This window comes from Cydia splendana, chromosome 15 (genome assembly GCF_910591565.1).
Source record: "Cydia splendana chromosome 15, ilCydSple1.2, whole genome shotgun sequence".
Classification (NCBI taxonomy): Eukaryota; Metazoa; Arthropoda; class Insecta; order Lepidoptera; family Tortricidae; genus Cydia; species Cydia splendana.
Genome location: NC_085974.1, coordinates 11226249 through 11348100, shown reverse-complemented (window position 1 = coordinate 11348100; position 121852 = coordinate 11226249). Strand labels below are relative to the sequence as shown.

Below are 121852 nucleotides of genomic sequence, written 5' to 3'. Positions count from 1 at the left end.
CAGATAAAATATATTACAGTTATGCAGGCCACACACGTAACGATAAATCGTAGCGATAAAACTGTGCAGTCTGAACTGCGCAGTTTTATCTACCGTGTGTATGACAAATCGTTGTCGATTATCGTAAAAAAAATTTTCGATATAAAAACCGCAATTTGATAGACAGTTGTACGTTTTTACTTTTAGTCACAACCAGGCGCGAATCCAGGATTTCATACAGAGAAGGGATGGGACAGTTTTTATCAGCCTAGCTTCGCATAGGGCTCGATATTTAAGGGTCTCAGCGAGGTTGTTTGATGCAAGAGAGGTGAAAAGATGCAAGAAAGCAGAGCTTGGAATTGACCAAGTGAATTGAATTGGCGAAGTGTGAGCAAGGCAGAAGGCCCAGCTGCGAAAGAGGAAAGCTTGGATTTGGATCCACGCCCAAGTGTAATTAAGCCAGAAGATCAACGTTGCCTTAAGGCAGAAAGCCTCGCATAAGACCTAACGCCGAACTGCAAAAGAGTGGCTTGAAATCGAATCTATGTATGTAATCACGTCTCTTCTACTGCTCGCTCTTTGGCTTCACTCGAAAGCGCTACATGATAGGATGCTTTTAGTTTTCGGCTTTCACGGGGCCCCTTATAACACTTTGACAGTTAGGTCTCAGGATCGCGGCTAAAGAGCAACTCGGCTTGGCCGACAAATCTGGCGTGCAAGAGAGCAAAATTCGCTAGATAAAATCGGTAACCTATGTCGAAAAAATCGGCTGGCCGCAAGCCCGAAAGCAAGATTTATTCCATGACTTTAAGGGCCTCCGCGTAAGGTCAAATCGAAAGCCTACGTTGGAGATGTTCTTACGTACCCTCACTCTCTTACTTGATCCCTACGACCCTTCGTTATTAGATGGGTAGGTACTTGTACACGTATAAAAGTTTCATGTAGGTACCTACTCCACGACGACTGCAATGCTGATGCAGCTTGCGCGGTTTTTTGCCTACGGTTTTGGTGCCCCCTAGACGTGGTGCCCTAAGCAAGTGCTTATTTTGCATTTTAAGTACCCACCTTCGTGGCCATTATTAAGTGCTGTCAAAGAGGATTTGAAGAAGAGAGTTACTGTCATGGTAAATTATGTAGCTACAGTTCATTTACTGCCATCTTTCGACAGAAGATTAAACCTGTTTGAACGCCATTTGACTTTGATCCTTATTCTTTAACTGATATGTGTTAACTTTTTAAATATTAATATTCACGCCATCTACTCGAGCATAGGCTGAAGGTTGTGGCGCCATCGCTCGAAAACATGGAACCATACCTTTGGCCTATAGTCGAGTAGATGGCGTGAATATTAATATTTAATAAGTTAACACATATCACTTAAAGGATAAGGATCAAAGTCAAATGGCGTTCTAACAGTTTTATGTTCTGTCGAAAGATGGCAGTAAATTTACAGTGGCTACATAATTTACTTTGACAATCCGTCTCTATAGACTTTATTCTCTTTGGTGCTGTATACGTATATTACGTATCAATATGGATTTGATATGGATGCGATATAATTACGATTAGGTATAATTCATGGTGGAGAAAATTAATAATTTTAAATAATTATGCAATTATACGCGTGTTGATATGTGTGTTTATTTTACCACTACGTAACTATGTAAACTCATTTTTAGTTTCCTTGATTACTTAATGTTTATTCAGTTCCCCAAAAGATGGCACTGTGCAGCCAATGAGGGGCAATTAATTTACTGTCGTTTAATTTTGTTGTACGAGTATTAAAACATAAAACATATATATATACATAGGCCTCTTCCAGCTTCCTCCATTCTGTTTTGTCCGCTGCTTTCGTGGGCCATTCTACTCTGGAACTCTTACTGGAAGAGGCCTATGAGTCACTTGACACGCTGACCACTAAACCGGAAAACCGATGTGCTAATAGATAATAAGATTTTAAGTATGTAAAATATGTTTTATTTATGTTTAGTATCAGCAATAAAGGCTATTACAATTTTGTTGTATTATTTAATCAACATAATTATTCAATGAAATTTTCACCTCAGCAGCTAGAACAAAGGTACTTTGCTTCTTAAAAACAGTGAGACAAAATGACATTCAAGTGACCTTTATAGTCAAATGTCATTTCAACATGCGGGGTCTAACACAAATTCGAAATACTTCCCCCCCCCCCCCCCCCCCCCCCTGAAAAACTTCAGAACGCACCGTTCCAAACCACGTACGAGCTCCGTACGAGTATGAATTCTTAATAATTATTTAATTAAAATAAAGTTTAAGATTTGATAAAAACTGATAAAAATACTATATTTTAGGTATTTTATTGTATAATTAAAATAATGAACTCATACATTACCACGCAAAATTAATTATTTTACTTTCTACTATAGTTGACAAATAGTACGTATCCGCAATTGGGACCGTATCTTATCTTACATGTTTTTTTGTTACAAAAAAAGTTGACGATTGAAGTGTCAGTTGATGTTCGTTATTTCCATATTATTTTACATAAATTTATTACTACGTTTTGTTTTTGTGCTCGATTGTGGTAATTAAACTTAATTGTTTGTATATCTTAAGAAAACATGAGTGCATAGGTATTAAGTGACGAAGAAGGATTACATTTTTCAATATAACACTTTAAACTCTCGCGTTTTGTACACATATTTAATTACACAAACGGGTCTACCGCGATATAATAAAAAACAATAAAAAAAATAAAAAAATATTTATTAAAGGTAAAAACAATGAAATTATATCGCGGTAGACCCGTTTGTGTAATTAAATACATTTTTCAAGTTGTCTAATAGGTATGTTCTCACTGCTAAGGTGGAATTTTTTGTGTACTACACGAGATCAAAGTTATTTACATCTCGTGCGCTTTTGAGTCCCTTACTACGCTCAAGATTCTAAATTAGATTCACGAGCTTAGCGAGTATTATAGAATCTTTCGCTTGCACGGGACTCAAAATAAGCACTCGAAGAAATATCAAACTTTGATCTCTTGTTGTACAAATAACTATTGTTGATATCCGTACCCTCTCTTCTAAACTTGAGTTAATTTGGCAAAATCCTTCCTCGGTGGCTTATTCATGTCAACACGTATTAAATTCAGCGCCATCTGTTTGTTTACCAGGCCAGGGTACTCTATAGTGGTAGTACATATTTGAAAAAAGTTTGCCCCTCCTTCCTAAGTAGCGCCATAAGATTCAGGGGCAAACTTAAGTCAATCGAGTGTTATGGCTACCCCCCCCCCCCCTTTTAGGGGTTGAATTTTTATAGCCTATAACCTGGCCGGAGATGTTCTCGACAGATTAGTAAAGTTTGCATCAAAATCCGTTCAGCCGTTTTCACGTGATGCGCGTTCAAATAAACAGATAAACAGACAAACAGACAGACAAAAATTCTAAAAACTGGTGGAACGTGTTCTGTTATCGATTCTAAGTATCCCCAGCCAACTTTTTTTCGAATATCTTCCATGTACAGACTTTCGATCCTCTTCAGCTTTATTATATGTATAGATAGATGGACTGAACTTGTGCACTTGTGCAGATTATTTTGGAACTGCAACTATTACTAGTAGTTCGCCCCGAACTGAGAACTCGCGGTTTGCCAAATATTATATAGAGCGATTGACTTTGTTGCACCTACTTACTCGTATAGTTCGACATAAAATAGTAGAAAATAATTTTCAAGAAAAAAAACCGACTTCTATGGGGGCCGGTGAAATATTATTGTACATAGATGGTACAATAATCTTTCACCGGCCCTTTCTTTGATATAGAAAAGGAGGTAAACCCACCCACTTTTCTAGTAGGTAGCATTTCGTTTCTGTAAGGCTCGCAGTTTTAGCCTCACGAACCCACTTCTCTAATAGCAGTTCGGTTCTGTGAGGATTGCTAACCAAAACCGCTTTTCTAGTAACATTTCGTTTCTGTAAGGCTCGCAGTTCTAACCTAACCCACTTTTTTTCGGTTCTATGATAGGGTTGCCATACGTCCCGGTACGCCGGGACATGTCCCGGTTTGAAGCACGGTGTCCCGGCGTCCCGGCCGATAAGAAAATTGTCCCGGTTTAAAAATCATAGTTATTTAGTAGGGGGCTGGACTTGGTAAATAATAATATACTTACCTACATTTCTACGTTTCATATAGCCAAAATTTAAAAAAAACATGTTTTATGGTACCTACTTTTACCTAATGTCCAATATCAGTTTCTCAGACACACAATAATAAGATGATTATGTAAATTATGTTATTTTATAGCTTTTAAAGTCTGTAATGTGGAGCTCGAATTTCAGGCTCCCAAGGGCCTAAAACCTCATCAATGGAACTTCGGCCCTCCGAGTAACTCTTGTACATATGACACATATTATTGTTGAGTAACACTAGCGCTGCTTTCTTACAGCTCGACCTTCAGTGTCACTTAATTTTTAACAAATATAAAAATTTGATTTAAGAAGCTTGGCCTTTTGCCTCGCATGAAAGCTCACCGCGCTGGTTATAAGTACGCTTCGGGCTTATTAAGTAATGTGGAGATTTCTGAGCTCGACCTTCAGCCTCACATTTTACATAAATTTTTGGTTTGTCTTCCAAATCTCGTCTTCTTCAGCTTAGCCTTTGACCTCGCTGCGCCAAGCTCGGCCTGCGGTTTCGCTTTTTAATACAATGGACATTGGTTGGCGTCTATGCTCTAGCTGAGCTTATCCTGAAGCACGGCTTCGACCTCGCATGAAAGCTAGCCTCACTGGGGAACTTCGGATTTTTAGGCCCGGCCCGGCCTTTTTAACACGCTTTCACAATTTTGTCAAAAAAATTTCGCGCTCGCTTCGCTCGCGTTTTTTGCTGGTTGACCCTGAATCCCCTGAATCTACATGGTAGCTTGACTGGTCAATGAATAATAATTTAAACACATGGAAAATTTATCTCCGCAACTACTGTGCTAAAATTTTGAAAAAAAAAAAACACAAAATAGTTCTTTACCTATCTATAGGAAAACCTATTAGAAATGTGCAGTCAAGCGTGAGTCGGACTTAATTATAGACATTTCACTCACGTTTCACATGAAAAAATACATTGTTACAAATTGTGTAACCCTTTAAACGCGACGCGAGTCCGACTCGCACTTTGGCCGGTTTTCTTTAAATGTCCCGGTCTGAGTCCCCACACTTATGGCAACCCTATTCTATGAGGATCGCAGTTCAAACCTAACCCACTTAACGTCGCGTGCGGTGCGGTGTACGGGGGTTTGAGCGGGAGGGGCTAGTAAGTTTGGCATCATTATACTTTATACCTATATTTTATGGTATTAGGTAATCATAGTGGTTTATTTAGCTTAGGTATCAGTGGTTTTCCGGGTCAAGGTCTGAGTCCGGCTCCGAGTCCGGGGTCCAGGACCAGGACCAGGTCGAGGTCCAAGTCCGGGTCCAGGTCCGGGTTCAGGTCCAGATAAGAGCCCGGATCCGGGTCATGTTTGGCTCCAGGGCCAGCTCAGTCAAAATCGAAATTCGAAATCACCAAACGTGTAGTCATTGAAGAGTTCTGTTCTGATCATCATCAGCAGTTCCACTTCATCAAATGCGACAGTTTTTAATGTAAATTCTTGATTTTCTGATGAAAATACACAATCTCTATACGCATGCCTTTAAGATTTGAGGAGTTCCCTCGATTCCTCATGGATACTATCATCAGACCTCGAGCTTGACAAAAATGTGGCTTAAAAACTTAACTTGCTTAACAAACATAACGAAGAGGACAAATCGCCAAACGTGAACTATGCGTCGTTGAAGAGTTCCGTTCAGATCATCATCAACAGTTCCACTTCATCAAATGCGATAGTTTTTAATGAAAATGCTTGATTTTCTGATGAAAATACAAAAATATCTATACGCATGCCTTTAAGATTTGAGGAGTTCCCTCGATTCCTCGTGGATGCCATCATCAGAACTCGAGCTTGACAAACATGTGGCTAAAAAACTTGCTTAACAAACATAACGAAGAGGACAAATCGCCAAACGTGAACTATGCGTAGGCCTGAGATACACTTGTAAGTTTTACTTACGTAAGTAGGGACAAAGCTATTTGTTAGAATGAGATAACGATATTCATCTCTCATTCTGTAGTATAGCCGTGTCCCTACTTACGTAAGTAAAACTCACAAGTGTATTTTGGACCTTACAAAACCGGTCCAGTAATGACGGAGATATGGAGGAAAAAACATTAAAAAAATCACAATCGAATCTCCTCCTTTTGAGATTTGGAAGTCAGTTAATAAATGAGGGCGCTACTTTCTACGTAGCTGTCACATTTCTGACGTAAAATGCTTACACATGGCAACAATTTATAGTATGTCAAGCCATTTCCGTCAGTAGAAAAAAGGTGAGAGTCAGGATGGCGGGTGTACCTAGATAAAAATAAACAAAAAGCATACCATATTTTAGTACCTAATTTGTACTATTTGGTACCTCCTTTAAAAAAATTAGTACCTCACGGTATTAAAAGTTATCACCAAAAAACATTACACCCGCCATTCTGACAGTCAGAATGGCGGGTGTATTTTATTACGCAATGATCTCGCGATTATTGATAAATTCTATAAAAGACAAATTTTAGTACCTTTTTAGTACTTTCATATTCATTTATAAATTGAGCCACATTATTTGTGGTTTCCGAGTTTTACTCATTTTACACTTTACATTGCTATTACAATTTTACAGGCGCTTCGATTTTTCACCGTATCGATTTTGTTTTTAAGAAAAAACGCTACGCTACAACTATTGTTATTACGCCAGGATTTAGTACCTTTTACGTTTAATTTGTTACCCTTTTACGTTTAATCTGTTCAATTAACTATGAAAATTACCTCTTACAAATGGCCAGGCGCGATGTCAAAGAATTCTTCCTATGAAAAAGTTCCGCGTACCGTATACCTATACCTACTCTTAAGTATATCGTGATTACTGATTAATCAAATAAAACCCGCAAATTATGTCTGTTTTTCGGTATATTAGTGTGATGAATAGACTTCTTTGTGGGATCCCGTTGATTTTGCTAAGAAGACATACGATTGAAATACATATCTTTTAGAAATCATCATCATCTTCCTCGCGTTGTCCCGGCATTTTGCCACGGCTCATGGGAGCCTAGGGTCCGCTTGGCAACTGATCCCAAGAATTGGCGTAGGCACTAGTTTTTACGAAAGCGACTGCCATCTGACCTTCCAACCCAGAGGGTAAACTATGCCTTATCGGGATTAGTCCGGTTTCCTCACGATGTTTTCCTTCACCGAAAAGCGACTGGTAAATACCAAATGATATTTCGTACATAAGTTCCGAAAAACTCATTGGTACGAGCCGGGGTTCGAACCCGCGACCTCCAGATTGAAAGTCGCACGCTCTTACCGCTAGGCCACCAGCGCTCCTATCTTTTAGAAATACAAGCAATTATTTCATTTAACTATTACATGATGTTTTTCTATCGTCTTGGTACAGTTTTTCTTCTGACAAGGTCGCTGTGTCTGAGTATGAATATGGCACGGAAAGCGACCCCACAGGGAATATTACGCAAAACTCTGCGTAGAGGGCGTCACTAGCATCAACACAGGGCCTACCGCGAAACACGAAAATCAAAAGTTCGGTTTCTGCCTCTCTATCACTCTTGCATATTCGATCGATAGAGAGGCAGATAACGAAGTTTCGATTTTTGCGTTTCGCGGTTAAGCCACTTGTACACAAACCGCCTTGAGTATCAATGTCTAGCCTAGTTCGGACTGCATAGTCGAGTGGCGAGTTGCGAGTATTACGTGCAAAGAATATAATACTCACTAGGAGAAGAACGGTAACTCCATACAAAAAAATGTCCCCAACCGTTTATACGTTTATACTAGTGGCGCCGTCTTTGTGTACCAATGGAACTAAAGTTGACAACCGGTTTAGCCTGGCGGGTATTGGTAGGTAGTAATTCTGTTGATAAACATATTTGTTATCTTCATATCACGAAATATATGCAAGATGCAAATATTACCCCTTGTTTGTGGTATTATCAATTGATTTAAATAAAAGGCATGTTTATGTTTATAACATTATATATATTATTTATTAAAAAATGTTTTACATATAAAAATATACACTGAAAACTGGCAACTGGCAACTTAATAAAAAAATAGACATTAATAAAGCGCATTCACAAAGTTTTCAGTACCTTTTATACAAATAACATTAGGCATGCCTACCTATTACACTTTACACACAGATACACTACACTTTACATACGGCATTTTACACAGATTTCCAACTTGTATTCATACATTTCTTCACGGTTAATTAATACGCTTTCCAGATGCGTTATGACTCGGTTCCTTCTGGACCCACTAAAGTTGTAAATTTCACTCTGGCTGCTTCAACAGCCGTTGCTCCGCATTTAGCACATTTTCTATGTGCATTGCTGTAATCCATGTAGGTACAGACTTACAGTCTTAAGTGGTACGTAGCGGTACACGTTGTATGTATTATTTAAAGAGTTAATAAATAAAATTTTCGTTATGAACTTTAACCACAGCAGTTGGACAGAGTCATTGACAAATATATTTTTTATTATGGTGGGTAAACGTACCTACCCTCCATATATTTTATGAACATTGATAAAGACAGTTGGAAACAAATATTCATTATAAAACTTAATCGCATGTAATTAAGTTTTAAGCGTTTTAAGTCCCGTTTTATGATTAATATTGTATAAAATTCGTGATAATTTAAATCAGAGTTGGGAGCAATGTTGCTGTAGAAAAATGTTTTTATTTTTATTACTCGCAACTTTTTCCCGGAGGCCAACGCACACATAGAAGATTAAGGCGCACACATGCGCAATTATTTGGGGACATAACTTGCTTAGGAAGTGAACAGGCCTTGATTACGTGTCTGAACACCAACAATTTAGTCGAGTAGATTAGTCAGTAAATTAGTCGAATGGATCCATTTTGTTCTATTTTTTCTGGCGAGTGAGCCTCCCCGTGGCCTCACTCCACCACTCTTACTAGTCTTCTCGACTAAATTTTTGGTGTTCAGACACGTTTAGCAACTAAAATACTCACTGTATGTATGTTGGTTTTTCGGGGATACTTAGGGGGGGGGGGGGGATTTAAGGTTAATGAGGGCATTTCCGTCATAGTTTAAGCCGGCCTTCACTTTGGCCGGTCATAACTATGATGATATTAACTTTTTAATAAACCTCCTCACTGTAATAGATTAAGGTGGTTCGCCTAGGTTACTCAAAACTTAACTCTCGCTAGATGGCACCACTTTTGCAAAATTTCAGGTTTTATTTTTTTGTGAAATGGTCATGGTATTTGTATACTTAAAAGTATGTTTCGCGCACTCTTTAAATAAATATTGAACTATTAAAATAAACATTGAATACTTCATTGTGCAAAAACCACCTTTTTAATTCGACGGAGTGTTGCTGTCACGCTTTTTCCTACTATTACTCACACATGCAAACAGTGTTTCCGTGATCCTTGTAGTAGACAATTTCACACAACGTAAGTATGTTGCAATAGCGTAACGGTATGTTCGTGGAAATACGTGCAAGAGGATTGGGGTTCAAGACTGGTGCGAGTAGGTAATTTCTTTTTGTTTATTTTAGTCTTTTTGTGTTATCTTACCTTTAAACGAGCAATTATTATATATATATTTTTATTTATATATTTGGATGATATCAGAAACGGCTCTAACGATTTCAATGAAATTTGCTATAAGGGGTTAATTTTAATTTTTAATTTTCTTTATTTCTTTATTTTAAATCACATGCATAAACTTACAGCTAATGATGCCAAAACGCTTATACAGTAGGGACAATACATACAATCAGATTCAAACACAGTCTAGAGATTAAAACATTAAAACAAAACATAAACAATCAAATACGGTCAGGTTAAATCACAAACATTACATTAGGTACACATAAATTAAATTAAATGCAACAGAGGGTAGGACGTCAAACTTAAACTTACACACATATATACATAATATATACGAAAATTCCATTATTCATTCTTCAAATACACATTAATATAATTTAAGAATTTTCTAGTGAAGACACCGACACTATCGTAGTATACGTCAGCATCATGTTTGATATTAAAAAAGTCATTAAAAAGTGCCAGAGCTCTAGCAGTGGGAGCGTTCTGGGCCCGACGAGTACGAATCGCACCGCGCGCGAACAGAGGCCTTCGTCTACGCACCCCACCCTCACCAGTGTCTTCCGCGATCAGTCGCGCCTGCGGTACAAACAAACCGATGCGCTCTAAGACAGTTGGATTGTCGACCTTATTATTGAGCAGTTGGTAGTAGTGCACCGCAAGTAGGAGTTTGCGCCGTAACTCGAGTGTATCTAAACCCACCATCCCTGTCACGAAAAGAGAGGGAAACAGAAAGGGATAGTACCCGTACTGCCTCTTGTAGAGAAATCTCGCAAATTTCCTTTGGATCCTCTCTAACATCAGAGTGTACTTTTTCTCACTTGGATCCCATACCGTGGACCCGAATTCCAATAGGCTACGTACGTAAGCATTGTACAAAACTTTGGGTATGAGTCTACTTTTAAACTGGGAGCTGATTCTCATTATGAAACCCAAAGTTTTAGTTGCACGCTTACAGATGGCAGTTATATGCGAACGGAAATTAAGTTCCCTGTCCATATTTATGCCTAGGTCACGTATTTCCTGCTCTCTTGCTATCTCGACGCCACTTAGATGGTAGGAAGAGTGAATCGGCGATTTGGCTCTTGTGAATGTAATGACTTTACATTTGCTTTCGTTGAAAAGCAGACGATTAGCCTTACTCCACTCAGCAACAGCGTTTATGTCTAGCTGTAATTTGTCACAGTCGCTAACATTTTCGACCTGCAAAAATATTTTAAGGTCATCGGCAAACATGAGACACCTCGCATACTCAGTGACTCTTGGTAAGTCGTTGATCATTATGAGGAACAACGTTGGGCCAAGAGTACTCCCTTGGCTCACTCCAGAACGCGTATAGAATGGTTGGGATTCGTGACCTGCAAGTCCTACATACTGTGATCGACTGCCAAGGTAATTCGCAAAAAAACGCAGAAGCTGGGGCACAAATCCTAGTTGGGCAAGCTTTTGCAATAGAATGTCGTTGTCGACTAAATCAAAAGCCTTTTTAAAGTCAAAATAGGCTGCGTCGACTTGCCTACGCGCATCGATGGCCCCCAGCACGTATTCCACAAAGGCTACGTGATTAGTCGTAGTAGATCTGCCTGTACGGAACCCATGCTGCGAGTCATCGAGCAGTCCAGCTATTTGCCGACTTATTTGGTAATCAAGTATCGACTCGAATAACTTGCCGAAAACAGGTAAAACAGCAATTGGCCTGAAACTTGTTACATCCGGACCCAAACAAGAAGCAGAACCTCCCTTGGGCACAGGTGTAACTCTTGACACTTTCCAACGTCTAGGAAAGGAGGCTTGTTTCAAAGACAGGTTAAAAATGTGTAAGAGAGGTGCCTTCAGGACTGACATGCAGTCAATGGCCAGAAATGGGGGAACGGCATCGGGGCCGGCTGCAGACCGAGGTTTTAGTCTCTTAGTTGCACGAAGCAGCTCCCACTCCTCCACCCCATCGACAGCGATTCTTCTAACTCCGCCCACCCCCTTCACGCTCTGTGCAGCATCGTCCGCGTCCAGTCGCGGTATATCTGGTTGGAAAACAGAACTGAAGTATTCCGCAAAGGCTTCAGCTGCATCTTGGCCCGTTACGAGGTTATCTTTAAAGAAGAATTCTTTACACGATAATTTCCCCTTACGCTTTTTTTTCACAAATTGCCAGAATTTAGTCGGCTCATTCATGATATTGTCTTACGGGGTTGGATCTCTTAGCTAGGTCTGATCTGTGAAAAAACGCGCATTTTTGAGTTTTTATGTTTTCTAAGCTTTGGTCGGTCTCCCAGATATTCAATCTCTTCTTCCTCGCGTGGGGTCCGCTTGGCATCTAATCCCAGAATTGGCATGGGCACTAGTTTTTACGAAAGCGACTGCCCTGACCTTCCAACCCAGAGAGTTAACTTATTGGGATTAGTCCAGTTTCCTCACATTGTTTTCTTTCACCGAAAAATAGGTATCGGTATATAAATAGGTTTCGGTAAATAGGTATCAAATGATATTTCGTACCAAATATCATTGGTACGAGCTGGGGTTAGAACCCGCGACCTCCGGATTGCAAGTCGCACGCGCTTTCCGCTAGGCCACCACCGCTCCCCCAGATATTCAGTATTAGTTGGTATTAGGGTATGTGCGGAAAGAGAAGAGTCGTAGAATGTATGGGCTCCCCTACATTTCAAGACTCTTGTCTTTCCGCACAGACTCTATCAATAAATTACTTTATCAACGTTTTCAAAAAAAATATTCAATACCTGATTTTCACAGCTTTTAGGGTTCCGTACCCAAAGGGTAAAACGGGACCCTATTACTAAGACTCCGCTGTCCGTCCGTCCGTCCGTCTGTATGTCACCAGGCTGTATCTCACGAACCGTGATAGCTAGACAGTTGAAATTTTCACAGATGATGTATTTCTGTTGCCGCTATAACAACAAATACTAAAAACAGAATAAAATAAAGATTTAAGTGGGGCTCCCATACAACAAACGTGATTTTTGACCGAAGTTAAGCAACGTCGGGCGGGGTCAGTACTTGGATGGGTGACCCTTTTTTATAGATAATGGTACGGAACCCGTCGTTTGCGAGTCCGACTCGCACTTGGCCGGTTTTACCTGAAATAAAATGAAAACATTTATTTAAGTATTTATTTATTTTGAATTCAAGTACAAGTACATTTTTTTCATATTTGTTATCCGTAGTAGTCCCTGTACCTGAAAGAAATATAATATCATGAATCATGATAGGAAAAAATCTCTGATGTAATAGGAAGAAAGATGATGCAACAATATGGATTCTAATAATGTTATAATCGAGTTATAATTTACTTACCTGGTAGTAACTGTAATTGTGTTCTTCATTCATGGACAAAAAATCCATTATTTTCAACCACAGGAAATATTATACATTTCTTTTTTATTGCAGTGAGGATGTCCTGATTGTAAAAATCAAAGAGATTAGGTAGAGTACAATTTCTAATTATCTTTGTAAAAAATAAACAAATACGCGTAGTCATTCGCTTTTTGAAAATAAGAAAAATTAAATAAACATATAAAAAAAAACAATACGAAATTTAGGTGTAAAAAAATTACAAAAAGTTATATCCCAGCATACAATGCTGGGGATCGAACCGGGAACTTTCCGATTGAAAGCAAAAAAGCGACTGTTTGCAAAACACGCCATGATAGTTCTTAGCTAAGCTGACGAATTTCGGGTACTTATTCTCGCTTCAGTCAATTAAGTACCTGTCAACAAAATTGCACTAAACATGACGGCACTCCAAATTCGCGCCGTGGTCAGCCCGGCAACGTCGGAAATAGTATGGCAACGTCGCAAATGTATCTGTACACGACATTTGTGACACACACATACGTAAAATTGATGAAAATTTAACTATGATTATTGCATGATTTCTGTATGAAACATTGTTTTCCTATTAATTTCGCGCAAACGAATATTCGAAAGTAGATAAATGCGGAAATATTTATGTACTAATAGTGTGTAGTGACTTAATGCAATGCGATTGAATTTTGTATGAAAATCGAACCACCTTAAGCATTTATTTAACCTATGAGATATAGACGACCAGTCTGGCCTAGTGGGTAGTGACCCTGCCTGCGAAGCCGATGGTCCTGGGTTCGAATCCCAGTAAGGGCATTTATTTGTGTGATGAACACTAATATTTGTTCCTGAGTCATGGGTGTTTTCTATGTATATAAGTATGTATTTATCTATATAAGTATGTATATCGTCGCCTAGCACCCATAGTACAAGCTTTGCTTAGTTTGGGGCTAGGTTGATCTGTGTAAGATGTCCCCAATATTAATTATTTATATATTTTATTTATTTATATAAAGGTACTCATATTAAACTCCTAGTACTGCTGGTTATTTAAATATGATTTTTTTTAAAGACATGTCAGTTGACGGATTTTCCCTAGGGTTTGGGGCATTTCTGTCAACCAACGATTTTTCTTGTATCGTGACGTATTACAAACATGTAGGTACGTCAAGTGAACATAAATACCACTATACCCTTAATCGAAACTAAACCTTAGTGAACTCAATTTAAGGTTAAATTTAGATTTTATTCCCAAATATATTCTTGGGGCAAACCCGTCCTATTTTTAAATTAAACCTTTAAAAAAAGTTTAAAAATAATATCTACTTTTTAATTTTAAATAATACAGCACAGATATCTTAGATTGATGTACGAAAGCTACCACGAATTTATATGAGAAATTTGACAATTCAGTAAAAATCTCGCATCACTGCATGAGTATGATATGAGTTATACTTACCTAAGTGAGTCAAATCAAAAAAGGTTGGCAATATATGAAATAGGGAAATTCCGGCACATGACGATTTTTCCCGTTTCGTAATTGACGGATTTGTCCGCTCGATAGTTTTGTAAACACAAATTTTAACCACCCATGGTTTCTCACCAAGAGATTATAATGTAAAATGGATAAAAAGACCGATAAACATGCATATCGAACAATAATAAACATACTAAGGGCTGATTTAGACTGCGCGCGAACTCGCATGCATTTTAGTTACATTGCGGAATTTGCGGACTGTTGGTTACGTCCAATTCAACCGACCGATCAAAAACCGCAGTGTAATGAAACTCGCATGCGAGTTCTCGCATCGTCTAAAATTCTAAATAAGCCATTATTAAGGCCTAACTTACATCGTCTCATCCCAACTTCACAAAACAGAGCAGCACACTTAGCTCGATATCAAGTTCGGAACGTACCTGAACTTTAATAGCGTTATTTTTTTTCATTTACTGGCGACTGAGCGCTGTTTCTGACTACTGTTGTGATCTGTTTTTGACTACTGGTATTAAATATGCTCTCTACTTTAGCGATCGAGTCAGCAAGTGCATACTGTTGTTAGAATAGTCGCAAATGTTGTTGGACGGATTTACTCCTCTGACGGATTTGGCCACATTGACCTTAATAGTTTTGTTTTTCACATTTTCCCTTCAAATATAAATTTATTTTTCAGTGTGAAAAAGAAATGTTTTGTAATGTTCAATTCGAGCGCTTTCAAATGATATCCTACTCGACCTAGTAACTATAGACTTGTAAATTTTGCCCCCTCTTTATATTTGGCATTTTCCATAATTATTAAAAATTCATAAACAAATAATCATTCCAAATTTCTAATCGATAGCTTCCGTAGTTCCCGATATATTTAGCGATGTGACATACGGACGGACAGACGGACAGAGTCGCACCATGAGGGTTCCTTTTGTACTTTTTTGGTACGGAACCCTAAAAAGGACATCAACGGGACGAGAAGTCATATACCGACAAACAGACATAATTTGCGGGTTTTATTTCATTAATCACCATATACTTAAAAGTAGGTATTAGGTACACAATTACAAGCACAATGAAGAGCAGAATTTTTTCATACGAAGAATTCTATGACATGGCGCCTGGCCATTTGTAAGAGGTAATTTTCATAGTTAATTGAACTTAACAGATTAAACGTGAAAGGGTAACAAATTAAACGTAAAAGGTACTAAATCCTGGCGTAATAACAATAGTTGTAGCGTAGCGTTTTTTCTTAAAAACGAAATCGATACGGTGAAAAATTAAAGCGCCTGCAAAATTGTAATAGCAATGTAAAGTGAAAAATGAGTAAAACTCGGAAACCACAAATAAAATGGCTCAATTTATAATTGAATATGAAAGTACTAAAAAGGTACTAAAATTTGGCTTTTATAGAATTTATCAATAATCGCGGGATCATTGCGTAATAAAATACACCCGCCATTCTGACTGTCAGAATGGCGGGTGTAATGCTTTTTGGTAATAACTTTTAATACCGTGAGGTACTAATTTTTTTAAAGGAGGTACCAAATAGTACAAATTAGGTACTAAAATATGGTATGCTTTTTGTTTATTTTTATTTAGGTACACCCGCGATCCTGACTCTCACGAAAAAAGCGGCTAAAAAATGTAGGCGCGAAGGGTTATCGTCCCATAGAAAAGTTGAATATCGCGCCTTTTTCTACTGACAAACTTGTTTGACCGACTATAGTATGGAAATTTTAGAGTTCCATTTTATTTAATTTCTACTATTTTATGTCCCACTATGGCGGCAATGGATCAAAAATCGCGTGGATATATAACAAGGTCTGTGGAGCCCTTAACTGATACTGTATCTGTGGTAAGCCGAAATATTTCCTGTCAAATGTCGAATACCTTTATTATGTTTATTTTTATCTTGCTACTTATTTTAAAATGGTAAATTTAAAAACGATATTATAAAAGTGCAAGCCGAGCACTTTCATTTGATACCAAACTCGACCATACTTTCTTGCAAAAAGATGACCAGAATAGCAAGACCCCTCACAAATAGCTTTTTAACCTTCTAAGCTCTTCTAGCTCAATAACCCCTTGATCCAGCCTGCTCATAATTTAATGACCAAAATATAATGCCCTCAACTACACGTTTACCCAATTTCATTTAAATTAGAACAAATTTACTTAAGTTCTTGAGTATCAAACTATCCTCTGATAGTTCAGCTTAAATTGGCTTAAAAACATCGAAATGCCGGGACGTGCCCCTAGCCAGCCGCGTGTCCCAAGTCGAATGTAAGAACTTCGTTCGCTTCGCTCGCTCGTTCGATAAATAAATAAATAATATTGCTGCTTTTTATACAAAGGCTACCATTTCACAAAGATATCAAATAAATATGTACACGTATACGTATAAACACACGTTACTTGAATGATACTTCCAAGGCCTACCTACTGTAAAGGAACAAAACAAAACTCGGAGCAGAAAAAACTCGCTTTTAAAGAACGAACCAAAAAAATAATCCGTTTAACTTCATCGTCGGCGGCACAATAATACAATTGTCTTTGTGAGTCACACTGGGAGTTTCGCTGTTGTTTCATCATGCAGTAACCTAGCTGCCAACTCCTAACATAAGGTGATTTGAATCACAGAAAATATCGTCATTATTGCGACGTAGTTTCATCATTCGAACTACGTGGCGGTTAACCATATTATTCCAACTCACCCTATGAGACTTCCAATAGTGAGTATTATATTCTTTGCTTCCAATCGTCCAATTTAAATTGTTTAGCGAGTTCGCTCGTTACTCATCGCGTTTGGTAGATCATGTTTATTTGCATAGATTACGAACGGGACGTTCTTGAATTATTTTTCTTGTAATTGCAATAATAATCAGTATGTGCATGTGTACAGTCACCTGCAATATTATGTTACACAACGAAGACCGCAAAAATATGTGACGCGCTCTTATTGCGCTACAAATAAGATCGTGTCAGATATTTATGCGGCCTTCGATCTATAACATATAATTGCTGGAGCTGGTGTTGGCCAGTTTCGCGTTTAGGTGTTGGCAGTATTGCTGATATGGTAGTCCTGTTCTGGAGTTCGAGCGTTTGTCACTACCTCCAACCCGCTTATTTCTAGGTTATGGGTCCAGCATGGTTCCACTGCTTATAATAGTGGGTACCTAAGTTGATATGAGTAATCCTGTGGTTCACAGGTGACGTGACGTTTACGAGACCCCAATGGGGAAGGCAACTGTCAAAGGTTTATAAAGATAGCGCCAGGATAATTTTCCCGTTTCTACGGGATTAGACTTAAAGAGGCTATACAATTCCAAAAAATAAACAAGAATTGGTAAGATCGATGGGGAAACCTATGTATGGTATGGTATCTACTATCTATACTTAAATAGCCCTTTTACGCACATGTTCAGTCGTAGATGCATTATACAGTAGAACCCGCTTAATACGATCACGTTTAATACGATTTCCCGCATAATACGCCATTTTACGTCGGTCCCTGCAACTTTAAGTCTGTTTTCATAATTTTTTTCACGATTAATACGACTCGCGTCCCGCTTAAAACGCCATCTAAAATTCCCGTTACGCACCATCTGTGGCCTATTTTATAAAGCTACAAGTTACAATTTACAAGCGGAAGTCTCGTTCTAACACATAGGGTTAGAAATAAACTTCCGCTTGTAAATTGTAACTTGTAGCTTTATAAAATAGGCCACTGCACGTTTGTGTTATTGACATAACCATCGTACGGTCGTATTGTTATGCAATACGCAGTTAGCCAACATTTTTTATGTGTTTACTTACCTTAGGTTTTTTGGTTTTGTCCTTATGGACTATGGAGGTTATGGACCACAGAGTGCAAGCTTTCGCTCTCATATTTTTATTTGCAGTTAGTTATACTTCACGACTTTCTAGTAGAGCCTATCGTTAGTGTTCCTAGATTATTTAACCGCGTGTGAACTTATACCTACCTATACTTAGATATCATTCGCTCATTATCACCGCTGCGGTGTTTGTACATGAAATAATACGAGTTTTTATTTCACGTTTAATACGATTTCCCGTTTAAGACGCTTTTTTTGCTAGGTCCCCTCAGAATCGTCTTAAGCGGGTTCTACTGTAGTTATTTACGATACTAGTGCGGAAAAGAGGAAATTCGAAACGAGTGGCGATAAATTAAAACACGACCGAAAGGAGTGTTTTAAATCGACACGAGTTGCGAATTACATATTCGCACGTGTACCTATTGTACAACGTTTTACAGTAGGTACATAGGGCCCTTTAAACTTATGACATACGGGCGGAAAGCGCTCTTTCCCGCACTAGTGCGGACAGTGTTGCCAACTTGGCATAAATGATGCCAGATCTGGCATATTTTCACTCGCTTTGGCACCAAAATTTTCCATTTAGCACCTGGCATATTTTTTAGCATAATTTAGTCTAAGCCAAGTTTGCACCAACTTGGCAGCAACAATATGCGCCATCGCCTTATGTGGTTCATATTTTTATATGAATTTTGACTTTTGTGGACGAATGGACGTCAACGGACTATATAAAGTTGGTCAAGCAGATCTTGTCAGTAGAAAAAGGCGATAAATTTGAAAAATGTATGTGTTTTAAGTGTCTAATTTCAAGTGATATTTTAGCATTTTTTAGCATAAATGTGTGTGATAAAAACTACCTTGATTTTTTTTTATCATAATCATAATCTTTATTGTTTGAGAGAAATGGGTTACATTGGCAGTAATTACTATTGTAACAATATTTCATGGACTCACCAAGACTCTACCTTTACAGGTGTACAAACAAATATTTCCCATGTTACCTACATAACAAATGATGTCAAGTATTAATACAATCATAAATCACAATCTTAAAGTCTTATTAACAACTCATGCAATAACAAAACGAAATAAAATAAAATACAAATAAAGACGATGTCATACACAATCAAATGCCATTAAATCATTATTTAAAAATTCATGAATACTATAAAAACATCTCTGTATTAGCCAAGCATGGACTTGTGATTTAAATATATTCAAATTATTATTCTTAAAAATGTCAGGTAATTTATTATAAATACGAATACACATAATATACGAGTTTCTTGAGGAAAGTGCTAAATTAACAGAAGGTTTATGTAAAGTAAACTTATATTGTGTCCTTGTCGCGCGTGGACCCATTGTTTGAAACTCCACAAACAAATATTTATACTTGTGTACAAAAACACACACTTCGAAAACGTACATGCTAGGAAAAGTGAGTATGTTGTTTTCTATAAAATGAGTACGACATGAGCCCATATAGTGTATGGCAAATATGGCTCTTATACAACGCTTCTGTGTTATAAATATTGCGTCTTTGTCAATACAGTTTCCCCAAACTACAAGTCCATATCGCAAGAGAGAATTTACGTAGCCATTATAAGCAAGTAGCGCTGCTTGGGTCGAAACAGTTTGGCTAATTCGTCTAAGTGCAAAAATAAAACTACATATTTAGTTTGGATCGTACATTAGCAGCATGTACCGTAATGTAATTACAGTGGCTGTCAATCATTATGCCTAAAAACCTTGTATTTTGCACTTCTTTTACAGGCTCGTTGTCTAAAGTTATATGCAGTTTCTGTGTGTGCCTCTTGCTGTACTGAACTGGATATAAGTAGACTTATTTACATTTACTTTTAAGTTATTTCGTTTTAACCATTCTACAGTGCTTATCAGTGCTGTATTTAAGTCATCGTTATAAGTTGATACATTTTTACATTTTACAATAATAGATGTATCATCTGCGTACATTAGACAATCATGACTGGGCAAGCATTTTGGCAAATCATTTATGTATAATAAGAATAGCAGAGGTCCCAAAATACTGCCTTGCGGTACTCCATAATTATTATACATTAAAGATGACTTGTAAGAATTTAGAGTCTTAGAGGATATAACCAACGGAGACGCCATGTCTAAAATTTTCGGTACAAAATAGTCTGCCGTTTTGTGCGGGAGAGGGGCACATCAAATGTATAGGTACGTCATGTCAAATAAACGTCAGTCCATACATATGGTTGACATGTGGTTGACCATTGGTCGCCTATTTTCGACAGAGGGGAACGCCTGTTAATGGCGGCTCCATTGTTAATTACTCCGAGTTTAGAGTTTTAGATTTTTGGCAATATTTTAGGGTCTAGACACATTGATTTCTGTCACTGAGATATATCTTAATCCAATCAAGAGCAGGCCCACGTATACCGTATCTGTATAGTTTAATCGCCATGCGTTTATGACAAACAAAATCGAAAGCTTTGCTCATGTCTAAAAACAAAACTGTTATAGTCTGTTTAGACTCTCGCGCGAGCCACGAGACGAGCCGCGAGCCGCGCCACGAGACGCGAGTGTGAACTGTAGGCTCGTGACTCGTCTCGCGGCTCGGCTCGCGTGGAGGAGCGGTTTTTTGGGCACGAGTCAAAGGGGCTCGCGCGGGACGCGCGCTTGCGTTCACACTCGCGTTCGACTTGTCATTCGATTATAAACCTTATGCTGTGCCGTTAGTGTTTAAAATATATTAGCTCGACGAGCTTACGAGCCAGGAGACGAGCCTCGAGCCGAGCCACGAGGCGAGAGTGTAATCATTAGCTCGACGGGCTCATGCGCTCAAGGCCACTCGCGGCGAGCCACGAGACGAGCCGCGAGCCGAGAGTCTAAACCGGCTATTACAGGAATCTAAAGCGTTAACAGACTATCGCACCGCACCGCGACCTTGGAGCGGTTCTAGGAATAGCTCGTACTGGCGTGGGCTTCCACACTATAGCACCGAACCGTCAAAACGGTGCGATCCTAGCTTACAGACTGCCGCACACGTGCGCCAGTGTTGCCAAGTGTCCCATGTTTCCGTGTTTTTCAATGAATTTTTGCAATGGAATCCTTTAAGATTGAATTTCAATTAATGTGGTTCCGCTTTTTTAGAGGTAGATGAAGGGCGTGAGGTAATATAATGCACCTTTTTCCATGAAAATCTTAAAAAATGTGTGTCTTTTTAAAGCACTGCTTCCGCATTTTTGTTATTTCATCGGCTGGCTACATTGCCGTCCACTGTCATAATTTGAAAATGACAGCTGTCAATCGGTGCGATGGAGCTTACACACTAGGGAAATCGGTACGGAGCGCACCAGTATTAATATTCCACTGTCATAATTTGAAGATGACATCTGTCAAACGGTGCGATGCAGCTTACACACTAGGGAAATTGGTGCGGAGCGCACCAGTATTATTATTACCTGTCAGTTGGTGCGACGTGCATGCCCACCGCACCGCTATTAATAATAATTATGTGCGATGGAAGCTTACACACTATCGATAAATGCTCCGCACCGCACCAAGGTCGCGGTGCGGTGCGATAGTCTGTTAACGCTTTTATTATCGATTGCATTTAATACATGTTTTACAAGTTTAAATGTCGCCAATGTAGTACATCTCGATTTTGAAAACCATGCTGCTCTTCTATAATTATATCATAGCGTTCTAAAAAGTTTAATAATCTGCTAAACATCACTTTCTCATAGATTTTTGCGAACACAGATATCAATGTGACTGCCCTATAGTTTTCTAGATCCGTCTTAGGTCCTTTCTTAAAGCGTTAACAGACTATCGCACCGCACCGCGACCTTGGTGCGGTGCGGAGCATTTATCGATAGTGTGTAAGCTTCCATCGCACATAATTATTATTAATAGCGGTGCGGTGGGCATGCACGTCGCACCAACTGACAGGTAATAATAATACTGGTGCGCTCCGCACCAATTTCCCTAGTGTGTAAGCTGCATCGCACCGTTTGACAGCTGTCATCTTCAAATTATGACAGTGGAATAATAATACTGGTGCGCTCCGTACCGATTTCCCTAGTGTGTAAGCTCCATCGCACCGATTGACAGCTGTCATTTTCAAATTATGACAGTGGACGGCAATGTAGCCAGCCGATGAAATAACAAAAATGCGGAAGCAGTGCTTTAAAAAGACACACATTTTTTAAGATTTTCATGGAAAAAGGTGCATTATATTACCTGACGCCCTTCATCTACCTCTAAAAAAGCGGAACCACATTAATTGAAATTCAATCTTAAAGGATTCCATTGCAAAAATTCATTGAAAAACACGGAAACATGGGACACTTGGCAACACTGGCGCACGTGTGCGGCAGTCTGTAAGCTAGGATCGCACCGTTTTGACGGTTCGGTGCTATAGTGTGGAAGCCCACGCCAGTACGAGCTATTCCTAGAACCGCTCCAAGGTCGCGGTGCGGTGCGATAGTCTGTTAACGCTTTTATGAAGGGGCTTTACCACCGATTGCTTTAAAGCATCTGGAAAAACACCTTACAGTAAGGCCCCGTTCGCACGGCAGCTTTTTCAACGCGCGTTAAAAAAGCGTTTGAATGACACCAATGGATAACCATGTATGTATTCACACGAAGGCGGTTTTTAAGCGCGGCGCTTTTTTATCGAGCACTGTTCGATTTTCGGCGTTGAGCGTTGGCGTCAAATTGAATAGAGCATACGGAACTCCGTGTATCTGTTCTCACAAGCGTTAAAAAAGCGCCGGCGCTGCTGTCAGTTGGCTGTCAAGTGTCAATTTTTGGTGTCAATCGTCAAGATTATTATTAGTTTCACCTTAAAAATGTCAACGTATGCTTACAAATTCCTGAAATATTCAAGCTATATTCAAATAATACGTCGTAATAGCAAATAAAGTATGGCTTTGCTGAGATGCGTACGTGGCAGTACGACTCACAAGTGATTTTTAAGCGTTCATATGAACACAAATATTGGAAACGGTAAAAAAGCGCCAACGTCGGGTTTTAACGCAACGCTTTTTAAGCTGTCGTGCGAATGGGGCCTAATCTCTCTTTAGGCCCCATTCGCACGACAGCTTAAAAAGCGTTGCGTTAAAACCCGACGTTGGCGCTTTTTTACCGTTTCCAATATTTGTGTTCATATGAACGCTTAAAAATCACTTGTGAGTCGTACTGCCACGTACGCATCTCAGAAAAGCCATACTTTTTTGCTATTACTACTAATATAGCTTGAATATTTCAGGAATTTGTAAGCATAAGTTGACATTTTTAAGGTGAAACTAATAATAATCTTGACGATTGACACCAAAAATTTACACTTGACAGCCAACTGACAGCAGCGCCGGCGCTTTTTCAACGCTTGTGAGAACAGATACACGGATTTCCGTATGGTCTATTCAATTTGACGCCAACGCTCAACGCCGAAAATCGAACAGTGCTCGATAAAAAAGCGCCGCGCTTAAAAACCGCCTTCGTGTGAATACATATAAATCCATTTGTGTCATTCAAACGCTTTTTTAACGCGCGTTGAAAAAGCTGCCGTGCGAACGGGGCCTAATTGCATGTAATAAGAGGTTTTTCAAGAATATGCATACACATTTTGATTATATCCGTTCTAACTCCATCATGCCCTACCGACTTCCATGGTATAATAATATACTCCGCCTGGTACTCCATTCCCGTCTTTTCTAGGTCACCTAACTGACACGGGCCTACGTCATCATGCGACAGCGCTATATGATAATATGCGATAGCGCTATATATAGCGGCCATGTTGTTGTGACGTAGGCCCGTGTCACTCTGGGAATGGAAGACCATGTTTTATTAGACTATGCCGACTTCGAGTTTTTTAGTGACTTGACTACTTAGCTTGTTGAGCTCATATGCGCTTACTGGATTAAGATAAATAGTAGAAGTTCTATTCGTTATACCGATATCGTCTGTAGAAACATTATCGCGAACTACGCTAATAAAATAATTATTCAAACAATCAGTAATATTTTGGGGATCCTGAATGATTTTATCGTGAAGTGCCAATTTGTCTACTGATGTGCTGCAACAATCCGTCGATGTTATAATTCGTGATGACGTTCCATACTGCCTTACATTTATTACTACTGTTGTCAACATAAATTATTTGATTTTTGATGATTAAGAACGCATTTTAAAACCGAAGTAACGTTATCTCATTCTTAGGCCGCGGTCTGGCTGTCTCTCGTAGGTGACGTTTTAAGCAGACCGTAGCCTTAACATAATTCGTGCAGAGGCAGACGGACTCCCCAATATTTGGCCTTGAACAACAAAGCGTTATAACTACAGGGTTCAAGAGAGAAAAACGAAATGTTAGCCGATAGTTTTATTAAATAAAACTTAAAAATATTCGAAAAGCTTAATAAACATACTTAACATAAAAAGTTAGCTATGCTATTTTATTTTTCTTACATGCATGACAACGAAATGTTAGCAAAGTTTTATTAAATAAAACTTAAAATTATTCGAAAACCTTAATAAACATCAACATAAAAAGTTAGCTATGCTATTATATATTTCTTACATGCATGACTACAAGTCTCACATAAATTCAACAGTCAGCTAGCAGTTTGTGCTGGTATTCAGTCACTCTGCCCGACTGCCCGTAATACACGAATCGTTTTATAACACAATTTCGATAATAATAAAAAAATAAGTGCTGATTATTATCACTTAAACATGAATACATAATTTATACCCTTGGTAAGATAGCTGTGACCCTAGTAAAAAGTGGTACAAATCTCGCGCAGCTCAGGTGTAAATAACCCTCCTTTTGCGTTGCCGTAGTCGGGTAAAAAGGCACAAATGTTTTATGGCACTTACACCCTTTTTACCTAAACTGCCCGAGACTTGTACCCCTTTCCACTAGAGCCACAATTAGATAATATTGTTAATACAGTATTATTTACTATAAACCCTAATGTAAGACCTCATGTTTACAATTTGTCAGTTAACTGTGTGGACGGTGGTACAGTCAACTTCAAAGATGCGTTAATGTTTTTGCACCTTACTCCTTTATAATAAGGCGAAAAATGTAAACACACTTTTGACGTCAACTGTACCTGATCTTTTAGTCATTAGAACAATTACATTCATATTGCAATTATTTTTTATATCAATGATGTTTGTTTTACCAAGCCAAGGGCATAATTCAGATCAATGCAAAGGAACTTAAAATCTATTTTTCCGACTTCGCAAGTTCACTGCAAAGCCAATCAAAACCTTCAGTCACTCCAGTCCCCTTATTTGCAACGGCAGATTGTACATGGATCTGAAAATTAAATGCGAAAGTGAGTGAAGCTGGCAATAGTAATAGCCTTTATTTCATGCGTTTTTGTTATTTTTACACTTTCATTGTTATTACATTTAGTAATTAAAGGCCATAGTTGGTTTTCCATAGTAAGTTGGCCCTTAAGTCAATTTGATTCGGGTTTTTCAGTTTTGTGAGTACCTCTTATGGTAAAGGATATTTTTGCTGAGTATCAACATCCTACTAGTGACAGTTTTTGACTTATGATTTTATTAATTTTTTTCTTTAATGTATTGTTTTTCGGGATATATTCAAGCGATTTGTTTCAATTTTTTAAATAGTGTTCTTTATTTAGTACTCAAAAAACGAATACCAGTTGTCATATAAAAAAAAGGAAAAAAAAAGTAAAACAAAAAAAAACATTTTTTTTATGTTGTGGTGAAGTAGTGACACCTCTAATTTTTTTTTCTAGTTGTAGGCCTAACATTGGCCTACTACTTGCCTAAATATCAAATTTTCCAAACGGTACTTCCTGTCAAAAATTAGCAATATGTGTGGTCAAGTTCTGTTCTCAATCGGTGTTTTTCAATGTAGTATACCCAAATTTCATACGCCCCTGACTATTAGACTTACAGTACGGTGTTTCCATTGGTCCAACTTCAATGCTATCTTCAGCTCGTCTACACTAATGGCATCTGGCAAGTCTTGCTTGTTGGCCAGCACCAAGATGGGACAATGTTCAAGCTCTTTTTCAGTCAGCTGAAAAAAAAAGTAAATTTAAAACTATCTCAGTGTTGTACTTTTAACTTATTGACTGCCAATAATGTCAACTTCATTGCACGGGCTGCACAGCTACAGCCCAATATCAACCTTCAAGCATTCCAACAAGGTTAATGATGATGCGCTACTCACGAAAGTCATGGAGTTCAACAGGTAAAATTAATGAAAGCATAGTTTATACAAATTAGTGAAATACAATTACCAGTCTATATAGTTCCTGCTCTACAACATCCAGTCGCTCCTTATCCGTTGAATCAACTACAAATATTATTGCCTTGGTATTCTGGAAGTACTGATTCCACAAAGGTGTTATTTTGTCACCACCACCAATGTCCCACAATTCATAACTGATATTGTTATGTTTCACAGTTTCCAAGTTGAATCCAACTGTGTGAGTACTGTCAATGGTGGTGCCATCTTTCAGCCTATATAAAACAGTTGTTTTGCCCACACCTGCATTCAAACCCACTGAAAAATAATAGTTTAGTAAAACTTTAATTGTATACAATCAGAAGACATGGACAAAGAGGTTGAAATTGCACACACTATTGCAAATAGATTACATTTAAATACCTACATATATATTATATTTCATTTCAGTGTGTTACACATTTTGCTGTGGTGTTGCAAAATGTCCATAGTGTGTTTGTGTTGTAAAATAATGAACATAGATATCTTAATTATTTTAAATTAAAATCAGCTATTTTTTTAATAATAAATATCCGGGAGACCGAACTTTGCTCTGAAAACATATAAAAACTCAAAAATGCGCGTTTTCCCAAAGATAAGACCTAGTTAGATCGATTTTTCGCCCCCGATAACCCCCATTCCCCATATAGCAAATTTCATCGAAATCGTTAGAGCCGTTTCCGAGATCCCCGAAATATATACAATAATTTGCTCGTTCAAAGGTATAAAATTACTCTGTAACCTTCTACAATATTTACCCTATTTTTCCAAAACTTAACGAGCACAAATGGGTTATTTATTTCTAACTAAAAATAGACTCCCACACAAAGGTTGTTTGTAGATATGCTTTCACAGAGGTCACAGACACAATACACGGAATACACGAAAACAATAACAGATTTCAGAAGTACATATATTTTATGACGTATTAAATATAAGGCTCATTAAAATTGTGTGCAAAGACATTACGAGCGCAATTTTGTTGGAAGGAAATCAATTAATATTTACTACTTACAAATTAAAATTCTAATCGGTGATTTGCCGAAAATCTTGGCATAAAGATTTGAAAAGAAATTTGCCATCTTTTGTAGTAAACTCAAGTGACCAACACAGATTACTTTGTATTTAAAACTGAGCCGTACTAGTACGCCACCCACTGAAACTTGTTTTCCTGTTTTTGTTTAACTGCGTTGCTGGCGGCTGCGGGCTGACTCACTCGACTCGATGACAATGCGATGACATCACCTCACCACATCAGTGTTGTCACAATCCACATGAATGTCACTATTGTCATTGTAAATAGGGTACGTTCATAATACATGAACCCATGCAAAAACTTGTTTTGAACGTAACTTTATGCCTTACCAGTCTTACTATAATATACTTGTAGTGAACCTCTTTCTTATAACATTTATTATTTTTCTATCCTATATGCCTAATTCATATTGTCATTCTCATACGTCATGTTTTGCTAATTAAAACCTACAGATTAGGTTTTGCCTATTATTTCAATTTAATTAGCAAACAAAACGACTAATTACGAATGGATAAGTATTTACGCCCTGAGCGGTTTGAAGGAGACCCATCGCAAAGCACTGCGGCCGCAGAATGGGAACATTGGAAGAAGACCTTCAACAACTTTCTCGCGGTGCAAGTTCTCTCTTCCGATCAGGTCAAGCTAAACATTTTAATCAATCATCTGTCTCCAAATGTCTATAACTACATAAGCGAGTGTCAAACTTACGAACAAGCAATACGCGTACTAGACGGGATTTACGTAAAACCTAAGAACATCCTTTACGCGCGTCATGCTCTCGCTACACGAAAGCAAAACAGTGAAGAGACAATCGACACATATATTCAAGCTCTGAAACAATTATCTAAAGACTGTGACTTCACTGCCGTCGATGGCAATACAAACCGGGACGACAATATCCGTGATGCCTTCATAGCAGGAATCTCTTCAACAAAAATAAGAGAAAGGCTTCTTGAGAACTTGAGCCTAACGTTAGATGAAGCACACAACCAAGCTCGTTCCCTAGAGATGGCAGAAGTCAACACATTACATTACAGCAGCACGACCCCTGTGAATGCAACCATTGAGAACATACGCAATACAGCTGGTCCAAGCGAAAACACTTCCGCTGCCGCGCCAGCCTTGCGCTCCAATCGAAAATGTTTCTTCTGCGGAGGACGTGTGCATCCACGCAAGACCTGTCCTTCCTTCGACGCTTCTTGTCAGCTTTGCAATAAGAAGGGACATTTCGCTAACGTATGTCGTAGCAAGAATCAAACCAGTGCTGCAATATCTGATACGAATAATGTCAGTTCCAGCATCGTCGCTGCATCACCGTCATCATTGCGCAGAACAACGATGCCTACGTACATCAACGGTATCAAAGCTGAAGTATTGCTAGATACAGGCAGTGCCAAGAGCTTTATGGATTCCAAATTTGCTAAGACATGTTCCTTGACAAGTAAGCCCAGCCAGCAGACAATATCCATGGCCTCGCTAAGTCATAGTGCACCAGTTGCAGGAGAAATAAGTATCGATCTTACATTGGGTAAGCATTCATATGAGAACTTACGGCTACTGCTAGTAGAAGATCTATGTTCCGACGTCATTATTGGCCTCGACGTATTGGCTCAACATTCTTCTATCGCATTCGATTTTGGCGGTCCGAGAGAACCCTTAGTTGTCTGTCATGTGTCTGCAGCGTCCGTGCCTGCAGTACCTTTATTTGCAAACCTAACGCCTGGATACAAACCGATTGCCATCAAGTCACGGCGGTACAGTGACGACGATCGACGCTTTATTGAGGAGGAGATAAAGAACCTTTTAAAGGAAGGTATCATCGAAGAAAGTAGGTCGCCGTGGCGAGCGCAGGTACTAATTACGAAATCTACAACCCATAAGAAACGTCTTGTAATCGACTACTCAAGAACTATTAATCAATACACTGAACTAGATGCTTACCCGCTTCCCTGCATTGAAGAATTGATTTCAAAAGTGGCTAAATACTCCGTCTTCAGCGCTATAGATTTGAAGAGTGCCTACCACCAGGTGCCAATTTTGCCAGAGGAGAGACATTTTACTGCGTTCGAAGCTGCCGGAAATCTTTACCAATTCCGCCGCATCCCTTTTGGTGTTACCAATGGAGTTTCTAGCTTCCAAAGAACCATAGATTGGCTTATTCGGACAGAAAATCTGGCAGGCACATTTGCCTATCTCGACGACATAACAATATGTGGCAAGTCACCTGAAGAGCATGATACGAACTTGCAAAACTTTATGACAGCTGCTAAAAAGTACGGCCTGACTCTCAATGAAACCAAATCTATTTTTAAACAATCTTCCATTAATATACTTGGCTATACGATCGCTAATAATGTTATCAAACCTGACAGTGCCAGATTAGAGCCTCTTTTAAACTTACCTCCTCCGCATGACTTGCCCAGTATGCGCAGAGCCATGGGCATGTTCGCACACTATTCAAAGTGGATACCAAACTTCTCTGAAAAAGTACACGAGCTAGCAAAAACAAAGACATTTCCACTAACCAATACTATGATTAAAGATTTCGGAGATCTTAAGAACTACATAGTAAAATCGTGTGTTCACGCCATTGACGACAACGTTCCATTTACGGTTGAGACAGATGCATCGGAGCACTCGATTGCAGCGACGCTTTCACAGGCTGGCAGGCCTGTAGCATTCTATTCGAGAACACTCAATCAAAGTGAACAGAACCATTCGGCGATTGAGAAAGAAGCTTATGCGATCGTTGAATCCTTAAAGAAATGGCGGCATTTTCTCATCGGGAAGCTATTTCTGCTCATCACTGATCAGCGTTCTGTTTCCTTTATGTTTGACAAGAAACATACCAGTAAAATCAAAAATGAGAAAATTCAGCGCTGGCGCCTGGAGCTGTCTCCATACAAATATGATATAGTGTACAGACCCGGCACGCAGAACCATGTAGCGGATGCCCTCTCCCGTGTCTGCGCCATCGTCGATACACCTGCGAAGCTGCAATCTCTACATGAAGCTCTCTGTCACCCCGGAGTGACAAGAATGGCACATTGGGTTCGTTCCAAAAACTTGGCATATTCCATTGAAGAAATAAGGAACATGACGAACCAATGTCGCATCTGCTTACAATACATTTTAACAGTGATTGATGAGTATTCCCGATTTCCATTTGCCTTTCCATGCTCCGACATAAGCGCCAAAACTGTTATCAAACATTTAGACAGCATTTTTACTATGTTTGGCATGCCTGCCTACGTACACTCCGATCGTGGGACATCGTTCTTGTCGGATGAGGTGAAGGACTATTTTAACTCCAGAGGAGTAGCAACAAGTCGTACGACGCCATACAATCCTCGAGGAAATGGCCAAGTCGAGAAACTGAATGGAACCCTGTGGAAATCTATTCAGCTAGCGCTCAAGTCTAGAAACCTACCAATAGAATGTTGGGAGGATGTCCTTCCACAAGCGTTGCACTCGATACGTTCCCTGCTATGCACAACTACGAACTGCACGCCACATGAGAGGATGTTCCGCCATCCGCGAAAATCACCAAATGGAGAATCAATTCCGACATGGCTAACTAGCTCGAACAAGGTCCTTATGCGACGATTTAATCGAAAATCGAAGTACCAACCGTTAGTAGAAGAAGTGGAGGTAATAGAAACCAATCCCACTTATTCATACGTACGGACTGAGGATGGACGAGAGACGACTGTGTCCAACCGTCACCTAGCTCCTCTCGGGTGCTGTGAACGGAATATCCCTGGAGATAACGAGTATGTAGATAACGACCCCGAAAGAGCACAGTCACCGCCACCTTCACGTTCGCCACCGAATACGCCGAATTCATCACCGACTCGTCACTCAGGCCAAGATTCGCCGTTCGCCACTCCGCTGTCGCAATCGCCATCCGAAACTCTGCAAGAAGTGCCAGAGCCACCGAGCCCTGATGGCAATGAACCCGCAGGTGCAGAGCAACCCCGGAGGTCCGGCAGAATCCGGAATTCGCCGAAGTATTTATCCGATTATATCTGGCCCGGGTGAATGTAGTGAACCTCTTTCTTATAACATTTATTATTTTTCTATCCTATATGCCTAATTCATATTTTCATTCTCATACGTCATGTTTTGCTAATTAAAACCTACAGATTAGGTTTTGCCTATTATTTCAATACTCTAAACCATACTTAGATCCCAAAAAAAGTAAGACAATGTTGCCACTTTTTACTAGCGCGTCTTGTATTTATGTAAAAATAAGTAAATAAAAGTACTTTTTTAAATCGTAGGCGTAAAATTACCAATAAATAAATTATCTTAGCGTATTTATTTATAAAAAGGAATTTACTATTTTACAAACAAATTATTGCAGTGGCAACATTTTTTGGAATCTAATTATGATTTAGAGTTTAGACTGGTCATATTTTTCGATCAATATTTAATGAGGTTTTAAAGGGGGTAGAATTGATTATAATTAACTTACCCACTTTAATACCTCTTTAAATATTGATCGTAGCGAAAAAGTGTACAGAACCTTTTTTGTGGACAATTTTATGTTTAATATTCATGTATAATAACGTTTTGCAACGGGCCACCGTTTACGAGTTATTTACGAAAAACTAAAAAAAGTGACCTGTGAACTGATTGTAATTAACTTTCTTCCTTTAATATCGCTTTAAATATTGATCCTAGAGAAAAGTGTTCAAGATGTTTTTTGGCGGAAATTTTATGTAGATAATTTATTCTTATAAACCTATTTTGCTATGCGCACCGTTTACGGGTTATTTACAAAAAACTAAAAAGGGACTTTAAAATTAACTTACCCGCTGCTTTGTCTTTTTAAATATTGGTCCTAGCGAAAAGTGTTCTATATGTTTCTTGTAGGAAATTTTATGTTTATTATTTATGTATAAGATGTTTGTTGCTGTGAGTCATATTGTTCAAATTATTAACGAATAAAAAAAACAAGGAAACTTAGAATTTATGATAATTAACTTTCCTTCTTTATTATCTTTTTAAATATTGATCCCTGCGAAAAGTGTACTGAATCTTTTTTGTACAAAATTTTGTGTAAGTAGATTATTATCGTTTAATAACATTTTTTTATATTGGCCACCGTTTATGAGTTATTTACGAAAAACTGAAAAAGGGCCCTTAGAACGGATTATAATTATATTTCCCGCGTTAATATCTCTTTGAATATTAATCCCAGCGAAAAATTGTTCTGAATCTTTCTTGTAGGCAATTTTATGCAGATTACTTATGTAATAGAACATCTTTTGCTATGCGCCACCGCTTAAGAGTTATTTACGAAAAACTAAAAAAAGGGACCTTAAATGTCAAATATCTCACTTCCGGTCAAGTAGCGGCAGCCGTACGACCCCAATTTCACCTTAGAGGATATAACCAACGGAGACGCCATGTCTAAAATTTTCGGTACAAAATAGTCTGCCGTTTTGTGCGGGGGAGGGGCACATCAAATGTATAGGTACGTCATGTCAGATAAACGTCAGTCCATACATATGGTTGACATGTGGTTGACCATTGGTCGCCTATTTTCGACAGAGGGGAACGCCTGTTAATGGCGGCTCCATTGTTAATTACTCCGAGAATTTCACAGATAAACACGTATACTAGAGGTCAAAACAAAATTTTTGACCCGTATAGTTCCTAAAAAAATTCCCTTAGGAGGGGATTGCCGAAACATTTTTGTTTTTATATGAAAAAAAATTTTTTTTTTCGGAAACCTATCTTGTGTGGTATTATATGAAAGGGCGTTTTGATGCGATTCTAAAAATATACCACATCGTCATTACGTTACATCCATTTTTTTTTTATTAAAACAAAAATAATTTTCAAAACATACCATGTTTGGGCTCGTCCAGAGACGATATGGCTGATTTTTTTTTGTACAATATACCACAAATGATACGTGATATCCTCATATCTAACCTCAAAAAAGCAATTTTGAAAATAATTTCATTTACATTTTTTTTATATTTTTCAATATTACAAAGTGATACAGTTCTACTTCAGTACCTATTTTACGAGACTTATAGAACTGTACTGCAGATACGGTGCATATTAATCATAAAATGATACGTAATATCCATATCTCCAACGGGTAATACCTCTTTAACCCTTTTCATCAGTTGGTATCAGTAGTTTGTTTAGTTTATCACACAAAATATCAAGTTTGGGGAGCACAAACTAGGTCTACAAGTATTTTAGATACGATATACCTATAGTTGATCAAGCAGATCTTGTCAGTAGAAAAAGGCGGCAAATTTGAAAAATGTAGGCGCGAAGGGTTATCGTTGCACCGTTGCACGAGTGGTGGCCGAGTGGATATGACGTCCGACTTTCATCCGGAGGTCGCGGGTTCAAATCCTGGCTCGTACCAATGAGTTTTTCGAAACTTATCTACGAAATATCATTTGATATTTACCACTAGCTTTTCGGTGAAGGAAAACATCGTGAGGAAACCTGCATATATCTGCGAAGAAATTCAAAGGTGTATGTGAAGTCCCCAATCCGCATTGGGCTAGCGTGGGGACTATAGCCCAAGCCCTCTCGCGCATGAGAGGAGGCCTGTGCCCAGCAGTGGGACGTATATAGGCTGAAATGATGATCATGATGAATGTAATGATGTGGTATATTTTTAGAATCGCCTCAAAAAGCCCTTTCATATAGTACCACACACGATAGGTTTCTGAAAAAAAAATTTTTTTTTTTCCATACAAAAACAAAAATGTCTCGGCGCTCCCATCCTAAGGGAAATTTTTTTAGGAACTGCGGGTCAAAAAATTTGTTTTGACCACTAGTATACGTGTGCCAAATGGCTAGCCTGTACATCCATTTGCGGGGTTTTTTAAAGTGAACAGGTTAGACTAAAGATTTCGATCGAGCAACCGGCAAATTCGGGTTCAGCGGGGTCTAATTAGGTTAAAAAACCCGGTTGCTTAAAAGTAATATGATTTGCCAGTCGCATCAAGAAGGAGAGCGATTTTGATTTTTTTTGTCTAGTATATACCGCAAAAACAAAAATTTAATTTTATCTGAAAGATAGGCAGATATTAACGTAACGTAACTTCGATTTTTATTTTCGGTAGTGTTTTCGTTGTGATTTGTTATTGCGTTACGTTACTGCGTCACTTTACTCTGACCAGACTCTGACATGGTGAGAAAGAGATGCAAACACTCTTTACTCTAGCACAACTCGATAAAGTCGGACCAAGAAAAGTCTGCAGCGGATTTGATAGCCCACGCAGTGCACGTGTTATTTTAAACGTCAAGCTTCTATGAAATTGACGTATAAATAACACTTACACTGCGTGGGCTATCAAATCCGCTGCAGACTTTTCTTTGTCCAACTCTAACAAACCTACCGCGAAAATCATTATATCTGCCTCATTTGTGCGATTAGAATCACCAACATCATAGATATAATACATGTATGATAGGAATGGTGACTAACTTACACCAATTTGTCATCGTCGCAAAGAAGATCTGCTAGGTAAGACTAAGTTCCAAGGAGAAAAAATCATTTAGAAAATTTATTTCAGGACCACATTTCAGTATTAATACTACTAGTCCGGTGGCCGGCTGCATGAAACAAACCTCATCAAAAAATAGAATATACCTACCCTGTAGAGGTACCTGACATTTAGTAGCTTCCAACGCACTTGGTCGGCCTAGGCTTAACCTGGCAGATTTTGTACAAATGGCAAAAACGTTGGACAAAAATTCATCAAAAAAAACCTCATCGAAAAATAGAATGAAACTTGTATGGTAGGATACCTGACCTTGAGGACAGTAAAAAAAAATTGGTCGGCCTCACCTTAGCCTGGCAGTTTTTGCAGTCCGACCAGATTTATTGGGTCACGTGAGAGCTACAATTTACCTCATCGAAAAATAGAATGAAACAAACGGATTATAATAGCTAAAATAAGCCTGTTGACGTATGTCTTGGTCGGCCTCACCTTAACCTGGCAGTTTTTGCAGTCCGACCAAATTTATAAAAAAATCATCAAAATTTATTTATCGAAAAATCGTATGAAACTGGTATGGTACGATGGCTGCCTTTGAGGACAGTAAAAAAAAAGTGGTCGGCCAAATCCTGTGTTGGCAGGTTCTTGTGTCCGACCAATTTTGTGGTACCACGTGAGAGCTACAATTTTACCTCATCGAAAAATAGAATGAAACAAACGGATTATTATAGTTAAAATAAGCCTGTTGACGTATGTCTTGGTCAGCCTCACCTTAACCTGGCAGTTTTTGCAGTCCGACCAAATGTATAAAAAAAACAACAAAATTTTTTTATCGAAAAATCGTATGAAACTTGTATGGTACGATAGCTGCCTTTGAGGACAGTAAAAAAAAAGTGGTTGGCCAAATCCTGTGTTGGCAGGTTCCTGTGTCCGACCAATTTTGTGGTACCACGTGAGAGCTACAATTTACCTCATCGAAAAATAGAATGAAACAAACGGATTATAATAGCTAAAATAAGCCTGTTGACGTATGTCTTGGTCGGCCTCACCTTAACCTGGCAGTTTTTGCAGTCCGACCAAATTTATAAAAAAAACAACAAAATTTTTTTATCGAAAAATGTATGAAACTTGTATGGTACGATAGCTGCCTTTGAGGACAGTAAAAAAAAAGTGGTTGGCCAAATCCTGTGTTGGCAGGTTCCTGTGTCCGACCAATTTTGTGGTACCACGTGAGAGCTACAATTTACCTCATCGAAAAATAGAATGAAACAAACGGATTATAATAGCTAAAATAAGCCTGTTGACGTATGTCTTGGTCGGCCTCACCTTAACCTGGCAGTTTTTGCAGTCCGACCAAATTTATAAAAAAATCATCAAAATTTTTTTTATCGAAAAATCATATGAAACTTGTATGGTACGATAGCTGCCTTTGAGGACAGTAAAAAAAAGTGGTCGGCCAAATCCTGTGTTGGCAGGTTCCTGTGTCCGACCAATTTTGTGGTACCACGTGAGAGCTACAATTTACCTCATCGAAAAATAGAATGTAACAAACGGATTATAATACCTAAAATAAACCTGTTGACGTATGGCTTGGTCGGCCTCACCGTAGCCTGGCAGTTTTTGCAGTCCGACGAAATTTGTGGTACCACGTGACAGCTACAATTTACCTCATCGAATATAGGATGAAAAAAAAAACGGATTATAATAGCTAAAATAAACCTGTTGACGTATGGCTTGTTACGGACGGCTTTCATAAATTCAATGTGGCAGTGTGCGGCAGAATCCACTTGCATCAAATTTGATGCAACACATTGTGGCTGGACATTAAGAGATGAAATGTATAAGATTAAATGGTTTGAAGGACACATAACGCCTTTGCGAGTCGAAGAAATAACAATAGATAAGTCGGAGTCTGGGGAAAGTTCGTCAGACTTCGACTCCGAAGATGATTATGATTAACAGTAATTATTAATAATAAAAGGGTTATTCCCACTAGTTACCACCAAGTTCTTATCAGTGGTAACTACTGGGAATTATTTTCCCACCTTTTACCAGTGGTAACTACTGGGAATAAAAATTCCCAGTAGGTACCACCAAACCGAGTTGGTGGTACCTACTGGGAATGGAATGGAATTTCTTTTCTACAAACCGAGCTTCGAAGGAGAAATGCTACAGTTGATGGAAAAATACTACACTTAATATATGTGAGGTTATCTTGTGTATTTTACCGTTTATTAAAATTTTGGAAGGCTCACGTGCAGTTTTTCCTCTTATATTACAAGTGTTCGATTGAAAACTAAGCTTTGGTGTATACCTGGATCACCTGCATGTACAAGAAGGCGTTTCATATACGCCCGCCCATCAGATAGGTACACAAAGTCATGATGCGTATGGAATACAGCATGTGTGGCCAAGCCATTATGCCCTAAATTATGTACTACTTCGTTAAAACTTAGCTTACCTGTGTATTTACTCTTTCCAAAATATTTATCTTCCTTAAAATGCAGCCTTCACAAACGGTCTTTGTCATTTGCCTTAGTTTTCGGTACTCAAAGCTTTTTCTCACCGATTTATGCATATCGGGTCCTTGGGAAAAAAGGGAGATCCTATAGGTATATTTCCACAATTTGTCGCACACTATTGCAGTATTGTGGAGAAAAAAAAACATACAACCGAATTGATAACCTCCTCCTTTGGGATTTGGAAGTCGGTTAAAAAAGGAGAATGTTTACAATTTATTGGAAACAATGTATGTGATTTGACAGTGACAGCAACTCCACTATGGAGGCGCCACCTGGCGTGATAAAATGTCAGTTATGCCTCCTCATTCTATCTGTAGTGGAAAAGTAGGATATACGATTCAAAACTTGTCAAAAATCGATGAAAACCTTTTTATTTTTGACATCTGTGAGACATCATCTCAACGTAAGTGTTACTCTGAAACCACGTCAGTAGTTAGAAAACGTTATTTAGATATTAGATAGATTTATGAATAAAATTTGAACTGAATGTTTTCTTTTTTGTTAAAGCCCTCTAAGACCTCCATGGACTCATTTACTTATGACTTTTTTCAGTTAGCATTATTAAGTTAAGTTCAAGCTGCGAAGAAACCATATTTTCAATATAGAAATTATTATTCTTTATAAATGTGGTCGGACTGCAAAAACTGCCTGGCTAAGGTGAGGCCGACCAAGACATACGTCAACAGGCTTATTTTAGCTATTATAATCCGTTTGTTTCATTCTATTTTTCGATGAGGTAAATTGTAGCTCTCACGTGGTACCACAAAATTGGTCGGACACAGGAACCTGCCAACACAGGATTTGGCCGACCACTTTTTTTTACTGTCCTCAAAGGCAGCTATCGTACCATACAAGTTTCATACGATTTTTCGATAAAAAAATTTTGATGTTTTTTTTATAAATTTGGTCGGACTGCAAAAACTGCCAGGTTAAGGTGAGGCCGACCAAGACATACGTCAACAGGCTTATTTTAGCTATTATAATCCGTTTGTTTCATTCTATTTTTCGATGAGGTAAAATTGTAGCTCTCACGTGGTACCACAAAATTGGTCGGACACAAGAACCTGCCAACACAGGATTTGGCCGACCACTTTTTTTTTACTGTCCTCAAAGGCAGCCATCGTACCATACCAGTTTCATACGATTTTTCGATAAAAAAATTTTGATGATTTTTTTATAAATTTGGTCGGACTCCAAAAACTGCCAGGTTAAGGTGAGGCCGACCAAGACATACGTCAACAGGCTTATTTTAGCTATTATAATCCGTTTGTTTCATTCTATTTTTCGATGAGGTAAATTGTAGCTCTCACGTGACCCAATAAATCTGGTCGGACTGCAAAAACTGCCAGGCTAAGGTGAGGCCGACCACTTTTTTTTTACTGTCCTCAAGGTCAGGTATACTACCATACAAGTTTCATTCTATTTTTCGATGAGGTTTTTTTTGATGAATTTTTGTCCAACGTTTTTGCCATTTGTACAAAATCTGCCAGGTTAAGCCTAGGCCGACCAAGTGCGTTGGAAGCTACTAAATGTCAGGTACCTCTACAGGGTAGGTATATTCTATTTTTTGATGAGGTTTGTTTCATGCAGCCGGCCACCGGACTATACTGGTATGACTACTACAGTTTATCTGTTTGCTTTAGACTTCAGGTGTTTACCAAACTCTTTCTTGTTTTATCATACCTCAGAAAAATTAGGTATAGTGTCTGATGAAAAATAAAGGCATAGTAGTGGTGGCAGTAGCAAAAGGCACAGTTTTATTTACACCTATTTATTTGCCACTATTATTATACACTTTAAAATATCTTTAGCATACATTAGCAAACTTCCAATCTTAGGGCTTAAGATACAGCTTTCTCAAACAGTGTAGAAAGATTATTTGGCCAATCAAAAGATTTACATTATATACATTTCATTACATTGGACAATGGAATTGAAAGCTGGATATCTATTGTGCCATTGGATTACATTAGATAGTGTTATTGAAATGCCCAGGACTTCACAGTACAAAAGCAGTTATAAATTTTATATTATAGTAACTTACACACAATAAATAATAATGTCTAATCAAATTAACCATAGGGATAGTAGTTTATCATAGTTTCCGGATCATTCTAAAACAGTTATTGTCTCTATTTATTATGTATACTTGTTTTGTTTCATAATTATGTATGTTAATAGTCCAATTGTGCTGCTTATAGATAAGTATTAAATGCATAATCCAAGTTTGATATACAATACATAATCTTCTGAAATTTCTATTCTAACTGAATAGGCTTCTTGTTGACACAAAGAAGATGATAGTTTAAATATAATATGAAAATCTTAATTATGATTAACCAAAAATGATAAATATTCACCAACAAATCAAAGTTTTAGCCTTAAAAATATTAAAACGACCTTGTATAATTAAATTAGTTACATACAAATTTAAAAGTCTTTTGGATTCAATATAGATTGAACAACATTCACAATACGGGAAGTTTTCAGCCATTTTGGGAATGTACTCTCTGACTCCCGGAGACTGCAAGGATTGTTGAATCTCACTTTTTCGCCAGTTCATTGGACAGCCAGTCAAGACCCTCATAAAGGCCCTGGCCTTGCGTCGCGCAGGTAGCTTGGATGTACCACTGGAAATCAAACAATTTAATTTTTATTGTATTATTCACCCTCAACAAAAACACACAAGTTGTAAATGTTTATCAAAATTTAAAACAAAGAATCAACTCCACCAGGCAAACTGAATATACAACTCAAGTTTTGTAAGATTTGTGTGTGTAAGGCATAGAGGTACAATAATATAGAGATGAAACGGAGGAGGGGCCAAATGACCGAAGGAGATACACTTATAGAACTTGCAATAGGAGTAGCAGAGAAAGCGGTATTATTGCTTGTCCTTGTCACAGTCTCACTTTTTGTTTGTTCCCCACCTATTTTTTAGTATGGATTATAGTGGGCAACAAATGAATTCGACCAATCACAGTGTCGCATTTGCGTAGGTTTTTCCTTCACGGAGGCACGCGTATACCACTTCTATACGATCCTACCTTCTATGGTGTGAGGGAATTATGGGATTTTAAAAATATGAGTTACATTATTAACTGTCTCAATTTTTACCAAATCAATCATTATTCTATACTATGCTTCTCAGATAGCCAGACATAAAAGCAAATAGAAACTTACACGGCGGTTTCTCAGGTTGTTTAAGTTTAGTGCATTGGTCAACTCGGCTGCAGTCATTGCATTAGGCATGTCCTGTTTGTTAGCAAATACTAGGATAACTGCCTCTCGCAATTCATCTTCTTTTAACTGAAACAAAACAATGAAACTGTAAATTTTTGAATAAAATTTAAATTAGCTACTTTATTCTTATCATATTATAACACAGTTTGAAATAGACATGCTTTAATCACAATAAACTAATATGTATAAATTATCATAGCGTAATTACCATATTAGCGAGCTCATTCTCGGCTTCAGCTATTCTCTTGGTATCACTAGAGTCTACTACAAAAATAAGACCCTGAGTGTTCTGGTAGTAATGACGCCACAGCGGCCTGATCTTGTCCTGACCGCCGACGTCCCACACCGTAAAGCTAATGTTTTTGTACTCCACTGTTTCTACATTGAATCCAATAGTCGGTATAGTTGTTACTATTTCGCCCAATTTTAGTTTGTAAAGTATAGTGGTCTTCCCGGCGGCGTCGAGGCCCACTGTAAAACAAGGTTAATGTAAGAATTATAATATCCGTAACATATTATTACAGTCTTTAATTACAAGGTACTGAACCATAAAAGAAACACGATTCAACGCTATCGTCTGCCGATGAGCTGTCAATTGTAACTTACCCATAAGGATACGCATTTGTTTCTTGCCGAAAAGCTTTGTAAAGACACTTGATATCGTCAAACCCATGGTTAAAGTTATTTATTTCTTATGGCCCTTGCTTATTTAACTTTTGTCTGAATATACAACGACTTCTTACAACACAACAGATCACTTCGAATAAAAAGATACACGTCGGTTCTTTATTTCCAATTTTCTTAATTTATATACTAGTGTTGTACGAGTCGATTCTTTAATTTACGGTTATTGACGTTACTGTATCCATGTCATTTTAAACCATGAAGTTATAAGATGGAGTGAACTGTCACTTTTTTTGCCATACTAAATTTAACCTTATCACCGAGTCAGAAAGACGTTCTTACCAGACTAAAGAAAACGGTCCACTTGAGATAGCAAAGGTGGGTCGCGGTGTCTCACTCGCACATGTTGCCAATGTTAAAAATATACCATTGTGGTAGTATTTCTATCAATATACTACTAAAATGAAATACCTTCTTATATTATTTAAGTGCTATTTAGAGTAAGGTTCTGATATCTTTTAAGAAATTTGTAAATAATTATGATGTCAATATTATTAACTGATTTAACCAAGCATGTGCACAACAAAAAAAAAACATTAATTTTGATATGGTAGACATTGTAGTAACTTTGAATATTAATTGGTATCCCTAACGTGTGATGACATGTTATCAAAACACGTGAATGAAAAATTTCTTAAAAATGGTGAATAAATGTTGCGTTAAAGGTTGTAGGAGTGAAAGAATTTCTAATTGTGGAATAGTGTTTCACAAGGAAGCCACAATTATTACATTTTGCGATAAAAATACAAGTCAACATTGTCAAACTCATTAGGGTGACCATGATGTCGGCACGATGAGAATCAGTGTTACACAATTCTTATTACGTACTTAAAAGTAAGTTTATATGAATAGGTATGTTTTTATTTCGGCATGTTTAAATTGGTGAAATGAGAGCTAATACAGGATAAATAATTGCCAAAATTGAAATCCAAAGTCCTTAAACATTACAGACACATTTATACATTGTTATAATAATAAAAAACACATTGATAATAAAAGAAAAATAGAACTTTATGGTAATTTACTGACTTTTGGGACGTTACCAGAAACGTTACTGGGAATTTACCCTCTTTGGAAAATTTACTGGGAACGGCACATCACTAGTTTCTTTACATTTCACGACTCTTCTCTTTTCGCGCAGATGGCCTACCACCGTGAACACCGAGGTTCGCAAATTGCGGGCATCTTTCTCTTTTACTCCTATAAAGGAGTAACTACAGAGACAGAGAAAGATGCTCGTCAAACGATGCAAACTTCGGTGTCTATGCTCCAGTGACAAGCGTCGTCCTAGATAAAAACTATAGCAAACGGGCGTAGCGGTCCCACGCGACCCTGTGGCAGTGGCGGATTTGCCCTAAGGCCGAGTAGGCCCGGGCCTAGGGTGGCCAGATATTTTAAGCGGCAGTCTATATGATGGGTGCTGAGAAAGGGGCGGCTAGTGCTTGCTATGAAGGGCCTGGGACCTAACGCGGCAAAGACTGTAAAAAGCTCTCAGGACAGTGGGGGTGTCCTGAGAGCCTACCCCGAGCCGCTTTCGACGTGTTGCCTCTTTGTAGCGCTTTCGTACGTAAGTGTGACCGAGGGGCGACACGTCGAACGCGGTTTGCGGTAGACCCTCTGGTTCTGTAGGATCGACCATGTTCGTGGTCTAGCATCTACGCCTATTAATAACAGTTTTTAGAACAACTAAATTAAGTACCTAAGGTTGTGTGAAGCGTTGTACAGAAGAGAAAAAAAAACTGTATCCATCCCTTTTTAGGCCATAATACTAGTACAGCGAAAAGACAGTATGATTTTTTATAACTAATATAACTGGATGGTGTTTAGCAAAAATGAGTCATCCCACATCCATTTTGCAATAAAATGTCAACTATAAGCGTCAATTTTTTGAGTTGACATCTTATTGAAAAATTAATGTGGGTTGACACATTATTGCTTAACAGCATCCAACTATGCACGAATAAGAAAAGATCCTGGCCAAACTATATATTCAATGTTATCCTAATATCCCACATACATATGACTTATGGTCACCCTAATTAGAAAGAGATGCAACGGCCCACCTTGACTTCTCATGTGGACACACTTTTTGGCTAATGTACACTATCCGGTTTACTCTCTAGGTCCGTGTTTTAAACACGTCATCTTTTCTTATGTTGGCTAACCTGATTTAGTTTGTGATTTCTATACATGAATGTAGGATATAACGTGGTAGGGGTAACTGACAGAAAGGGATAGTCTTATGTAGCTTTTAGTAGGAGTAGCAGCGAAAGAGCTATTATTGTTTGTCCTTGTCACAGTCTTACATTTTATTTGTTCCCCACCTTTTTTTTAGTGGATAATGGTGGGCAACAAATGAATTCGACCCATCACAGTGTCGCATTTGCGTATGTTTTGTCCCTCACGGAGGCACGCGTATACCACTTCTATACGATCCTACCTTCTATGTTTCTATAGCAATTTCAGTGCTTATGTAAAAATTGTACAAAATGAAGTCTTTTTCACTTTTGTTATTTTTGAATAATAAATTTTATATGATCAAAAAATTATTTATCATAATCGATAGAATCTGACGGGATAATTCTCAAAAAAGCTTTTTTTATTTCGAATGGAACTAAACTTAGTCTACCGAAACGTATCCATGGTCTAGGCATGAACAATAAAAATAATAGACAATATTTTGCTGTCAAAAATTAACCAATGAGAATCCTATAAGTTTTGAAGGAAGAGTTTGATTGCTGTCATGCGTCGTCATAGAAACGCTTTATTATTTTATTAACTTTTCTTTTTTTTGGTCGGGAACGACATGGAGACTAATGAAGGTGAGTGTTTTGAAAAATATTTTCTTTATTGGTGGATTTTGTTGCTTATTAGTGAGTTTTTGAAGTTGACCGTTAATGTATAAATGATATTTCAAAGAACAGGTTCACCTGACGACTAAATTTCGTTAACGTCAGGTAGGAACATTAGGAATTAAGTATTAGCAATTATGATTATTTTATTTTTTTGCCAGCATTTAATTCATAGCTATCATAATAATTTAGCTCGTGAATTAGCAGCACGGATCTGGATTTTATATACAACCCTCCCAATTTTTAAATCGCAATGCATAACAAGGAAAAAGAGGCAGCTATTTTACATTATTACATTGATTACATTGATTATATTTTACGGTTATGTGCAAAATTGCCCAATATACTTAACCCTTATAAGTTGTTTCCTTCTCTTGGATTTTCCTTATCTTAAGTCCTATTGATTACCTAGTGATAGATCTGCTTGGTTACGTATATTTTTATTTATGCCATGGCTACGACACACCTAAGCTCTACCAACTTATACTGAGAAAGCTCAAACTTTTCTGGTGACAAATATTAATTTATTAAGCATAGTAGGTAGGTGTCCAAGGACACCAATCAAAACATTGCATAACTCTGTTATTGTTTGAGACAAGGTTCGAGATGCTTGACATTGCGCCTACTCAAAGTTAGGCGTCTGTCCCTCGAATGTACTTACCTCGCGATTTTCCATGGCCATACCTCTTCTACCAGGCTATAATTTATACTATGTCATTGCAATCACATGTACCTAGGTACAATAATGGCAACTAGACATACCAATCAAGATACCTATTCCTAAAGCAGAAGTGAGCAAATACGGCGCAAGGCAATGCTTTAGTAGTTTCTATGGGCAGTAAATATGCATTGGCGCGCAATAGGCAACATTACGTCATTCACGCGAAGGCGGCACGCTCGTTGATTTAAGGACTAAATTAAATTGTACAGAAGAAAAACTTAGGTCGTTTCGTGTGCGAGGATCTTAGTAAACAATGGCGTTTTAGTCCTTAATTGCTTTTATCTGTTCTGCCGGCCACTCAGACTGCTTTGGAGCTTTGGCATTATGTTAGCGGATGTTCATAACATAACACTTACTGATAACTTGCTACAGGCGAAACCAAAACAAATCGGACCCCCAATTACACTAAAGGTTCGAGTTGGAATTGGAACCCGACCGCAGACGACGTGTCGCCGCTTCGTGGCGTCATGTCGCTATGTTTCGATTTCAAACCCAATTGCAGACGGCAGCGCCACGCCATATCCAGATGGTTCCGACTGTTCCGAATGAGAGAAGCACAGCGCTACACCACTGATCTGCGGTCGGGCGACAATGTCGTCTGCCGGTCGCCGACGCGTCGCTAACTACTTACGAAAGTTACGAATGGTATTTCAAAGAACCGCACCATGTAGTGCCGCAGCATCACGTAGTCTGCGGTTGGGTTCCAACTTGTACCTCTAGGTTTACTAGTCTCGGAGTAAAGTTCTTCTAGCTTCGTAAAGCTTCCTATCTATTCAGATGTCTGTTCATGTTGACCCTCGATTGTTTTGTCTTAATCTCTTAGGTTTCTTGACGTAACTACTCTAATACTATAACGTGTGAGGTAATGGCGACTCTAAGGCTGCGTTTTTACCAGAGCAGCTCTAGTGGTAACAGCTCAGCGGAGTGAGGTTTTTGTACAGTCAACGGTAAAAATATGGGTGTACAAATCATTTCAAAAATATGTCCCATAACGCTTATGTCAGTGAAGTACATAGCCAGGTTTTTATATGTACTTACGGACTATAAAGTTTGTCATCTCGGCCGACTGTCGTATCAATCTTATTCGAAGCTGCGATCATGCGTCTTCTGGTCACGATTGTTTGTTTTCCCTGACACGCTTTGAGCTTAATGTTTGCCTAGGTTGTCGTCAACTGACTAACCTGGCAGACTTTATCATTTATCACCGTTATGATATGATATACTAGATATCGGCAATCTCTTTTAATATTGCAATGGAAACTTATTTAAGAAAATTACTAGGGAGATTTCCAAATTACCAGATTTTACAGTAATATTACATTATTGTTATAACTTATTTAATACGTATTCAATTAATCAGTTGACTTAAGCAAGATAAATAATTCTTAGATATTTCCCTCGATACAGTCGTGAAAACTAACTTGAAGTAAAATAATGGTTAATACGCTTACGACTAATGGGTACCTATGCTTTACATTCCCATGCGCATTCAAATACGGTGCGGTAAAAAAACATTTTTTAATTTTTTAATATTAATTCACCCAAATTCGACCCAAACTCGATAGGCGAAAACTGCCACAAACATCCTGAAAGTCACCTTAGACGGTGCCAGTGTTGAGGACAATGCTTCCGGCGTTATCCGGATGAACGCACGCTGCTTGAGTTTACCTAAAGCTGTGCATGAATGAACATACTGGATTATATTTTCCACTTATACCTATTTCTAACAACCAACTTAATAAATATATGTTCTGTGTTTGTCTAAGTTCTAAATACGATAGGTACTTATATGATATGATATTAAATTTTGGGTTAAGTACATTAACACTTTGTCAAAGTGACTGACAGTAAAATTATATGAAATCCTATTCCTTTATCGTTTTATGACCAAGCGGTCCACATTCTCCACAACTGAATTTGGTTGACATTAACCTACATCTAGTTTAGTAGTACTTCCTTCATGATTTCTCTTTATAGAAGATGTGTTTCCAGAGTAAAATTCAAAGTAGCCGACAAAGTAAACAAACAGAGAAATTTAGATGTTATCCACCAAATGGTTGTAAGGTTGTAACTTGTAGTCATTTCACTGCGAGATTTCGTCTTAAATGGCTTTTGGTCGCCAGTATAATGCATATTGCACATTCCCATTTGTCAATTAAACATTACTTGCAGCTTTCTATCGCAATTAGCATATTTGAACATTATTTGGACTTTTTACCTCTTAGATTGAAATCGATTGAGAACACTTCGCTTTTCAAACTTTCTTTTTAAGTAAAACATATTTATCATTGTATCTGGCACAATTTTGCTTTAATAAAGTGTAATCAGATATCGTTTTGTGGGTGTTCATTAGATACAATCGCTACCAGCGCGTCGGTATACAAAGCTCTGTCTGTCGCTCACGACAGAGATACTAATGACCCGCGAACAACGTTAGTAATCAGCACTTTTGGCCAGTCATTGTCGGCTTCGGACTTCGGAAACAAGTTTTATACAACTGTTAATCTTAGGTTCATTAGGTACCTACATCAAAACCCCTTAACATCTTTTCACTTTCTTCTATGCATTCTAAAGGCTTGCGCAAACCGGCGGAGCGCAGCGCAGATCACTTTAAAATTATCAATGTATTTTCTTCCCTATTTCAATTACCTTCAGGTATAAATTTAAATGCTTTGAGACCGACCTCGGAGCATCACGGAGGATTGTTACTCCGCGGCATCGAGGAGCACGTTAGAGGATACCGCGGCGGTAGGCGCCGGCATGCCGCGGCATCCCCCGGCATGCGCCGAGGCCTCCGGAGTGCGCCGGAGTAGCGCCGCGCCGGGACGACGGGGGAGAACTCGTGCACACTAGTCACTAATCCCTTGTGATAGAGTACACGCGGCGGCATCCCCCGGCCGCATGTCGCGGCATCCCCCGGCCTGCGCCGAAGTGCTCCCTGGTGCGCCGGCCGCCAGCGCTCGGGCTGGCGGGCGCTCGCGGTATGTATGTCGGGGGATTTTACCTCGCCGGTGTGCGCTGCGCGGCGTAAATCCTCCTCGGTGATCTGCGCTGCGCTCCGCCGGTTTGCGCTGGCCTTTAAGGAGCCCTTGGTCCGCTTGAGAAACTAATTTCAAAGATTGGTATAGCTTTGGCAATTTTGATAAAATTAACTGCCCTGCCGACTAGCCTAATATTTCAGACCTTATTGAGGCTTTCTTTTAAATTAAAATTTGCAATCATTAAACTCCTCTTCAAAGAAAGTTGTTAAAAAAATTACAGTTGGTTTTCATTATACACTTAATTACACATTGTATAAACTTACAAAATACCATAATCCCAAATCCATTAAGAATTAATACTAATTAAACAAATTGTTAGTGCATTATCATAAATCTATTTAGTTTTATTTTTTAAAACATCTATCATCAAGTTAATAGCAGAATTTTAAGTCTGACCAGCATCTTTGATGGAGTTATCGACAAATTTGTGTTTGACTAATATTTTATGTAATTTGCTTCGTCACGGCCCCCCATAATGTTCCGGTAACCTCTCTCCAATCTACATTGCAGCCTATTTGCTTCACTTAACTACGTAATTGCTTTAGAACGTCCGACACAAAACACTATCGCTACGTTAATATTCTTCGCGTCTAATCGTTAATCTGAATTTGTTTGGAAACTTATATTCGGTAATTTTATATTTTCGCCAGTCACGACGCGAATAGACGTTAACTTTCAATTTGAATTGTTTGATACGGTGCCGGAATTTAATATCATGTATATCAAAGCCTACTCTTACAATAAAGTCTATTGCGTCACGATAGCATTTAGATCCCCAGATAGTCAGATAAGGATCTGCCTTCTGCTCTGCTCTTTTACCGCATATGTATAATATAATTACTTGCTTCTGCGCGTTGAAGTACTGCGTGCGAAGTCGCGAGACTTCATCTGCGTTGAACCAGGCGTGCGAAACTCTTCCCTTCGGGCAAACTCGGCTCCGTTCGGCTCAGCATTGCTCCGAGCAATTATTAGGGTTGTCACAACTTGACGTCCCTTTGCGTGCACGACCACAGATAAGATCATGGCTTGAATTTTGACAACCCTAAATAGCCGAAAGGGATAGTGCCATATATTAGAAAGGGACAGCATGATTCGACCCTGAAGCGCTGTCAAACTTCGGTTTTGTAGGAATTTTCCTTTCTGTACGGTATATGTAGTACTACTATTATGTATTCTGTGGTTGAACTACACTCGCGTGCAAAAATATTGCATCACTTTGCATTTTTTCGTCCGCACCCAATATCTTTGTAATTCTATACCCGATTCTGAAAATTTTGGTATCAACTGAAAGCTTACAATCTAACGCATTAGAAAAATGGTAAATTCATTGAAATTTCGAATCTGAAGACTTAAAAAAAATCAGAAAACTGAAAGTAGTCGCATAATGCTCCAAATATAAATCAGGAAAGTTGAGAATAAAAGTATTTTTTTAATACAATATAAATTATTATTATTAAATTAATACTAGGTATTGCCACCCATAGCCCTCCTTCCACAAATCAAGCGGTTTTTCATAGACCTAATTTACTTTTTAATGTGTTGATGAGGAATAGCGTCCCACTCCTCCAGCAAGGCGGCCTTCAGCTCCTCAACATTGACCAGGGCAGGATTCCGCTTCCGAACCCTCCTTTTCAGGTAGTTCCATACGTGTTCAATGGGGTTAAGGTCCGGGCTCATCGCTGGCCAGTCCATGGTGTCGATGCCCACTTCGAGATGATAGGCTGCGGTGGCCCTAGCAGTGTGACACGGGGCATTATCCTGCATTAGGATCAACCCCTCATCAAAAATACCGGCATAAGGAACAACATGTTCCTCCAGGATATCAGTGACGTACTTGGCAGCGGTCAATCCACCGTCACGGCCCTCGCCAGTCACGAAAACCAGCTCTGTGCTCGCTGTCCGCCCGTCGTAGAAAATGCCGCCCCAGAACATGACGGGTCCACCGCCATAGGCGACCCTTTCGGAGAAGAAACATGGAGCGAACCATTCTTCTGGCCTTCTGAAGACTCTTCCTCTTCGGTCACATCCATTCAAGCACATTCTGCACTCGTTCAAGAAGAGAACTGGGGTTCATTGCTCAATGGTTCAGTCGTTACGATTTTCAGCAAACTCTCTTTAGGCTGCACGGTGTCGCGCCAGCAATCTGAGCGCCGCTGCGGGCCTCCTGGGTGTCAAGTTCCCTTTCTTAAGTCTTCTTCTTATTGTCCAGTTACTGGCAGCCACTCCGCGTACCTCACGCAGACGCTGCTGGATGGCAATGCTTGTCTGGTGTCGATCTCGGAGAGATATTGTGACAAAGAAGCGGTCCTCCCTCTCTGATGTACACTTTCTGCGGCCGCTTCTTGGTCTTGAAGTAAAGGATCCAGTCCCCTGAAACCTCTGGTAAACTCTTCAAACTGTAGATTGGCTTAAATACAGCTCGGCAGCTACTGAACGTTGGCTACGCCCTGTTTGCAGGGGCTGGACGATTTGGCGGACTTCAGCTTCAGTGGTTTCCATTTTTCCAGGTCTTCTTCACGGAAAAATATGCGGAGATATGTAACGATCAACTTCTGATAAGTGACTGATAACAACTGATGTGTTGTCATTCGGCACCCTTTTGAAGGGGTGCGAGTGGCCTCTTCCGCCTTCCGGCTGCGGAGGCTGTATCCGGTCGCGCCCCACCTTGTGGGGCGGTCGATCGCACGTCTTTTTGGGGACGGCTGTGTGTCCAGTGTGGGCCAGCTTTTTCGCCGCCGGCCGTTATCCAACCCCGCGACCCCTAGCCTGGTGATACCGTTTGAGCGGGGCCAGGTTTCGGGGCCGCAGAGAAGGCGACCGACAGCTTAGGCTGGCATGTGCGTCGTGCCTATGTAGGCGGCATCCGGTGTGGTGTGTGCGTGTCTTCTTCTTCGTCTTCTTCTTCTGTGGTGTGTAGGAGGGCTCGGGGGAGATGCCGAGCCCCGTATTGGTCCGGCGGGCGCGTGTAGTGAGGCGCAATCCCGCGCAGGTGATCGTAGCTGGAGTTGTCCGCGCGGTCATACATGACCCGCGCGAGACGCTCGATGAAGTCTTCTAGGCTGCTCCACTTCAGATGCTCGGCGATGGCTGCGTTGCTGACGTACCGCGTTGCTGCGACGATGTTCCGTAGTGAGAGGGTCTCCTGACGTCTCATGTTCGTCTTGATGGACCTGCAACAGAAAGCATACCAGGCTGGTGAAGCGTAAGTTAGCCGCGATCGGACGTAAGCTTTGTACAGACCGAGTTTGGTCCGTACAGGGAGCTTGCTGCGGAAAACCGGGCAGAGGTTCATACGAGCGGTTTTCGCTCGTATGATCGTCTCTGCGACGTGTTTCCGCATGTTGAGCTTCCTATCTATGGTCACCCCCAGGTATTTCACTGTTGGTGACCATGTGAGCTGCTGGCCTAGAATTGAGGGGGGTGGGGGCAGGACGATGGCTGCCCCTGTGATGAGCGCTTGCGTCTTGCCCACATTGACTGATAGCCTCCATTTGGAGAGCCAGTCAGGAAGGGCGTCAAGCGTCGGCTGGATCTTGGAGACTGCGTGCAGCATCTGGAAAGAGGAAGCAAAATAAGCGGCGTCATCTGCGAATAGGGCTAGTTGCGCTTGTCCTACGACTGGAATGTCGTCGGTGTAGCGCACGTAGCATGCGGGCGACAGGCAGCTTCCCTGGGGGACGCCTGCCTGTATCGGGCGTTCCTGAGACAGTGCGCCTTCCACTTGAACGTGGAAGCGTCGGTCTGCCAGGAATGAAGCGATGACTCTCACGATGCGGCGGGGGGCTGTGGACAGAGAAAGTTTATATATTAGACCTTCGTGCCAAACTCGATCGAACGCTTTCTCCATGTCTAGGAGGACAGCGACCGTGTACTCCTTTTTGTTGAGCGCCATGCCCATGTGGTGTAGGACACGGGTGAGCTGCAACGTGGTGGAGTGTTGAGACCTGAAACCAAATTGCTCCGGCCTGGGTGTCAGGTGTGGCGAGAGGTGCCGGAGCAGCAACCTCTCGAACACCTTTGATAGGTTGCATAGCAACGTGATGGGCCGGTAGTTCTCCGGCTTTCTTCTGTCCTTCCCGGGCTTGGGAAGGACTATGACCCGGCCGGTCTTCCAGATGGTGGGGAAGTGCCCCGACCGCAAGATCCCGTTGAACAGGCGCGCCACTGCCGCTAATGAGTTTAGCGGCAGTTGGCGGAGCGCCATGTTTGGGATCTCGTCGGGGCCCGGCGCCTTCTTCGGATTGCAGTGACGTCTGATTGTCGCCTGGACCTGTGAAGGAGAAAAATATAGTGGATCATCTTGGGTCTCTACGGGCACGCTGAGGTAGTCTCGAACGTGCCGCACGATGTCCGCTGTGTGTTGCGGGTCGGTGTCGGGGAATGGCCTGAATTGCTGCTCAAGGCTGCGAGCGAGTATTTCCGCCCTGTCCTTGGCCGCGTACTTCAGTTCCCCGTCGGTGTCGTCTTCTAGGGGCCGTATCGGCTCGGGTGTCGCGCTGAGTTGTCGGCATAACCTGTGGATGGAAGGAACGTGATCAGTTAGGCTCTCGATGTGCGATTCCCAGCTTGCAGCTCTGTGCTCGCTGAGTTTTACCCTTAACAGTCGCTCGAGACTATTGAGCTCAGTCTTGACCGACTGAGCCCTAGTCCTTTGCCACTGTTTCCTATACCAGCGCTTTTTCTCCAAAAGCGCTTGAAGTGGCCTCGGGAGCGGCTTACGCCGGTCCGAGGGCGGGATGATGTGGGTGGCCTCGTCGAGGGCCGCCTTGATGTCCCCGGTGATTGTGGCTGCTGCTGCGTCGACCTCTTCTGCGGTCGATATGGGACCTGTACGGGGAGATTTTACCATGGCTTCTGTGAAAGCCGTCCAGTCGTAGCGGCGTCCTGGTCCCCTGTTGAGTCTCGTTGTCGCCTCGTCTGCGATGGTCAGGAGCACTGGCCTGTGGTCGGAGGTGAGATCGTAGAATACCTCATGCCTCATGAGTGAGTCGACTCCGCGAGAAATCGCAAAGTCGATTGTGGTGCCGCGACAGAGCGCGTCGGCGTCGTGGTAGTGTGTGGGCTCGTATGGCCCGCCCGCTACCAGATCGAGGTCCTCCACGATCTGGTAGATGGTGTTTCCCGGCAGGGAATGTGCGGACGAGTTCCAAGCGGGGTGCTCGGCGTTGAAGTCCCCGGCCAGGATGGTCGGCACGGGGGAGTCCACCAGCAGCCGCTTGAGATCGTCGCGCATCTCTGCCGGCCGGCAGTATCCGCAGGGCCTGTAGATAGCAAACAAACGCAGGTTATGCCTTTGTAGTTTGATATCTATCCCCAGTGCGGATAGCGAGATTGGCTGCTCGATATCCACCGGTTGGTGGATGATTGTCCTCTTGACGATGATTGCGAGGCCACGGTATGGGTGCCCGTTTTCAGGGTTCGCCTGGTCGAGGCGGTACACGATGTAACCGCTGGCCGAGAGCGTCATAGACGCTTTTAGCCACGTCTCGCAGATCAGCATGATGTCGATGTCCTGGCTGTGGAGAAAAGTACGGAGATCATTAATTTTACCAGTTAATGACTGCGCGTTCCAATACACAATTCTTAGCTCTTTCTCTTTTAGGCCGTAAGAGATAGTGCAGCTGGCGAATAACTTGCGTTATTGTTGAGAGGGCGAGCTAAGCCTGATTTTGGTCAGGCTTAGACAGAGACTTAATCGCTAGTACAAACTCGTCTAGCGTTGGTCTCAGAGACACAGTCACCGCAGTTTGCACTGCGGCAACTATGTCCCTGTGCAGCGCTACGGTGTCGAGCGCTGGGGGCGCCGCCGGCGGCGTCGCTCGGGGCTGCGCTTGCGACATCCTCTGCGGTTTGTGTTGTGGCTGCGTCCGTCCTCGGTGTCCTGTTGTCCGCTGCCTCGGCTGGTTGGCGGGTGCCATGAGGGAACCTGTTGAGTAATCCTCCACCAGGTTTGGTGTGTCCGAAGCCCTAGTGTCGGGGCCTCGCTGCGGGCGGCGGGTCGGCGGTCGGCGTGTGTAGGAGCGGGTGCCCCCCCTCCAGTTGCGCAGCTCCTGCAAGTAAATTGCACACTGCTTGTGGTTGCCTGGGTGGTCCATCAGGCAGTTTGCGCACGTTGCTGGCTCGTCCCTGGGTCGCGTGCACTGGTGCGACAGGTGCGGCAGCGCGCACTTGACGCAGCGCACCGGTCGGTGACATCCCTGTGAGGAATGCCTAAATCCCTGGCACCGATAACATTGCGGTGGCCCGGGTTTACCTCGCCAAGGTTCGACACGAACCTTGGTGTTGATGTCCGCAATGCTGGTGAGGTCGAGAAAACCTGGGTTTTCTCGCTCCGTCCCGTTGAGTTGGACGAAGAAGATGGTGCCTCCTCGTCCTCTACCTGTGGAGATAAGTCGGGCGTGTGATACTGAATACCCCTCTCTGGCACAGGCGTCCTTCACGTCCTGCACCGACATAGATGACGGCAGGCCGCGGATAGCGGCCTTCATCGGCAGGGTCGACTTCTCCGGGTGCTTGACGAACTGGATCCGGGGGTCGAGTGCCTGCTCCTTGTCGAGGTAGGCGAATACCACACGGTATTCCTCTGCGGTCCTGGGGTAGAACCGTATCCCGGTCGGTTCGACGTTCTCGGTTTTGGCCTTAAAACCGAGACGCTCGTTGATGGCCGTCAGGTGGCGGGCCGAGTCTGGGAGGACCTCGACCAGAATCTGGGGCGGTTTGGCCCTTTTGGCCGGCGGCTGCGGCTGCTGCTTCTTCTTCTTGCTGGCTGCGGTATCTGTGGGCAGTGAAGAAGCTTTAGGTGGGGCTTTTGCTGTGGCCGCGTACGTGTCGGTGCTTGCTACCGGTGCAGGTAGCAACACCTTGCGTGGCGGGGCCTGGTGCGAGCCGCCGGCGGCGGGTGTGGATGGCACGGCTGTGTCCATCGGCTGCTGCTGCTGCGAGTCCTGTGGGCAGACGACGGGTTGATTGAGACCGCGCGACATAGGAGTGATGCGGTTACATTCCCGCTTCTCCTCCTGTGCCGGCGGGCTGTCCTCTTCCCGCCGTCTCTTCTGTTGGCGCGCCCCAGAGTGCGCCAACAGGGTTGAGAGTAGGGCCGCCTCGAGCGGCCCGAGGACGCAACTGTCTAGCGACCCCCGAGCTACTCTGTCGAGTTTCCCGAAAATCGCTATCCAGGCGCCCTCGGTCATCTCGAGGCCGGCCTGCGGCCGGCAAGGCGACTGGCGGCGGCGTTGCGGTGAGTTGGCCGGGGTGACAAGTCGAGACTTGTCAGCCGGCTGCGGCGTGACAGGTCGAGACTTGTCGGCCGGCTGGGGCGGCAGCGGGCTCTCGGCACGTGGTGAATGCCTAACACGTGGTGATAAATCAAGCGGCGATAAATCGCCACGTGATAAATCACCACGTGCTTGGTCCCCGTAGTCGGCTGACCGCTCCGGCTCTCCGGTCACGGGTGACTCAGAGTTTCGCTGGTCCTCAGCGTCTGAGCCCTCGTTAGAATCCTCCACGGAGCTTACAACGTCAAGGAACTCTTCCGAGCCGCGGCTTGACATTGTTGACCCCGTGAAGCTTCCAAACGCGGGTAGACGCTTTGGACCATCGTTGTCTGGTTCGCCCGCGAATCCGGCGAGCAGGAGCAGGTCAACGTCCGGGAGCTCCACCACATGCACCGGAGCCGGTGCTGCCGCTGTGACCTCCTCCTGAACGGCCTCCGTCGTCTTGGTAGGCGTCCTGTTGATGACCATGGCGATGGCGTGTGTGTGCGGCGTCGGCGTCGGTTGACCTGGAAAACGACAGATGTGAGTACAAGCTGGTATGGCTAGCGCCGGATGTGTCCGGGCTTTCGCCCCGTTTGCGGCTTGGGTTGTCACCGTAAGGTATCCGCCAAACAAACGGCCACTGCTAACGCTTGGGCTTGGGTTGTCACCGTTAGGTATCCGCCAGCAAACGATCACTGCGAAAGTGGTCTTTTCGACACTGGGGCACACTAACAACAATACTTAGCCTGCACAAACACTGGCGTTAACACACGTCAACTAGTGAGTTGGTTAGGGTGCGTAAGTCTCGAGAGCTAGCTCAAGCGCGTGCGGTCCCGTCAACGTCACAGTTGCGACTCGAGAGTCATGTTGATAACAACTCCTTCTCTACCCCCCGTTTTATAGGGGTCAAAGGTAGCGCAACTCGTGCGCGTGATAACGTGAAACCGCTCACAAATCGGGAAAAAGCTGATAATTTGAAAAATACTGGGCCGGTTTCCATGTTTTTTTACTTTTCATAAAGCTAAAACTTCAAGAAACATGATCACATTAAAATAATTCAGCGAAATTAACCAGTTTACAAATATATTGGGTGCAGTTGAAAAAATGCATAGTGATGCAATACTTTTGCACGCGAGTGTAGTGGTGTAAATGTATACCACTTCCTTAATAAATTTCACCCTCCTTATCACCCCCTTAAGCGATGGTTTCCGGGATAAAAACTATCCTATGCCCTTCCCCGAGACTCAAAGTATCTCCATGCGAAATGTCATTTAAATCGTTTCAGTTCTTCAAGCGTGAAAAGGTAACAGAAAGACAGTCAGACAGACAGTCTTTCGCATTTATAATATTACATATTACCTAGTATGGATTGTAAGTTTTACGATATACTCGAGGCGTGGCCATCAGATACATTGTCTTGATTTTCGTCTTCGTTTTAATTTTTTATGAAATCCTGGCAAAGTATATGGCCAGTTTAAAGTTTTAAAATAGATTACACGAGTCTGCGGGGAAATTTATTATTACTAAATAAGATAATCTGTGTAAGTATAGAGATCAATTGCACATTAGTCAAGTGAAAGCCAAATCGTGCTACCGATACCGTGAGCCATCCTAATCCGTCATGAAGACGATCATGGAAAAAATAATGACTCGATCGAAGATCAATAAGCAATTGCGGAATATTATGTTTGCCGGCCGTGGGACCATCCTCCTACTCGACACCACGTAAGCGTAAATATATACGATGTCGTTTATACGGTCAATGATTAGAATAAACAATTTATAATTAAGTTCTTGGTAAATATGAGCTAATGGAAATATCTTGTTTATAATTGGAGATATGATTTAGATACAGAAAATATCCAGGAATAGGAATCAGACATATATGTTAATTCATATAGTCAGATGATTTTACTCTAATACCTAGTCAACACAACGCAAGTACATAGTCAAGAACTCTTGCAGATTATTAAAACTACTATAGTGTGCCTCTTTACGCGATGTATAAACCCCCTTTACAAAAGTGCCAATGCCAACATGAAAACTTGCTAACAGTGCCAATATATATGAAACGTAGGTACATCTATATTACAAAGAAGTCAAAGAAACACAATAACTATATAGAGAATCTAAGAGTCAATAAAAATCTTAGTACGTAGTATTAAAAAACGCATTAATAGAGTCGTGTCCAGTACACAGCGTCTCATTAACTGCAACATTCTGTCACGTCTTAACTCTTAACACCTGTAATCAGTTTAATCACAGTTGTGACTTACACTGATTAGCGATTACACATGGTGTGTCGTTGTAACAGATCCACGGCCAATTATTGCCATCTGTGAGTCGTCCATTTGATTCAGCAAATAATAACCGGTTGTTAGCTTTATTTTATTGCTATTTGCAAATTGATAGCGTGCAAAGGTGAAACTTTGAAATCGAATGTGGTTGTGTGGGTACTGTATGCACCGTGTTCAAGCTCTGTACAACTTTAGTATTCTAGCCTTGGGCTTATTTCATAGAAAAAATAGCATACCATCTCAATGATAAAGGGACCCACTGATTACCAGTTCGCCGGACGATATCGGCCTGTCAGTTAAACGCAAAATTTGACAGCTCCGAACAACTGACAGGCTGATATCGTCCGGCGAACTGATAATCTGTGGGCCCCTTTAAAATGACTATGTTTATGCTACTAATATTATTTGTCTTTGCTTTCATTTTATAAAACCGGCTACATAAACAAGTCACTTGGGTCTGCTACATTTGATTAGATCAACGGCCCCTTGTCCAATGAGACGTCAATGATCATTTCGCATATTGTACGCGTAATGTGCCCTCGATTCATAATAGAAAGTGCAATGACTCTACTCGAAATGCTTCTCGTGAGACGTACGATAGCATCTCTGTAAGTAAATATTGAGTAATCCAGGCATTTATTTATAGACTATACAATATTTGTCGAAGTACAAGCTTCTTCCCGCGCCTTACTACGCGCGTTTTCTTGTAACTTACCTATGTTGAACAAATAAATCTTTGAATCTTGAATCTTCGTCTGCGTAGAATAAGTCCCCTCCCCCTCCCTCCCTCCACACCCCCTTAAGGGGTGGCTTCCGGGATGAAAACTATCCTACGTCCTTCCTCGGGACTCAAAATATCTCCATATGAAATTTTACGTAAATCGGTTAAGAAGAAATCGGTGAAGAGGTAACATACAGACAGAAAGAGTTACTTTCGCATTTATTATATTAGTATGAATGGTCTGAATTTAAATAATATGCCTTAAATGTTACGCATAAATTATATCTCTATTTCATAATGCGAAAGAAAATACGGCTATAGTTTAATCAAATTGCGCAAATAAAAAGCTCCGCATGAAAGTATATCAGTACTCGGATCAATAGGAAATTGGCATCATCAATCATGTAGCGTAGTCGCTTCTTTTGGCCTATATCGGGCTCTCATTCACTGTATATTTATACATCTGTACTCGTATTGGATTACTTTGCAAAATGGTTTTAGTTTAGTGCTTGGTTTGTGGTTGACCGTATTTCCCGTTTTATGAAAACTGGTCTAAACATTTTCGCATTTAGATTTCTGATTGGTACCGGTCTATAATATATCATAGATCCACGTCGGCTCGTAGCAATGAGTTTCTCGGATGTTTTATTTACGTTTAATGTTTTATTTTATTTTATGGGTTGCTTTTCGGTACTTTGTATAGGTTCATCTGTCAAAATATAAAGCCTTGTCGCATTGGGCTTAGTGTGGAGATTCATACCTTCTTTAGATTAAGATGACGCCTGTATCTGGTAATAATGTTGCCTGTATGTATACTGATTTTATAGCCTGGGCTGGAAAGCCGTTTTTAGGGTTCCGTACCCAAAAGGTAAAACGGGACCCTATTACTAACACTTCGCTGTCCGTCCGTCCGTCCGTCTGTCTGTCACCAGGCTGTATCTCACGAACCGTGATAGCTAGACAGTTGAAATTTTCACAGATGATGTATTTCTGTTGCCGCTATAACAACAAATACTAAAAACAGAATAAAATAAAGATTTAAATGGGGCTCCCATACAACAAACGTGATTTTTGACCAAAGTTAAGCAACGTCGGGCGTGGTCAGTACTTGGATGGGTGACCGTTTTTCTTTTTTTCATTATGGTACGGAACCCTTCGTGCGCGAGTCCGACTCGCACTTGCCCGGTTTTTTTGTCTTGTTGACGCAAGGTATGTAAATTGCCGCGGCATAACAATTTTCTAGCACATCGTATGTAAATATGATAGCACTTGGATTTACTGTTTATTTGTACACTGTCTTTGAATCGAGTATTACTAAAGTATGAACAAAAACACTTGTAATTCACATACATATGTGGATATCGATGGTGTAAGTGTAAGTACACACTGTAAGTCAAAACACTGTGTGTCAGTGTGTGTAAAGCTGTTCGACTTTGGAATTCTCTGCCTCTTGACCTGAGGTGCGCTCAGTCTCCTAACTCTTTTAAGAGACTAGTTAAACTCCATTTCTTATCTCTTCCTTAATACTTTTATCTGGTTACTCTTTCTCTATGGCTGGCACTGCTAATATATTATATTATATTATATAATATATGTATTTATTTATGTATGTATATAAAGTATGTATATGTATTTTTATTTTGTTTATTTTTATTTGCATGGTAATTTGTCTGTTCTCGATGTATTTAGTGATAGGTTTCTTTCATTGCATTTGCAACACCTACTGACATTATGTATACATTTATTAATTTCCGCTACCCAAAGGTTGTCTGGAAGAGATCGCTTTTTAGCGATAAGACCGCCTGTTGTTTACCTCCGCTTGTATTTCTGTTTTCTTTTGTTTTGTCTTCTTTTATTGAGGTGTGCAATAAAGAGTTTTTATATTGTATTGTATTGTAAGTCAAAACAATGAATTTAAAATCTAGCTTATAGCTATTTGTAAATCAAATTGAAAATTTACTAACTAGACTAAAGCTGGAGATATTATTTCTGATAGCTTGCCGAAAGGCAAGCTATAAACTGCCAAGTGATTTCTCAATGTCTCATTTCCATGAAAAAAATCTCGAACATCTCTTACTCCTAAATATTTTTCGCCCTTGACATCCACGACCTCTGATTTCGTCCGTTAAAAACTTGTTTGAGTTTATCAATGTGTTCCCCCTTTATGTGTTCATTCAGATATTATACAGGGTGGCTAAAAACAATACACTTTTTTTTTTGGGCAGTCGTGTAAAAAATAAGTGCATTACAAAATGTATGAAACAGCCAAATTTCGGGGTTGGTCCCATAGTAAAAGTTGCTCAGTATAATCCCAAAACCTCACTTACTTATTTTTTTAAACGCACTTATTTTTTAGCCACCTTGTATATGTGTGTATATACTCTGCACATCTAGAGGTGTGAGCATGGCGTGAGTCTGCTACTTTACCGTTAATGGTCTATTCACAAGACATAAAGTCCATGAAGTCGCAAGCGATCGTTTTGGGAAGTCCACATTACATCTCCATACTGTCTGAGCAGGTGGCACCTAGAATTTTCTTTGATGGTATACCAATTCCTTTCTCACCCACTGTTAAAAATCTAGGGGTCACCATGGATCAGACACTTTCCTGGGCGCCTCATGTCACTGAATTGAGCAAAAAGCTGTTTGGATCTCTCCATTCTTTAAGGCGCCTTCAGAACTTTCTTCCACTTGATACCAAAGCCATGCTGGCTCGGTCACTGTTACTGCCTTTACTCGACTACGGCGACGCTGTGAATCTGGACATGACAGAAGAACTCCTGAACAAGTTAGAGCGCTTACAGAATGTCTGTATAAGATTCATTTTCGGCCTACGGAAGTACGATCATGTGTCTTACTACCGTCAAAAACTCAATTGGCTTCCAATCCGCCGCCGTAGAGATCTTCACACTCTTTCTCTTCTCTTTAATGTTCTTTTTACACCTTCTTCTCCTTTATACCTCTCTCAAAAATTTCAATTTCTGGCTGAAGGCAGTGGCCACCGTCTGCGTTCGAGCGCGAATTTATCACTTGCCATCCCTCCTCACAAATCTCGAGGATACAACAAGTCCTTCGCAGTGCGTCCAGTGAAGCTGTGGAATGAGCTGCCTGTTTCGGTCAGGCAGGCACAATCGGTTGCGTCGTTCAAGGAGAGGTTAAAGAAACTATGGTTATCTGATCTGACTGATTAATTTGTCTATATTTCTATTGTATAGTTGCTTTATATCGTTCTAATTCTTTCCAATTTTTAGTGTATTTTCCCCATTCCTTTTTGTGTAATATATGTATGTTTATCCTATAAATTTTGTATGTATTTATATCCTTTATCTTTCTGGTACCTTGTTGTACATTTTGCTGCATTTGTCACCCTCTTTTCACTTTCTCCTCTCATCTACTCAAAGGTTAACTGGAAGAGATCCCTCAAAGGGATAAGTTCGCCTTTGTACTTCTTACTAATTGTATGTTATTTTTGATATGTCTTTTTGTACAATAAAGAGTTTACTACTACTACTACTAAATAGTTGGCGTTTACAAGAGCTCAGATTGAAGTCACGTCTCGTCCATTATCTGCATCAGAGATTGGCGAAACGCTGTCTGGGATCCTAATGCACCCCCATCTATCTATGTCTATGCCAACTGTCTAAAATACCGTTTACCACTGTTACGTGGCCTCAATAGTAGATTGTTAACTAAGGGATGAAAGTCACCCATTCCTGACGTGCGCGTTTCTGAGTTGAGTTACGACACTAAAAGTGGCACGAGCTGTTTTACCTCGACCTATTTGATAACTGTTATTTAACTAATGGTGACCGACGGGTGCCACTGGAGCAATAAGATCCCACTTAAAATAAACAAAAAAAAACCGGGCAAGTGCGAGTCGGACTCGCGCACGAAGGGTTCCGTACCATAATGCAAAAAAAAAAAACGAAAAAAAAGCAAAAAAAAAAAACGGTCACCCATCCAAGTACTGACCACTCCCGACGTTGCTTAACTTTGGTCAAAAATCACGTTTGTTGTATGGGAGCCCCATTTAAATCTTTATTTTATTCTGTTTTTAGTATTTGTTGTTATAGCGGCAACAGAAATACATCATCTGTGAAAATTTCAACGGTCTAGCTATCACGGTTCGTGAGATACAGCCTGGTGACAGACGGACGGACGGACGGACGGACGGACGGACGGACGGACGGACAGCGAAGTCTTAGTAATAGGGTCCCGTTTTACCCTTTGGGTACGGAACCCTAAAAACATTCACTGACACTAACGCTAGAGTCAGTTATCAGGCGCTACGCTTGTAATATTTTTAAAGCAGTCAGCGCCACCTCTTGCAAACCAATTTGTACTTATCTTTTAATATACCACCAAGCAATAGGTTAATCTCGGAATTCGTCACATCGGCCAAGGGCCGATAACTGCCATCGGCCGTGGGCGGCCGCCCCCACACGTCCGAATTGCGTCGGACACCTGTTGATATGACGACACCTATGAAGTTATTTTGAAGGATGTAACTTAATAACATTAGAAATGAAACTAAATAAAAGCTTGTAAAATGGCCAATGTTTTGAATCTCTATGACTGGGGATCATCACGGGTTTACCCTCACATAAACCAATCTAACGGCATGGAACCCCAAGCTTTATTCATATTAAACATAAATGTGTTATCATTTTGAAAAACATACGACTCATCGTATCAACAGAGAATGTAATTCGGTAATCCTTCAGACACACGCGAGAACAGAAACACACGCTCACACACGCACACTCACACACACACGCACACACACACACACACACACACACACACACACACACACACACACACATACACACACAGGTAGGGATAACACACAGACACAGACACAGACAGAATATCTCTCAAGATGGTTTTTTGTTAGTAGAGTAAGGCACTTTATTTGTATGCAGAAAAGGTATTATCGCTTACTTTAATTAGTTAAGTTTAGTTGAATAGTTTACTATGTAGTTGTAGTTAGTTACCTATGTAAGGAAGAGCGGTGTCTCCCAACACAAGCATTTATTTTGCTTACAGGGAGACTCCATCCCTTTGATCATTTGTACGTGTTTTTATTGAATAAATAATTTTAATTTTTTTTTTTTTTTTTTTTAATTTTCAGTTTAGTCTTTCTGGGTAAAAGGTCGTCCATAGAAAAGATTTTTGCCGAGGAAAAGTTGGTAGGGTCTGCATTAATAACATTGACAACAAAATTAATTAAATGGGTTGTAAGACAATAATTAGCAAGATTTACTCCAGTCTACTTCGTACCGTCGTAACTTATAACGATCGTTTCTCAAACTCTCTACTCTGTTTATCCCCGTAAGTTTACAAGATAACGCATAAATTGATTGCTGGGAGTTAAATCAAGTCTTACACCGAGCTAGTTTCACGGCCGTGGGATTACTCTACATGTATTATATAGCTAATTCATTGAACTGTGACAATTCCGTTAATTGCAGTCTGTAGATGTTTCAGGAAATTGAATGATAGTAAAGAAGGCAATTAAGTTATCGGTAAACATTTTCCACGATATCCTGCATATCGATAGCCCAACAATATGGTCGCACACTGATGTAATTTCATTAAAGTAATTAATGGAATTATGTTTTCCGTACGCGTTTCTTTAAGATAATTTTGTACGTATTTTAAAGTCAGTAATGCGCAAGTGACACCTCTGGCAGTCTAGCATAAGCGAGTCCATGCGAGAACGCAACTCATCCTACTGCTAGCAGGACTGGTGTTGCTAGCGTCCATAGGTTACGTTAGCTTATTATTATCAACCAGGTACAAAAGTATACCACTTTTCTAAATTCTGCGCATTTTTCTCATTGGTACTACCAACGCGCAACGCCAACTTTAATCGTTTCAGCGCATCATTGATGCGAGTTATAAAATGCTAAACATTTATATGAGTATCGATTTCCATTTCTCCTCTATCGAATCTTTATTTTGGTATCCGTTGCTTAATATTCGATTTTATACGCCACGTGAGCTTGTTTTGGATGCGACTGGTCCATTGTGAAACCAGAATCCATTGTCCTATTCTGCGGGAAGTTTTCAGCTTTCGACTTACTCGTTACGTTACGTCAATCTCGTCTTGTGAATGACAGCATGACATCTGGACCGGTTTTTGGATCTTGTTCTTGCTACTCGTACTTTTTATATGCGAAATCGAGGTTACTTGCCCTATCAGTATCACTTATCAGCAGCATAGTATCCGATATTATACTGCCTGCGCGCCTATGTACAACAATGAAATCCATTAACATAAGATATTTATTTGAGACCAGCTATTATATTAAAGACAATGTTGCATTGTAGAAAAATAGTGGCTAACTAAATTAATTTAAAAATAGAAGCACGATCTAGGACTTGCATTCTAGGTGAATCGTGCTAGGTATAGCACAGTTGAACTGGTAACCAACTTTTTTATCTATACTCTATAGCATAGCACCGTGGCCTACAGTGCCGTTATATCTAACCGCCGCGACACTCGATGTACCGATCCTCGAGGATGTTAAATCCAGCACACATTGTTAACGTTCTATAAAATTTAATACGTCTGCTTTCCTATGCGGTGATTTTAGCGGCTTTCTGTCATTGTCTTCCATGTTAACGTCAATCATAAACCACATCTATCTCGGGTTAGGATAGTCGACAATAACAGTTCTCATTAAAGATACGTTATTATTAGGCGGGACGGGAATAGATGTGCCAAATGTGGTTGATCATATTACGATCTCGCTGCGTACATCCGTATCTCCGCTGCGCCGGGGGATATCGTCGATTTACTTTAACCAACACGTAATTAAACACGTGATGGATTCCAAAGACACCCTTATTCCAATTGTTATAAACATCATATTTCCGTCAAATGGGAATTCTAATAAGATTTTGCATAAGTAAATTGATGTGCACCCGAGTGTGAGGCAGCGGTACGTCACGCACTATTGCATTCTGCACAAATCACTGATCGAATTTGTTAATAACGCCCCTTTCTCTTTGCAAGATGTGAACTTTAATGACGTGGTAATGTTTTAAAGTCGGCTTAAATGTGCTGGAATCATGGCGGTAGATCAGTTAAGCGGTGTGGGCGCAAGTTGTTGAATTAACTGAAGTGAACATACAGCTCTTGACGTTTCGCGACCGTACTTTACATATGCAACAGGCTAAGCTACACATATGTAGGTATACTACGAGTGGGTAGAGTCGTAACAAAGTTGATGCAATATTTAATAAAAATACGATTGTTTTTTTAAATTACTAGTTACTATGAACTAAACCTAGCCAACCATTAAACAAAGTAACTGTAAACCTTGTTTTGCTATTTTTATGCAAGAGGCCTTGTAAAATTCTTTGACTTGCATATTAGGTTACGGATTTACAAGTGTTAGCCAAATTGTCCTTCGCACATAAGTGCCACTATGTCACGACTTGTGTACATACACATTTCGACACCAACCAGAACCAGTATTTGAAAATCCAAACAATCTAATGGTAAGACTAAACAATAACAAACTAACACTATGTCTTACACCTCTCACAATGTACGTCGTTCACGCTTTTAGGGCATTTTCTTTGTGCTTTTGGTTGCATTGTTCTGTTTATTTGTGATTCTGTCTGGGTTTTCTGCTGTATTTAGTAATTGTAAGTCTGGAAGCTTATGCAACGCTGCACCATGTATTGTATTCAAGAGGCTTGAGTAAATCGTTAAGTAACCCGACAGTATGCTCCTTCAATTTCTCTCTATATTTATTTACCTTCCGCTTTCAGTATATAACTTTTCTTCCCAAGTTACGTAGGTATCTATTTTAGACAACTCGTCGCCATTTCCCAATGTAACGTCAAATAGTGCGGTTCTTTAGTACCCTAAGAAATCCTCCGGATTTAACTATGTACATATACTCGTAATTTGAAACTTCCTTAGCGCGCGTTGGTCCCATATTGACAATTATTGTTTCCAAAAAAAGACTTTGAGACCATAAAAACGTGACTAAAGCCTGGAGCACATACATAAATATATGTAATAAGTCTTAGTAGGTTCTCATTAATAAAGTACTTGTGATAACTATAACGATACAATTTATATAACAACTGCTTATCAAATATTTTTTATGTTATTGATTTGGAAGGCAGTTAGACAGAGACACCAACAGAATAACAGCCGTCATAAGTCACATCCGAGGAAGCAATTTTCGTCAGGACTAAATTAGAGCTGAACTATAGAGGATGCGTAATATTTCCGTTTGAAGCCCGACGGCTAAAGTGGACATAAATTAGGCGCTGTCTCTAATGAGTTTCTTACGTCCCGTTGTGTGATTTGTTACTATAATAGAAACCGTTTATAATGGTTAGTATAACGACAGCTTAATAGGAAGATGTCTAGGAATTACTTGCAGCAATTCCACTATGTATTATAATTTATAATAGTAAAAGATAGTAGAAATTATAATACATAAAAAAATGGTTATGTTAAAAACTTTATCACGTGTATCTATTTCGCTGTATAGGTACTGTGCTACAGATTGCACCATTTTTTTTGGGGATCGGAATGCCACTTAAGATTTTTTGCTATACGCCGTCCCTTTTCTCCTTGCTTAAGCTTTTATATTCTTCTCACAAGCAACACATCGCATCGCACCCTTGTGATTGTGATTTACGTACGGTTCAAACCCAGTCTTGATCGAGCCGGCTGCATGTTCCCCGAAAGTGCCGTTCGATAAATTCCAATTTTAAATTTTCGGCGGATGTCGCCTCCGGTGTTGTCAACGCAGCGCCATTGAAACGGTCCTTATGGAATGCTCCCATTTCACCGCTTGATTGGATTTGGACGGAAGCTGAACTTTGTTAGGAAGGGGTTCATTCTGTGACCATTTTTGTGTCATACCGTATACCGGTCAGCTCTCTATTATGCTCGCGTGCTGCGCCTGCGCCGCTGCGTGTTTAGTTGCGTTCGCTGCTCGCCCAAGAATAGCCGCTGCTATGGATCCCTTTCCTACTGGACTACTATCGGATTAATTCGTTGGTCGTAAACGGCTAGCGGGTTATGAAACCTTCTCCACACCGACCTTTTGATTAGTGACGTGCGCGTGTATCGGCTTGTTTACGATTCTAATATATGCCTCAGTATTCAACTTAACAGTTCGATGTAAACTTGTGCGTATTGCCGTTTTACCGGTTTTTACATCGTTATCAGCCCGTGCTTACAAAGAAAGATAACATGGTGTCTTGATAACATTAAAGCCGCAAATTGAGGCGCCGATGTTTATTAAAAATTAGCAAGCGTAGAGATACAACGTGTTTGTGAATCCCTGGATTTATGGTGCGCGGACAAGTAGTGGCATTTTGTTTGCTTGAGTTATTTTAATGTACATTGAGTGGGGTTCCCGTTTGATCAGCGTGCATATGACTGATGCCTGTAGCGTCTGCGCCGGTGCAAGTGTAGCGGCGGGCCTATTTTAGTACCACGGAAATAAGAGCGGCAAAAGGAGCAAAAAGCACCGTCTGACTGAAAAACTTGAGGTCGTGGTGTTGAGAGTATTTCAGTCTGTTGTGATCCGATGTCTATAACAGTTGCTTGTGTAATTAGTGCAGTGTTATAACAAATGGGGAAAATGAAGAAGAGGACGATATCGACACTCAAAGCGATATTTGGCTCGAAGAAAGGTAAATTAAAACATAGTTTCTAGTTTCTACTCCCTACGTTAAGAAAATTTATGAAGAGTTCCTTTTGCGTGTGGATTGTTCTGTAACCTTTGCGTATTGCTGAATTGTCACGTTTTCACCATAAAGGTTGTTGATTTAAGTGCAATATTTGTTTCCTGGTGTATTATTTATGTGGATTAGCGAGTTACACCATAATCTTATTTTATCAACAATGTAATCAGTAATCACAATAACGTGAAAATTTTAAAGAGGTGCTAATTTAACTATTTTTAGTGCAAATGAAATTTATGCTGAATCAATTAATTCAATTTTAAAACGTTTTTGGTTAGCTAGTTTTTACGTCGATATATGAAAAGAACGAATAAATCGTTGGTATTTGATGAAATTGCAAAGTATCTGCTCTGCGTCGATAATTGCTAGATCGGTGAACATTTCTAGTGTAAATTATAGAATTTTAATTCGCGTTGTTAATGCGCTACTACACGCGATCACCCGGCTGGGGCAGCTGTTACACTTTTAGGGTTCCTCTCCCAAGGATTCAACAGAAATCTCGACCCTAAATGCAAAGAGATCCTAAACCGAACTTTGTACATTGAAACTCGACATACGAGGTTGCTTTTTATGGTGACGAATGCGGATCTGTTGATGAACAGCTGCGAGTAAAATTTAACAATCACATGCCAACATGCCGGTCTAAGGGCGCTTTAAAAAGGTGCATTAAATCACTCGGACGGGTGAGATGCGTGAGCGCTTCTTGTGTTCGGATACTTCAAAAAATACTGTTTCTGATCTATCAACTAGGTATTTTGTTCTCAATACCTATATTTATATATCTTAGTATGGATAAGGACATCATTGATGATATTCTAATGTTTAGCATAATTACGCATAAATTTATTTTAAATTAGATTTATATTTATGATCGTATAAACACGGAAGCTATAATCAATTTATGAAGAAGATCCTGTTTAAAACGTAATTAATGACTTATCATCAATCATGTTTTACATCAAAGTCGTACCAGTTTTTTTTTCTAAATGCAACAACAACTTGGCATCTTTTAGCTCGACAATTGATTCGATTTGGTCGTGTCACACTGTCCTAATTTTAGTGGAATTAGAGTAAAACTCAATTTACCCGAGTGCCATTGACTCTAAATTATTTAATTGTTGCTACTCTGTTGGTTACTTGAACTTTGTAAAATACCCGCTCTAAAAATATGTTGTGTTTTATCAGATAATTGAGCTCATTTCTTATATGACTGATGTTTAGTTTAGTTCGGTACACGTTACGTTATTCTTTGCACTTAGTAATATTTGCTTAGGTAACAGTTGAGTTTTACGAACTGATAAGCACGTGGTGTACCGCATGTATATACATCGCCATATATATATATGACTCGCTAGGTACCTACTAACTCTGCTTACGACAATTGTTTTGTTCAGTGCTAAAGATACTGTAAAGAAGGTGTCACGGTGAGTATTCCTTGCCCGGCTGGGGCTTTGCCCTGGGGAAACTCACGGACAATTAAGGTTACTAATTTAACCAATCTAAATCTTAACCAAAAACTCAAGCAGGTGCTTACACTTATTTCCATCAACTATTCAGGGGTTTCTAAAGGATGTCAAAATGAAATGTTAGTTTTGTGACACATAATTTATTTCTATTCTCACACTGAGGAAGTTGTTCTACAAGTAAATCATTTATTAAGCTAGCATTAAGCACCTTATTCTATAATGTCAGACGATAGAGCCGGGTCGTGCCAAAAATGGTTCTACAATGATTTACAAGCAGACCTATCTAAATTTGTTAGTACCTAATTTATCATTTGCCATCACATATGATTTTACTAAATTCTTTAACTTTAAATTTGGAAATGCTTCTAGGACGGAAGGAAAGCGTACACCAACCTCATAACAATGTTCCACCAGTTCAAGCCAGACGTGTGATCCTCCGCTGTGCCGGAGCTGATTTGCTGCAGCGGGAATCTGGCCCGACACCGCAGAGCAACACCGAAGGACTAAGGTCTCAGTTTGAAGGTGACGTCACCTCCATCCAGCAGAAGAGCGAAATTCTTATGGCGAACTGCTCACCATACATAAAAACGAAAAACCCCAATCAGCTGAAAGAAACAATTCAAGATTAATAACTAGAAGCATGTGCTCTGCTAACCTAAGAGACATTATATGATCTAAGTTTCTCACCAGCTGGAAATTCCTACAGTGGACTCATCTCACAGCTCTGATACCCATCCCACCACATTGTTTCGCCAGCAGACTGGAAACAAAACGAATGGACAAATAAGCAGGGACAAAGATTCAACAAGGAGTCAAACCTGAAGACAATTATATATTATCATATTCTACTTACCGTCTGTGGCAAAATAACTTCTGCATGAGCTTCCTAGCTCATGGATGCAGCGGCTGCTGCCTAACCAAGACTCGGATCGATGCTACCAGAGCGTGATGTATTTAGCTTCACTTTCTAAATTAAAAGATGCCCATCCAGGGCAAAAGCCAACCAGGAAATGATCTCAACCTAACTGTCCCTGGGATAACACAATCAAAATAACAGTAACTAATGAAATTCATGGAATAATTTTTATATGTAAGTCCAACATATAGAAATAAATCATATTTAATTATCTAAACATATTTCCACCTTCTTTGTATTTAAAAATTAAGTTTTGATTTAAATATTTAATTAATATTATTCCATCAATTTAGGATTTAATTTGAAGTAGCAACACCATCAGATTTAATTCGTTTCTAATTGGCCAAATGGTTGTCATTTGTTTTGTTGCTACATCAATGACTTCCTTGCCATAAAACAAAACTATACTATATTCGAGACAATCCTAAAAACGTTAAACTGAATCATTCATGTAAAGTGCCGTGTCACAAAGGTTACATGTTCTCGTGAGTTTGTGTTTGTGAAAATGCCGTGTGGATTGAAATTTCGCTGGAGAAAAGGTAATAAATTAAGTACAATCTATTCTGCTACGCTTAGCCATTCAGTAAATTATCGCTAAAGATCTTAATGGCTTTTGTAGGTCAACAGTTACAAGCGAAAGCATCAGTAAACATTTTATAAATAATCATTAAACTCAATGATTTTGAATTTAACAGTAATGTATTCTACATTATTACTTCATTATAAAAAATCGTCGAAAACAAATATAAAATGTGGGTTGTTCAAGTAGATTTAAGTACCTACCGATATCTTACGTAGATACTGCCGGTAGGTAGGTAATATGCCGGTTTGTACAATATGCAAATATAAGCTATCTTAATTTACAACATAATATATCATATTTTTTCCTACGATAAACCGCGTTAAGGTCACAATAATTGTCTTATCTATTAAGTTTGACCCTGTTCGCTCTCACCGTAATCACAATGTCAACATAAGTCAAAAACTTCACATGGTTAGAGCGATCATCAATTCACCTTTCATTAACTTTAATGATGTTAAATTTCGTGAGGTTCGTGATTCATTCGAGCGAGTATGGCTTCATTAACTTTTGTTTCTGATATTCCTCAGAAACGTACCACATCGATCATTTTGACTCTGACACCTGCCAGTCGGGACGTCGCATTTTGCACAATTTCGACATCTCGTCTTTGTCTTTCATTTCCTTGTGTGGTCGTGGGAACATTCTGAGTCGTGTGCTTACTTACACTGCACTGTAGTAAGATTATGTCGAGCTCGTGTCTGTTTGGTTACTGTAATTAGCCAATTGCCAAGGCTTGTTGAACTTTCAACCCTATAACAGCTCTTCGTAACGCCGTGTTACCTTTGAGAGAATGTTGTTGTTCTCAGATGGCTTTAAAGATAATTATTATCCCTAAATCTTCTTCATAATATACGTGATTTTGATTGCAGCACAAGAGGTTTCCCCACAGTTTGTCTAAACTACTTATGACCCAGAGATTAATAAATAAATAATAAAATATTATAGGACATTATTACACAAATTGACTAACTCCCACAGTAAGCTCAATAAGGCTTGTTTTTGTGTACTTGGACAACGATGTATAAAATATATACATATTAATCAATACTTAAATACATAGAAAACACCCATGACTCAGGAACAAATATCTGTGTTAATTACACAAATAAATGCCCTTACCGGGATTCAAACCCAGGACCATCGGCTTCACAGACAGGGTCACTACCCACTAGGCCAGATCGGTCGTCAGATTTGTTTTTCATTTTCCTTTGCACTAATATTTTTTTTACTTTATCAGAAATGAGGGAGCTGGGATCCCTATATTCCCTAATTCAAACCCAAGGAAACCTCAATAATACATGTATAGAGAGGTCAAGCAAATCTTGTCAGTAGAAAAAGGCGCGAAATTCAAATTTTCTATGAGACGATATCCCTTCGCGCCTATATTTTTCAAATTTGCCGCCTTTTTCTACTGACAAGATCTGCTTGACCAAGTATATATCTCCATAAAATATTAACATTTATTTTATTTAACAAGTGATCTTAAACCCCAGTATCTAGGATCATCGTGCAGACAGTGCAGTTAACCTGTTTATGATCACCTTGCCGTGACTCGTCTGTCATTATCCTTTTTTGTCTTTGTGAGTCGCATGCGGGTCAAATGTCACTTTATGACGTCAATCTATTGTTTTCATACTTCCGCGAATCACGCATACCTATGTAGGTACTTATATCAAAAGACAGTTAACATTCTAAGTCTAAAAAGTATTATTTTTATACTCTAATTTTGTCGTTAACTTTATGATATTGAACTCTGAATGGAGTTCATCAGTGATACCATTAGTCACAGTTTAAATGAGTGCCGTATTGTTAAAAATTGCGCTGCCCACATGGCGACACTTGCGCAAAGAATTAACATTCAATGAATAATGATTACTGAAAATGATTTCTCCAAACGGAATGTACACACATATCTTGTGCCCTCGTCTTTTACGATGATATTTAAGTATTATGTATCGTTATACGTTTTTAAGGATAACTGTGTAGTCTTATCTAAGTGTCCTCTTTCCCTTCTAACTGTCATGAACGGGGTAAACATGTTTTAAGTTAGGTACAATACTTTTAACTATGAGTAGGTAGATATTTAAACCGTGAATATCATACCCATTTGTACCTACACTCATCAGCATACATCGGATTCTAGGGGGCAAATTGTATGACGGGATCCCTATCCGTCATACAATTTGCCCCCTAGAATCCGATGTATGCTCATCAGCATCAATATTAGCGAATGAAAACGGGCCAAAAGTAAAAGGGAGGTTCCTTTTTGAGCAAATGTGATGAAAACAAAACTATTTCGTAGGTACAGTTTAATTCCACCAAACATTGACAAATCGACATACTGTCTATATATAATGTCTAATAATTGATATGATTGTTAACGGTACTGTGGTGCAGTAGACGGTATCTTATTACCTAGGTATAAAGATTTCGAACTCTCTACGATACCCGAGCTGCCGATAATATTGGTTTTCACAGGCATCAGAATACGGAAACCGGCGAACGTCGGTGAGCGTGAAGATGTATGAGATTACTATTGATTTAGTGGTGCAACGCTTTGAAATATGACTCAAAATACATTTAAAAACGTGCCCGTACCTACTCTATGCCTAGGAAGTGCAGGTTATCTAAAAAAAAATCTTTAATAATCTATTACTGTAAATTCTAAAGCGGAGGTCAAAGATGCCAGTAACACCAACGAAGCAGGGTGACAGAGTGTTGACATTGAGGATTGAACGAGTTATTTAAAAAGACGTGGGTATCGAGTAGTGTCCTGTCCACACTTCCAAAGTCAACCGCTTGCACATTTTAAGTTCTGTAAACATACTATGACTGCCTCAATCATCGAATTTCCGAAACATGTCGCGCGAGTGACTAAAAACAAGTGAGTAAACCGTAAAATTGTTCAAAATATGGCTGCTCCTTTACTCATAAAATATTTGCGATAAAATATTTTCGAATTACCTACACAATTTAACTGTCTTTTAATTTCAACATATATCACAAACTTGTGTTCTTTCAACTTTATATAAATGAACGTACCTACACTTTTGTTTGGTTCTACGCTATAATTAATGTTGCACTTATTTTAATGCCTTTCGAAACTACACATTACATAATTTGTAACTAAAATAATTGTCAGTCTAGCGTAAAGTGCAACAGAAAAGTTGGAATGTTGCTCGCTAAGTTGACCTTTATTTACGTAAGAGGCGTGAACTAGCGGGGCAAACTCTCGCATATCTCGCCACAACATGTTTGCATATGTTAGACTCTAGTTCTCACGGCCAAAAACCACAATAACCATCAAGAACAGTATCCTAACTTCACAGTACCATAAATATCGCTATTATCTACTTCAGTACATTCCTAAAGCATGAAGACAACTCGCTGCCCCAATATTACAGGGTTCTAACGTATGCGGAGTAAAATTTGGACAAAGTTTGTATATATAAAATATAAAAACACAAAAATCTAAATAAAAAATATGTGTTGTCAATGTAAAGTCAATCAATTTGGTATCAATCAATCTGTCAATCAGTTTGGTAAGTCTCATAAAGATTGGGTGTTTAATTTTGTAATTATGGTAAATCAACAAGAACGCTGTCGTCAAACAGTATGTAATTTCTATAGTAGCCATCCCTTATGGCCGAAATCAAAGGTGGTGGAACATTTTGTGCAAATGGGTGAGAGTCGAAGCACTATTTACAATATTCTAGCGTCCTTTGCCTTGAAGAAACCCTGCTAGAAAGCCTGGTTCTGGAAACTATTCCAGCTTGAGCAAGGTTTCTGAGAGAGCTCGATTAAAGAAAATTACGGCCGGCCGTGTCGCAAAATCTTATAGAGAGCTCGGAAGAAAATTTAAAACTGACGGCAAAACTGTTAAAAAATATCTTAAAGACATGGGCATCGATAAGCGATGTAGAAAAGTTAAGCCCACTGTCTCTGAAAACCAAGAAATCACTCAGAAAGTACGGCTGCGTAAATTAGTCAAAGAAATATTTTACGCTAAAAACAATGTCACTTGCGTTATGGATGACGAGTCATATTTCACGTTAGATGGAAACGAGTGGCAAGGCAATTACTATTTTGAGAACACCAATGGTCCAACCGATGAGAACGTGAAATATGTTGAGCATACAAAATTTCCTAGAAAAGTTTTGCTATGGCTTGCCATCAGTCGACGCGGAATGTCTAAGCCTGTATTCTTTGAGTCAGGTTTAGCTGTGAACGCCGACCGCTACATTTGCTACCTTTGTTACTGCTACCGTTGTTTGCCATTAGTGCGGGATTTCATAAATACGAGTCATAGAGGAGAAAATGTAGTGTTTAGGCCAGACTTAGCCTCAAGCCATTATTAAAAAAAAACCCTTAGCAAAATGGCGGAGTTAAACATCCCATACGTACCGAAGACATCAAATCCACCTAATGTTCCGCAACTTCGCCCTATAGAAGATTTTGGGCAAATCTAAAGAGGCGAGTATATTGCAATAATTTTCGTCCCAAAAATGTACAGAGTTTGGTTCGAAAAATAAAATCGGAGCTGAATAAAATGTCGACATCTGTGTTTTCGACAGCGATGGACAAAGTACCACAGAACTGCCGTAAAGCATCTCGCATGGGAGTAAACTATTTTTTACATTAAGCCTTGATATATACATTATTATAAGAACATAATCGAACGAGCGAGCGAAGCGAAGCGAAGTTCTTACATTCGACTTGGATCACGCGGCTGGCTAGCGGCACGTCCCGGCATTTCGATGTTTTTAAGCTGAACTGTCAGAAGATAGTTTGATACTCAAAAACTTAAGTAAATTTGTTCTAATTTAAATGAAATTGGCTAAACGTGTAGTTGAGGGCATTATATTTTAGTGATTAAATTATGAGCAGGCTCGATTAAGTGGTTATTGAGGTAGAAGAGCTTAGAAGGCCAAAAAGCTGTTTGTGAGAGGCCTAGCTATTCTGGTCATTTTATTTACAAAAAACATGGTCGAATTTAGTATCAAATGAAAGTGCTCGGTTTGCCCTTTTATAATATCGTTTTTAAATTTACCTTTTTGAAATAATTAGCAAGATAAAAATAAAATAATATAAACATAATATAGGTATTTGACATTTGACAGGAAATATTTCGGCTTAGCACAGATACAGTTTATTTTAATCTCTATGATTTCTATGATGACTTAAATCCAGGGGAGGGACAGTCGTATATAAAGCACTTTATTCGAAAAAAATAGCGACATCTATATTACTTAACGCTAAACTTTTTTTTAATATGGCTTCACTTAATTCGTCAGAACGTCTTAAAAGTCTTGTATCTAAGGCATGGATCAAACAAAAAAACATCTGTTAGAACAGATTACTTATAGATATCGTTGCCATGGAGGCGATTGTCACTAAAAACAACTTTGTCAAATAAAACTCATTATATTATAACACCCCATTTATTAAATATATTAATACGGGTCACTCACGGAAGTTTTATTATTAAAACACCCCATTTATTGTCTGTACTACGACATAATTCAGATAAATAAAAATACTTTCAGTTTTACAATGTTAAAAGAAACAAATTTTTCATACGCCATCACAGTTGCTGAGAACTTTATTACCAAAAAATTTAGAAAAATTATGGCGGGCAGATTCACAACCTGCTGCGTGTAATTGTGTTTTGTGATCAAATGTGTGTTATTCCAGCCGTGTATGATAGGTAATTTATTTACATCAACAGTCAAGTTAAAAGTATCTAATCTGTTTTCGTGTATTAATAAATATCCTGAAGCCTTTCTTCAAAGTCAAAGTTTTTTACGTTCGCAACATACTTAGACGCTATTTATGCCTCTCCCCCCTGATATTGACGTTGATATTTCTGGTTAAGAATTACAGATGGCACTTCAAAATGGATGCAAAGTTCCACGAGAGGGCTCTCTTTGTCCTATATATTATACATACTACTCTTTGCTTAAATCTGTCAGTCAAGGGCTCCACAGACCTTGCAATAAATCCAGGCGATTTTTGATCCATTGCAGCCTATAGTGCGACATGAAATAGTAGAAATTGAATAAAATGGAACTCAAAAATGTCCATAATAAATTGTTGCCATGTGTAAGCATTTTACGTCAAAAATGTGACAGTTACGTAGAAAGTGGTGCTCTCATTTATTTTCTACTATTAGTGTAGTAAATAAAGGCAGTGGACCCCGCAGTAATTCCTCAGCCAGAAAAGACTTTACAGTATGATAAAGTATCAATAAATAAAAAGTATTGTATAAATTTCCAAAGAATAATAATAATAGAATTAAAGTAAATACCTAAAGTCTTAAATCGTTAATATCTTTTTACGGAAAAATGCTCCGTTCAAACTTTCTTCACCAGACATATTCATGTAACGTATTGCAACAATATATGAAATATCAAAAAAATACCCCAGCAGAAATACCAGTATTAATAAAAGAAAATTTTTTGGCGTGTCTTGGACCGGAAAATTGCTCAGTCTAATTTTTTCACTGGAATGCCATTTTATTGCCGTTTTATACCTACAAAATAAAAATCTAAAAATTTTCCACTCAGTTTTTAATAGTTCTATAATACATACATTTCGATACGCATTTTTTTTGGATTTTTTACCCACTACGCCAAATTATATTCTAAGATCATATAAGAAGAAAAAAATCACAGAGCAATTTTCCGATGAAAATGAGCGTCAAAAAAAGGAAGTATCATAAAAAAATATTCTCATGTTTGACAAAACTTTTAGATTTTTTTCTAGTATCACATACTGATAACTACTAAAAACTTATTTTGTAAAATAATTTTGGACTGAGGAATTACTCGGTTCAATATATAATCAGATTTGTGTTTTTACCTAACTTAGGAGTGTTTTTTTTTTGGATATTTATAATGTTAGTCTCGGCTCATACTATACAATAACCAAGCTAAATTTCATCGACTGAGAAATTAATGCATGGGTCTCCATACAACAACTTGCTTCATTTACTACACTATATTTTATGACCCACTATACGATACCTAAGTAGGTGCAACAAAGTCAATCGCTCTATAATAATTTTTGGTTAACTGCGAGTTCTCAGTTCGGGGCGAACTACTAGTTATTTTAAAAAAGAATGGTGTTTTTTTTATTTAAAACAATATTGAATTTTGTCCAAATTTCACTCCGCATAGGTTATGTTACATTTTCAAGATAGTTGAAATTCGACGTCACTATGACAATGTTCAAATTTCAGTTCGATAAAAGTGAAACATAGAACCCTGTAATATTGGGGCAGCGAACTGTCATCTCGATACAATGATCGCTGTCACCCACACACAACTCTATAGACTTGTTTCAGAGTTTATTAGTCCTATTCCTATGGCATAGATACGCCCTCTAATCTGCTATTTACCCCGATGTACTCTTACTGTAGTGTAGGACATGTCCTAAACTGGGCTGGTGATCTCCGAATCCTATCTTGTCATTGCTCGAAGCCGCAGTTTGTAGCTCAGGGTAACGGTGCTGCTGGGTTGGTGTAAGAGCCAACGGGAGTGGTCATTTCTCCATACAAACGTACTCCTCGTTTTCCTCCGTGGTTTTTGAAGCTAGAGCAATGATTTTTTCAACACAGATTAAGTAATATTGTCAATATCTGTGTCGGACCGTTTTGCTTTTTTTGATATTTTTGTTTTTTAAGGCGCTAGAGCCCTTCAAAAATGGCCAAAATGGCCTAATTGACTATGCCGCAATGAGAGGCGTGGCATTCAAAACTGATATCAATTAGCCAAAAAAGCAAAACGGTCCGACACAGATAATTTCATAATCATTTAGATTTCCATATTTGGTTACGATTGGTTAAAACTTAACTAAAAAAGAGGAGGAAACAGAGGAGTACGAAACCTCGATTTTTGAGACTTTTACGCAGGATTTTTCGCCTTGTCCTTATCGCACTACTTTTAGGTGCCGCTTCCGTTAGCGAGACGGGTATATTTACCTAAAATATTTAAAACTCAGCTCCTGTTTCGTCTTAAATGTTGGTTTTACAGGCCAAATCGAAGTCCACTGACATCAGAATTATACCTCAATGACGTCTTTCTGATATAGTGTCCATTCTAATTGGTCTCTTAGCGGAATATCGCTCTATACTGAACTAAATATATATACCTTATAATTCCAAATTATAATAAGGACGTGGTTCCGCGAACGCGGCTCTTGCCATTTGCCACAAGTACGTCTAAAGTTGAGATACTGATTACGATAATTCTACTACGGACGCGATTCACTTAAAGACGCTAACACCAACCTCCTCGGAAAGCGTTTGACGCTGTTGAATTGTTCAAGAGTTGTAACTTTCTTCGAACACTTTACACGTCCTCGTGTGGCGTCCGGCGTGAGACAAACAGATATCTGGAACAATGAGAGCGACTAGAAACTCTTAGATACTGTAGATCAAACGAGCTACAAACGTTTTCACGTTTCAGAAGATGAGTTGTTTACTAGGTTATTTTATTTATATTTATTATTCAAGTTTTTACTCGAATAAAATCTTAATAGTAATACTTACTCCTAGACGCCTATATTATATACAATGATACATTCCCTTGTTCCATAAAAAATTAAATTAAATATCATTCAGTGATATTTTGCATAAATACGTGTGTTAGTAATTAAATTAAAGCATGATCTAGAGTTCTAGACTCGGTAGATTGACCCAAGATACCTTACTAATAAATAAAATTATGAAAAATATATGCAATGTAAGGGGTGCCTTAGTTTTACAACTACTGGTATTTGATTTATAGTATGGTTTCTTATAGTTAGTTGAGATTTCCAAAGATTGTTAGACTCGCGTGTGATCTTTTTTCGTCTCGCGTTTCACACGAACGGCGGCGACCACAAAACACCTCGTCACGTCTGACGCGAGCTAAAAACTACTCTACCATGCAATCTTCATCGGAAATACTCAAAGGAAGTAATTTTGTGCTTTATTGAACTCTTCACGCAATAATACATAATTCGTAACTACTTCGAAAATTTGTAATTATACTTCATCTTGATACGCTTTCATCATCAGTCTGCACAATCCGTCATCTAATTCGTTACATTACACACTTATTGTTTATGATTATGACCCCATTATTTCGTTTATTTCGTAAGTATATATTTTCATAGAAATGCCTCGAAATATGTCTTTCTGAAGTGGTTTCTCAGAAACCATATTAGAATCGCGTTAACCGTTTAAACCAGCTGAATTTAACTTTAATTTTTCCTTTTATATCGTCGACATACGACTTCCGTTTTTTCTAACCACCAGAATATTAATTTTACTATAACTCTTTTAGGGTCATTTGCACCATTCACTAACCCGGGGTAACCGGTTAAGCCTGGAATTACCATGGTTACCAGTACAATTTGAGACTGGTTTAACGGTTTAACCGGTTAGCCCCGGGTTAGTGGGATGGTGCAAGTGGCGCTTAATATGCTTTAAAGCCTACCAAAATAGTATGATCTCATGTTGCACAGTCTATTGAATAAGCTTAATTCAATCAATCGTATTTGTAACTGGTCAATGAACGTAACAGCGTTTTACTCCTTGTACGACATAGCCATTTCCGATAGTTGTCTCTCCATTTGCGTCAGTGATATGTGCTCATACACCTACTTTATAATCTTATGAACAATATAAAAGATGTTTTCCTCATAGTCGTAGTTATACAAGTCACATAACCTTGAAGTCATCTAGACATGGAATTTATATTTTCCATGGCTGGCGCAAATTGCCTTAAGGAGTTATATTGTTGTCACTATTCCCTTTACGGATACTAATTTTCATGTTCCTTGTCGGTGCCGGGTGGTACTAGGCACTATCATCCTACGGTGTCACCCCTCGACACATTTTACCTTGATACCTGTACTATTCCCCTAATCTTTAATAACGGTAGGTTTCTATCACGAACTTTCGAAATTTGTAAACTATTGATCTCGTCATGTTTTGGAACTCAAGCGATTTATCAGCTTAAATATCCGGTTCAATTAACACAGCTTATTCCTCCTCTGATAGCATCGTTGTGGAAGATATTCAGGGCAGGCCTGGGTGCAATTATAAAAACGTCTTGCGTACCAAGATACCTTAAGCAAGCGGAATCAGTTTTTTTTTGCCTTGAAGAGGTCTAGACGCGACCACCTACAACTTAAGTAGTCGCGTTAACAATTTATATGCATATGCGACATACGAGTGATACAATTGTTGATGCTCAGTATCACATGCAAGTTAATCTGACATCGGAGATTACACGATCTCTATCTCTCTCTCTCTCTCTCTCTCTCTCTCTCTCTCTCTCTCTCATTCTCTCTAACTCTTCATTCTTGATAATAGTACAGTTGCATTGATAACATAAAATTTTGATCTGAACGCGCCTATTTCATTAGTCACTTTTTGCGTCATTCAATACTCAATCAAACTTATCAAAGTATCAATTGTAGTACAACTTCCAATTAATGATAAAATGAACGTTACCCACTTTTGAGAGTTGTCATTTAATCATATTAAGTTATGTCCAAAAAAGCGCGGACGGCCGGGGCAGGCGCGCAGGCGCAGACGGAGATGGCGGGACGACTTAGACACCTTAATCAGTAACTGGCCGTAAAAAGCACAACAACGGGAGTTGTGGAGATCAAGGGGAAAGGCCTTTGCCCAGCAATGGGACACTATAACGAGCTAAGGAAAAAAAAGTTCGTCGGTACTGCGGACCCTTTATACAATGACTAAAAAGGACACTGTAAACTGAGCCCGATGAAAATCAAGATGATGTCAGTAAAGTCAACTCTTGGTGAAGGATCAACGATCATTTGTCACAATTCACGAGGGATCGATCAAAGAAACCAGACCGGAGAACCGCTAGCGAAGGAATCAAAGATGTATCCGCTTGTAACTTGCGTCGTGCATTTCGATAAGCATTGATGTCCGAGGCAGACAGCGCCTCGTTTGTTAGCAGCCGGGGTCTCGGATAAAACCTGCAGCAATTTGCGTTCGCGGCACGCGTCTCTTGTAACGTCGGACGCATATCAAAGTCGTGTCTAACACCACGAATTCGTTCTCGGAAAGATATAGGACATAGACGGAATAAACGATTCAATGCTATTGAATTACTCGTGCACTTGGTTTGCAGTCAAATAGGGCTTAAAAAACACAACGAGGTCTGAAACTTTCTAGTTTGTACAAATACATTTATTTCATTACTTTTTACATCAATTCAATTCAATTCAATTCTTTATTGATAAAAATATAATTTTACATGTCAGGTACATCACTTCTTAGGTATAATATAAGGGTTAGGTAGGTAATAATTAGTCCATCTTAGGTACATGGGTACAGTAAAGGGCCATAAAGTTTGCACATCGGTATTTAGAAAGAGAATATTGGAGGCAACGAGAATGAAAGAGACAACGCTCTACGAAGCCGAAATTCCGATGTGCAAACTTTATGGCCCTTTACTGTACTTACCTTTTAGGAATAGAAGTCATAACTCGTATATGACTTGTCATAATGTATAGAAGTAAATTTCCCGACATTCTTGTGCAGATACATAGTTTCATAGATTTATGCACATATATACATAGGTCTGGTCTGGTATAATAATAATTTTGGATTTATTTTTATGATGTCCATGCTAGTGCAACGAACTTATTTCTTCCAGAAACAACTCAGGCTACGGCTAATTATGGGTATTTTTTTCTACCTGCCAGTTTCCACAGAACAATTAACAGAAAACGCCTTATCGCGCATCCAGAATCTTAATGGAAACCATTCTTCTTACTACCTATATGATGGGGACCGTGTTACAAAAATCAATTAGCAACCCGGTCGTGTGCGACCACTCGACCGTCATGTGTGTTCCTACCGGGCCTATGCGCCTGCGTCTGCATACAAGAGTTCACCCACCCGCGTCAGGAGTGGCATTCTAACCTCTAACCAAGAGCAGGCTAGTCATACGCTGAAGTGAACCAGGGAGTCTACCGCGAAATTGGTAAATATACAATTTATATTTTGACCTCTGTCACTCAAGTACCTAGAGGAAAAGCGATTGATATTTTGATGTTTGCAGTAGCCCCCTAGTGCGCTCTTTGATAACGATTTGATTCAAAAGAAACGCAGTAGGTATAGCCTCGTAAGTCCCCGTGTACTTGTACCAGTACAAATTAAATTCGAGTTTTGAAACCACATAGAAATAAAAGAAAGTTCCAAATTCAAAAGCGCCAAAATTGCCCTGGGTCTTACGAGGCTAAGTGCATCCGTAAGGTCTTGCCTTCTTACAATTAGTAACACTGGTTTAACTTTGCGTTCGACTTGCCTGCGCTAAATATAAATAAGTTTAAACACACGGCCATCTCAGTTTATTGATAAACTATATGATTTACGATCACGTAATCTTACGTCTGGATTCTGTTTAGCCTCCGATGGCTCCGATAAACGATAAATATTCAAATAAATACTACCATTAAACTGTCAATTGTTCATAATTTATGCGAATTCAAGGTCGCATTTCTGGTTCTACTACCTTGTGAAGAATTCGCGTTTAAATATTACATAAGCATAAACCAGCTGTAGCTGTGTGAGTATTACCGGAATGAGGTGTCATTTACGAATGCGAGCATGAAAAGGAAGCGGTCTCAGCGACACTGGCCACTTAGAATTAATTAACCAAGAGCCCCCACGTCGATTCTAATAAGTACTAAGTACTCGGTGTTTTCGCCAATGTCTTTCGTCGAATTTAACGATTTGCTCAGTCATCGCCTCTAATATTATAAAGAAGGAGTACTCTTGATGTCTTAGGCACTGAACTTCCTTGATAAGTAATTCTTAGTATGTCCGCCGCTATTTTCAGACGGAACACGACGGATTTTCTTACACCCAGCTTTTGACCACAATCTGAATTGCATCTCTATAAAAACCTGCTATTACGGCGGCTATATTAGCCTGGTGTTATTATTACAGTATAGCTAAGATCGCGTGACCTAGGCTGTAATTTACCTAATCAATATGGAGGTTGTGGCCGGCTTGCGTCATGGCATGATGGTCGCATTTGTTTGCGGTGACAACGTTTTTTCGACTTTAGCCCTTTCGGATAGTTAGAGTTCAGCATTCATCCATCGCATTACACCTGTTGGTATTTGGATTTGGGAACTCCGGGAGAGAAGATGTTAACTTTGCTAGTGATTCAAGATGTCGGTTAGTGTTACAATCGTCCAGTTTTTTGGACTTGACCTTCGCGGACATACGCTAAAAGTCAATAATTATGTTTGTGGGTATTTCCTAGAGTGAGCCGAGTGTTTGGTATGATTTAGTTTCCGTATTTATTGTGAAACGTAACAAATAATAAGCGAGGATTTTTAAACTAATAGGTAGATATATGTCAATGAACACACAAACAAACATGTGACCAATATGTGACTAAATATTTCAATACTTTGTGAAAATATGAAAAAGGTCTACTAATGGTCAATTCGTATATAGCTCTTATTGTTGATTTGACACTGAGAAGAAATTACAAATGAGATAACGTTAAAAGGATGAGGGAAGGAAGAAGGAAGGAAGGAAGGAAGGAAGGAAGGAAGGAAGGAAGGAAGGAAAGGAAGGAAGGAAAGGAAGGAAGCAATAGTAATGATAGGTTAATATATATTCTTCAGTAATAAGGTTAGACCTTAAAGATATTGCTTGTTCACAGGGAAGCGGCACCATTCTTCGAAGTCTTCACGTTCGGTGACGCCGGACCCGACCACGCCGAACACGCCAAGCAGCGACGAAACCTTCCGGCAGATCCCGCACACGCCGCCGCCGGCCCGCCCGGGGCCCCCGCCGTCCCCCCCGGTCCCCACTCACCCCATAGTCCCCGTGGCCCCAGAGCCCTCGGGCCCCGTCAGGCTTATCCCCTGCGCGGTATGCGCGAGGACCTTCGTGCCGGAGTCACTCGCCAAACATGTCAAAATATGCGAGAAGACAGCGGCGAAGAAAAGGAAGACATTCGACTCTTCCCGACAGAGACGCGAAGGTATGCACGCTTTTGTTGTTCATAAAATTCGAGGTAGAAGGGTTACTAATAAATAACAATATTACTGCTGTATATCATTTGCATCTTTCGGATTAAATTTTCCATTTGGTTTTTAAATTTGACGTTTTTATATAGTTTTTTTTTTCCATTCAGGTCCTTTAGGGAAATTCCGAAAATCTAGTTTAACTTATTCTGTTGTTTATAGATCTACTATTCTACTATTAGTTCAGATGCAATGCTAATGCTATCATAACATAATATCTGACAAGGCAGAAAACCTTACCTTTCGTACCCTTTTGCTTAATCATCCAACCAGATCGGTGGTATCATAACTATCATAAATAAGTACATTAACATTGTACATATTTACATCTAATCTTTAATCGCACATTAAGCGTACAAAATCTATATTGTTTCAAAGAGAGAGAGAGAATATACATTTATACTTAATACGAAAAAAAATTGCGAATACGAAAAAAAAAGTATCGCTGTTTTCGTAACATAGCTGCGGCGATAACCTTTTTAATAGCAGATTTTTCGGAATAATCCCCAGGGTACCACTATTTTATTTATGTTATATTTTAACTAAATACATATACGGGCATGTATTTATTTTATGTATATTGACTTATGCCTTATTGTTGTGGGTAAAAGGGCTGCCAGCGGCGAATGGTGTTAATACCGGTGAGTGGGTGGTGCGTTAACCATATACTGTCAACTGTCATTATCTGTCATCTCTAATTTAACTGCAACCTCAATCCTGTGAACATTGTGTACGTCTTACTAACTCACGGGCCCCATTCTAAATATTATCTTGGCTTGTTTCTCTATCCTTATTTGCATAGGTATTACTATTTATTGATAATTTGGAACGCCTACGATCGTGCGTTTTCCTAAAACCTACTGGATTATGATATTTAAAATCAAATCTCGTTTGTTTATTGATGTTTTTGTACAATTTTATATTTAGGTAGGCACATCAATTAAATACAACTTTGATAACATCAGTTAAAAGTTCCCATTGATGAGACCGCATCCATTTGACATGTTCAATAACCGCCTGCTATCAAGTCATGATGACTCTAAGGCCGGTTAAAATAAAAAATAAAGTGCCCATGTCCACGGGTCGTTAAGCATTTACAATTAAAAAAAAAGGGTAGTTTTATAGGGGATCTATATCTGAATCCCTAAATTCTTTTCTCCTATCTTTGCATTCCCTAATATTGTTTGTCATAATGATCAGTTGTCCTAACACTCGTATACCCTAATTTTGGTTTCCCTATTATCGAATGGCCGATTTTTAGGGTTCCGTACCCAAAGGGTAAAACGGGACCCTATTACTAAGACTTCGCTGTCCGTCCGTCCGTCCGTCCGTCCGTCCGTCCGTCTGTCACCAGGCTGTATCTCACGAACCGTGATAGCTAGACAGTTGAAATTTTCACAGATGATGTATTTCTGTTGCCGCTATAACAACAAATACTAAAAACAGAATAAAATAAAGATTTAAATGGGGCTCCCATACAACAAACGTGATTTTTGACCAAAGTTAAGCAACGTCGGGAGTGGTCAGTACTTGGATGGGTGACCGTTTTTTTTTTGCTTTTTTTTCGTTTTTTTTTGCATTATGGTACGGAACCCTTCGTGCGCGAGTCCGACTCGCACTTGCCCGGTTTTTTTTTGTCCTAATATGTTTTTCCCTAATGGCACTTTCCATATTGAGTATTTATCCTCATGTTATGTAGCATAATTCTTTTTTTGCCTAATTATTGTTAGGCCTAAAAATTATATATCCTAAACATCATGTTACCTAATTTTACTTGGCCTATCGTTGCTTGACCTAACACTCGTATGCCCTAATTTTGATTTCCCTATTTCGTTTCGTTTTTACAATGTTCGCAGTTCTAACCTAACCTAACCCACTTTTGTGGCAGCAGTTAATTTTTGCGAGGATCACAGTTCTAACCTTAACCTAACCCAATTTCGTGGCAACAGTTCGTTTTTGCAAGAATCGCAGTTCTAACCTAACCTAACCCACTTTTGTGGCAGCAGTTCGTTTTTGCGAGGGTCACAGTTCTAACCTAACCTAACCCACTTTTATGGCAACAGTTCCTAACCATGCATTATGGAATGTAATTGTTATGACAATTGATCAATAGGAAAAGTAACTGTTATGACAATTGATCATTAGGGCAATAGCCATTAGGTCAAAACAGTTGTTATTTTATGCCAAACATTGTTAGGGATTTCGAAGAATATGGTAAAAAACATTAGGGATCTTGATAGTTATGGTACAAATGCTTAGGACAAATGAGTCTTAGGCTAACTGTAATGGTTAGCCTAAGACTTATGGAAAATAATCGTTATGACAATTGATCGTTAGGGCAAGTGCCCATTAGGACAAACCAGTTAGTGCTATATATATCTAGATGGGTTCATTCTTAGAGTAGGTTTCATCACATCTTAGTTCGGAAGTCAGTTGTAATCTCAGTATCAATTTTACAGTGATAATCTGATAATCGCTGACATTCGCACCGAGCTAAAATGTAAGCAAAATGTTGCAAACATCGCATTTCGTCATTTCATTTTCGCATAACATAAAATGTTTGTTGCACAAATGTGTGAGTTTCAGTAGAATAGCATGCCTTTGTCTAATGTTTACTTGAGATTGTGATTTGTACGAATGCGAATTAATCTGTGTCTAGACCTTATATAGGAATGCGTCATGTCTTCTATTAAGGCGACGGTAGCGGTGGGTAAAATTTCAGATTCTGTCAATTTACCCCATTTCACACACAAGCGCACTTCACGCACACTACCTCACTTTACTGGGACAGGTCAGTGACTCATCATGTTTTTTTAAGATTGGACTTTTAGTTTAGAATTGACCACTAGCCTCCTTTGAGGAACAGAGACTGTAAAAGCGTTCCATTGAAAGATGAAAGAGAAACAATACATTTAATCTTGCTTTCCTTGTCTGTTCATGTCACATGTGACGTACCTATTTAATTCATTTGATTGTTGACTGTTTTACTACTTAATATTGCTTTGTCGAGATTCGCGTTTTGTAAAATTAAAGCGAATAAAACAATATGTCATTAAGTCAGATGTAAAATGTTATTTACTTTCATAAGGCGCAAAATCCATTCAATGGGAATTTAAATAAATAAAGTTTCGGCAGGGTGGCATTTCCATTTTGGCGTATAAAAATAAAATATAAAAATATATAAATTGGTATCCAGACGGGCCTGATCAAATCGACCGATTTGATCAGGAAAATAATTGGCGCCAATCTCCAATTTAATCACCAATTTTAGATTTATGGTGATATTAGAGCCTTCTAAATTGAAAAAATGCTCCAGAACGAAAATACTAGCATCACAAATTGGTATTCTTGCATCCGCACCTCATTTTATCGGTCATTATCGGCGGTTGAATTCAGCGAGCCGAATTGGTGTTTGTATCCGCACGTCCTGATTCGATCGGGCAATTTAATCAGATTGGCGAAAAATTGACCAGTCTGGATACCGCTTAAGTGGAAACAGTGTTGGCTAATAATGTTAGGGGTACATAGGTGTCATAGGTATCTTTACTGATTTACTTTTATGTGGTATATTCGATGTTTGTTTCGCTATTAAATTAATAAAATGAAAATAAATCAATAAATTATACCGGTATTGTTTTAGTGCTGAATAACTTCGATCGTAGCCTTTATGATGTAGTTGTCGATAGTTACGTGGCGTAATCTCAATGGTCTTAAGTGTCACAGACCCTACTAGCGCCTTAGTCCTTAAAATTTTTGCCTATTTGAACTTTTTCCAGCGAAACAGGATAATTCTATCGAACCTGCTTACAATTTTTCCGGAGAATCAGTTGAGAAATGTGAACTTGGAAAATAATCTCAAAATCATCGAAACATTTATGTACAGTCCTGCAATAATATGTTACTCTTCGAAGGCCGCAAAAATATGTGACATGCTCTTATGGGTCTACACACTACACTACAAATAAGATCTTGTCAGATATTTTTGCGGCCTTCGTTGTGTGACTGTACATTTGGAATAATTATTTTATTTAGTTTCAACGAAAGTTTCAAGTTTAGTACGAAAATACTTCAAATCTGCGCAAAATGTAGACCTAATTGAAATAAAACATTGTTTTTTATAGTAAATTTATATAACATTCGATACATAGGTATACATAACAATAACCAGGCCGGAGCGGTAATTGGCCTGTAAGCTTTATCTCGGTCTCCAAAGCCGCAAAAACTCGCTAATACTTAGTGCTGGTCTAGCCTTTATTTTTTCTTGAAGTTTCTTGAAGATTTTCAGAGAACAGCACGTAGACGCATTATACATATAGACGGAACGAACGGCATATACCTACATAATCATTTATTCGTCGTAATCCATGTTCCATGGTATTACCTACAGATCTAGGTACAAGGCTTTCTGGTATTACTTATACGAATTACATAACGCTTCCGGTTAATAGGCAATATTTTAAGATAAAAGTTCTCTAATATAAATACAAAATTACAATTGTCATCAAAATTCATTGACGTACAGAAGTCATATATGTTTTTAAAATTACCCAAAATTAATACCAGCATAATGAAAATTAATCCCAATCAGTAAAGATGAGTATTTAAACTTTTTTTCATTTTAAGCGGGTTTTGAAGTAACATAATACTTAAATTCGACTGTAATCGTAATGTTTCAAATTAGTTTACTGCGGTTTTCGACCATTATGACCCGTAAATAATAGCAAATCAAATTTGAAATGAGACGCGAGCTGTTATTTATTTACCCTATTTTTTGAAATACAATTTATCTACTGGTATACGTTCTCGTATGCGTATATGATTTAATGTCAATATAATTGTCTAAAGCAGCTGTCATTAGCGTCAAAGGAGCTATACGTCTGCTTTGACTCGAGCCCAACGGGCATCTGAGTCAAAGAAGAATTTTGAGTGATGGCGTCAATGTATGGAAATTGTTCGAAAGTTTACATTGAGATTGAATTTCTGTGTTGTCTTTGTGAGTAAAAATATAAATCGATAATAAATTGGTAGTTGAGTTCTCTAGCTTTCAAAAACATACAATAATTCAATTACTGTCAAAGGCAAAATTGTTTTGCTTCTGTCTCAAACGGAACTCCATATTATGATTTTTTGATACTTTTAGTGTCGATTTGTAGAGAATAACAGCAAATTAAAAATATAATGGCATGAAGAGTCGGTACACGGTTTCTTCGTGAACAAATTTACGTGTAATTTAATGCAATTATTAAACATTTATTGAACAAATTATGGTCACAAAGTGAGGTCTAAATCGAAAACGTCATATACCGGCCCCTTAATAAACTGAATGATACAATAGAATAGGAACTGTATTTTAAATGTAACAAAGCTTATATTTATCTTGTAATGGTAATTACAGGTACGGATTTGGAGCAGTACTTGCCAAAGAACTTTGGGTTGCCTGAGAACAGCCCGTTTTTGGAAAAAAGTCCGCCGAACACTGCCAAAGCGACGCCGAAGCCCAAACCGCAGTCAATCAGGACTAACATCATGAAGGTATTTAAAATAATAATATGAAGTTTGTTATTTTAAAACAAATAATACGTGAATAATTCAATATCATATTTTAATGCCAATTTCAAAACAAATACTTCGCAATAAAACTGACAGACTAACGGACAGGTCAGATTGAATGACGATCCGACGTCCAAGATTGATGTCGAGAAAAAAAAACACCATTTCAATAGATATTTCGGCGACGCTACACAAAAAACCTACTGTTGTACTGGCTCAAATGTACAGTCACCTACTACACAATAGACGCATGTTCGCTTCACTGAAATTGCGCTTTTTATTCCTGTGGCATCAATGAATCATCGATCTTGTAAAGTTCTTAAACTGTGGGTCTTCGGAGACCATTAAAAAAAACTTTCGTACAATTATACAGTTTTAGAAATCAATATCTTCATATCATTTAGTTTCTAAAACTATTTGTCGTTGATGGAAAATAGGTACCTACAGGTAAAGCGCAAGACGATTTTTCGCTCAACACAACCAATAACTCACCGCACAATATCTCAACGGAGAGGCAGAGCTGTCAGATATATTAGAGAGCTTTGTCATGTCACATATTGCAGTATTGTATTAAGTATATGTTGCAAGTTTTGTAACTTGACACAACGAACTGCGTACCGACGGTCATATGCTGCTGCCATACTGTGATGTTAATTATAACTCATTACCATTTCTCATGTAGGTAGGTATTGTGTACCAAGTGAAGTAAGCTAGTAAAAACAACCTCGAACAAAATTAATATTCCACATAGTGTAACTGCCATAATTAACATATTTGAATGAACGGCTGCGGCTATTAAAGAGAATCGTTCGTAAAATGTTATGAATAACATTTAAATTTAAAATAACACGCGCGTTATTATTGAAATTAACTTAGTTATGTCTGCATAGAAGCGTCAACGAAGTTTATTTATTTTTGGAATCCCATATATCCTGGTTCTATTTTGTTTACGTCCTGAGCTTTACTCAAGATCATATTTTAACATGAAGGCTAAGCAGTGGCGGGGCGTCCATGGAAATTTTGTTCCCACCGGCTTGCCTAATTCAGTGGTTTTGAAGAAAAAGCAAGCCTAATATGCTCTGGGCTACTCATGTAGGTACGGTTTAAGCGCCGCCACTGGTGAAAAGTTGGTTTTTGTTATGCTTAATCTTTTAACCGCCAAAGACGTAACTGACGCGCTCTGCTTCAGCCAAATATCAACTTTCGTGCATTCCGACAAGGTTCACGTTGCGGCGCACACGACAGGCGTGGCGTTCAAAGGATCAATGAGTGTTTTGTTGGTGATCAATGTATGTTTTAATTTTAACGCACCCCGTGATCGTTTCAGCCGTCAGCCGACCTGCAGAAGTGCCCGCACTGCAACCGAGCGTTCGGCATGCGCGCCTTCGAGAGGCACGTGGAGTGGTGCGCCGACAAGGCCAAGATCCTCCCCGCCGCGCCCGTGCAGCCGCCGCACATCACCGACGCGAAGCAGAGGCTTAATGCTCGCACACAGTACAAAGCGCCGCTTGCGAGAGGCAGACGGTTCGTTGTTAAATTTTTTGTGCTTTCCTTAACACTTTCGCAACCAGGCAAAATTTCAAACAATACCCCAGAAACCGACAGTACTCGCTAGTCGGGCAACGACGTGCAACTCAATGCCGCACGCCGCGAACCCGCTAGTCGGGCAAGCGGCGGACGCTCAGGGCTGTGCCAAGTAACTTTCGTATAAGTACGTGGATAAAATTAAATCTGCTGTCTCATCTGTTTAGGCTCCCCGTTTTGTTCTTCTCCTAATTCTAACTCCTATTGATACATACCCGTGTATGCAATTTCACGTAACCAACTAATAAGAATTTTTATTTTGTAATCGCATTAGGTAAAGTAAATAAAAATACAAAGTGAAGTAATAAAATATAATAATCAACTGTACCAACTTTTCGACCACATAATAATCAGAAGACTTACAATTTTTTCTGTTAGTGGCAGTGGCAGCCCTGAGGTAGTGAAGATGCAATGCTTGCCCGCCTGTCGGGCACTTCGGCGTCGCGTGTAGGTTTATAGCTCTTGCCCGACTAGCGGGTATGCCGGCATCTGAGTAAAGTTTACGAGTGCCCGAGAGTCGGGTACGCGGTGTCGAATGTGTTAAGATTTATTACGTGAACTTTGATAACCCTACCGGCTACGCCAATACAGCGTTATAACGCTTGCACATAGCATAAGGTTGCTCAACCGCTCAACAATGGGTCTGCAAAGCTTTTTTTTTTTTCAAAAAGCTACCTTCCTTTTGTCTTGTTTTCAAACAACGGTTAATGTTATTTAGTATCCAACATTGTACATACAGGACATTGGCTGCTCCACAATACCAACATTTTCGATAAGTAGTTAAAAAATAAAAGACTCGGACATCATTTCTTTGATTTTGCTAGAGCCTCATGCACTAAGTTACGATATAAATACAATAAGTAAACAATGTAATTGTATTCCCAGATCGTCTCAGAGCCGCGACAAGTCGTCTCTGAGCCGCTCGGCGTCGGTGGAGTCGTCGCGCGGTGTGTCTCCGCCGCCGCCGCGGGACTGCGGAGACGGACGACGCCGCGCCAGGGCTTCAGGTCTACATTTTTTACTAATACAATTATTGATTGGTCGATTCATCGAATTTCTACAATATAAAGTAATCTATACTCCCTCCCGGACCGATATGCGATATACAAGGTGTCCCAAGAAGTAGTGATATACTGAAGCTGGGAGGTAGAGGACCTAGAGGGCTATCTGAATCACCCCCATGTGTTCCGCGATTTTTCGTATTTTTTTTAATTCCATTTAAAGATCTAACGATAGTAAATGTTACCATACTGAATTGGCCTATCTATCAGCTTAGCACACAAAAAAAATCAAGCATCTACCGTAATAATTCACGTCACCATAAATAAAAATCTCATCGTACTCGGCGATAGGTGAAAAAGCTCATAACTCCGAAAATACGAAAAATCGCGGAACATACATGGGGGTGATTCAGATAGCCCTCTAGGTCCTCTACCTCCCAGCTTCAGTATATCACTACTTCTTGGGACACCTTCTATACCCGATGAATCATCGAGTAAAGTATCACGACGCGCACGTATTCATTCAATTTTTTCCGAGATGTCCATTCGAATAACACCACTCATATTTCAAGTCATATCTAACGACGGATAATTTATGTTATTATATATTTGTCCATTACAGAATCCATGTCGAGCAATGATTGTAATGACGAACCGTCCCCGCACGTGCCAGTTATTCGGAACCCTAGAAACACTCAACATAATTCTTCAGGCGATGCCAACGTTAAAGCGCGGCAAGCTAGATTGGCAAGGGATCTTAGCAGCTCCAGGTGAGGCCTATAATTTTAAGGGGCATTTGTTTGTTTTAGTTAGCAAATAAGGGGAAAGGAAGTGGTGGTTATTTTTCTTTCGATGTTTTTTTGCACATTTGCGTTCCTGTCTCCTTGTTTGTTCGCTAAGTTAAATAACAATCTATACTACCTTCCTTTCCCCTTCCGTAGAAACTCCAAAGAACCCAATCTTCCTAAAATCCAACAAGGAATCGCCGATCTTAATCCAAAAAAACTGCAAGATAAGATGAAACAACCTCGAAATATTAAAAAAGAGCAACAATTAAAGAAGCTGGAAGAAATTGCAAATAAATATAGTAAACGACAAGCGAAAGCTGCCGAGGAAAAAGAAGAAGAGCAGAAGAAACGGAAAGAGAAGAGACAAATACCGGTCCTGAAGAGGGTCGTTAACAAGAATGTAAAACTTAAAGATGAAATAGCTGAACCCATTGAAAAAACAGAGCCTTCCAGAGTAATACAGAAAACTGAAAGAAAACTCAACGCTAAAGTTAAACCCACTGTTTTAAAGTCCAAGGAAATAACGCAGCAAGGCAGAAATAAAGAAAAAAATACTAAAAATAATACAAGGCGGGATACAGTATCACTACCTAAAGAGAATAGCATGAGCATTGATAGTTTAGATGACTGTGTTACTATCAATTCTGTTGGAGAAACTAAATTTTGTCAAACAGTCGGCATCAACACAGAACTTTTTTGTATTCCATGTGTTATCCACGAAAATGTAGATATAAAAGCTCAAAGTTGTAATAATAAAAATAGAACATCGCTTGTTGAAAGTGCCCGGAAAGCAAAAGATAATATAACCGATAACACAGTAGAACTCCTGTATAAAAATTCAACAATTGATAGCTCGTATAACACCCAAGCTACAACAAGTTCTACAACAACAACAATTAATAAATCTGATAATTATACGCCAGAAATTTCAAACGATACATGCAAAGTGGAAAACGATGATGTTGATGAAAGTGACAATCATTTCTCAGCTAACTTTCTTTCTAAATCAGAACCGATTGATTCATTTAAAGTTATAGAGGATGATGACAACGGAAAAGAAAAACTTGATCTGTCTGGTGACCATTTTGAAGATAGCTTTGAACATGATGCCAGTGGCGATAATTTAGACAATTCTGATGAAACTAAATATGAAGAAGAGAATAGTGCTGAAAATAATCAATCTGGACGCAGGCATGGGAGTGGTGATACATACACAAAATTCACAGAAAATCCAGGAGATTTAGATGAGTTTATGCATTTAACCGATGAAATGATAAATTCTCAAAATCAGATGGAGCTCGATTTGGAAAAACATATCGACAATTTACATACACCAAGAACTGTTTCACTGGAAACACTGAACAACAAAAATTTGGACAATGCAGATGATACAGACAAAACGAAACAATTTTCTGACACTTTTGAAGACTTAAAACTTGATTTGAAACAATTGTTACAAAGAGCCGGCGATACCGTTATATTAAATTCCGCAACACACACTGACCGAAAATCTGATAAAAAAGAGAACCAAGATGTTTCTGACATGGAACATATCACAGTTTATGGTTTAAAACACTATAAACAGCAGGAAAATAAAATAATCAGTAACAACGACGAAGATTCCACGGCAAAATTGCCTTCCATAACGGTGACGAATAAACCTGAACCCAAAGTGGCTTGCACAAAGAAAAGAATGCAAAAGATTTTTAAATCTAATAGAAAATGTGTCCTACTACGTGAACAAAGTCGAGACAACGCAGACAACAGAACCTTCATAGTTGCAGAGAACGTTGGTGATAGCGACGATCAATCTATATCGACTGAGGCGCCGCCATTAAAGTTGCCAAGGATAGAAAGCGCAAGGTTAAGTTTTAAACTCCAATTCCTATCCTTACTCATAACGATTAATTATTTCTATTTCAGGTTGGCAAGTAGTTCAAAAGGTACCTGTGTTATAAACAATAATTCTAAATTATATCTAATAGTAATTTGTGAGTACTTTTTACTAGGAGTGTAATAATTTTATTTCAGACTGGACGACGGTTACGACCCATTCGTATCAGCCGCTAGGCAAATGAAAGAGCTCCTGTCTTCAGATACCGATATCCCTAAAAAGATGCTTAACTCTTCCAAAGACCTCACCCGCACTCTTCCCATCCTCCGTCCTGCCAGGGACAAAGCCCCATTATCACAACTTCGCACTGAAAATTCCAAAATGATAAAAGACACTCTTAACAAAACATACCAAAAAACTCCTACTCTGCAAAGAATGAAATCTTTTGGAAGCACGAACAACGATAATAACACGAACACTAGCAGTTTCGGGGGTAGATGTAGCTCTTTTAGACTTAACAGAAATGAAAAAAAGCCTAGTCAAAAACTGAACACAACCTTTACTAAATCTAGTAAAGAAAATATTAGCATGACAGACAAAACAAACTTCAACCGCAACAGCAGCCTTAATAGATCGTTCTCAAGCTACACCACATCTAATTATAGTACTCCAAAACCAAAAGATAAAATCCCGAAGATAGCAACCTCTATGTACCATAGCTTCACGCCAACTACCATAAAACAGCCTGTAAAACTTGACAAAATAAAGAGAGATGAAGAAGAAAAGAAAAATTTCGTAAACCTAGATGCAATCCTTGCAGACGATAATTCGTCCATGACCGACAGTAATTACATCGATCCCAGACTTATTAATGAAAATGATAACTTGCCCATTAATGTAAACACAATTCTAAACAATCCCGACATTATCAGTAGTATGGAGTCCCTTCTTACCACAGAAAACTTGCCGTCTAAATTTGATTCTTTCAGCAAAACACATATTCATAATTATGAATTAAACGGTAATATTGATTCACAAATCAAAGCGGAAAAAGACAAAGTTAACAACAACACTAATACTAATAAGCTGGTTGCTGCCCCGGTAGACAATTTAAGTGCCCAATACGACAAAATAATGTCTTCTTTGGAAGAAAGCATTAAGTCTAAAACGTTAGCTAGGGATGAGGAGTCTGTCTTCGAGGAATTTGACCTCGAAGAATTCATGACTACTTTTGACGAAGAAATTCATAAAAAGAAATCTGAAAACAAAAGAACTTGTAGTTCTACCACTAGGGTTGTGAGGCAGTCTGAGCTCAACGGTAGCAATAGGACTTCAGCTTTTAGTAGTGTTAGCTCCACTCCTAAACAAGTTAATCCCAATAGTAACGGTCTCAGTCTCACCCCAGTTACCAACAAGCCTTTCAATTTTAGCAGTAACAATATCGTGAGCGAAAACCTCTTCCCATCCTCCGTCAAACGTTCCACTTCCCTCCTCGACTCCATCCACAAGAAGGTCTCGAAAACGGAAAGCGGGAACACGCGGCACAAATCCGACCAACTCGAACAAGACATTATGCAATCCTTGAAAGAGTTCGACAAGTTCTACGAATTCGAGAAGAATCAAATTAACCAATCGAACAAAAATATCATCAATTACAATGCACATGTACACAAAGGGACGGAAAAGGAATCGAGGAGTAAAACGCAGCGGAAAAATGGAAAGTCTGAGAGGAATTCCAACGGGAACCACACGCCAAATGGGAAATCCAGCACCAGCAACGACTCGGCTTATAGCAGGTTAGTCAGGTACTGTAGTTCTTTTGTGACGAAAAACATCCGCCTGTCGAAACGAAATTTATCCTTAATTATCTAATAGCATGCAATTACATGTTGATGAAGGTAATCTTAAAGAAACAGCTTGAAAAACAGATTTTATCATGTACCAATTCATTTACACCTTTTTGTCTGTTTTTTAGCTTAAATAGGATATCTCCTTCGAAACTAACGGTATGTCCGAAGGAGTTAAACGGTCCGTCGTCGTTGGAGAGAATACCGGCGGGCTCGGACTCCAGCGGGAGTGCGAAAGACGAAATACGATCCGTCTCCAGCGAGGAATTCTTAGCGATGGAGCGGTCGGCGGAGATGGAAGAGCCCATACCGCCGCCGGAACACGCGCCGTACAAAGAAGTCGAAAACCAAGCCCATGGTAAGCCTAAGCCATTCATTCTAAAAAATCTGAACTTCGTTATATTTATTATTAGAGAATTTACACAGTTCATAAAAGTACAAAATAAAATCAAGAACCTGTAAAAATCTACCCATAACTAGGTTACTAACACACTAAACACTACATGAAGGAAGGAATACTAAAGAAGTTCCTGCGTGTATTTCAGAGAAGCGTGTAAGCTCCCTTGCGTCGTCGCGGCGCGGCTCGTGGCGGCCGCGCGCCGACCTGAGTTCGAGCAGCTCGGAGGTGTCGCTGCACAAGGCGCCGCAGCGGCTGTCGCGCTTCTGCCACGAGTGCGGCAGTCGCTTCCCGGTCGACACCGCCAAGTTCTGTATCGAGTGCGGCGTCAAGCGCCTCGTCGTCTAGCGCGGAACATGCGGAGCCGCACGGCGCATCGTCGTTCGGTTATGAGAAGTGAAACGCGCGAACGGTATCATGTGTTCCGCGCCGGACGTGATCTAGTCTTTAGTAGTAGCCGGGTGTGATAAGCTTTGCGTTTTGAGTAGTCTGCACTGCGAGCTTTTTCGTTTTTAAGACTCCGGTTGTGCTCGTTCTGCTCGGATTCTGTGTAGCTGACGAAATACTGCTGGTATTGATGTGGAACTGTGCCTCGATGAGCAGAATTTGCTTTATATATACTGTATGTTTTATTTTATTGTTTCGCAGACATGTTTTGATGTCTGACGAAAAAGATCGTCTTTAAAGATTGCTCGTATTGCAATTGTGAAATGCACGGAGCTATGTAATTTACATAATTTATCATTATTGACTCTATCTTACGAATCTGGTAGTATTGGAAAATCATGAGATCTGAAATAATGTAATATGGTCTAATACAATGATATGAAGAAAATAAAGTTAATTTTTACAATATAAACCGCTGTTAACAAGACCAAAACTGTAAAATGTTTTAACCTTAAATATTTTGTATGAAGGATAACAATTTTGTATTCAGTAGGACATAAAAACGACTACTACTATTTCTCTTTTTAAATGTTCGTTACCGAATTCCTAAACTAATTTGTGCCTTCCCATGTAGCTAGATTAAATATAAATTAATATATTGTTCGATACCGTTACGAAGTTCTGTTGATATTTCCGTTATTTTAGTTGAAGTTTTTTTTTATTCCAACAAATGCCAAAACGACCAGTGGAAGCTTTGGAATGCAAAATGTCTGTGATACGCGGAAACAAATTGGTAAATCTGTTCTCTTCCTCGCAAGGAATAAATCTTAATTTTAAGTACCAATTTCATCCTTGAATTTTGAATGGAATTTTTTTGTGTGAATTTTATGTTTTGCGATTGTTAGCCAACGCTATTTTATTTTTTTATCATTATTTGTGAACGCCCTTCTAAGGATTTCCACTAATGTCTACTAGACTACATAATAGTTGGCCATTTTAACAAGACTGATTTTATTTTCAAAGTTTTCGAACTATGAGTAATCCTTAGTTACTGTTGTATATTATGTTTTAATAAAATAACAATTTATCATGTAATAAATTAACATTTCAATAAACCGTTTGTGTTTTATTGCGTCCTCTAATTTAAATCGGAGTTATTACTAATATGTACAATAAATATCTCTCAGCTTTTAAACATCAAATTAAACAATAAATTATACTTTTTATCATCTATTTATTATCAAATTTAACAAATTAAGCATTACTACTTATTTTATATTATGTTTTTACTTAATAAGTACTTATTAGTATGTACAAAATGTTTATTGCTTCTTTTCACATAAATGGTTAGTATAACTTTACTGCAGAAATTACGGGTAGGTGTCAACTTACGTACTTACATTAAATTTCAAATTTAATTGTTTAAACCATAGAAGGTAGCATCCTATAGAAATGGTGTGCGCGTGCCTCCGTGAGGGACAAAACATACGTAATGCGACAATATTAAAAACACGTTTTAATATTCTTGACAATATACCAAAAACAATCTACGTAATTCGGTCGGGTTATTTGTTGCCCATCATAACCCATACTAAATTTATGGTGGGGAACAAACAAAAAGTGAGACTGTGACAAGGACAAGGACAAGCAATAGTACCGCGTTCTCTGCTACTCCTACTGAAAGTTCTATAGGTGTATCTCGTTCGGTCATTTGGCCCGTCCCCCTTTTCATCTCTATATTATTGTACCTCTATGGTAAAAACATTTTTTGACATGACAGAGACAATAAATACATGTAACTAACAAACCAAAAACAAAAAATTGTACTTGAATAAATTATACTCTTATCCCTAATGTGCATGACTTAATTGATTAAATTACAAGAGCTATTTTGATACCTGACAGATCTTGCATTAGGATGGTATTTCACCTGTCCAATTTCTTGGTCCATTGTGTTGTGCATTGCGTCTCTCTCATGAAGCAAACTATGAGACGCAAATACACATTGGACCAACAATTTGAACAGGTGGAATACCATCTATCTGTTATTTTTCTAACTTTGATTTTGAGTATACATACGCAACGGGGTCGAAGTTTTTAGCAGATGGCGCCAGCATAGCTTGCCCTGTCAATCCCTAGAATTGTGTCAAATTTTTGTTTTTATGAATGGAATTTTATGCCCTGGATGCCAGCCCTTTAACCCTTTTCCAGGCATAGTATGATTTATCGACCACATACGCGCCACTAGAATTTCAACTTTAGCATTCCGATTTAAGATTTAAATTATATTGCACTTTCGGGAAATTTGACTTGTCTTCAAATGAATCATCAAAGCTGGATTAATTGGAATATATTTGGATTTTTTTGGGAAAACCTTGTAGATTGGTGCGACCTGGAAAAGGGTTAAAGCATTCACTGCCAGGGGGCGTGGCCTAGGAACAAACTTGTATGACGGTGGACGCACATGTGCGTCGGGGGCAATGAATGTGTTAAGCCAAATCTCATAGAAAAAGGGGCAAGCTATGATGGCGCCATCTATGCAAACCTTTGACAGGTGCCAACCCCATTTTCTCTAAATATTGTTTACTTACAAGAATATTACGTTACGACCTGAACATACTCCGGTGTACCTTCCGTGAGGGAATGGTTCCCCTCATTCGCAGTCGGCGCAGCGCCTCACGCAGGTGCTTGGGCTGCAGCGGGCCCGCTTCTCCAGACTTCTCTAATACTTCCAGGGCTGTAGAATTAATAAGGTTTATAAGAGTTTGCTCAAATTCGTTTACTTTTATCATGTTAGTAAAACGCCTAAGACTAGAATTCTAAACCTTATTTGAGTGAATGGCCCTCAGCACACGAGGCGTAGGCGTAAGCGTGATCGTTCTGTTTGCGTACAAGTTCTTCACGCTTACGCCTGTCGTAATGACGACAGAGGTCTCATACGCTACGACTACGCTTCGTGTGCGGACTTGTTTCCCCTTTTTTTATATTGTTATTTGTGAGCGGAGTGACAACCCTAGCGCAAAAGTGTATAATCAAGATTGAATGTGGGTAGTTTATTAAAATTGCCAGTATGATTGAAGGGGGTGCTGACACTGCTGACAAAGCTAGGTAACTGGAAAAAACATACTTAGTATTAGTTTATTACTGGGTGTGTAGTCAACATGCCAATTGTCTACACTCCATGGTGAATGCAACTGTCACTGTTGCACTAATATGGAAGAGTGATAGAGAGACAAAGTGTTTTGTTATTGTAGTGTAAACAATTCTCACCTTGGCTAGGCACCCAGTACTTGCAAAGATCTGGATCATACCAACCTTCTTCAACCACCTCTCCTACAAATACTTTTGCTATACCAGACATAGCAATGACAACATTCTGGCCAACAGAGCAGCCTGTGATGGTCTGCATCAGGCGCTTGACTGCAGCTTTAGGGAAGGCAGCTCTTCTGTACATCTCATATCGGTCCAGTTGCTCTTCAGTAAAGTTTGACACTAGTACCCTGAAAATCAACAATGTATTTGTAACTAATGAAACTTGAAGTAAAAATACCACATCCCAACAATTTGTATGAAAGTATTTTGATTGCTTCAAAAGCATTATTTTGGTTCATGCATGATTCATAATGTTGGGTTGAAATAATCTATGTATTGGACGTGTCTGGAAGAGATTGCTCCTTAGCAGTAAGACCACCTGTTGTCTACCATAGTTCAATTTGTATTTCATGTATCTTTTGATATTGGTGAGTAATAAAGAATAAATGTATTGCATGTACAACTTACTGCATCTTTTCTCTTTCTTCTTCCTCTAACTCTTTCTTACTTTTCCTCTCCCTTTCTCGCTCACTCATGAGCATGTCTTCAGCCGTTTGCGAGTCATAATTTCCTTCACTTTGCTGGAACTCATTCATATCTGGCAACACTATACTATCTTTTAACTCGTCTGGTTCACTTGTTTCATTCCTCGCTTCATTTGTTTGCAATGTGGTGTTATCAATTGTTTGATTTTCATTTTCAAATCTGTATTCTGACATGTAGGAATCAAAGTTCTCAGCGGGATCTGTTATGCTATCATCAACCTGTGGGTTTATGAAGGTTTCCGCGCTGTCCAGGTAGATGTTACCGAGCTCGTCGGCTCTGTGGATTGTTTCCACACTTTGTGAGTTGTCAGAATATGTCTCAACGATTTCATTGTCTGGTTTATTTGTACTTTGTATGCTCTCTTCATAATTTACTAATGTTGTATCTGTAATAGAAATGTTTTGTATAAATAACATTTAGTCATTATTTTTACAATAAAAAAATTCTGATCTACAAATTTTTTAAACTACTGTTAGTTTATTTTACATCTAGGTTTCTTAAAATGGGGTAAACAAACCGCTAAGGAGTTGCTAGTAATTGTATAGCACATCAAGAAAGCATAATAACAGGTGCCAAATGATTGAGTAAGAGGTTTATAGCAGTCGGAGGCATTATGTCTCATCTGGGTACATGTTAGAGTACTTCTGTGGTTGTGTGTGTTTATGACGCGAAAAATGTTTGCCTTTTATAAGGAGGGTTGGCCGACTTGGACGAGATGCCCCATAGAAAAAAAAACCATTACTTTTCCCTAATCAGAATGTGATACCGAATATTGCTTCTGTGGTATATTTTGATTTGAGAAACCCTACTCTATAAGTTCTATAACTATAATTGTGCACAGGTCTTACATTCAGGTTCATCTTTAAGTAGCTTCTCCTCTATTTCTAGAGATATTTCTTGAGAATTTTCTTCATCGGTGTCACTGTGCTCCAGCTCTCGAGCTAGCTCGTCCTCTATAACAATAAATGCGGCTAAGAATACAAAGTATCTACACCGAAATCTTTTATTTAATCGTTATATAGATCTAAGTAACAGCTCTACGCACTCATTTATATTCCAGATACAAAGATTTACTGTGTTTATCAACAAAAATAAACCTTTTTAAACTAGTATTACATGTGACGAGAATTTTCAAGGATTTACCTCTCAACCTATCCGCATCCGACAGTGCTTCACCACTAGGATTGTCTGCCATGACAAATATTCGATTTGAACCAATATAGATCTAGCAGAATCTAGATTTTTGATAAATTTAAAAGTAAATGCCAGAATTGCGAGAGCTTTGTGAAATTAATTTTAGCATTTGCTTTGCTTCACTCACTGACAAGTGACAGCAAAACTCATAGTTTGACAGCTGAAGATGACATAACTGCGGTGTATTTTACTTTTAGAAATTCAAAACCAACTCAGCACGTCTAGCACATCTTGCCGCAACTTGCGCGACTTCATACATCAAATGCAACGTAACATATGAAGTCACACGAGGTGCGGCAATATGTGCTATTCTAGACGTGTAGAACTACTGAAAACATCTTAGTGAATGGCATTTTTTTAAGTAGCTCTAAATACAGGAATCTGCGTAAATATAGTTGAAAAAAAAATTGTCAAGCATTGTGATAGCTGCGTTTGACAGTACAATCTCCACGAAAACTTCGATCGCTATTCGCTAGTGTATTTTTATTGAATTTGATCTCAGGGTGCGAACAGAGAGTTCCATCATGAGTTCAATTATGAAAGCCGCCGTTTCCCGAAGCCCTGCATCATTGGTAAGTCTCCACAAAAGTCTCTCATAAAAGAAAACAAGTTATGTAATACATTCTCAGGGGATGTTTTGATCGGCCACCTTCAATATTTTCTAATCCTTCAAGTTGCGCAACGTATTAAAAATTGCTTTATATTATAATTCTTTCACATCTATTTAAACATGTTATAGCTTTGGTTTGACATCAAGATTTTATCCAGGTTGTCCCATTGTTTCCCGGATTTTTCTCGAATTCTGGATGTTTTAGGAAGATATATTTGTAAACAAACATAATTATAATTCTTTAAATTTCCAGCGGTGCCATTGCTTTTTAATTAAGAAGTCATTATATTCATGAAAATAACTTACTCACTATGTACATATTTGGTTACAGTAAACATAGTAATGTTATGTAGTATACTTGTAACTATACTTGTAATGTAGTGTTGTAATCGAACAGTCACATGGCTATAATTTGTGTTGCAGGCATCATATTTATACCGAAGACTCCACTTAACAGTGGGAGGTGCTGCTAAAGATGGTGGCTCATCAAACTCAAACATGACCAAGGCCTATACTGTGGTTGACCACAAGCACGATGCCTTGGTCATCGGAGCCGGAGGTGCTGGGTTGCGTGCGGCTTTCGGTCTGGTGCAGGAGGGGTTCAAAACTGCCGTAGTTACCAAGTTGTTCCCTACGAGGTCTCACACTGTTGCAGCTCAGGGTGGGATCAATGCTGCTCTAGGTATGTGTGTTATTTGCCTGTAATTAGAAACTCAGAATAATAATAGTGTTCAGCAGACTTTGAGCTGCTTGACTCTTGAGAATATCTTTTTTTATCTCTAAAAATCATTCAAGCACAAATTTGATCTCAGCTGCTATTGGCCGAGTTAACATGTTTTCTATGGAATTTCAAAACTTTTCATCCTTTTTATTCAAGTAGGTTCTAGAAAGTACCTTGTTAATTGTTTTAGAGGAAGTCATAATTGATAACAACTTGTTTAGTATCAAAGTCATGATACTAATGATTAAACTCATTAAATGAAATATAAGTATAGTTTGTAGATTATTGACTCAGTATTAAAATCAAGGGAACATCTAAATTGCTATTTCTAGCAGTCCCTTTTCAAATATTTTGTATATAAAGTTTTTCATAATATTTCAGCAAAATTGGCTATTTTCAAAATATTCTAAACAATGTTTTAAAATGGATTTAATTTTCTTATTTTCAGGTAATATGGAGGAAGATAGCTGGCTCTGGCATATGTATGACACAGTGAAGGGCTCAGATTGGTTGGGAGATCAGGTAAATTATATTTAAAGTGCCTAATGTAATAAATATATGACCATCCATCACACTGCAATAACACATTAGAAACTGAAATTAAATATTTTTAAAGAGACACTTAAGTTTAGCTAATTACTGATTTATTTATACTTCATCCATATGGCTTTATGAGATTTAGACCTCACCAACCCCCATGGCTCGACAATTTTGAAAAATTTCCAAAAACTGAATCAACAATAAAATACCGTATAACTATGAAAGCTCCTCACATTTTTTTTGAGAATTGGTATTTTTTATACCAAATATTTTTGTCTAAACTGAAACGGAGACACTTTGCTCTCGCATCATGCTCGCTCGGTCAATTAAATTTGTGACAGTCATATTTACCTACTTTGAATACAATTAGAGGAAATTTATTAAGCAAAAGCTACCATATGTACACACAGGATGATTTCAAGCTGATCATATTGCTAACCGCAATAGCTAGCGCCTTATTTTTGCTGTCAATGTCTTTACAGATCAATTCTCTCAGAAAAAAATCTTTTTCCTTCTATTCTCGCAAACTATTGTCATGCAATAGCTCTCAATTGTGACGGCTTTTGCATTCTTAATGCGGTAAACTCTAAATATTATACAACTTTAAGCTTTATGTAATTGGCATAAGAAAGAAAATGTAAAAATAATTATAGCGGTTCATCCCTTATTACCTGCGTGACATTCAAGGACAAACACATTGAACGCATTAAACTGTAAGAATTCAAATCCACGTTATCTAACTGTATGATTAATGATTACTTATACCTACTTATATTGAATTTTACCAGTTGTGCCGCACCATGCTTGACGAATTTACGACTCATATTTTCACTGTACTGAAAAAAAATCGTGAGCCTGTAACACAAATTCCTTAAACTACAGTCATTCACGCTTTAAATTGCTTTCATGCATGCACAATTCGTTGTTTTTCATTGGACCATCGTGATCGTGATGCACATGTAAAGTGCTGTAATTTGCGGCTAAGTAGATATAAGTAGTTGGTGATTACCAACCACGGCAACGACATACTGACTTGCTTGTTTATGTTTTGACCCAAGGTCGTTTGGCGTTTATACAGCTTTAGTTATTTACCTATATATCAAAATGCGCTCCTTCTACTGAAATCATACATACTTTTTGAATTTGGTTTGTCTTTCCAGTCTATAACAGTTGACAAACTGAAGTCTTAGGCCAAGAAGTTGTTTTCTAGATGAGTTTCTTTACGAAATAACGTTGGCTTTTATAGTTGCATGCGCCTACGTTTACACTTAAGACCAACTATGGCAAAAGTCTTCCTTTTTCTCTTATGGATTCTTTTAAAAATACGTCGCATTGCCTATTTGACTTTATTAACAACCAAAGATTAGATATACTTTGTAAACAATGCAGATAGTGACGTAAAGACATCGAAAACAAAACTTTTTGTGAATATGGCCGGAGTAACCTAGTGTATATTTATTTAGCTTATACTCGAGGACTATTTCAGGCCGTCTCGTCGACTTAGGACCCGTAGTGGAAGGCTAGTAGATACCTACTCTAAACGGATTTTCGTCAAACTGTTTGGATTGCATTGAAAGAAATATACGATCCTAAATTTTTATTCCCAAGCCGATATATAGAACTATTTCGTTTATCAGGACGCCATCCACTACATGACTCGCGAAGCGCCGCACGCCGTTATCGAGCTGGACAACTATGGTATGCCGTTCTCCCGCACACCAGAGGGCCGCATCTACCAGCGCGCGTTCGGCGGCCAGTCGCTCAAGTTCGGCAAGGGCGGCCAGGCGCATCGCTGCTGCGCTGTCGCGGACAGGTAATCTATACCAATTGCCAACTAAAGCTATGTCCTACACCAGGGGTCGGATAACTAAGATAAAGAGCCATCCGCAGCAGAAATCGCTAGTTTTTGGAACCGCAGAAAGCCACAAATGTTGGTTTTAATGGCCTTAGAACTCTGCGTTATATTTTTTGGGTGACTTAAAGAGCCGCACATGTGTTCCTATCCCCAAACAGCCAAATGCGCGATTTTCTTCTGTTGGAAACTAGCCTGTTCTCAAAGGATTCTGATTACTAAATTATACCCCAAATTTTATTTATGTCTGTCTACAGAACTGGACATTCCCTGCTACATACACTCTACGGCCAATCCCTCCGCTACGACTGCGAGTACTTCATCGAGTACTTCGCGTTGGACCTGCTGATGGAGGACGGCGTCTGCAAGGGCTGCATCGCCATCAACCTCGAGGACGGCACACTGCACAGGTACAACCCTTCAGAACTGGCCACTCCTTGCTACATACACTAGTTTCAGGATGTTACAACATGAATTTCCTGGCCAAATTGGCTAGCCATCTATCAAAGTGGTTAGCAATCTATCGTTAAAAACGTTATTTGTTTTAGAATTTTGCGTCTTTTAAATAGTGGCACAAATGGTTGGCCAGTCTATAACTATGTTTGATGAATGGTGTTTTTTTTGTTATTATCAGGTTCCAAGCCAAGAACACGATCCTGGCGACGGGTGGGACCGGCCGCTCGTACTTCAGCTGCACGTCCGCGCACACGTGCACCGGCGACGGCACGGCCATGGCCGCCCGCGCCGGCCTGCAGAACGAGGACATGGAGTTCGTGCAGTTCCACCCCACAGGTACCTTCTATTGAAATCCTGTTACCCTAGTAACAGGATTATAGGTCCTAACCTACTCTGATGAACAGTAATTTTTCCGTACGTATTTGTTCGTAATTGTTCCGTACTTATGGGAATCTTATTATTAGGGTTTTCATTTGTGGCAATTGTGGCTTTTCTTATACCTTTAACTTGATTACTGATTAGTTTCTGGAAGGTTATTAGCCTTTGAAAAAAAAAGGGAAAAATAAAAATACAAAACATTTTCCAAAACTTCCAAATATTGGTAAATGTACTTATTTTTCTTTTCAAAAATAGTAGAATGTTTTATGAGTAAATAATGGAATAATGGATGTCATTTGATATTTATCACGCTTTTCGGTGAAGGAAAACATCATGAGGAATCCTGCATACATCGCGAAAAAATTCAAAGGTCCCCAATCCGCATTGGGTTAGCGTGGGGACTATAGCCCAAGCCCTCTCGTGCCTCGAAGCCTGTGCCCGGCAGTGGGACGTATATAGGCTGAATTATTATTATTAATGGAATAAAATTTGCAGGCATCTATGGCGCCGGCTGCTTGATGACTGAGGGCTGCCGCGGTGAAGGCGGCTTCCTTGTGAACGCGAAGGGCGAACGATTCATGGAGCGCTACGCGCCCGTCGCCAAGGACCTAGCCAGTCGCGACGTCGTGTCTAGGGCTATGACTGTTGAGATCATGGAAGGTAAGAACCAGTACATTCATGTGGATGGTCTGATATCTTCAACCTGAATCGGTAAACTTGACAATATCATTCCCCGCTAGACAGGCGGCATCAGCAGCAGGTGATGTTGCAAGGCAGCACCTGCTTATTGGCGTGAAGGGTCCTTAAGTATTCGGTTTGGGTCTCTATTGTTTCCCAAAAAGTTTTAAGTCAATGTATTGTTTGTCCGCATTTTCGTTAGTCATAATTTGTTTGGTTCAGAAACGCGTAACTTTTCAGGATTGGCATAAAACAAACCTAACCTAACCTATCTATAGGATAACATAAATCCTGAAAAGTTAACGGTTTCAGTTTTAGGAATAATAATATGACAAACAATACATTATGACTTAAAACTTTATGTCAAACAAGGGGACCCCATTCGGTTTTCATCACAGCGGGCCTTTAAATCTGGTTGATGAGCCTGGTGAGTAAGGGACACCATGATCTAGAAATGTGTAGGGCATCAAAATGTCTCAATGGTTGCACTGAATGGCGTCCTGAATATTATATAACATGTTGACATACATACTTGCCTCCAGGGCGCGCCTGCGGGCCCGAAAAGGACCACGTGCACCTCCAGCTGCACCACCTGCCGCCCGACCAGCTGAAGCAGCGCCTGCCCGGCATCTCGGAGACCGCCATGATCTTCGCCGGCGTCGACGTTACCAAGGAGCCCATCCCCGTGCTCCCCACGGTGCACTACAACATGGGAGGCACACCCACCAACTACCGCGGAGAGGTCTGTAGTTAGTCTGACACCTGCCGCCCGACCAGCTGAAGCAGCGCCTGCCCGGCATCTCCGAGACCGCCATGATCTTCGCCGGCGTCGACGTCACCAAGGAGCCCATCCCCGTGCTCCCCACGGTGCACTTCAACATGGGAGGCACACCCACCAACTACCGCGGAGAGGTCTGTAGTTAGTCTGACACCTGCCGCCCGACCAGCTGAAGCAGCGCCTGCCCGGCATCTCCGAGACCGCCATGATCTTCGCCGGCGTCGACGTCACCAAGGAGCCCATCCCCGTGCTCCCCACGGTGCACTACAACATGGGAGGCACACCCACCAACTACCGCGGAGAGGTCTGTAGTTAGTCTGACACCTGCCGCCCGACCAGCTGAAGCAGCGCCTGCCCGGCATCTCCGAGACCGCCATGATCTTCGCCGGCGTCGACGTCACCAAGGAGCCCATCCCCGTGCTCCCCACGGTGCACTACAACATGGGAGGCACACCCACCAACTACCGCAGAGAGGTCTGTAGTTAGTCTGACACCTGCCGCCCGACCAGCTGAAGCAGCGCCTGCCCGGCATCTCCGAGACCGCCATGATCTTCGCCGGCGTCGACGTCACCAAGGAGCCCATCCCCGTGCTCCCCACGGTGCACTACAACATGGGAGGCACACCCACCAACTACCGCGGAGAGGTCTGTAGTTAGTCTGACACCTGCCGCCCGACCAGCTGAAGCAGCGCCTGCCCGGCATCTCCGAGACCGCCATGATCTTCGCCGGCGTCGACGTCACCAAGGAGCCCATCCCCGTGCTCCCCACGGTGCACTACAACATGGCAGGCACACCCACCAACTACCGCGGAGAGGTCTGTATAGTATAGATAGACTATAGTCTATTCGACAGTTTGTTATTATACATACTACAGTTGCAGTTTGCAGTACACCGCCATGATTTTAGATGTCACCAACGAACCCATTAAAGGAATGGAAAGACTACAGAGTCTGTCTGACATGAGTACCACCACGTACGCAGTAACTTGTGCCAGTTAAATTAAACTTTGAGATTTCCAATTACTTTCACACTTTAGTTGGCATTTCTTTTTTAATTGCTTTCGTGCGGCATTTATCGTATTTTCTTTTGCTTAGAATGGTATTCCACTTATCCAATTTCTTTGTCCAATGTCATTGCGTCTCACTCTCTCATGAAAGCAAAATGTGAGACGCAATACACATTGGATAGATGGAATATACCACCCTTAGAGACGAGTCAGAACTGAAAAAGTTCCCTATTTGCTCAGTAACTCATATCAAATTTTAGGTTATTTATCCTTCTTGATAATCATTCTACAACGTAATTTTTATCGATCAGGTGATCACCCACTACAACGGTCAGGACAAGGTGGTCCCCGGGCTGTACGCGGCCGGCGAGGCGTCGTGCGCGTCGGTGCACGGCGCCAACCGGCTCGGCGCCAACTCGCTGCTCGACATCGTGGTGTTCGGCCGCGCCTGCGCCATCACCATCGCCGAGACCTCCCGCCCCGGCGACGCCCAGGCGACGCTCAAGGATGTGAGTTACCACGAATACAGCCGTACACATCGAACAAGGCAAGGTAGTTCCCGGACCATAGGCCGGACGTAGGCATGCAACTCGCTGCTCAAAGCGAGGCTCGGAACCGGTTTTTTTTTAATCCCAAAATAGCCCAATATTTTTAATAATTTTATGCTCTTTCCATAGGACTGAATCACGTATTTAGGTAACGTCTTCGTATTATTAGATTGACCCATCAAAAATGAAATAATAAACCAAAGAACGAAAAAGAACGTAATAATACCGGTATTTATTGTATGAAGAAAAAACCGGTTCCAAGCCTTGGCTCAAAGACGTGAGTGATAGAAAGCGGGCCACACATCACTACGATTTTATCTTAGTTTTAATTAGTAACGTACCGATTAATCGCAGTGACGAAACAATTTGCTTCGATTTATTTTACACATGTTCGATAAATCGTTGTACAATTATTACGCGCCACTATACATCAAGGGCTTTTTTATAGAAAGTCAAACATGTTATATTTAAGTCCCTCAATAAATAAATAATAACAGTGTCTCGTAAGACATGTCCTTGGCTGTCCTTGATACTTAATACATATAAAGAAACACGCATAAGTGACTAAAGCGGAAAAGTAAATAAAATAGCACAGACGTGAAAATAGATATTATAAGGCAAACATTTTACAGACAACTGGTGAAGCAAGCGTTGCGAACTTGGACAAGATCCGGTACGCAGACGGCAGCATCTCCACCGCGGACCTGCGCCTGAGGATGCAGAAGTGCATGCAGAAGAACGCGGCCGTGTTCCGGCAGAAGAGCACGCTCGAGGAGGGTGAGTACACTAACGAGTGCGACAGGGACAGATGCAGTGTCCACAACTATGACTGAGACAGCATCTCCACCGCGGACCTGCGCCTGAGGATGCAGAAGTGCATGCAGAAGAACGCGGCCGTGTTCCGGCAGAAGAGCACGCTCGAGGAGGGTGAGTACACTAACGAGTGCGACAGGGACGGACGCTGTGTCCACAACTATGACTGAGATAGCATCTCCACTGCGGACCTGCGCCTAAGGATGCAGAAGAACGCCTCCGTGTTCCGGCAGAAGAACACGCTCGAGGAGGGTGAGTACCTACACTAAAGGGCTCATTTAAACAGTGCTAGTTCCGGTAGACATTGCAGTATTTGATCGGTCCGCTAAATTAGATGTAACCTTAATAGTCCGCAATGTAACTAAAATCGCATGCTAAATTAGGGCTCCCGATATCCGTGATACACGCCAACCCGTGCATCCGTGTTCTTAGCCCCGGCGGTGCTAAGCCTCCGAATTACACGAACCCGTCAAAATCCGTGCCCGTGTAGTGCGTTCGGATCCGGATTTGCGTTCGGCTCCGGATCTAGTTGTTGTTGTTCTGTTTTTTTTTTGTATTGCTTGTTATTGGTAATGTATTATTGTTCGTTATAAACTTTTCATTATTTGCTCTTATAAAGAACGCGTCCGATCGTCACAATACATCGAGAACGGGCCGGACCCTTGTATCCGTGGATCCGGACACACGGGTAACACGGGTACACGGATCTTAATTACACGGATCCTAATTACCCGTTCCGAACGGGCCACAAATCCGGTTTCGTGTAGCACGAGAACGGGGCCACGGCAACGGGTACCCGAAACCCGGACCCGACCGCGAGCCCTAGTCTAAATGGGCTCTAACGAGTGTGACAGGAGAGGTATGCTTTCCGTGATTATTTATTGATCGTGATTAAACAGTGAAAATATTTTATACAAAAATAGCGAAAACTAACCCTGATCAATTTAGGCCAACGCCAATAAAAGAGTTATTGGTTAGCGTACCGTGCTAAGTCACCAAAGGTAAAACGAAAACTTGTTCTACAAAAATCAATTAATAATTTTGACGGCGTGGTTAATAATAACGGCACATGGCCATTGGAATTTATAACAAGAATAACCAAAGACGCACTAATAATGGGCGATTGTCATAAATCAAGAGCACGCACATGTGAAATTGTGAATACACCCAACTGCATCACCCAGGGATCTTCCTTGTATAGAAATACCACGCGCGCCAAAGATAAATCAAAAATAGACTCTCTGTCCAAAGCCTTACAGTCACAAGTTGTGTCCCAATCCCAATATATTATTCGAACTCGCACTCAATAGAAAGGTTATAGCTAAAACATGTGCATAAAAATTAGACAGTCCGTTGGTACCCTTGAACTTTTTTTGCTACAAAATTAATCTGGTAGTTGTCGACAAAAAAGCTTTATGGTAGAGAAAAAACGAGTTTTTTGGTCGGCAGCGTGTGGCCAGCGAAGACGAACTTAAATGTTTCAATTGTTTCTGACATAAATGGTTTAACCTTTTTTTTTTATCATCAAAAAAACAATTCCAACCCTCGGAAACAATGAATCCTATTGTGCTAACTAAAGTAAAGCTATGGAATGCTCTGTTACATGCTTGAACCTGTTGTACAATTTCGTTTAAAGATTTATTGAGCCTTGAAACTTATTGGCGGTCCCTGATAAACGTTCTACACGTGTGTATTTTTAATATGCATAACTTTCTTTTAACACTCGCATTATGCAGTTCAAATTTTTTCACTAATATTACATTGTATGTATGCACTTATTGCATAGGACATTTTAAGTCTAAAAAATAAATAAATCGATTGCAAGATTTGAAGCATATATACATATATATATATATATATATGTACAAAGAAGATAGGGTCAAGCTAAATAAACCCGTTTAAAAACGTTTTTTTTCTTCGGTCTTTAAGTAGTTAGACAAATTACATGTGGAAAAATATAGATTCTGTTATAAAATATCGTTCATATCAAAGTGCGTATATGCGTAAGCGTGTTAAATTTCGATGAAGGTCGTGTCCTAAATTAAGGGCATCATTGCTCCATCTATGTTGTTTATAAGTTAAATATAGCGCTTCACGGTTAAACTAGCTAGTCTGTTTTAACAGTAATGTTAGTATACTTGTTGAATAAGTATTGTAGTAGTAGTTAAGTAGGGGAGATAGGGGACCATTGGGCAGTCAGGAGGCTCGGGCACCCCCTTGTAAATCAGGACTTATTACAAGGGGGTGCCCGAGCCTCCTGACTGCCCAATGGTCCCCTACCTCTCCTAAATAACGTAGTCATAAACCAAACTAACAATTCTATGGATAAAATTTATCTGAAATAAAGAATTAATAATAATACTATACACGTGTACACTTGTACAGACGTTCTAAAATGCATTAAATGTCGACGCGTCACTGATTTTTTATCACTCGTTGCCAGCGAAATGCTATACATGGAAGTATTCTGTCCGCTCAATTATGACCCAACGCAAACTACCCCGCGATAGGCGGTACTTACAAACTGCTCGATTGGCAATCTCAGTACCACCGAGATGACAGTCAGTGACAAATGGCTAAATTGATTTATAAAAACAACGTTTTTTTGTAATTAAAAATATATTCATGTGTCGTGAAGTGGTGCAGAAGTTATTTTAGTTCATACCAAGGACAGTAGAATCACTTTTCACTCGTAGTAAACAGATAACTTCAGTAGAATTTGGAAAAAACATGACGATTTGTTTTCAATACTACCGTGCTAAGCTAAAACGTAACAACTGCATACGACTTTCATAACAACATACGACTTTTTAAATTGCGAGGATAATAGGGATGGTGTTATGCTAAATGAAGTAGACTATTTTATTAACTTGTGTTTGGTTTAGGTATTTTCTATATAATTATAAATGTAGTAATGAATTCCTTCTTACAGATTTGTATTTTCCTTTTTTATTTCATGAGATGGAGCTATAAAAAAACTACCTAGTTATTTCAAATTAATAATCAAATTTGGTATTGTCATTTTACATTACTTTCCATTCAGATTCCCACAAGATGCTATTCGCAGAGAACTATGGAAAAAAGCTGTCCAATTAGAGAGACATGAAATTGAGTGGATGCCTGGCAAGATATCTAGAATATGTTCTATTCATGAGATATAACCCGTGAGATAATCATACCCGGTCTCCTATATGTAGATACATTTTTCCTATCATGCTTTCACTGAATTAATTTAACAAATACACACATTATCTGAAAATATTGATCATTTGAATCCACCCTCTACTGTCACATATATGTAGGTTCTCTCTCAAGCCATTTCCGTCAATAGAAAAGAGCGGCAAACATATTAACTCACATTATAGACGGGTCTAACGCGAATTATATTCAATTACCTTGATTTACCGACGTAAATCAGTTTCGTTTCGTATAATGTGAGTTAATATGTGTTCAAAACGCGAAAGTTTAAAATATTATAAGAGCGGCAAATTTAGAAAATGTAAGCGCGCGAACGGCTGTGGTCCTATACAAAATTTTAATTTTGCACCTTTTTCTACTGACAAACTTGCTTGACCGGCTATATACATATAAAATATTCTGAACTGAAAGTGGGGATTTATTGTGACTCCGCCTGTTCAAATATTTTTGACCCGATTCGTGTACCCATGTAAATTTTGCAGACTGTATAGCCAGTCCGATTTCTAAGATCAAGTTAGCCATACATTTACTATGGCGAGTATGGCGTACTTGATCTTAGAAAAACGGACAGACTATACCTGAACGTGACTTCGCACTGCCATGCAGATTGATAATAAAAAATACAAAATACTTATTATAGCGGAATACATTTATACAACAATGATATATTTACTTATGTTGAGTTAGTCTGTCATGTCATAACAACATTTTAACTAGTTATCTTTTAATCTGCATTAAATTATTATACGTGAATTATTTGACTGGTTCTTCACTGTATGGCATAAACCTATCCCTGTCCAAGTCATATTCTAATCAAATATGAACCGCGAACTCTCAGCGGCCAGTACGTACAGCAAGAAGGTTATTAGCGGATTAATGTCGCTGATTGGTAGTTATTAACATTATATGCATTTCATCTACACTTAGCTATGTACCATTAGTGTAATAAAGATGACTCTTATTTTGTTTACGAGCTTTGATTATAGGCTCTGTAAACGCGTCGTCTTATTTGAATGTAGGCGTAATTGTGTATGTGTGCTAATTTGGCCCGAGAATTTGAACGGTAATGTTCCTAAAGGCGGTATCCATGGTTATATTATATATGATCGCAGCTCGTTGCAGATTACATTTTTCGCCTTATTACAAAGGCATAAGGTGCAAAAGTGTAAACATAGCTTTGACGTTGACTGTACATATTTATTTGATAATGATTGTACACAGTATCCAATTTATATGATTAGTTATATGTTTGTATTTTTAGGGTTCCGTACCTCAAAAGGAAAAAACGGAACCCTTATAGGATCAAAATAGTACTTTACCTATAGATTACAGGAAAACCTGTTAGAAATGTCCAGTCAAGCGTGACTCGGACTTATGTACGGAACCCTTGGACCGCGAGTCCGACACGCACTTGACCAGTTTTTAAATACATACCTACCTACTAGATATATACCTACTTGATTATTTTATCGTAAGTAATTAACTAAATTAAAAGGATAAGAACATACACAAACAAAATATGATATGTCTATAATTTCAAAGCACATACATACAGAAAATATTTTGTGTCTAGCATAAGTTGCGTTCTCGCGCGCGAGTCCATACTGGAAGTCGCGCTAGATGTATGGAGTCGCGCGAGAGAATGCAACTCATACTAGCAGGACTGATAATCTAATACCTTTAAACGAACAATTCATGTTTATTTATTTATATGTAAGTATATATATATATTCCGCGGATGTCGGAAACTGCGCTAACGATTTCGATGAAATTTGCTATATGGGGGTTTTCCGAGCAAAGCTCGGTCTCCCAGATATTAAATTTTAATATAAAACGACAATCGTCACCTATAGAAACGTGTCGCAAGTATAATATTTATGTGAGGTTTATATGTTTTTAACAGGCATTCCAATGTTGGCCGTAAAATATTGCATAAGCTGATAGCATTGATTTATGTATGCACGCTATACAATAAAATTGGTACTTCTATAAAATTTACATAAATATTTATTATATTAACGTAGCATGGGGTTTCGGACAATGTCTTTGGTTTTGCCTTTCATTGGGTCTTTAGTTATTCTAATATTTATAATCATAATATGGTCACGAAAATACGGAATAATCACAAGACCACTAAGGTTAGGTGGGATAAGAGAAACTATGGGGCAAGGAAGACACTTGCAGGGAAAATAAACAGTTGGAGACCCTTAAAAATATTAATAACTAAATTAAATGATAATTTTAAAATAAAAATAAACCTAATGTATACCCAAATATGTAGTATTCTTCTTCAACCTAGCGTTTTCCCGGCCTAGCGCCAGGATCAGCTTTCCTGCTCAATCTTCTCCACTTTGCCCGCTCTTCGGCATCCTCAGGTGTGAGATTGTTCTCTTTCATATACGCTGTTACGACGTCCAGCCAGCGCTTCTTATTAGTATTAATTTAAAAAAAACTTACGCGGAAGGATTTTCCTCGTACGGTTTATCTTACCCCTTACCTTATATAAAATTGAATTAGATACCCAGCATAATAGTAAGACTTCAGATCCTTTTTATTTTGAGGGCGGATTTATTTAACGTAGCATAGAGAATTGTAAAACCTCCCATGATAATTTATTGTAGCAAGCGTAATACGATCACCATCTGTTGGTGTAACCAGCCGCACCAACACAAAGACATTCCACTCAAACCGCACATTGTAAATTGCATTGTATGCTAGTTTTAAGGTATGTATCTTTGGGCCAATAGTTGCCTGAGATAGTTATTTGTTTTAAAAGGGGGCAAAGTTAAACAAAATTTGCCCCCGAATTAAACACAAAATTTTTCACTACACCAACCCGAAGAAAATATTAACTGTAAGATATCAAACAAAAACAAACCAAATCAAATCCAAATGAATGTTATTAAATATTTATCATTCAAAATCATAATTTAAAACTTTTAAATGTCAATTCAGCCAACAAACATAAGAAAACAACTCAAAATTTGCATTTGATTACTTTGCCTCACATGTGAATAAAATGCAACTTTGCTATCGGTTTTTGAACAATCAATAGAGCCTTTACCAGTTGGTGTGGTGAAAATAAATTTTCATTTCATTGTTTCAGGCCACAAGCAAATCCACGAGATCTACAAGCAGATCAAGGACGTGAAAGTATCCGACCGCTCCCTGATCTGGAACAGCGACCTGATCGAGACCCTGGAGCTGCAGAACCTGCTCATCAACTCCGTGCAGATCGTGGAGGGCGCGCTGGTGCGCGAGGAGTCGCGCGGGGCGCACGCGCGCGAGGACTTCAAGACCAGGCGCGACGAATACGACTACTCCAAGCCTTTGGAGGGACAGGTCGGTACCATCGTCCATTCGTTAACCTTATTAGAAGGAAATAAGGTGCGTCCATTGCCAGTTTAGTGTTGATATTAGCGCTGAACTCGTAGTTTTTTTTAAATACGTATTGTCTTAAAGGCTTAATTCAGCCTGTCTTAAGTCATTACTACAGAGGCCGAAAAATAAGGGATACTTTTAAGTATGTAGTTGAAGGCAAGGTACGCGGCCTCCATTCAGTCCCTTTTCACGTCGAGGAATGTATTAAGCTTTTTTTTCAAAAATATTTGCGGAAATACTACTTAAAAACGTATTACCTGAAAATAATTTATGCAATTAGCAATAACTCTTTAGTACCTAAGGGTGGTATTCCACCTATCCAATTTATTTGTCCAATATGTATTGCGTCTCACATTTTGCTTTAATTAGAGAGAGACGCACTGACATTGGATAAAGAAATTGGACAGTTGGAATACCACCCTAATTCAACCTATTGTGAAACTATCAAGCCTATCAAGGCGTAAATATCTGTAGAGATTAAATCTAAAAGAAAATTTTAATTTTATTGATGTTGCTTTGTGATATATTTTTTCTTCACTGTTTCATTGTCTATTAATGATAAATTGTTTAAATCTAAATTGAAGTTGGTTTAAAACCGGTTATAATAAACAGTAACCAGCCTACCAACGGTTTTCTATGGGCAAGACATTCTCACCAGCACTAATTAACCTGTAATCTCCCTAACAGACGAAGCTGTCATTCGAGCAGCACTGGCGCAAGCACACACTAGCGGAGACAGACGCCGCGACCGGCGCGACCAAACTGTCGTACCGGCCTGTAATAGACAAGACGCTCGACCAGGGCGAGTGCAAGACCGTGCCGCCGGTCATTAGAACCTACTAGGTTAAATTTAGGTGAGTTTGAGTGATGTCAAAGTGGCTACGTACGAGGTGCGTCCTAAAAGTATCCGGCCTGACATAGAAGATAAGAACATACATTTACAAAACTATTTTTTATTATTCGATATATTTCCCTTCTATTTCAACACACCTTTTAAATCTGTAAATTAGCTTTTCTATCCCCTTGTAAAAGTACTCTGAAAGTTTGTCCTCAAAATGGACGTAAACCGCTCTCAATCGCATCAATGTCATATTTTATAATATGACATTGATGCATCAATGCGGTTTGTTAACAAGGGCCTACCGGTAAACGCGAAAATCGAAATTTAGTTATCTGCCTCTTTATCGCTCGAATATGCAAGAGTGATAGAGAGATTAGATAACGAAATTTCGATTTTCTTGTTTCGCGGTAGGCCATGTGATTGACGGTGACGTTGTGTCAATGTGGTTTGTTTACTGTATGTGCCACAAAGGTGCCACCTACGCAGAGCCTTACCTAATATTCCCTATTGATTAGTAGTATTAGTACCTATATTATTTGTGACGCGCAATACGTTTATTTCCAAATAAACAACTTCAGGACACATATTTTTTTAAATTAAACAACATAAATTCCAAGAAATGTGTGTGTCAATAGTACACATGTTTACGAATGCATAGACGTCTGTGTCAACAATTCCTACTACTAATATGCGATAACAAAAATAAAAGGTTTTTTTCTATCAGCGCATTGTGTGTGCGCGACCTAATTTGAATGTTTACGTATCAGTCAAGCCGGGGGATTTATAAACGCCTCGCTGTTGTAAACATGCTAATTTTGCACTCATTTTTTAAAGTATTTTGTTTGTGTTGCAGGTTAACTCTCCTCACGGGTGCTGACTGAGAAAAACAGTATTCATCGGCCGCCGCGCGTATTAGTGTTCATTTCAACCATTATTTATATCGTTATTTATTTTAGTGTAGACTGGTTAAGTAATAACGTTCCAACAAGAATACTCCGTAAAATAGTACTAACTTCAACTAATCGTAATGCAACGTACAAAATCAGTGCCAGATTGTTACCAAATACGTATTTGCCTCTCTCACGCCAGCAACTTATTGTATATTTTTGATAGTTCAGCATTTATTTTTTCGATGTTTTGATGGACTCAGCAGCACCGGGTACTTAATATGATAAATGTGATAAGCGATATTATGTTGCTTTTAAGTACCGACGAACGATACTTTTACCCATACCATTTATCAATACCTCATGAAATTCATTCTATTGTAATTATTGAAGGTGACGCCAATGACACCCAATCAAATGATGATGTTTAGAATTTAAGTGTACAAATAAAAATATACGTTTATTAATTGATACACCTTGCAGTACTGGTTTAATTTTACTCTATTATTTAATAATTTTCATCACACTTGCTCAGTAAATGTGGAATTGCACGCAGGTTTAGCGGGCGTTATAGAAAAAGCGTTCTCCCTAGGGAGTTATGAAGTTTCTAGTGCCATAATTAACAGTTTTTTGTCTTTATACTCAATTTTTGTATCGCAAGTGTGATGGAAAACATTGTGTGTAACTCGGGGCGTAATAATATTGCAAACTCGAGTCTATAAATCGCTCCGGCAAGCCGTCGCGATTTAACTTACTCTCGTTTGCAATATTCAACTTACGCCCCATGTTGCACAATGTACTATAACCCACTCTTAGAAGATAAGACGATGGTTCATTAACCTAAAAATGTTATTTACCTTAAATTGGCACAAAATGTGGAAGGCCGAAGCTCAATGGTACTGTACCTACTAATGATTGTGTTTCGGAAAAAAAATGCAAAAAGACGGTCAAAGGTAATGTGCCTTCTGTGATCTGTTGCCCATTATCATGGTCTATTATTATACCATGCCCATTATATGATACGATAAGGGCGATAGATACTAATACTTATGTTGAAACAATATGAAATTTGCAACATATGCAGAAAGTGCCGGTAACAATTAAAATGCTTAAACTGTAGATGTAGGCGTCAAGACTGCTAAGCTTAAGAGCGCTCTTACAAGAAAAGTCGAAATAATGCAAAATTGATGATACTAGTCGACGAAATTCAGGACTTTGCGCTCATTATTAGAAACAATGAGTGCTTGTTCCACTAAAAGCGTCTTCTTATCTTTATAAATATCGTTGTAAATATTAGAAAAAGGACTTATTAAATTAGTAATGATTTTTTTTCTGATGGTCGTTTCCGAAAAACCCCGTGAAGCACTGAATGGCGAGCTCTTATTTGGAAATGTTGAGAATTTTACTCTGCTAAACCTGGCTATTTTGTATTACTAATACCCTGTACTTTAGGCATATCAAACTATATTTTTCCTACATACCTTTGAGAAAGA

At 39.4% G+C, this 121852-nt stretch overlaps 6 protein-coding genes across 13 annotated transcripts; 3 read left to right on the top strand and 3 right to left on the bottom strand.

Moving 5' to 3' along the window:
- Window positions 1–24691: 24691 nt before the first annotated feature.
- Window positions 24692–27797, bottom strand: LOC134797637 (ADP-ribosylation factor 4-like). Its single transcript, XM_063769969.1, has 4 exons — window positions 27615–27797; window positions 26613–26878; window positions 26264–26389; window positions 24692–25651 (listed from the first exon to the last, which is right to left on the bottom strand). The coding sequence occupies exons 1-4, from the start codon at window positions 27679–27681 to the stop codon at window positions 25559–25561; spliced, it is 552 nt and encodes a 183-aa protein (XP_063626039.1). The 5' UTR covers window positions 27682–27797; the 3' UTR covers window positions 24692–25558.
- Window positions 27798–28142: 345 nt separating this feature from the next.
- On the top strand, window positions 28143–31676 carry LOC134797361 (uncharacterized). Its single transcript, XM_063769582.1, has one exon. It carries the CDS (start codon window positions 28143–28145, stop codon window positions 31674–31676), a length of 3534 nt encoding a protein of 1177 aa, XP_063625652.1.
- An 8377-nt stretch (window positions 31677–40053) lies between these two features.
- LOC134797636 (ADP-ribosylation factor 2) lies at window positions 40054–41685 on the bottom strand. The gene is made up of 4 exons (XM_063769968.1): window positions 41491–41685; window positions 41093–41355; window positions 40825–40950; window positions 40054–40271 (listed from the first exon to the last, which is right to left on the bottom strand). Exons 1-4 carry the CDS (start codon window positions 41555–41557, stop codon window positions 40185–40187), a joined length of 543 nt encoding a protein of 180 aa, XP_063626038.1. The 5' UTR covers window positions 41558–41685; the 3' UTR covers window positions 40054–40184.
- Window positions 41686–44245: 2560 nt separating this feature from the next.
- LOC134797624 (centrosomal protein of 170 kDa protein B-like) lies at window positions 44246–99735 on the top strand. Of its 8 annotated transcripts, XM_063769947.1 has the most exons (12): window positions 69428–69604; window positions 71043–71109; window positions 84866–85189; window positions 85844–85873; window positions 90628–90764; window positions 92110–92306; window positions 93252–93373; window positions 93990–94137; window positions 94309–96018; window positions 97420–97794; window positions 97965–98194; window positions 98382–99735. In XM_063769947.1, exons 2-12 carry the CDS (start codon window positions 71076–71078, stop codon window positions 98579–98581), a joined length of 3507 nt encoding a protein of 1168 aa, XP_063626017.1. In that variant the 5' UTR covers window positions 69428–69604; window positions 71043–71075; the 3' UTR covers window positions 98582–99735. The 8 variants fall into 8 exon arrangements, with proteins under 8 accessions (XP_063626021.1, XP_063626015.1, XP_063626020.1 ...); XM_063769951.1 differs by lacking the exons at window positions 69428–69604; window positions 71043–71109 and adding an exon at window positions 44246–44390; XM_063769945.1 differs by lacking the exons at window positions 69428–69604; window positions 71043–71109 and adding an exon at window positions 67212–68137.
- A 1342-nt stretch (window positions 99736–101077) lies between these two features.
- On the bottom strand, window positions 101078–103788 carry LOC134797629 (transcription initiation factor TFIID subunit 11). Its single transcript, XM_063769961.1, has 5 exons — window positions 103622–103788; window positions 103327–103431; window positions 102401–102863; window positions 101936–102120; window positions 101078–101357 (listed from the first exon to the last, which is right to left on the bottom strand). The coding sequence occupies exons 1-5, from the start codon at window positions 103671–103673 to the stop codon at window positions 101224–101226; spliced, it is 939 nt and encodes a 312-aa protein (XP_063626031.1). The 5' UTR covers window positions 103674–103788; the 3' UTR covers window positions 101078–101223.
- Window positions 103789–104073: 285 nt separating this feature from the next.
- On the top strand, window positions 104074–120841 carry LOC134797633 (succinate dehydrogenase [ubiquinone] flavoprotein subunit, mitochondrial). Its single transcript, XM_063769965.1, has 13 exons — window positions 104074–104244; window positions 104706–104964; window positions 105452–105525; window positions 107181–107356; window positions 107653–107805; window positions 108030–108187; window positions 108725–108889; window positions 109450–109649; window positions 111003–111200; window positions 111872–112016; window positions 118357–118592; window positions 119319–119485; window positions 120326–120841. Exons 1-12 carry the CDS (start codon window positions 104197–104199, stop codon window positions 119472–119474), a joined length of 1968 nt encoding a protein of 655 aa, XP_063626035.1. The 5' UTR covers window positions 104074–104196; the 3' UTR covers window positions 119475–119485; window positions 120326–120841.
- The last annotated feature ends 1011 nt before the right edge of the window (window positions 120842–121852 follow it).

Bases quoted from the DNA above. Each gene is read 5' to 3' on its own strand.
- LOC134797637 (XM_063769969.1), bottom strand. From the start codon at position 27,681: ATGGCAAATTTCTTTTCAAATCTTTATGCCAAGATTTTCGGCAAATCA. The intron at 26,879-27,614 runs GTAAGTAGTAAA...ATTATTTTTCAG, and splicing joins ACCGATTAGAATTTTAATTT to TGGGTTTGAATGCAGGTGTG. The intron at 25,652-26,263 runs GTAAGTCTAATA...TTTAATTTTCAG, and splicing joins ACCAATGGAAACACCGTACT to ATCCATGTACAATCTGCCGT.
- LOC134797361 (XM_063769582.1), top strand. From the start codon at position 28,143: ATGGATAAGTATTTACGCCCTGAGCGGTTTGAAGGAGACCCATCGCAA.
- LOC134797636 (XM_063769968.1), bottom strand. From the start codon at position 41,557: ATGGGTTTGACGATATCAAGTGTCTTTACAAAGCTTTTCGGCAAGAAA. The intron at 41,356-41,490 runs GTAAGTTACAAT...CTTGTTTTACAG, and splicing joins ACAAATGCGTATCCTTATGG to TGGGCCTCGACGCCGCCGGG. The intron at 40,272-40,824 runs GTAAGTTTCTAT...TTTGATTTCCAG, and splicing joins ACAACCTGAGAAACCGCCGT to TGGTACATCCAAGCTACCTG.
- LOC134797624 (XM_063769945.1), top strand. From the start codon at position 68,077: ATGGGGAAAATGAAGAAGAGGACGATATCGACACTCAAAGCGATATTT. The intron at 93,374-93,989 runs GTCTACATTTTT...TGTCCATTACAG, and splicing joins ACGCCGCGCCAGGGCTTCAG to AATCCATGTCGAGCAATGAT. The intron at 98,195-98,381 runs GTAAGCCTAAGC...CGTGTATTTCAG, and splicing joins AGTCGAAAACCAAGCCCATG to AGAAGCGTGTAAGCTCCCTT.
- LOC134797629 (XM_063769961.1), bottom strand. From the start codon at position 103,673: ATGGCAGACAATCCTAGTGGTGAAGCACTGTCGGATGCGGATAGGTTG. The intron at 102,121-102,400 runs GTAAGTTGTACA...GTTGATTTTCAG, and splicing joins GAAGAAAGAGAAAAGATGCA to GGTACTAGTGTCAAACTTTA. The intron at 101,358-101,935 runs GTTGGTATGATC...TTAATTCTACAG, and splicing joins AGGAGAGGTGGTTGAAGAAG to CCCTGGAAGTATTAGAGAAG.
- LOC134797633 (XM_063769965.1), top strand. From the start codon at position 104,197: ATGAGTTCAATTATGAAAGCCGCCGTTTCCCGAAGCCCTGCATCATTG. The intron at 108,188-108,724 runs GTACCTTCTATT...TAAAATTTGCAG, and splicing joins CGTGCAGTTCCACCCCACAG to GCATCTATGGCGCCGGCTGC. The intron at 108,890-109,449 runs GTAAGAACCAGT...ACTTGCCTCCAG, and splicing joins GACTGTTGAGATCATGGAAG to GGCGCGCCTGCGGGCCCGAA.